The 131,400-nt window shown below is 43.6% G+C and overlaps 4 protein-coding genes and 2 long non-coding RNA genes across 7 annotated transcripts; 3 read left to right on the top strand and 3 right to left on the bottom strand.

Annotated features, from left to right (window-relative positions):
* Window positions 1-24,540: 24,540 nt before the first annotated feature.
* Window positions 24,541-28,164, top strand: FGF6 (fibroblast growth factor 6). The gene is made up of 3 exons (XM_005234735.1): window positions 24,541-24,880; window positions 25,819-25,922; window positions 27,988-28,164. The coding sequence occupies exons 1-3, from the start codon at window positions 24,541-24,543 to the stop codon at window positions 28,162-28,164; spliced, it is 621 nt and encodes a 206-aa protein (XP_005234792.1).
* A 21,207-nt stretch (window positions 28,165-49,371) lies between these two features.
* Window positions 49,372-56,790, top strand: FGF23 (fibroblast growth factor 23). Its single transcript, XM_005234736.3, has 3 exons — window positions 49,372-50,961; window positions 52,990-53,093; window positions 53,618-56,790. The coding sequence occupies exons 1-3, from the start codon at window positions 50,739-50,741 to the stop codon at window positions 54,053-54,055; spliced, it is 765 nt and encodes a 254-aa protein (XP_005234793.1). The 5' UTR covers window positions 49,372-50,738; the 3' UTR covers window positions 54,056-56,790.
* Window positions 56,791-64,602: 7,812 nt separating this feature from the next.
* Window positions 64,603-77,608, bottom strand: TIGAR (TP53 induced glycolysis regulatory phosphatase). Of its 2 annotated transcripts, XM_055807790.1 has the most exons (6): window positions 77,492-77,608; window positions 75,479-75,516; window positions 72,715-72,836; window positions 69,081-69,158; window positions 66,508-66,618; window positions 64,603-66,081 (listed from the first exon to the last, which is right to left on the bottom strand). In XM_055807790.1, the coding sequence occupies exons 1-6, from the start codon at window positions 77,521-77,523 to the stop codon at window positions 65,623-65,625; spliced, it is 840 nt and encodes a 279-aa protein (XP_055663765.1). In that variant the 5' UTR covers window positions 77,524-77,608; the 3' UTR covers window positions 64,603-65,622. The 2 variants fall into 2 exon arrangements, with proteins under 2 accessions (XP_055663765.1, XP_055663766.1); XM_055807791.1 differs by lacking the exon at window positions 69,081-69,158.
* A 902-nt stretch (window positions 77,609-78,510) lies between these two features.
* On the bottom strand, window positions 78,511-82,725 carry LOC129784726 (uncharacterized). The gene is made up of 3 exons (XR_008747744.1): window positions 82,614-82,725; window positions 79,041-79,169; window positions 78,511-78,799 (listed from the first exon to the last, which is right to left on the bottom strand). It is a non-coding gene; the product is annotated as an uncharacterized LOC129784726 (long non-coding RNA).
* Window positions 82,726-86,212: 3,487 nt separating this feature from the next.
* On the bottom strand, window positions 86,213-126,500 carry CCND2 (cyclin D2). The gene is given in 7 exon segments (XM_055807789.1): window positions 86,213-90,403; window positions 108,216-108,346; window positions 119,480-119,639; window positions 122,302-122,364; window positions 122,366-122,518; window positions 124,090-124,310; window positions 126,136-126,500. Coding segments are annotated over 7 exon segments (1,065 nt in total). The 5' UTR covers window positions 126,317-126,500; the 3' UTR covers window positions 86,213-90,247.
* Window positions 124,054-125,030, top strand: LOC114011400 (uncharacterized). The gene is made up of 2 exons (XR_003553271.2): window positions 124,054-124,189; window positions 124,751-125,030. It is a non-coding gene; the product is annotated as an uncharacterized LOC114011400 (long non-coding RNA).
* Window positions 126,501-131,400: the final 4,900 nt, after the last annotated feature.

Here is a 131,400-nt window from a genome sequence, read left to right as displayed (position 1 = left end):
CCTGTGACAATAGTTAAAACTTTTAATTATTATCTTTTTTTTTTTTCTTTTAGTACGTTAAGTATTTGCATTATTTTGAGATTTCACATTGACAAGTCTGTCACATGAACAACTTTATAAGAAAACTATTATGTTCTGGAGTGTGGTACAGGTGTATTTTGCTGCTTATTAGTTCTTAATGTTTCACGACTAAACAATCTAATCAGAGATGACAGGGAGGCAGGTCAAGATGCAGCTATGAAATTTCTTGAGACAAACTTGAATTCACTCAAAAAAAAAAAAAAGCAAAACAAAAAAAAGCCCACACCCCCTTGCCTCCCCATGATGGGGGGTGAGGGCTAAGTTGGGAACTGCTTTTCCCCTGTTTTGGACAGGCGAGGATTTTTAAACTCAGCTGTGGACCCAGGAGGCTGGAGGCAATCTTTCAGTGCAGAGACTGGCCACAGGAAAAATCTTGTCTGAAACTGGGATTCTCAGGGTTGCCAGAAGAGTCAGGCTCTCAGCAAGGAGTGGGGCGGGGAGGGGGACCCTCCTGAAGTCCCCAGTTCCGTTAGGTAGGAAGCACAGGGATCTGGGCAGAGCTGGCTTGGAATCTGGGCTCTGTTTCCTCTTTTCCTATGTATTGCTGAAATTCTGCGCTTGAAAACTGGAGATCCTGTAAGCCAACTAAAAACCCCACAAATTATTATCTATTTTCATCGTGATTTTTTTTTTTAAATTATAATTTTTATTATTATCTAGTTTGATCAATGTGAAGATTGCAAAGCTCTGTTCTGGGGATACTGCACAATTTAAAACTCTCACTGTGAATCCAAGAAATATTAATGAGTTCATGATGTTTTTAAAGTCACTATATAATTAACAGACTCTTAGCTTAGTATTTTTATCAGGTCCTGCATGCTGTACTGAAGCCATGTAAGTGACCCAGCAAACATCTATTGCTGAACTGTCAAACGCTTTCTCTTCCTCTGCCAGCAACTTCTAATTTAGAAGAATCACGCACGTAATGTGACCTAATTTGGTGTTCTAGAAAAGAAGGATGTAAATTCATCTAGAAGGAGCTGGATTAATCCTGTTAGAGCTCATTTTACATTGCTGGCCTTAAGCTGAAATCAAACTCTGGTCCCAGAAAAGCAAGTGCGCTAACCACTATTCTGTTTGTGAAAGGTGCGGCAGCAGAAGTATTCCTAAGTTTTTAAACTCATCCATGTTGTGAAAAATGTCTGTGTTACATACTTGATCCTTTTATTTTATTTTGTTTTTCATTCAGTGCATCTACCAACAAGTAGCCCACAGAACAAAAATTATTGAGTAAATAATTTTGCTTCTATTTTTAGATCCTTTGTTAATAAAAATTATGCCTGAATTCTCCTGTTAATTTACCAGAGTGCAAAAACACCATTTCATTTAGTACCACTTGTGTAAAACTGCCACTAATTTCTAAGAAAATAATAATTTTGCCTTTCATTTTTTGAATCTGTGTGTAATGCAATCCCCAGAAGGTTGCGTATAAACTTTTCAGCATGGTCACCGATTGGTCTTTGATACTAAAAAGGACAGACACCTCTCAGGTGAGGTTTTGGAAAATCAAAGTGGTAGGAATGGTATGGGGAAACTATTAGTTCTGCTTAGAATTGTACTGAAGCCTGGCGCTTGTAAACACTGGATTGACTTGCCAGACTGAATCTTAGTCTAAAGGATTCTTGATCTATCTATTGTTCTTGGTTTTCATATCTATTCCCAAGGAAGTAGTGCTTAACAGCAGATTTTTAGCTGTCTTTGTAGAGAAACAGAATATAGAGATGGGATGACCTAAACTGTACTTTCTGTTTGATCTGTACCTGGCAGCTGTACAGGACGGTAGTGTACAGGCTGCAATTTATGGAGTACAGCCATGTGAGAAATCCTGTTTGGGTCATGAGAAGCTATTTGAGATTAAGGGGAAAATGACTCAATAGGCATGAGGTTTTCTATTTGTATACGCAGTGCAGCATCCCTTGGAAGGGTGACAGTGTCTAATGCCTTGAAAATGTGTAAAATTGTACATGTGGCTTGTCTTGAATAAATTGTTCTTGCCACTAAAAGAAATGAGAAGCAGATGCCACTGTAACTTTTTTTAAACTGCCCATGGTGACCAGTAGGAACTGCAGGTGCCCTTTACAGAATCTGAACTGAGGTTATTACAAGAAAAAAGGAAAAGTAGAGATTTTCAATTCGTCAAGGACATAGCTTACTAACCTTCAGACTATTGTCTTCATCTATATGATCTGTATCCATTTGCTTACATGGTGACTGATGACAAACAGGAGGAGAAGAAAGAAAACAGCTGAGAAGCAGATTTACAGACCTTGTCCCGACCAGACTGCTTTTACTCTGTTGTAATTCCAAAAATTTCACTCTTAGTAGATGTTACTGTTGGGAGAGTAAGAATTGCATCTGAGGTCTTCCCTTCTGCAATAGTTCACTCTGGATAGCAGAATCTGTGTTAATGAAGCACAGTTGAAAAACCTTATTTTATAACTTTTCCTATTGTAAGAGAGATGAGTGAAGCCACAGAAGTTGATTATGGAGAGGGGATATAATTTAAAGGAGGAAGTTACAACAAAGATTACGTGTTCTAGCCCAGTCCTGTTATTTGTGCAAGCTTAAAAGTTGATCAATTTACTTGACCTGTACCTCATTTCCCCCTCAGAGGAAAGTTTAATCTATGCTTGTGTAGTATTTTGAACGTTAGCTTACATTTCCACATTTACTCCTATTTCTTGCCTGTACTATATCCAAAAATACAGTGCTGTTCCCTGGTATTCACACCAGGTCAGAAGTGTAAAGAGATGCCTGGCCTCTTCTTGTATCTTTGGCACATTGAGGTATCAGGGCAAACCATCAGTGCTGCATAAAAATAAATTTATTACTTCATACTGTGTACTGGATGTGGCAGAAATCAGTAGCAACCACAGAACTGTGGTCCCGTGTGACCACAGAATTGGAAGAATATATTATTATGCACAAGTACAAACAACCTTATTTCTGGTTGTCTAAGTTGAAGGGCTTGACTTTATGCTATAATAGCATTTAAACACTATTTTGTAATCTTACCCCAACATTTAGCAGTGGAACAAAACAAATACACATCACAAGGAGCAGCACCTGGAGACCAGCCACAACAGTCACCAGAAGCAAGACCGTGATGAACCGAGTACCCTGGTAAAACTTCCTACCCTTGAGAGAAAGGGATACCTCCAGCCACGGGCTGGTGTTCTGTGCAGGAAGGAGTCCTTAGGTGAGCACAGCCTGTCCTGCCAATGGCTTAAGCTATTTGTTTCCAAAATTACTTTGGAAAGCTGGACCAAGCCCAGAGGGCAAGGAAGCTGGGCCGTTACAGGTAGGATGGTCAGCGGGTGGGATCAGTTCATCTGCCATACTCTGTGCTCCCCCATCACCAGGCTGTCCTGGTGATTTTAGGCTATAGAGGAACCCATAAGAAAATTGTCAAGCTCTTTTTAAGATTGTTTCTTGGAGATTACACCAGATTCTGGGTAAAGAAAGGTGGTTCATAGTTCTTTATTTCCATTCCCACATCCATCAGAATAAGCTGGAAAGGGAGGAAAACAGCGTTCACCCTTTTTAATAAAGGTTCTGAAAGAGAAAAAGCATTTAAACTAGTCAACGTAAGATGTGAAGTAAGTCTTGCAAGCTCTGCCTAGTTATTTGAGCCGCTCCATACAAAGTGTCACGTCCAAAGTCTGTGGCTTAGGAGGACCTACCAACAGTATCATTATAGAGGATCTACAGCAGAAGTAGAAGAGTACAGCAGGAGTGACCCCCTTATCAGCTCAGACAGATATATCAGTGTACCCTGGGTAAGGGAAAAGGTGTTTAGTCCATTGCCTCTGTCCCATTGAACAAGTACAGCTGCTGTCTGTGGAGGAGGAGAGAACATCTACCAGCCTCCTGGGAGGTGGCCCCTGTCATCAGGCCGGTGGGAAGGCTGGGAAAGTGGATGACCTGCAGAGATGATGGCAGCTCACACAGCAACAGGCATCATACCTGGAACAGCTGGGCTGAGTGGGCAGTAAAGAGAGGGCACCCACTAACCCTGTCTCATAAGGGTATTAAGGGGCAAAGCATAAGGAAAATTCACGGAGTGGAAGAATGCAGTGTAAAACAGCCCAGAGAAACTTCTCCTCCGTGAACGGTCAGCTCTCTTTCTGCTAAATTTAATAATGCCTTTGAACTAGGAAAAACACTTAACAGTCCGAACTTCACTAACTTAAACGCATTAACAGTCTCTGGCTGTGGCAGCAGAGGAGTGACAGTACAAGGAAGTCAGCTGGAACAGCAACATGATTTAGACAAGGCCAAAGGATATGGCCGGGAAATAACGGATGTAATTTTGCAACCATGAAACGTTCGCTGTATGTTTTGTAGAATATAGCAGAATGGACTGAGCAGGCCACAAAAAAGACTGCAGAGGTGGCAGAAGACACTATAAAGAGCAGGGTGGCAAGCACAGCTTGGGGAAGATGAGATAGCTTTAACAAGCAAAGCTTCCTTTGGTCACTTTCTTTTCTTTCTTTCTTTTCTTTCTCACCACTTCTTTGTTTTTTTATTGGAAAATGCACTATGGTCTTAACTACAGGATGCATAGCTCTTATCTCACTGGCTTTCTCTGCTTTCAGAACGGATACAGAACAGTGCTTTCAACCAGCCCTATGCAGGGCTGAGAAAAGGTGGAGAAAGTTTCTCTAGTGGGGATAATTATCAATACCCATAGGAAAGAAAAAGTCACAGAACAAAACAAGCTTCATGTGCCATGTTTGTAATAGAGATGTATAAATATGAAGTATCTAGCATAAAATATTCCATGTAACATAGAAAAACCCAAAAGCTAGCGGCGTTAAATCATAAAAGAACTTGGCACAGGCTAGCACGTAATGATGTGACGTGTCTGCACTTCTCACCAGAGCCCTGGTAGATACCAGCATGTTTCAGATGGCTGTTGCAGTTCACAACGTCTTCTAGATCTTCACTCCAGTCACTGGGAATGCAGCAAAAGATACCGTGATGGAAAAGTCACCAACCTTGTGCAGTCCAGGGCCCACATGATGTGATACTAGTTTTGATAGTCTCCCTAGTTTTTATTTAGCAGTCGTCTTTATTCAGGGCTCACCTTTTGCTCTGTGTTTTCCTGGTGTAAATTCAAAGTTCACTGACTTACTCCAAAATTACACAGATGTAACTGAGAGCAGAATTTGGCCTTGTGTGCCCTTCCAAGGGTGCTAAGTTTGAAGAGATACAGAGTAACAATGGCTAAATGACAACTGAAGGGGAACATGAAAACCATCTGTAAATATTTAAAGGATGCAAAGATTAAAGAGGAGGTGTGTTTGTACTGCCTGTTCCAAGGGTTTGGACTTAACTAATGGGGATAAAACTGAACAAAGAAAACTATGTAAGAACTAGAGAAACGATATTTCTAAGAACTTACAAATCGATCTCATAATGTACAAAACTTTCTCTGGCCATGGAGAGATATCCACTGTGTAATTTTCAAAATGACAGGTGGATACAGTTATGCCTTTGTGTTATGAAGTACTCTTGAGCTGCCTGGGAGATGGCAGGACAGGGCTTCATGTCTGCCTTTCCGATTGCTCAGCTGAAAGGGATTGATTTCTTCCTCCTTCTGTTCCATCTTTGGGAAGCACATGCATGACCATCTGAGTCACGGTTTGTCCCCAGTTGGCTTAATATGTTGGTCAGTTTTCAATTTGCACGAAGGAGCCTACCATGGAGAAAAACTCCATTCCTTCAAGACATATTTTCTGTGACCTTGGGGGAAGAAATCCTGTAGCTGAATTAGTTCAGGTTTGGATAAAGGGTATGGAGAGTCATACGCTACAGGGCACTGCCAGCTCTTTCCTAATGGGCATTGGTTCATTCATAACAGTGCTAGGTACCACCAGAGTATCTTTGAGACCTAGTGGTTTCCATAGGAGTTCAAGGCCCTTGGCCCCCATGCAGGAACAGACCCCGTATATATAAATTTAGGACTGTCTCGAACGGGGAAGTCACCAGAGTTGAAGATGGTTTGGTTGTCTCCCAAAAGTCTTATTTTAAGTGCCTTAAACTGAACCATAACAGCTCCTGCCCGGCATAAATTATAATCCTCCAAAATGCTCTGTACTCACACATGCAAGTCATTTATAGTGACTGTTTCAACTTTGTTCCAAAGAACACTTTTAAATCCCAGCAGAAATAGCATCACTCCACAAACAGGGGCCTGCTTCCTTCCGCCACTCCTCGGGTGCGCAGCATCCACTTTATCAGTCTGCTTGCGTGCCGGTTTCGGAGCGGAAATCCTACCAGTGCAAGCCAGCCAAGCCTCCTTTTTTGAGAAACAAATCTTTCCTCGCTCACCAGTAAAAGGTGGAAATTGCAGTGGGTCTGTAACAGGAGTTTGGCCTCAAGCTTGACCAGCTACACAAGAGGATGTGAGTGCTTCTGTTGAGTAGTTGTTTGGAAACCGCTGCCTGACCACCAGTTGTTATCTTGGATATGTTTTTAGCCATTTCGGGCAATTCTCCCTGCCCGTGGAAGTGGTTCTTTCTTTCGAGCAGTCCATAAATTATGGGCAAGTCTTGCAAGCTGATGTTAATACATGCAAAATGGTACATACCACTCTTGCGTTGATAGCTCCGCATCCTTCTCAGCTCTCTTTATGGAACCTTCCTGTTAAGAAATATGAACTGCAGATAAAAATACACTGTTGGCATCTTTCTGAGGTTCTCTTGGTTTCTAAACCTTCAAAATAATTCAGGGAAGGGCTGCCTAACCATGAGGGATATTATGCTTTCCTTGGTCCAGAAGCTTTTACTAGTGCCAGTTTCTGCTGTTTCAGTGGATGGAATTTGCTGTGCAGATTGGGCCACTGCTTCTTCGGTTCTGCCTTTAATAATGGACTCGCTCTGGAGTTCTCAAGGACAGCAAAGTTTCCCCATAACACATTTCTTACTTGTGTTTCTCAATCACTTGGTAGCTGGCAGTTATCAGGAGTCCCAACAGACACAACGATGTACAGGCAAAGCTAAGTGATGGATGTAGAACTCAACACGAGTAGCGTAAAAACTCTGGATGCCCCTCCGTGGCACCCAGCACACGAGTGACCACGGCAATACAGAAGAGAAAGCTTTATGTTGTGGACATTGTAACCTTAATGGGAACTAGCTGCCTCACTCTGAAGTACCCAACACTCAGCAAAGTCAAACTCACCATGTTTCCAATTATCTAGTCCTTTTAAAACACCTGCCATTGCATCAAACAATTTATTCTACTAAGTTGATTTTAAAATTGAATTACTTAAGCAGTTGAATGATACATGGTTGACAGTTGCACAGAAGACAGGCAACAGACTTGGAGAGTTCTTGTGGTTAGCACTGAAAAGAGACCTTATTGCTTTCTACAACTAGCTCAAAGGAGGTTGTAGTGAGGTGGGTGTCAGTCTCTTCTCTCAAGTAACAAGTGATAGGATGAGAGGGAATAGCCTCAGGTTGTGCCAGGGGAGGTTTACGTTGGATATTAAGAAAAATCTCTTCACAAAAAAGGGTGGTCAGGCATTGGAACAGGCTGTCCAAGGAGGTGGTTGAGTCACCACCCCTGGAGGTATTTAAAAGATACGTAGATGTGGCACATAGGGACATGGTTTAGCGGTGGACTTGGCAGTCTTAGGTTTATGGTTGAACTGGATGATCTTAAGGGTCTTTTCCAACCTAAATGATTCTAAGAGTCTATGAAGCTACAAACTGCAGGCAGGAGGGATAAATTACAAAGAGATAAAATGTTGTTAATCAGGAAAAGTCTACTGACTGGGAACATTATCAGACTATAGAAAATTTAGAATAATTTAAAATCACCTGGACATTAAAAATCATTTGGACAACAGATGGAATGTTCTGTCACACCGAGATGGGAGCCTCTCTGTGAAATGCAGAGGTCACTCCTTGCTCCTGTAGCTTTCTCTCCAGCCTTATGCTCATGTCAACCCCACCACAGCCAGCCTGAGCAGAAAGGAAACTTGCCTGTTGCTTTTGTGTTTGTTGGTTGCTTGTTTTTAACATTTAACTCACTATTTGCAGGACATAAAGTTCTGTGAGATCGGAGTTCATTATGTACTCCAGGACACCAAAGTCCTAACTCAAAGGCTAGTGGAATTAGCGAAAATGAAAAGCCAGTGGAGAACAATGGAGATCTACAGATAAAATCCGAGAAGATTTGATCCCTTTATTATTAAATGGATTTCTGTCTGCCCAGACTTTTCTCACAACCTTGGCCTTTCATGCTTTTTTAGCCAAAAGCCACCAGCAGCCATGGATGGTCAGACCATCATGGTCTGCAGTGGGGTAACTAACATGCCCAAACTCTGATAAGGCCTTGGAAGAAAATACCAGCACCCACAGGTCAATTGATGCAAAGTATTTGTATTTGCAGTCCCACACCAGGCAAAAGACCATTACAAGGGTCTTCCAGCCAGACTAATGTACTTAATAGCCACGCTCTCTCCTCCTGGAAACAGCAGGATTTGAGTTGGAATGGCTCGGTTAGTTGTTCTGCCATGACTGTTGTCTCTGAGCTACCAGATTAACTACAGTTCCGTTTGTGAGCCTGTCTTAATTCTCACATACACGAAACGCTATCTAGGAGAACTGAACCGGCTTTCCCCCTCGAAAAATAGAACATAGGGAAGACAAACAAATTCTCTGCTGATCAGCTGAATAATCCAGGTAAAACTAAAATGCTATCTTCAAGAGGATGACTCAAACCAACACTAAAAGAAGGCTTTCAAGTAACTTTTACTTAACGTAATGCAAGTGATGAAGCCAGAGATAAATCTTTCCAGACATTTTCTATAAAACCTCTGCCTGTCTGTTTAAACTTCTGAAGTCTGTAATGAACACCATTAAGGCTGTTTACAGTGAAACTACAGAATTTGAAAAGCTAAAGCTCAAAATGTTCATATCATGAATCTTTGCTGGATGCTGTTATACTGACTGACTTTACACTCAGTCTTCTCCACTCAGTTGCATGCCTAAGCCAAATCCAGGGCTTGTTACAACAAAGTAATATTAAATACTGACCTTACTGAACTTTGTGGGAGTTCTGCTGTTGGCTGCAGTGGGTCCAAGATTTCACAGCATACCTTCTAGCAGTATGTAATGGTTAAACAAGAAGATGAATGTGTGAAAAATATGCAAGACATCAAATCTTTGCAACTCTTCTGAACAAAAGTTTGTCTAGCAACCAGCTCTAAAGGCTCATAATCCAGACTGGTCATCAGATGAATAAGACTCATTCCCTTGGTGTCATCAATGCCTCATGGCATCTTTAGCCAACTTACCTCCTTTCAGCTGCTTCATTTGAAAACCATGGATTATGAAACATAGCCTTGCAAAATTGAGATATATAATGCAAAACTGCTGGATAAGTGTCATAATATACTTAAACCACCAGTGGGCAGATGGTTTTCCAGTAATCATACATGCAGCTCCTCACCATTTGAACAGATACTTCCCAAAGCCCCCTTGTTAGCACTGCATCAGTGTAGGGGTGCATATCTCATGAAAAAAAAGAAACAAATTAATAGACCCTTCCATGTTTCATGCACATCAGTAATGTTATTCAGGTGCTTGTGTTTTCACAAGATCTGGTCGCTTGCAGAAAAAGGGAAAGCTTTGAACATTTAACTTGCACTTTAAAAAAGAAAACACAAAATCCACTGCAAAAGGTCTTTGTGATAAATTACATCAGATACCATCCAGTGTGTTCAAAAGATCACCCTAGTCAGAGAATTATTCTTAGCCCTATAGTAATCATCATATGTTAAGTTAGATGGCTGTCTCTCTCCAGCTGGAAATATGGCATGAAGGTCAGCCATGGCTTGATCTTTTCTATAGTTGGCAAGAGTCCCACTTCAAGTAGGAGGTTAGACTAGATGACTTACAGAGGTCCCTTCCAAGCAACATCTCTACGATAGCGTGACCTCACACTTATATTGCAATTAAAGGGGCTGTGATAATATTTTACAAATCTTTAGTATGTGCAGAGCTCATTAAGGGTATTCATATATAAACTGTTTAAAGGCAGGGGCTTTCAGTCATGTTGATTCTTTACCTGTGTACACCACACTTTAGACAGCAGTGTATCTTACTTTTGCTTACAGTAGGAAATAATTTGCTGAAGGTGGACAACAACATTTTCTAGTTTTTCTTCTCCCATATTTATTTCACATTCAGTATTTATTGATGAGGGCGACCAGCCCCCTTGTTTGGGTGTGAGACCCACTAGGTGAGTCAGCTGGTGAGGGTCTCCCCATGTCATTTTCCAGACTGGGGGGGGTCACTGCCTACAGGGGTGTGGGACTCAGTGGGGCGTGCTGCGGGAAAAGCATTTTGGGATTGCAGCAGACCTATTACGGGATGTTTAGAGAAAAGACCAGAAGTGGGAAGAGATGGATCAAGGTGGACTAGGGAGGAACAAATGTGGAAAAACAGAGGTATATGCGGTGAAAAGGGGACAGCTGCACGTAAACAGGTTGCTGGTCAGTACACTTGTCTGTCCATGCCTTGTGCCGGGTTACTGCAGTGCCTCCTGTTTTCTTATTAAACTTCATTCCTGACTTTTCCTAGTTGAGGGGGTCTCTATTCTGTGTGCACGTGCGTGTACGGCAGTCTGAGTGCCAGTCCCTGGTGAGGGACTCTTGGGTCAAAAGGGGCCATGACAAGCCAGCCACTGGGGAGACTGGCGAGTGTGCCTGTTGTGCGGGTGTGGGTGTCAGCGTGTGGAACTGCTAGTGAATATCACGCTGGGCTACCCGCAGGTAGGATAAGAAGCTTGGCAGCCAGGTATTGGAGGGGCTGTAAGCAGCCAGAGCATCTGAGAGTCAGCTACAGAAGGGACTGTGGTGCGGGGGGGTGAGCTGCTGGGGAGACCAGTGGAGAGACATGTTTGTGTATGGCTGTGCATAGGCAACTGGGGAGGCAGGGACCCAGGGGCCACATTCTGGGGAGACTCAGCAGCTCAGTCACATTATGGGGGGAATCCTTAGGGCATGTGTGTGTCTGCACAGGTATGCAAGGAGGTCTGAGGAGTACCAGCAATAAGGCTTGCAGGACTCAGGGGCTCGTATGTCCAAGTGCCAGCAGCAGGGCAGATTGAGGACTGGGGCAAGTTACTGGATAGACCATCTAAAAGCACATCAGCTACTGGACAAGTAGCACATGTGTATATACATATGTATGTACACATACATGCATACACACACATACATTTTCAACCAGTGAGCTTTCATCCTGATTAGTCAGAGACGGTAACAGGATGAGGCCACTGGTTCTGTTTGTACTCGGTTGAGCGCTGTGTTGTCTGCCTGCCTTGATCTGTAGGACCAGGCACGTAGGTATGTATGTACATACTGTGTGCACGTGTGGCTAATGGGAACACATGTTCAGCCTTGCTGCCTGGGGGTAAGGAGCTGCAGCACCCTTGGCTGGATTTGGCAACTCCCAGCGCTCTGGAATCCTCTGACTCCCCAGAGCTCTGATTTCTTTTTGTGCTGATGGAGAACTTATAGCTCATCTGTCTCACAGCTGAAATAAATTAGACCCACTACATACACCAAATGCGAAGTCAAGGGGGAGAATGGATTTACTTATGACTACAACTCTGCAGAAATGTATAGGGCCCTAATTCAGAAAACAAATATGAGTCTAATTGCAGATATACGAAGTGTACCCAAAGTTATGCTCATACTTAAGCACCTTTTTAAAAAGGTTTTTATGACAACAGGGAGTCATTTTCATGGCTGAATTCACAATCAAGGCTGTTGTTCCTAATTTTGGTTCTATCCACAATAGCCTCAGCGTTCGTTAGCGCTTCCAACCCAGGTTGGGCGCCTTTTCAGTTGCATGGCCTAAGTTTCACACAAGGTAGACTGGTAACACACCTCTCTCTGCAGTGAGGACACATGCCCCATCCACATGTTTCCTGGCTTCTGGGACATGCACTAGAATTGGTGGTTTCTTCTCATTCATCCCTTGTTCCAGCCAACCCTGGCTTCTCAACACATTCTTTTCCCTTGATGGCCAAGCCATTCTCAGGGGAAAGCTGAACTTGAATATCCAAAAATTTCAAATCTAAAGTGGGACTGTAAATTGAGTTTCTGCTTCAAAGAGATTGATACAGTCTTATGTAACTGGCAAATATTTACAAATGTAGGGCATCGCTGCCGTGGCAGAGAAGAGCAGGCTGACCTTGCTTCCTCTTTGGTGCCTAACCTCAAAAAAGGGTTTGGGGCTACAAATCCAGACCTGAGAGAAGGGCCTGAATCCAGTGGCCTTTGCAGACATCCTTTAGTATTCTCTTATGACTACCGTAGACAGTGCTTCCATAGCCTGCTGGCTGCTGTCATCACCCTGGCTGCCTTCCTCTCTGCTGACGGTTGCCACCCCCACTGGGTGAAATGCTCCCTGAGCCTCTGTAGGCAAAATGAGGTGGGTCAGAATTGCTCCTCGTTTGCCCTGTATAAACTGCCTCCATTTGAGTGAAAGGCAGCAGCAACGAGCAGCAGTAGGTGATAATCTTTCAGCTGATGTCATGGCAGTGGGAAGAAAACTCAGTCAAGGCTGAGGTATTAATTCGAGCAGGGCAGTGGAGACAGCACCCTTATTCCTATAAGGCGATTAGAAAAAAGAAGAAAAAAAAAAAAAAATTAAAGAGCATTTGGATCTTTTCTGACTGCCCTTCCCATTCACCAAGGGTTTCAGCTTCCCTCCCAAAAAAAGGCATCAAGAATGTGTCAGTGTAGGCTGTATACAATACATGCTGGATCCATGTCATTTGTGTATTTTCTGCATTTTATGGGGAAAGATGCATTTAGTTGTGACTTTTGCAAAGCTCAGGCCATGCACATAAAGGAAAGTTCTGTCCTGTCTATCCAAACACCAAGAGACGTCTTCATTTTTGAGTATCCAAACTAAGGCAGCTTAAGCAGGTTGCCGCATTCTGAAAGCCAAGCCCACATGTCTGAAGTTTATTGCATCTCATAAATAGGGGTACTTGGAACTGTGAGCTGTCTGGGAAAGCACACACGCAGTGCAATGCTGCAGTGGACGGGCACAATCTGGCTGTTTCACTGTCGTCTGCTCACACAGTGCTTGCTATCACGAGTGGCTCTGTAATGAAGCATTCTGCGCAGTAATAACTGCCTGCCAGATCACCTACTTGCTGCATAAACCATCTTAATTTTTACAGTGGAGTCTTACACAGGCCAGACCTGCCAGACACTTAGAAAAACAAAGCAGAACAAGAACAAAGATGATAAGCAACCCAAGAGAGGTAAGGATGGGTCAAGCTGGAGATGGCAACAGGATTCAGCAGCAGATGGTATAAAAGGCTTTAACCTCCTGCGTTTGTGTCAACCAGGCGGTAATAAAGTACAATTCAGGACCTATTAACATGTGCTTCTGTGGCCAATTCTTAAGGTGGTTTCTCAAGGTGGATTTTTTTGTGCCATGAGCACCACTATTTTTCACAACATTATTTTCATGATAGGTTATTACACATTAAATTACAGCATTCCCATGCCTTCAGGCTTTTTTGTAACAGTAGGAGAAATGGTGGGCTGGAGAAGACAGCTGGGTTTGCACGTGGTACATGTCAGTTTACTTAAGCAGAACCATTTTACTGCTGCTAGAGGAATGCAGCAAAAGGTCAATGCTGAAACTCCACTAAAGTAAGCTGAGCGCGCATTCCAGCTGTGAACATATGCTCACTACTTGCTTGATCAAAAAGGAAATTTCAGATCTCTGCTACGTGCTTGCCTTGACCCTGCTCCATACCGCCTGTCTAGCATGCATCAGACAAAGTATTCTTTAATCCTGCATAGAATACGCATTCTGGTTAAAGGATGCTTGGAATAATTGCATATCATCATAAGAAGCGTAATATTAAACTGGAAACATGCACAATAGTGTGGAGGTGGATGTCAAGAGAAGAAACGTTACATGAATGCATGAAACGTATGGTTTTATTTCTTAGTCCTGTGCACCCATCACAACCTGACCCTGTCCAAATGAAACTCGTCTTTCCAGGGGAAAAATAAACTCAACGTTATTATTCAGGTCTTGCATTGTCCTTGCCTGTGTCTTCTTCGAATGTTTAATCTTCTACTAGAATCTGCCTGATCTGGTCAATGTCAGAGGAAGAATTCTGTGCTAAAAAATACACAAAAAAGCCACACCAACTTAATTGGGCTGTAAAATATTGCAGAAGTGAAGCTTTTATAGCTACAAGAGCTTTTAGCCGATTTAGAACATGCCCTCATGTTTTTATCACTTGATAAAAATAAGACTCGGACTTTTTAATAGAACAAATTACTTAGGTTTTATATTTAACCACAGTCACTGTTAAAGCTATAACTGGTTTTCAGAATATTTTAGGAATCTGATCTTGATCTTCCATATGTTAAAAGCCATCACAACAAATACCTTACCCTGTGGCTCCTGACGGAGGAATAGCAAGGTGGCTGCAGCCTTAAACACAAAGTGTTTATTTCGTGCTCAGATTTGCTACCCTTATGTCAGAATAAATAGCATAAATTATTGTTTCAAGGCAAGCAAGGAGACTGACAAACCAGAGAAACCTGCAAATCTGAATGATATTTGGAGAGAGCGCATTGATGTTCTAGTTACTCACAGCCAGCTCTTCAACAGCTCTCAGACTTCAGTGAGAAAAATGGCGCTAGTACTGACGGCCCCTCGATGCACTGGGAGCAGAGGATATTTTGGCACAGAGGGGTTCGTTCCTTTCTGAAAATGAGACTTGCAGGCTTTAAAAATATTATTCAATGACCATTGTAATCAACCATATTAAAACTGAGTTTAATGATCTCACCTTGTCTTTGGGCTGTGCCTTGGGGGGAAGCTTCAGTTAATTTAACTGTGTTGTACAGTCATTAGGATTAGTAGCAAACCATCTAGAATCATATACAGATTAAAAAGAGGATATTAAAAGTATGAGGTTAAAGAACAAGATCTCTTCCTGCAGAAACCAACCTCCTTTTTTGTATATTGTTTTTTACTATGGGTACTATGTGGGATGACCACATAGTACAAAATCACAATGAATAATAATTTTGAGAGTGAAAACAACATGTGCATAAATATAGTAGGCATTTGAGGAAGAATCCGTCACTAGCACCAGATTAGTTTATTTTCACTGACTCAGCAAGTTTGCAGTTGGCAACACAAAGTGTAGGAAAAGCTGATATAATGAGTGTAGGGCTGGCATCCATGTGACCCCGAAAAGCAGGAGGAATGGGTTGATGGGACTCTCATGCAGTCTAGCATTAACAAATGCAAAGCCCCGGCCCCGGGAAGGCATTGTCCCTGGCAATAGGTCAGCCAGGGCACTGACTGGAAGGGGAGTAGCCTTGCTTTTAGAAAAGGCTGGTGATCCTGGTGCACAGTGAGCTGAATCAAAACCAGTAGTTGTGGTGAGGAAGGCCAACCACATACTGGGCTGCATTAGCAAGAACATGTCCAGGAGGCTGAGGGTTGAGGGAAGTGATTATTTCCCTGTAACTGCCACTGGTGTGGCCACATCTGGTGTGCTATGTCCAGTTTAGGGCATGCCAGCACAAGAGAACGGTCAGCAAATTTGAGGAAGTCCAGTGAAGAGCCACTAGGATGCACAGGGAGCATGCTGAATATGTTCAAGGAGAGGCTGAAGGTAATCTTGGCAATTTACCATGGATCAAGGTACTGTTAAGCTGTTTGTGACATTTTTGGCTGAAGAAAAAAAAAAAAATACTTCTGTTTGTCTTGGAAAGATGCCTTTTGAACAAGATCCCGGATATCGGGGAAGTCATTCTGTCATCCTTCTTTGGAGACTTCACAAAATTCAAACACTGCAAGCGTGTCATGATTGTATCCCTTCTTCAAGCACAGCAGATGTCAACAGGGTGCAACTCTAACAGCTCTCCATAGGAATGGTACAGGTCTCATAGAATGACTAGAGATCATATGATGGTTCAGTTCCACTTTTTTAATGCCAACATTTCCCTTTTTCTGTATTTTTTTATAATTTCTTTATTAATCCTGTTATACCACTGAGATATAGGCGGTCTCATCTCCTTCACCTCTTCTCTAATACTGATACTAAAAAAGAGGTTCACTAACTCTGTTTATTTTGCACCTTCTGCTCCTTAATGCTCTGATTTTAAAACTGCTTCTACCTTCTACATGTGCATATCTTTACTGCTGTAAGTAGGCCAGTTCAGCAATCTGCAGCAGCATGTGCCTGATTTTGAGTATGTGAACCATTCCAGCTTCCACAGGAGCCAATAACCAGACTCCCAAAGTGCAACTTGCTAAAAGTTAGGTACTGGTTGATCCCAGTCACCTGTCACATATCTTTGTTCCTTGATGATGTAAGCTACAATACTTACTAGCTGCCTATTCTCCATATATTTTTTTAATGTTTGCTTTGCACTTTAACTGTTTTTGGGGTTTTTTTCCCTGTATGCCTCTGCAGATCTGATGTGCTACTGACAATTTCAAAGATAAATTTCCACACATGTGCCTGCGAAATTCCTTCCAGTCTTTTTTGGTATCTTTCAATGCCATATCATCACCTTTCTGTCTCAAAATGATACGGTTTTGCTGTTCTCTCTTTTTCCCCATTTCCTGGGCAGACTTCTTCCCTTAATCTTTCTTTCCAGGACTAAGTCTTATCGGTTATATTGCCTTAAACAGCTCACTTATCTTGCATTCCAAGTCCCTTGCAAGGTCTCTACAAATTTGGAGCTCCTCAATAAGCTACTGCATAGCTTGAGCTCTCTTTGCTGTATTACTTGTCCTGTTGTTGAGGAGCTAAAAATTACCCTATTCAGAAAAGGAGCTATGTGAACAAAATCTGAATTACTGCATTTACGTATGAAAATTCATCCTGTCTGTTTTAGCCTGCAAACCTGACCAGAATATAGATCACTTCTGAAGTGGCCCCATTTCTTCATTTAGCCAATGAACTTTCTCTTTGGATGAATTTCTGGTGGCTAACTGAGCTTTCTGAGAATGCAGCTGCAGCTTTACTGGACCTCTGGTGATGAGGACAGGATACAGTTTTGTATACACATTTTGAAAGAAGGAATGAAAAAATCTACTGTTAATCCTATGGATCCAATTTAAACTCAGGTCCCTTTTAATCATTCCCCGGAATCGACTTATTTATACTGAATAGCAAAGAAGTAAAACTCCCTTAACCTCCCACTTTTGTTTGTCTATTTATAGAGGTTTACATAGAGAGCAACATAAAAGGAAAACACTACATCCATTTTTAAGCTAAAATGACATTTTGGAGCCATTGAAAAGTTCAAGGTGACATCTGATTTATGCTCCCAGGGATTGAAGGCAGAGCAGTCAATCTTTTGGACAATTTTAAGGACAAAGTTCTGTAAGGAAAAAATATTTACCCTTGAGAGTGGTGCAGCACTGGAACAGGTAGCCAGAGAGGACGGGGCATCTCTTGCCTTTGAGGATAGTTTTTCAGAGCCTTAAGTGCCCCAGGAGGCTGCAATTACTCTGTACAGCCCTACCTGTGCTCTCCAAACTGCACCCTCTGCCCATTACTCCAGGAGCTCCCTTTAGGCTCAGAGCTGCGCCTTCCATCCTGGCCTAAGCTACAGCACGGGTGGTCCTGTTCCCAGTCTGGTTCCTGGAGACTCCTGTGCCGTTATTTGGATTTCCCAGTTCGAACTGGGACCTATCTTGCCTTTCTATACTGAGAAGTGGATTGTCAATGGGACCTGTTAGTATCAGCACTCCTGCTCTGCTCACCCCGTTTGGGTGCTGGTGAGGACGTGGAGCTGTGCCCTGGCTGAAGACGCTGCCCCTGCGCATGCTGCGGTCACCCTCAGCTGCTGGCTTGCCTTCCCATGTGGAGCAGCCTCCTTCTTGCCACTGCCTGATGAGGTTAAGAGTTTGACTGGGCATCCTGCTCTTGCTTTGGAATTAGCACTGCTTGGAGCAGGGAGCCGGCCTTGATGAACTCCCCAGGTCTCTTCTAACGTAAATCTTTCTGTAGTTGATTCACTGGTTACTCAGGGAGTTAAGCAATCAGGGAGACTATTAATGAGGCAGAGCAGGAGAAGACATGAGGAGTTCTTCAGTAATATCATTGACTGTCTAGATTTCCTCCCTGTATGGGGGATTACATGGTTGCTTTGTACATGCAATACAGAGAGAGTATGGGAAGAGGACAGGAAGAGATGTCAAAGGTAGGATCCTTTCTATGGAAATTAAACAACAAATTACAACTGCTATCAAAGATGGATTACAAGCTTTAGCCCTTCGAGTGTTGCCTGCCCTGCAGGAAAAAAGCCTGACAAAACCAGGAAAGAGTTCAGATGACTGCACAAGAGGCCCGGGATTCAGAATCATCCTCTGACATATGAGGAGGGATCCAGACCAACAGACGAAGGATTGACATGAAAGAAAAAGTCCTCAACTGAGCTAATGGTACACAACAAAAGAAAGACAGTTACCTGGCAAATGGCAGAAACTGTCTTTAACTTTCTACACTGGATTACAGCATATCATCTGAATAGCTTCCACAGTCGGGAATGACAGAGAGATCTGGCTACCTGGGCCCTTGGACAAAATCTCGTCACCACCACCAACAGAAACAAGTTATTTTTGCTTTCCTATTAATAATGCTACCTAAATGGGACATTTAGCATCCCTGTTCCTGCAATGTCCCTGTTCCTGCTGTAATGAGAAAACCACACACTTAACAAACTAAAACTAAATTAAACATGTTGCACGTCATTCCCCTCTTCTAATAAATAACACCGAACAGATCCCTGTGGGGGCTGGTGGCTGACACTTTTTTTTTTTTCCAAGCTCAGCATTTTGCCCTTGGACTGTTTGTCCTTGCAGAGTGGGAACAGCTGAGGAGGTGATGAGAGAAGCAGCGTGGGCTGATGTGCAAAACACCAGCTTGGGAACCCACAGGTTCACTGGGGAGTCACCACTGTCTTATGCCAGTCATTTCAACCTCTATAAGATACAGAAAGGCAGACATGGCCACCTCAGAACTGTTCAGGGTGGGTTTTTATCATACCCTCAAATGGAAAAGAACCAGAATGCCAGCTACACTAAAATGCATGTCTTGCTGACAGCTCTGCACTACAGCAGTACAGTGCACTCTGCACCTCCAGAGAAGCCCAAATCTCCTTCAGCCTGCGCTGGCAAGAGCTCCACAAGGGTTTGTGTCAATGCAATCAGCAGCAGCTATGGCTGCTCCTTGTGACTCAACACCAACTGCTTATGCAGGCTATGTGGGCTATCTTCTTCTCCCAGCCCCTAGAATAGAAGTCAAAACACAATTTCCTTCCCTAGAGGACTCCTGCCTCTGGGTTTCTATGCCAAATTTTGCTGTGACAAGGTCTTTTACCATCTCATACCAGCATACTCTTCATGCCAGTCCCTCTACTGCCTTCTCCTCATCTCACCTCATCCAGAGCATATGTTCTCTCTCCTCTTGCTTGCTCCTCGGCTGTTCTCTCTTCATTGGCTCTCAACCACTTAACAGAACCAGCCACAGCTGCACCTTAGCTACATTGGCCAACCCGCCACCCCTGAAACCAACCCACAGCTGTATATGTCAATGCTAATTAACCCCGCTTCACTCTTCTATAAAACTTCAAACAGGTATGAACCTAGGAAAGATCCTGTGCAGAAAATGGTAAAGATAAAGGATGCAAGTTTTGCTCTTTACATCATTGTACAATGAGAACAGCTCTGCTGCAAGAAGGGATTCTTGGTCATGTCTTAAAGAGCAAGATTTGCCTATGACCTTACCTGTATGCAAGCACAGCAAAGCTACTCTGTGTTCCTATGAAGTAGCTTCTGTGGTAAGTCCTCAGGAGAAAAAGATGGATACGTCTGACTGGATCTGTGCTTGACATACCCTCTTCAGAGTATGAATTTAGCATGAATAAGCAGTAAATCAAGATTTCTTCCAAGCAAGCTAGCATCCATCTAGTCCCAAATCCTCCACAGTTTCCTTTGTGAGTAGATCCTTTTCCCCTCTTTCCTCCAAAAACCAGCAGGAAGCCATTCTGTCCTTTGTGCCTGTCTGTAGGAAATTAGCATATGAAAACTCAGTGAGCACCCTCGTGGAGAAATGGGAAGTTAATTATTTTAGATGACTAAGTTGTTTAAATTATCCACTCTCTTACCCAGGTACCCCCATACAACAATATGCTTGTGCCCAAGTGGCCTAGCAAGGATCACTCTGTGTGACGTGATGGTCAAGGTAGGTTCCCTGTCAAGTCTTCACCATGTATCTTGGATTCCTTTTTGACTGGTGATGACAAACTGGGTTTAAAGAGGTCTTTTATGTGCTTTAGGATTCAGTAGTTGTCATGAGGTGATACTTTGGCTTCAGAAGCTTGCTTGTTTTCTTCAGCTTCCAAAAGTCTTCAGCAAGGTTACTCTTTGTCATCTTGTTTATTCATTTTGGGTTTCTGTATGGCTACAAATCTGCCTCTTTGCTGTGTAACAGGAAAAGAAATAATAAATGCAGTGTGCTATAACCCTTTTTGCATCCTCCTGCTACCAGAGCTCAAGTCTTCTGCTGAGTAATCATCTACAGTGGCCCTATCTGATCTAGTCTTGATGCCAACAACACGCTCCTCGGTGTTTACCAGTTCTACAGCTATCAGTCACATCCTTGGATATCAATACAGCCCGTCCCTGCAACCCTCACTCCATTATTTTTTTCTGCTGCTTTTATACTGTGATTCATATTGCATTCATAGTAGTCCTAGCAGTTGTGTTACAAATCTCTACATGCTGACCAACAAACCCCATTAGTCTAAAGATGCTCTGGTGGGACTCCATGGTCATACTTGGGCTAACAGTGTTTTATGCAAGTTATCCAGAGCCTGCAATACTTGCCCTGCCACAACAGTCAGATTTGTCACCTGGAAATCTCCCTTCTCCTCTGTTCCACCACCAGCCTGGGTCTTTAACACAGATGAGGTGAACAATTTTAGTCTGTCCTTCTGTCTTTAAATGAGGGATTGCTCTTTCCAAGCCTTAAAATAGAGAGAGACTTTTAAAAGATTTGAAAATCGAACTTAGGACCCTAAGTCATCATGCATTTTTGAAAGATGTGCTCTGCATCCATATCATGTTACTGCTCAGCTGTGTGGCTTTTCCTAGGCTATCTGAAAATGGATCTGTACTGCTGTGTTTCAGAGGAGTGTTATTTTCATATCATACTAAAATACAATGAAAATTTGTTACTTTAATTAGGTGGTAAGCACTGTCACCCTGGGCCTTAAGATATTGATTAAGCACAGGTTGATTGCTGAAATAATTTTTTACCATTTTGGACTTCACAGGATTTATTTTACTGCAAATGCTACTAGCGTCTCCCTTGATGCCTTCCAAATTTGCTGGGTACATGAAGCCAGGAGAACATGCTACCTGAAAATCAAAAGGTTACAGTGTTTTTTTCTGGAAACAGCTACTTCACGGGTCAGGAGGATAACTTTACCCAGAATGAGACATCTTTTAGAGGAGTCAAGACTTGCCTAATTGAATCGTATGCTCCAGAATTTACATAGCAGTTCATCTTCAGACTGCTTTGCTAATACACAGAAACTCAGCAACCTGCTGGCCACAGGTCAGACTATGGAATGGTTCAAGACTCATTTCAGCTCCATGCAGAATTGCTGAGCAGTATAAGACTACAGCATACATTTCGTCTCCCAGCTGCACACCATTCAATCTTAGGCCAGGTACCAAGACTCTTGGTCTTATGAGGGCCAGATGTCCCAGTGAAATCACAATTTTCAGCTGTTTGGTTTTTTTTCCAGATCAAGCAAAAGAAGTTCTGATTTTGGCAAGAAAGAAATCTGGCTACCTTTTCCATACAGTGTGCTAGCAGTTCTACTTGCTCAGCAAGAAACTGCAGGTGGGAAACTGTCCCCTGGTCTAGCTACCTGAGCTCACCACAGCTCTCAGAGTCACTTTCCAGCTGGGCTGACTAAAAGCCAAAGCAATGCACCTGATAGACTTGGAAGAATTTATTTCATTTTTTTATTCACTCTAGGATTGAGGGTACTGGGATGTGACAGTGTGCAATCCCACAAAGTGCTCCTTAATGGGGCCAACAGAATAGCTCACTGGGAATCTGCAGTGACAGATGTGCCAGCACAAGTTAGAGAAGCTTTTTTAGCTCATGCCTTTGCTTTGCTATGAGGAACATGACAAATGAGACACAAAGATGCAAAGGTGATCAAAAGCCAATGATGGAAAGCCAGGTCTGCACCCTTGTCTCTCAACCCATGAAACCACCAAATGCTGTTTTTCCTGCTGATTGGCAGTTATGTTCTGATTTTCCTCCTAGGACACTGATTGTGAGAAAACTGCAAAATTACACTTGAAACATTCTCTAGAGGGAAAAAAAGTCAATTGGAAATAAAATATTGCAGCGTATTTTATGGACAGGGATGGCTCTGAGATTAGGCAAGGTTTCCATGAGTCCCACGCACTGGGAATGGGCAGGCCTTCTTCAGACTGTAGCATAAGATGACCTAGGAAAGCAATGCTCCATCCCTATAACTGTGACCCAGGGCTTTGTCTCCCACCAATGCTGGCTCCTCATAAAGACTGCGGCTGTGCTGAGGGGGTGTGAAATACTAGTATAATACTTCAACAATAATTATATATGCACTTTGCATAGCTGAAGAGTCATGAGATGAAGTAGAAGGCAGGAGAGGAAAGCATCTGAAGATTTTCATTGCGAGCAAAAGGCAGAAGATACTCCAAGTGCTGCTTCAACAAAGGCAGAGAGGCTTTGAAATGCCACTTAGCACAAGCCAGGGTCTAGTTCAGTGGTTCCCAATCTTTTTATAGCTGAGCCTCTCTCAAGAGAACAATCACCACTTCGTACCTCACTGAATCTAACTGCTCACCTGCCTCAGGGCTGCAATCCCTCCCCTTGGCTCGGGGTGCTCCTGCTTGAGAGTCTGCAGCAGCCAAGGCCTCATGTCACACCCCTGTCCATGTGAAACTGTGTCCTGCCGGGTGTGCTCAGTTCAATTACGCTTCCAGGTACTCTCCTTATTAGCGTGCAGTCATCTCAAATGACATAGGTGGCACAAGTTCTGTGCTGTGGAAAGCTGACAGATGTATTGGCGAAGAAGTTTTGCATAAGTCTCAGCCATTTTCCTCCCACTAATGTGTTAATAAGTCCCATGAAACTAGTTGTCTAATCTGTTCAGCTCCAAAGAAGCTGAAAGAGCATCAATGCAAAATGAGGGGAAACAGCAAGACAGCCTCAGCAAATGGAAGAGGAAAATGAAGATGCTCATACATTATTGCAAAAGAAGACAGTATTTGGGCTTGAAGAAAAGAGACAGTGAAACAGTAGGGAGTTGTGGCCTTTTCCCTTTTTCCTCCTCTTTAACACATTCCCTAAGCCCTTGTCTTGCAAACACAAATACAATTGCACCCCTGCAAGAGGCACACACCCTCCCTGAATAAATGTGATCATTTGGAAGTCACCTCAGTGAAAATCATGAACACTTAGGAATATATCAATGTCCCCAGCTATGTGTAACTGCAAGAACAGTGCTCCAGCCTGCATGCCCTGCTCAGCAGAATTGCTGCCGCAAGCAGCAGAAATGTGCTCACATAAGGAGCAAGCCCCGGGGTTTCCTCTCCTTTTAACATGGCTTACCTCTCTGCCAGCCAGAGCACTCCGTTTAGAGGTACAGACAAGCTGTTAGCATGTGGGCTGCTATAGCAAGAGATGCCGTGGATTTTCTGGATATGTACAAAAAGAGCAATGGCCACTTCAGGCCAGTTTTCCCCGATATTGAGCTGCCCTGATGTATACCCAGTGACTGTGCCACCAAGGAAGTGGCTGCAAAGTTTTCATTGCTTGCTGATGAGGTCCCTGACTGTTTTTACACCTTCTTCTCTAAATAAGGAAGCTGCCTGTCAGGCCTCCGACTGCCGACCCATTTGACTCCTTTGCTTTCAACAGCCAGTGAAACCTCACTCCTGCCTCTGCTCTTCGCTCTTCGGTGACAGCGTTCATCAGACCTCAGCCAGGCTGGGAGGATGGCAGGTTAGTGTTACAGCCCTGGCAGGCTTGCTTACCTTTGGCAAGCTGTTGATGTCAGAGTGATGATGTGGGGAGGGACAGCCTCTGCACTATAAAGATGGGTCAATCAAATATAACTGAGGCTGCCCACAGAAGAGCAGGTTCTACAAAACATGGTCCCCACCAGTTTGAGTCCTGCTGGCCTGTCTCTGCTTCCAACCCAACTGCTATCAGGCTTTAGTTTCATGTCAGCAATCTCTATTTGCTTTCCAAAAATAAGCCTCTGCCACCATGCTGAAGGGAGAAAAACAAGAAGGGCGGTATTTTTAGGGCCATTAATTCTGACCACGTGCCCAGGGGGTGAACCGGATGGCCACTGCACAAAGACTTCTCATCACTATGTCCTGCGAAGCCAGCATTCACTGGACGTTGCCTGCTTTCGTTCTCCTGGGTTTTCTAGCTGGGCTTGCTTCAACACATCCAGTTGTAAGCAGAACTAATGGCACATTGCTGGAAAGAGGATGGCAATCTCTGTTGTCCAGGTCCATTGCTGGGATGTCAGGGGAGAAGTCAGATGTGAACTGGGAAAGTGACTATTTGCTAGGAATCAAGAGGCAGCGGAGGCTTTACTGCAACGTGGGCATCGGGTTTCACCTTCAAATCCTCCCAGACGGAAGGATAAGCGGAGTTCACAATGAAAACCAATACAGTGAGTTGCATCCAGAAATGAAATAGAATAGATGTCACTTAATTGCTGTGAACTCGAGTAATTACCCTTCATAGAATGCAACTGTTATTACTTGATATTATTAATCTGTGCTACATCTGTTGCCTTTTAAAAGTCTCTGGGATCAATCAACATTGTAACCCTCCAGGCTGAAACATGTCACAAATGCTTAGACAAATTTAGATACAATTTATTTTTACTCTGCTTTACTGCATGGATGAGAAAAGACAAACCAGGTTGAAAACTGTCTCTCTGCTGTATTTGCTCACTCCTCACCTTCTCATTTGCCTTTTGAATGAGGGAGGTGGTCTCTGAGCTCAGAGTGCCAATGTATGATTTTTTAATCCTAGTGGACTAGTACTTTTGGGACACTCAGTCATGGAAGGGCTTGCTGTTCCTGGTTGGCTTGTTGTTATGGTTACTGTTCTGTTACCATAAGATAAAAAAAAAAAAAAAAAAAAAAAAAGAAGTAGCCCTATGGATTCTATGGATTTGCATTTCCTGTAGTGGGCAGTTGCTAAAATCTTTTGCAACTAAGATATTGTGAGGGACTTCAAAATGCAAGCCACACTTCTTCACAGCTCAATAACAAACACTCTGTAACTCTAGCATATTAGATTAAAATACCTAATTAAGATAGCCCAAGAGTTTGACAGATCAAAAGAATTTGATAGAGCAAAAGGATTATAAAGCATGTGACTATGACTATGACTCCAGAATAATTATTTTGGAATCCTACAGCATGTAAGAAAAACCAAGATCTCTGTGTATTTCAATTTTGCTGGACTAGGGAGATAATTCTAATAAAGAAAACATGACAAGTTCAATAGGTTTTTAAAATAAATAAATTATATCTGAGTTGCCTTTGATTAGCTTTAAATTCTGTGATAACACATCTATTGTGTTTCTCATTTTTTTAGGTCTCTTTGAAATATCCACTGTAGAGAGAGGTGTCGTTAGCCTGTTCGGTGTGAAAAGTGCCCTCTTCATTGCAATGAATAACAAGAGGAAGTTGTATGGAACGGTGAGTACAAGTGTGAATCGTTTTTCAAGGCTTAAACAAAGGCGGCAAAGGTTTTGGGTTGAGGTTTTTTTCCCCCCCCCCTCCTGAAAATCTCTGATTACAAGCAGAGAAAATAGCTTTTCAATTACAGGGAGCCTGCCCAGCCTGGTGTCATCAGTGTTATTTAGTGCAACAAGCAGTGTGGCTGAGGTCTGTTATTTTAAAGCTTTCCAATAAGATTGTACAGGGAGAACCCTAGGCAAATGGATGCATTCTGTGAATACTGTGGGTTAATTAGATGGCTTCTTCTAAGGGCCTGGCACTGCAAACTTGTTTTACTAAGACTGAAACCAGTTGATCGCTTTTTGCATTGCATTGTACATAAAGCAAAAGGCTGTGCTCTGCAAAAAGCCTTAGAAGGTAAAGTGTGTGTGTGTATGTTCACAAGTGTGTGTGTGTGTGTATGTGATTGCATGTGTATGTGTGTGCGTACAGGTGTGTGTCAGAGAGGTGCAATTAGAGCTATTGACACTAGCCACCATTAGTAAAATGACTACATGTCTCTTCCTACCAAAACCAACTACACCATGAAGAATAAATAGGAAGTCTACTCTACAAAGTCAGCATATGCACCTGGGTTATTTTAATGACCAGTTTTGTGAGATCAGTACCAAAGGGTAAGAAAACAATAATAGCTATTAACAGTGGTATGCAAGTCACACTGAAACACCATCAGCATCATCCTTATCTAGAAAGTGCTATCTATGCCATCTAACTGCAATTTAATCTCTGAGGCATGAGCAAGGCATCTCTAGTCTCAACATTCAGCAAAAAAAGCTCTTGTTAGGAAGCGGCTTTGAAAGAGGCTGGCTCTGGGCAACAGGCAAAAGCAGTCCACCTCAAAGTAATTCATGGCACTGATTGCATTCATCTCTTTTGTCAAGAAACAACAAAGTAATTTTTGTGGAAACAGCTGTAATTTCTACAAAGCATTTCAGTTGCTTAATAAAACATCAAATGTTGTGAAGGACCTGTAGCCATTACTAATATGACTGATTTCTTCTCACACAGATAATGACAGTGGGACGTTTTAAAGTTTCACTCTAGATATTCTTTCAATTGCGTCTGATTTCAAGCACCTAAAAAGTGCTACAAGCCCAACTGCTTTGCTTGACGAGGTCTTTCTAAAGAAATGCAGGGTCTGGCTTCAGATGTCCCTTTGATTCTTTCCCTGCAGTTTCAATCCAGTCTTGTTTATTTTCAAAGACGTTTTACAAATCTGTAAGAGATGTGCATCTTCCCTTGCACAATGCAATGCCCTAAACTGAACTCTTACAAGCTTTAAATGGCATTATTACAAAGATGTCCAAATAGAACAGCACCGGTGGTGTCTCATATGCCAGACATTTGATGTCAGGAAATTATTCTGCTTTGTCTTCTAATTCCATCGGTGCTCTGTTTGTCTCCTGCATGTCCTTGCACCTCCTCTCCCCGATAACTCCCCCTCCTTGGATTTACATGATGTGACATGAAAAAACCCAAAACTTTCCCTGGCTTAGAACCTGCTTCATCTCTCACTAGCAGTTAAATATAGTATCACTTATGATTTAACAAAAGAAAAGATTTAGTGCTAATATGAGGTCTTATTCAAAAGCCTTATGCAAGCAAATAGTTCTCCCTGGACATGGCTGTTTAACAGCCAGCATATCGTTCTTTTATAAATTACAGGGCTTCTTGCAGAGAGGAGTTGTGAAATAAATCTACGTCATTTGGAGAAAAGGGCATGATGCTGACAGAAATTATTGCTTGCAAATAAAATTAAGAAATCCATGATTTATGAAGAAATAACTTGATCTGTCACAGGAAGTACACAGTCCATTATCTGGACAGGTGGCATCTGAGTGCCTCTGACACCACATTAGCACTGGGGAGGGATATTTATTGTTGGATGCAGTCGCTGCGGCACCACCTGTTGCACTGCAACAAGTTCTTCTGTGAAAACACTAGTAAGAAAAATGACTAGAGCCTTCATGAAATATTTATTGTACATGCTTTGGTCTTCCCCCCTCCCATTTCTATTCTTCAGGCTGTTTTCCAAGATGAGTGCAAATTCAAAGAAACCTTGCTGCCCAATAACTACAATGCCTATGAATCAAATGCTTACTGTGGTGCTTACATAGCACTCAGCAAACATGGGAGAGTGAAGAGAGGAAACAAGGTTTCTCCTGCTATGACAGTGACCCACTTCTTACCAAGAATATGAACGTGAGCAAAGCAGAAGATTAAATCCCAGGAAAAACTATTTCATTTTGCACATGGGAATAATCTCCCAGGTAAAGTATTTATACTGTTCATTGAAAAAAAAAAAAATAATCTATATATGTATGTGTATATTTGGATAAAAATATTTGTACTAGATTCATCACATAATGTATGTAATGTGATGCTGCTTCTCTTCTACTCTGTACAAATTTTACATGGCTATGTGCCTCCTTTGGTGCTGAACAGAGAAAAGTGTAAGCTGGAGTGCAAAGGAAGTATTTGGGAGATATAGAATGGCTGTGGGTAATCATCTAACCAATCATAGATTATTTACTAAATAGTATTAATTACCTCAGATAATAACCTTTCATAGTAAGCTGTTTACATATCATGGGCCAAATCATCAGATGACTTTGCTTCACCGAGCTTCAAGCAGTTAACTCCATCTGAATATCTACCTGCGTCTCTCCTCCTGCACACTGTGTCCTGTCTTGTAAAGTCCTCAATCTATTTTGATCGTTAAGGCGCCAATTCCACAAGCTACTTCTACACAAGCAAACTGTCTACCCCCAGAGACCCTCCATCTCTGAAGGAATTCTCCAGGGTCTCCTCACATGGACTTGTTGGCAAAATGAAGGCCTACAATTTCCCTTAAGAAGGACCTCAGGATAAATCACGGATGTGTCCCAAATGCAAAATATATTTGGAGCTAAGGATTTCCGATGGCATTTTGTGAGTTTAATTTAGACTCACCTCAAATATAGGTGTGTAGATCTTTAATATAAATACATGTATATATCTAGACATGGGATGTGTGAGTGTATATCTATGTGATTACATATTTTAATGAATCAACCATCCCAGTCTCTAGGTGCCCAGGTGCCTTTATATGCATGCACACATAGAAAGACATAAATATTTCAAGGCATTGTATTTCATTTAGGCTGAAGCTTCTTAATCTCTAAGAACTAGAACAAGTCTGCAGGATGCATTTTATAAAATGTATGATATTCATGAAAGCTTCCAGCAAAAGGTTATTTTAGAAAATTTCTCTGTTTTGAAATTTCTTCTATTTACTGCTTTAAGTATATTTGGTGCTTCTCTATCACACCTCACTGAGGTATGAAGGACAGAGGAAGAAGGAGGCTACATAAGCATGCCTTCCTGCATTGGGACAGAGGAATTTGTGCCTTAATTCCAATTTCTGTCACTTCCAAAGCATCAGTCTCAAAAACAACAGGGCATGCTGTATGAAATACTCTCCAAAGCTCTCCTAGAAGCCACACAAATGGCGCACAACCTTGCCTGTTTTGACAACCTTTTTCCAGATCACCAATGACGCTACATTCTCCGTGCCTTTGAAAGAGTATTTTGAGAGTCCCTAAGTCAATAGTCACTATAAATGTCAGTTACCAGAAGCCTTGGGATTCCTGCATTGATGGCATGCTCCTAAATTTGACACTAGATTCAATGCAATGTCAGAGCATGAGCATTTTCAGCATAGATGGACCATGCTGCTGCAGAAGCGAACATCTGAGTGCAAGATAATCTCCCACGTCCAGCCAAAATGTGGCTATGTCCAGCCTTGACATGCCATTCTATTTGCAGGGAGTGTCTATTCATGATGAATTTGAGCCTTCTGACATGCATGAAAAACACTGTCAGGGTGAGATCCTCAGTTGGAGTAAGCCTGGTAAGACTATTGGTTTATAGCTGCAGAAGATTTGGCCCAAAGAGCACACCTACAAGGATGTATCTACAGCCACGCTTTCTGAAAAATTGTCAAGACAATTGTTTTGTGAACAAGGTACAGTTTTCCAGCTCCTTTTGTGTGAGTTATACTTGAATTTATTTTGCTCAAATGTAAGTGGTGATCACAGTGTAAATGAAGAGAAAAAAGAATGGAATACTGCTTACAGCATGTGAATGGGACACTTTGGGTATGGCAAAGGAAAGGAGTTACTCTTCATTTTCTGGTCTTGCGGTATGTAGAGAGAAGCCAAGTTGGCACACTTTGTTCATCCACAATGTGTGCAACAGTTTTCTTTGGAAAAATGTGCATTTTAAGAGAGAAAGCAGGATTTTTTGAGTGGGGAGAGTGGGTCAGAGAAAAGTTTGGAGGATATTAGACAGTTACAGTGACCTAGAATCCCTAGAGGTACAGATAAGAAGACTACAGCTGTGCTGAAATACATTAGCTGGCAACCTGTATCCTTGTGTAATATTCCTAATTGTCTTTGAAATTAAGTTTGAAGAAGGATGGAAGAGTACATGGATGTACAAGAAATCATAGTTTGAATGCTGACACACAAGGGTGTTTTTTTTTATTACAGCTTAAACCAGTGTCCTTAGGATAGGATGAAGTCTGTTCCCTCTTAAACCAGTGCAGTCTAGAGTAATGTATTGTTGCCAGTACTGATAAATAATGGGATAGCTGGCATAAAAGGTGAGTATCAGACTCACTGACTCCATTTTGCACATACTGGTCAAGAGCAAGAATAAACAGTAGACTGGGTCACAAGAATTCTGGATGCAGCCTGCTGTTCAGAGTTTATTATTAAGAACTGCAGGCCCTTGCAGATGCAGTTTTGGTGGGCATTTGGAAAGCCTCACCAGTCACTCTGCTGAGTTCCTCTTTACACCATTTTTTTTTCTTATTACATATCAATGCCAGCCAGATCAACATTGAAGTCAACACTGAAATCACGAAAGGTCTTCCAGTGCCAGAATCCTGAGTAATATGAGAGTGAAACATCATTGTCAGGAGTGATAACTGTGGCAGGAAACCCCTCCAGCATAAACAGTGCAGTACTGAAGCATTGTGGGGTTATAGACTAGTTGGATATGATGCTTTGACAGAGGTGCTCCTTAAGCCAATGCGTGGCTGCTTTCAAGAGAGGAGTTAAGGCACGTGTTGACACATTGCTGTGCATGTGCAGTCTAGGGTGGCAGCTCGCAGCAGCAGTGAGCACTGTGGCAGTGTTCAAGGAGTTGTACAACTTGCCTAGGAAATGGCCTGATCCTGTTCTGCCCCATGCTTGAGTAGCTGAATTCCACTTCCTTCCTTACCACCTGCATGGGAGAAGGAGGATTTAGGAAGACCACCACGCATTTTACACAACTCAGGATAAATTTGTTAGGCTAGCATGGAGGGCAAAAAACCCAAACCTTCTGTAAGCTGCATGTTCGTGATACGGAGGCTATGGAGAGAATATGGGCATGTTCTGGCAAACGCTCAAGCAAAACTTTCTTTAGAAGAATAGTTCCGTGGATATGTGACTATGTAAAGAAAACTCATGAAAGTAAAGGAGTTTTGCAAATCAGGGCCAAATTATCAACCTATTATTGACAGTTCTTGCAGTGGTCCCTGTCAAACATGTCTCAACTCAGTGCTCGTTAATGCCAAGTCATGGAATGGGCTACAAGCTTTGAAAGCATTGTGAATGCCCCACACCAGCCTGTCTTGCCCATATTTTGCACATGGGATTCTCCTTGAAGTTGATACCTATTTTCAAGGTTCCCTCTTCCATGGGCAAATACCATAATAATTTAAGACCTAATCTACCTCTGTTAGAAACCAGTCTTGACTGGCACTGAATCATGTTCTTAAATGATCTAATTTTCCCCAAACATGCAGAGATGCAGACACACACACAGTGGAAAAGCAGAGTAATTTTTGTATACCTCACTAACTATTTCAATTCCAAGATTTTATTTTGCACAGTAAAATGGTGCCAAAGTTCTCACATTATTTCTTTTTTTTTCACTAAAATATACCTCATATTCTGATGCAATGTGGACTCACAATTGAGAGTGTAAATTTGCAAGAAACACAAAACTGTCCAATAAGTTGTTTGTGAAATTGCTTCTATTTTTATATGTATGTGCTGCGCACAATAGTTTAATGTATTAATAAAATAAACTTTTATACATTTCTGGTAGTGTTTTGACTCCAGATCCCTCTTAACATTTGGTTTTTCCCTTGCTTCAGAGCTGCTCTATTAAATCACCCCCGCCTTCCCCTCACCCCCAGTTTTTAGTCACGACTAGAACCAGAGGATGCATTGGTACACTTAAAATTGTGGTAGACTTCTGTGTTCTTCAGACTTCTTGCCTGGCAAGCCATGAGAGCAGTGCCAGCTATAGAGAACCTGGGAGTTTCACAGAAAAGAAGGAAAATAAAAGTGCAATCTGATTCAAGATGAGCTGTCATAGCCACCTGTCTAAACTCCAGTGCTTTTTATGTGGGGAGGGTCTAGTGCTGCTCTCCTGTTGCTAGTGCTCTTCAGTGTTTAACTACCAGTGCATATCCCTTACTTCATTAAATATGAAAGGCTTTTTTTTTCTTTTCTTTTTTTCTTTCTTTTTTTTTTTTTTTTTAATGGTGTTTTCTTCTTGTCTGGGACTTGGGAGAGCAGCTTCCTGCAGTCATCTCTGAGGGATTCTGCCTCACTATGTCTCAGAGTTGGGTATTTGGGAAACACTGTTCCATTTCAGTGATTTGGTAAGTTTTGATCTCCCTTTCTCCCCTCCCAAGCTGACAATCAGTCCTTCAGTCAATTAAATGATCTCTCCTAGTTTGAGGACACAGACTAAGGTATTAGAAACAACTAGCTGGGAATATGCCACCTGCTTTTTGTTTAAGTGCGCTGTTTAATCCATACCAGCACGATATCGCAGAGCAGACAATTCTCCAAAGCTCTGATTGCTGGTGGCCCTTCTCAGGAGTGTAAGAACATCAGCCACCACCATGCTGGCTAAAAGCCATTCTCTGCATTTGTGTTTTGGCTGCCTGCATTTCCCTGTAATAACTCCCTTTGCAAGTAGTTATAAATTCTTGCGTGTCATTGCTCTGCATATGTGCCACGTTTCACCTGAGAAAGGACTTCATTTCACTGGTGGATTAAACAATGCTTCTGTCTACTGTAGAAGTGCCTTGTTTACAGCTCTAAAGGCCAGTCACTGTAGGCAGGAGTGGGAACGGGAGAAGAAGATACATAACCCACATGCACGAACCGGAAACAATGGGACAAACTGGCAGCTGATGTAAACCAACCTAGCCCCAGCAAAACAGAAACATAAATGATTTGGTATGAAGTCATCTGCAGAGGCTAGGAGAAGACTATACATGGTCAGATCAGACCTCAGACAACCTCAGACACAGTCTAGTTTCTTCTCCCTGTGCTGCAGCTTGCCCTTTGAAAGGTGATGCTGGCCAGACACACCTAAGCGAGTACCCAGGCGCCCTGGGAGACATAAGCAGTTACCATGCTCCCTTCCTACTCTGTGCTCTCAGCTCAGAGGATTAAAAATCTTCAGGGAATTTGGGGGATGAGATGGTGGCTGAGCTAAGCCCAACACCTCTATGAAGAGCAGGAAAAATTCTGGGTGAACTTTGCTTGGTATACATAATATTCTGCTTCCTTTCAGGTAATTTGAAACTTAATGATGTACCTGTTCCCACAGATACACCTATGACACGGTTACCTTATCCTTCTCACCACTTCAGCTTGGGTTTCTGTCTGAGCAACTCTGCTGCTCACCCTGGACAGGCTGTGGGATGCTTGTCAGGGAAGCTTTAGTACACAAGGGTAAATTCACTTGAAACAAAAAACTTGGTCGAATGGCTTAAAGAGGCACCTCTCCTAGCTCCCTGTACTAATCCTGTTCCTCTAGTCTCTTCTTTCCTCCCAAGTCCTTTTGTCTGACTTGTCACTGAAAATATAAATGCTCCTCTGGAAAGTCTTCCCCTGCACCCACAATGGAGCAGGAGTATCCCAGCATGTCCCTTCTCTCTCCCCTCCCCCAAGTCATGCTGCCCTCTGTGTCCCCTGGCCTGAAGCCATTGGCAGAGACCCATAATCTGTCCACTTACTCAGGCTCTAGCTTCTCTGATGACCCACATCAGCAGGTGCTGTTTTCATTAGCTTGATGAGCCTGAGTTGTCAATAGTTCCTAAAAGACATGCCAGCCCTGAGCTGGCTGGAGGTTACAGTGTGAGGAGCACAGGTGAAAGCAGGCAGCACTACACCTTCCTGCAGCCAGTAAAATCTGCTCAGCAATGGCAGCAAGATGAACTCAAAGATATTTAGATGGGAAAGAGCTGCTGGAGGGCTTGAATCCAAACTCTAGCTCAGTGCAGGACCAACCTCAAAGTTAGAGAAGGTTGTATCAGGAAGAATCCCCTCTATCTAGCCCCTCTAACGGCCCCTGTGATAGCCTCATGATTCATTAAGCTCTGGATGAAACTCTGGATATCATCTCAAAAGGGGTCAGTCACAGACAGATGTCTCAAATGGATCACCAGCACAGCTTGTGCTCTGCTGGAAGGCAGCCTAAAAGCTGATGGCATCTTCCTGTTGACACAAGCCACATCTGTCCTGCACACGGAGCAGAAAATGTCCTTCCTACTAGAATTCACCCACACCAGCACAAATAGCTGCAGAAATAATCTGAAGGATCCAGTCGCCTGAAGGGAAAGGACAAAAAGAAAGAAAGAGGGAAAAAAAAAAAAAAAAAGGGCTTTCTGGCAACTCATGGATACAAGGCTACTTCAGTTGTAGGTGCACAAGATCTGGGAGAAGACACAGGTGCATGAATTGTATGGCTTCAGGTGCAAGTCCAGACCACTTTCAGGGAAAAGGGCGGCAGCAGTGCTATTCTGAAATCTGGATGTCACCTAACGCCAACACCTACGGTGCAAGAGACAGGTAGAAAGAGTCTGACCTCCTGAGGCTGATTACTGCAATTTTTTATTGGCTGTTATTGTTATTATTGCCCTCTGGTGGCTGTGTTGCTATTTAGCAGCGAGGTACAAGAGGCCAAGCATGAGTTCTGGGCCATGGGACTGGGCACAAGGGGGAAAGGAGGCTAACACCTCATGGCTGTGATTTGATACAGGCTTCCGGTCCCTCCCCGTGTTAGCATCTGTTGCATCCTTATGCAGGAAAGCCACAAAACACAATATTTGGGGTTTAATTTCTCATAATACTAGGCAGGTAAATTGATTATGAAAACTACTTTGCTTTTACTCTGAATTTTCCAGCCTGAAGATTTGCCAAGGTTTTTGCAAATATAAAACATGAGCCTAAACATCAAAGGCAGTGCCGCACAGAACGCCTTAAAGGATGTAGACATGGAGCTGTTGGAGCAGGTCTGAAGGAGGACCACAAAAATGATCAAAGGGCTGGAACACTTCTTCTATGAGGAAAAGCTGAGAGAGCTGGGGTGGTTTAGCCTAGAGAAAAGAAGGGTCTGGGAAGACCTTATTATGGACTTTCAATACTGTGTATTTTGCTGGTTTATAAGAAAATTTTATTTCTTATAAGAAATATAGAAATAAGAAATACAAAAATTTGCGGGCTTATAAGAAAGATGAAGACAGACTTTTTAGTAGGGCCTGTTGCAACAGGACAAGGAATAATGGTTTTAAACTAAAAGAGGGTAGATTCAGACTAGATATAAGAAAGAATTTTTTTATGATGAAGGTGATGAAATACTGAAACAGGTTGCCCAGACAGGTGGTGGTAAATGTTCCATCCCTGGAAACATTCAAGATCAGGCTGGACGGGGCTCTGAGCAAGCTGATTTGGTATAAGATATCCCTGCTCATTGCAGGGGGGTTGGACTAGATGGCCTTTAAAGCCCCCTTCCAACCTAAACTACTATATAGTTCTATGACATAAGATGACAAAGCTCATTGGATCTCCCTGCTGATGACATCTGTGGCAGGAAATGCGGTTTTGCAGCATGGAGCACCTTGAGTGCAAAAGCAGAAAGCAGCAGCCTTTTCCAAATTATACTGAAGAGAGTAATTTTAAAGCATATGTAAGAAATCCCTTTTTTTCCTGTTACCTCACTGAGTGCACTATTACAAATAGTGTTGTGGGACCATAAGTGATCACAAATGATACAGTCTCCAGTTCATCGACTACCAGAAACGCTCTTTGCAGGACCAGGAGCCTGGGGGAAGATGCTGGTTGTCTGACTGCCAGGGGGCAGTGTGCCACCTGCAGAAACGATAACTCCGGGGAAAAAGAAATACAGAAGGAAAAAAAACACAGAAAGGATCACTGACACTTAGAAACAGGCAGATTGTGAAGAAATCTACTGAACTGAGATTCACCTCACCAGCAAAATCTGGAGCATCATACAAATGCTATAGTCACTTCTTCATCAACTACTGAGCTAGCAGTTTTTCTAGAAGAGTGGCAGGTACTATACCACAGTTTCACGAAAAAATGTAGCCAGAGCTTTCCTCAAAGTGAAAAAATAGGCTTTCTAGTCAGTAAAAAACAAACTTTCAGATAAGTTGTTTACTTTCCTTAGGACATGCAAACAGGCACATCAGAAAAGTGGTAACTGAAAACCTTTTGATTTTCAGTAGTTTTCACCCATTTCTTTTTTGAGTCAAGAAAGCTTATGGCAGAAAACATCAAATTCTGTTTAACAGGTCCTTATTTTCTGTGTTGTAGAAAAATGAAAATATTCTCCTTAGTTTAAATGATAACTGTGTGAGACATTTTAGTGTTAATATATTTTTCTTTCTTTTAAAGGTGTATGTGGTGGGAAGTAACAGGCTGACACAGTCTGAGACCAAAGGGCCAGCCTGTACATTACGCATATCAATGTCACCTGAAATTTATGTTGCTATAAGGTAGGAAGCAGGTTCAGGCTTGCCCAGTGTACTCAGTCTAAGCCTCCAGTCCAGGCTGTATGATTTTCTGTGCAGGATCCCAACGCTGATCCTAGGAGTGGCAAAAGGGGCTGGGATGCAATGTTGAAATACCATGGAGACCTGAGGACCTAATTGCCTCCTGGTCCTTTTCTCCTTAGCGAAACTTGGTGTTGCACGGAGGAGACCGCAGTGTGGACATCACAGGATCTCCAGCAGCTCTGCAAAGCCTGTCTTTGAGGAAACGTGATGAGAAACCACAGCAAAGGTGGGAGCTGGGCCCAGTTTCTCACAGGTCAGGAAAAAGCCACACAAGCAGAGGGACTGCTGGACTCTAAGTCAGCTAAACTCAGCCTTGCAGAAGGCCAGGCCAGCAACCTGACCAAAGGTGCCTCCAGGGCCCAGTCTTATTTAAATCAGCCTGGGTTGGGACAGTGGACATGCTGGACATCATGTGCCATGACCCTCCCCGCTGAGCTGTGGGCCTGCCCGCCCCAGCCCCATGCCCAGGGAGGCTGGCCAGGCCAGGCCTCTGCCCCTGCCTGGCCGCGGCAGGAGGGCTGTGGTGTCCCCGGCCGGCCATGCTGCTCCCCAGGAGTGAGCTCAGCCCTTCCCAAGCACCCAAACAAGTGCCATCAAGCTGCTTGCTGACCACCTGGGGCCTCAGCCCTAGAAGCTCTCCCAAGGGACCGGCCATCTCCTGGGCTCTGGCATCCCCACAGCGCCAAGCCCTCAGCCAAACCTCATCTTCCCCCGTGGGCTCGCCCAGTCCCTGGGGCTGGTCAGGGCCAGCTCAGACCCTACCACCAGCCCTCAGCTCTAAGTCTGCCCTGTCATGTCCTCTTCCACTTTGCTATTTCTGGTCTGGCTCTGCACCCCTTAAAATCCTACTAGTGCCCCCCAGCAATATCGTCCCTCAACAGCAAGTCCCTTCTGATCCCAGACCAGGCCTGGCTGGGCAGAGAAGCTGCTGCCAGAGCCCTGAGGGCACTAACGGGCCTTAATGGCCCCAACCAGCCTCACCTGGGACCGCCTGGATTGAGATACATTATCATAACTCTGGAGATGCACAACACGTTTGTCTGGAAATCGGCCATTATAGGGAGAGGTTAGCATGACTTTTCACAATTTTGATTCTGGAACCGGAGGAGAAAGACACCTCTGGGAAAAGGTTCACACTGGGGTTCTGTAACTAGGGACACAGCAGGGAAATGCTCACAGGGTGCCAGGCTAGCATGAGGAAGTCCCAGGCTGAGTTCTCAGCTCTCCCACAGGATTCCTACGTGTCTGTGGACAACGCACTGAAGCTCTCTGCACTGTCTCTCACACGCAGCAGACACTGCAAAACCGATGATGTGGAAAACTAAGTTAGCCATATGTGCTGAACTGGGACAATTCTGATAAATGGCGGGTGAACAAATACCTCAGCAATCTATTTTCCTCATCCTAATAAAATCACTTCCATCTTCTGTATATGGCCCTTCAAGTAGAGAACCTACAGCCAGATTTTCCCCCTTATCTTCTCCAGGCTGCACAAACCCTGCTCCAACAGCCTCTCCTTGTATATTATGTGTTCCAGTCTGCACACATCTTAGTGACACTCCTCTGGACTTGCTCCAGCTTGTTAACATCTCTCTTGCAATGTGGAGCTCAAAACCAGACAGTGTCAGATGTGGCCTCACAAAAGGGAAATAAACACTTCCTTCGATCTGTTGGCTATGTTTTTGCTAATACAACCCAATATGCCATTGTTTTTTTTAACAGTTGCGTTGATAGCCTTTCTTACACTAAGGAGTCTCAAAGGGCAAGGAGTGGCAAAGGCAGAGAGTCTATAACCTGGGGATTCCCCCTCCAGCCTCTCAAGGGAACTGCCAGACATTCATTTAAGACAGTTTTGTGTAAGAGCATGACAATGGGGTGAGGCTGTTGTCTGGATTTCATTAAGTGATTTGCAAACAAATTAAAATGTTGTGAAACAATCTGGTCCCTATGGAGCTTAGCAATGCTCAGTCCCATTCCCACTGTTGCTAAGGAAAGCAGAGGGTATTCAGCATCTTTGACAGACATTTGCAGGCCATGATCTAAAGGTGTCTCAGTGACTTCAGTGTGCTGGTCAGCATTGGCAGTGTAACTTAAGATATGCTCATAAAAGGAAAGAAACAGCCCCAAATCTCTTTTACATTCTGTTTCTGTTGGTTTTGCTTTTGGCATTTACTGAAGCCACCCTGCTCTGCATCAGTTTAAACAACGGAACACATAATTACATCCCAGGTATTTAACTACAGAAGACTTTTTGTTCCTTGGAAAAATGACCCAACTGCAAACTCTTGCACCTCACTTTTGGAGTTACAAATGACTCAGCAGAAGCCAAGAGGACATTTGGTTTCCTTGTCAGAACGCAAGAGTAAAGGAGGAAGTAAGAATCTCTTCCAGCTGTTGGGTAACTGAGGGGGAGACTGAGGCTAAGACAAACTGTGGGGAATCTCTAGGTTTAATATATATAATGCAAACTGGAATTACAGTTAACTGCAGTGACCAATCCCGGCTGATGAAATAGCTGTCACTGGAAAAAAATCCTAAAAACAAACAACCAAGTATGCAGCCACAAGCGGAGATTTCTTTTTCCTCTCCAGCCAAGCTCTGCATCCAGCTCAACCCAAAAGCATGTTTGTTTTGGAAGCCATAGTCTGCTGCAAAGTGTTTGGCTAAAATCCAAGGGGCCAATAAGTCCAGATGAGCTGAACAAGCTGTGTCCTTGGATCATGAGATGTGAACATGTTATTCAATCCTGGATTGCATGCATGCATATTATTGTTGGTTACTTTTTGTTACAGGGTGTGGATCAAAATGCCTTGATCGGGACTAAATTTCTACCCCCTAAGTTAACTGTTTACAATTCACAATTTTATTGTGTGCTTGTTATTTCATGGACCAGACCTCACAGCACTAGAATAGCTCCTCAAGGACAATGCGACCATACAGCTTAGGTCAAGTGAGCAATCATTAGCGATAATGTATAAACTCACAGAGTTGTTTGCAATTACATTTTTCAGAGCTGTCTGGAGAAAAGCATCTACTTTTTTCTTAAATATTTATGAGAATTAATCCATTCTGAGCCATTCCAGGTGATCAGAGCCTGGTGGTCTTCCTGGGGATGCTCTGTCTGTGACCTGGGCCCAGGACTCACCAGGCCAACACAAATCTTCCAGTTTATTGAAGAGGCAATAGACTTGCTGCAAAAACATAAGGAAGGTGATTATAACTAGTATAGGTGTCATTCAGTGAGATCATAATTTCTTTTCAGTAACACTTTAACCACCTCAGTCATCCAGTGAGGGACAAGCCAGCTTACAGTTCCCACAGGGGCAAAACAGAAGCAATTATTACAAGGTAGTGGACCCATGACAAACCCTTGCCCTACCTTGACTCTTGGCAACACTTCCATGCAGCCAGGACTTCAGATCTCAAGCTAAGCTGATGGGAACAGCAAGTAGCACAAGCAACTTATTTGACTCTAACTTCATGATCTTGCCTGGTTACTGTCCCTTAGTGAAAATATGTTAAGTACTTTTTCACTTTAATATAACCATGTAGCCAACCCTATGCAAAAGCACTAAATCCCAGTGCTAGACTAACAACAATGTTTGGAAATAGGAAACTACATAAAATGAAGTGTTTTCCTGAAATAAAGCAGTCAGTCAGTGTACATTTAGCTGCCTTGCAGTGCACTACAAGAGGAGATGGGTGCATGAACTGATTTTCTTTTTGAGGCTGTGTATGTGTATCCTCAGTATTCATAAGGACCTAGAAGCAAGCACACCAGGAAAAAGAATACATTTTTTTTAGACAAGACACACTACCTGGGTAGACAAGTCAGCAGAAATGGGTATGCCAGTGATGGATAAACTGTAGCACAGGGCAGATTTCAGAATCTAGTCAGAGAAGCTGCAGCCCTTCCGTGCCAGCTCACTAAAAAACCAACATTTTGCAAAGGCAATGATTAGAGCAATAGAAAATGTGGGAAAGGGACATGTATGGGGCATGTATGGGTGCCACATCCTGTAAACCTTGAGCAAATCTGTCGACATTGTGTTGCAGATATTAAAGAGAAACTTGCCAGTTTCAGAAGACCTGGATAATCTCAAACAGAATTTATTTTCTACACCCCTGTAACAATCAACATACAGGTCTACAAGCCACTTGGGTGACTATGAAATTTCTTCTGTCTAAAATATCCTATGTGTGTGTTTTGCACCACCTCAGTTTATGCTAAGCTAGTTGTCAGCTGTCATGAAAATGTTAACTTGAATTCATTTCCATCCTTTCCACAGAAGTGGGGATCGAGGAATGAATGAACCATGGAGCAATGGGTCTTGAAGTGACACCAGTGTCAGAGACATAGTCATGTTCAGACTAAGCAGGCAGGCTAGCCAGCTCCTGGTATGCAAGAAAGTCCATTAAGACTATGGAAAGCATAATAAAGAAGATTTTTTTTGTTATTATTATTTAGAAACAAAGCGTTAAGTTGCATTTCTAAGTTAAAAAAAAAAAAATCAGCCAAGAAATCTTTGTTTTTGGAAAACTGAGCGGTTTGGTGAGAATCCAAAACTTCAATAAAGATGACAAAAACCACCTGCATGTCTTCTGTGAAAGAGAATGCATTTCCCAGCCAGCCCTGGCATGACACCAGCTTGTGCCAGCTGTGAAAATGGCCAAAGATCAGTAGGGCCAAGGTGCAGGATCAGCGTCCCAGCAGCTGATGAACCTGTGCATCCAGGGTGCAACGTGTCACTCAAGTTCCTCCTTGCCAGCAGTGTGACTGTAACCAGGCAAGATCATGAAGTTAGAGTCAAGTAAGTCGCTTGTGCCACTTGCTGTTCCCATCAGCTTAGCCTGAGATCTGAAGTCCTGACTGCATGGAAGTGTTGCCAAGTGTCTGAGAAAGTAACATGAAGAACTATTGTCTCTGCGGTACACAAAGAAGTGTAGCTGCAAATCTACCTTAAAAGCCATTCTGTCATGGAAAACCTGAATCAGGGGCAGAGTTCAAGACATATCTTTGCCAGATTTCCACTCAACCTAATAAACCTTTGTCTATGTGCTCCAGGTGCCCCCATCACAGAAACACCTCAACAAACAGATGCCAGCTTCTGAGCAAAGCTGAGCTAACACAGTTTTAGGTAAAAAAATAACGTCACTGTTACTTATCTTGCCCTGCCCTTTACAAAGTTTGATCTCCGCGTTGCTTTAAAGGACTCCAGAATCTTGTATTAGTCTTGCAGTAGCTTAGGACTCTTTCTGCATGCTTTGCATTAGAGGTACAGGTACAAGAGCAATGCTTGGTTCAGTCATGGACTTCTTCATTTACTCTTTAGGTTTTCATGTTGAAAAATGACTATTAAAACTTATAGAGCAAATTGGTTTTGAATTAAGTTTTAGTTTCAAAGAGATCCCACTAAAAAATAAGTCTCAGAGCTAAAGAGCAACACATGCAATTGTACTAAAGCAATTCTAACCATATCAGTCACATCCTGTTGTTACTGTCCCACAGCAAAAGGGCCCTTGGCTTCTGCTGAGGTTGTCTGCATAGTTTGTCTTTTGACAGTTTCAGTCTATTTCCCCCACCCTCTTTGCATTTTCCATTCTTCATTTCTTTAAGCCTTTTTATCCCTTTGTTCAGGAGACAGAAATGAATGCAAAAGTGAACCCAAGAGCCTGAACTAAGTTTAAAACTAGGTTAGAACAAAGTTTTTATCTATTCTCATCTTCTGTCTAACAAGGGGAAATTATCCTATTAGTTTATTGGAAACTGTCAATGAATGCAGTGTAATAAGTTACCATACCCGGTGTCATAGAATCAGAGAAAGATTTAGGTGGGAAGGGGTCCCTGGGGGTTTCCAGTCTGAGCTGTGATAACGGCAGCACTAACTCCCGAGGTAGCCCAGCTCACTCAGGACTTCGCCCACTCAAGTTCTGAATATGTCCAAGGCCGTGGGCTACAGCCCCTCTGGGCATCTGCTTGATGACTCTCAGGGGAATTTTAAAAATTCTCTTAAACCAAAATTTCCTTTGTTGCACCTGTGACCATAGAGTATTTTAGCCCAAATTACTGATACTTCCTTTCAATCTTAATGAATTTTAATGTACAGCTTTTGCACAGAAAGTGTACATTACAGAAGGCTGTTAGAGCAGACTGAAACAAAACACTACCCATGGAGATGGCTGTGAACCAATTCACTCACTTTTTTTCTTTCTTTTTTTCTGACTAAAGTAAGAAGTATGTTGCATGTTCTGCTCCTACTTTATTAGTTTTAATTCCACCTTTTTTCAGTGCTGTTCATTAACCTAATGTCACTGTTTGGTTTGCAAACACTACTCAGAAATACTTTATAGTTGCATTTCAAATCTGTTTGTCAGAATCTTTTGTAATATCAGTGTATCTTTTCAATCTTGCAAGGCTGTTGTTTGTTTCTTTACATCTGAAAACAAACTGATGCTAGAGAGGTCAATTTTAAAAATGCTATTTCTTCTTCAGAAAGAAACCCCCGAACTCACATAATAACTAAAACACAGGTACAAAGCTGTAGACATAGACTGGTGAGATTAGACTGCCTGGACATTATCTTCATTTCTGAATAGATCAAATAGCATCGCTGTAAAGTTGAAAACTTAAGGGTTGTGGATAGCGTACCAAATTTTTCCTATCCCAAACCAGATCTGGAAACATAAAATAAGGAAACTATCGTTTAAAAGTATTTTAAAACTTTTGCTTCTGCTTGTAAGGCTGCCATCTCCACCCCTCCTAGCCCCCTGTGTAAGGGCATGCATTTCCCAAGACTAAACTTGTATTGCTGCTGAGAAACCAAATGTGTTTCAAGGACTGCAAGTAGTTTGCCATGCTAGCAAACTACATTTTATAGCATCAGATTCCAACCTAAGTTCCACCAAGCCCTATAGGTTTTTACAAGAGACAAAATGTTCACACTTCTAAAAAATTATCTATAAAACTGAGTTCTCTACTTTGTGTGTGTTGATGTGCAGGAATAAAAAAAAATCCTTGACCAGTTTAATAGCAACATTATTCCAGTAGCATTTGGCTATGAGGGTTTAGATTCAATAGAGCAGCCAAAATCAAACATCAAACATGATAAAAGCACCAAGAAATTTAAGTTCCCTTCAACCCTGAGCACCTAAATGCTTCTATTTCAAGTCTGAAAAATGGCACAGGAAAAGGTTTCCCCAAGGGCACATTTCTATTTACACTGACTGTGTTTCCAGTACTAAAAAGAACTGAAGTGAAACACAACAGAGCTGCTGTGGGCAAAATGCTCCATGAACAGCTGAGTGCCAGTCTTTTAAACTGGAGTGTAACCAAGAAGAGTGTTTTAGAGGCTGCTTTTTATCTTTTTGCTCCCTTCCCCTGCAGATGAAAGGGAAGATATTACAGTTATCTTAGAGTTTGGGGGCTTTTTTTTAGAAAAAAAAGAAGGAATATTTTATTGATTCTTTGCATACCCAATGTTACTGCCTACCAAGACACTTCAGCTGCTGTTCAGCCCTGGGGACACCTGGCAGGGCTCTGCCAGCCATGGGTGTCCTCTTCCGCCTCTGCTGCCCTGGAAGCTGTGCTACAACCATGATACCCACCCACCCACCAAGCAAAAGCTGCCTCACACACGTCTATTGTCCTTCTCATCTCAGGTCCAACAGGTTGAAAAGCATTTGGTTATACCACATTAGGCAATATAGGAAACAATGGAGATGTATCCAGGAAAGAAAGAAAGGTCACGCAGTGCAACAAGGGATGGACAAGTGCTGCACATGTTGGGCATGTGGACTTTATTTTATAGAGGGTGGACTGAAGCGTATCAAGGTTTTCAGGCTGGGATCTGAGCAACAAGAGCAACCATCAAAGGATGCTCAGAGAAAGCATGCACAGATCTCCAAGTGGGAGCTCAGATTGAGTTGGGCTGTCTAGTTTTGAGGAGAAAAAACACCTAAGAGTTGATACAAGTATGTGTGTAGGAGCAGAATTAACTTGCAACTCTTTCACTCCTATGGTACCTTAGATGAAATTACGACTTGCACACCAAGAGATGAAATTATATGTTTTTAATATATAGATACGTATTTTAAGCCACAGATTACTAGGAGAACTTGATACCACAAGACACTGAGAAAGGGCATTTGGTTCAACCACTTGCATCGCTCAAGCAGATTACCTCAGAGTTTGGTCATGTACAAAGAGCAGCAGCTACCACAGCCAAATGTGAAGACGTCTGCCTTCATGCCCTCTTCCTTCACTTTCTTGGTCTACCCCCTCATACCTATACGTCCCACCTTGACCACTTGCCCCTCACTTACTCCTATGCTGCAACCGACCCTCAGATCCCCACCAACTTTTCTCATTTGTCTCATTCTGGGACAAGGACATCCTCTCATCTACCTACCACCAAGCATATTAGATGATCTATGGGGTTGGTTGTGTCCAGGTGCTGACCCAAGCTGCAGGAGAAGCAGGTCCCCATATGTGAAAGGGGCTTCCCATGCCCAGAGGAATGGGTGCCACAACCTGGAAGACTCCATTTCAAATAACCAGAAGCGTCTCTTTGGAAATAGAGGGTATCAGCAGCTCTCATTACAGACTGCAACCATTCTCTATTCCACAATACCTAAGAAAATTCAGACCCTTTAAAATGACAGAAACATTCTCTGTTCAGAAAACACAACCTTTTAGGGACTGGTTCTGCTTTGACTGGGAGCTCTGCCAAGGATTTCAGCTGGAGGAGGAATGAGGCCCTTCATTTCAGTTAGAGCAAAACAACACAAACAGCATCACAAATGCCCATCTGGGACATTTACAGGCAGGGAAGTCTGTTTTCTTATCTACCTCCTCAAAATAGTGAAATATTGAGGCAAGAAATATCAGGGGTTTCTCTTTCTGCCTGTCTTTGTTGCATTATATTTGGAAAGCTCAGAGTGTCTAAAGCCACTGGTAACAAGCTGCCCCCTTTTCGGACATGTGAACCAGACCTGAAAGCTTATGACAGACAGTCTTCTGCCTGACTGGAAAGAGAAGTGGCAAGAAGACAAGACAGGCACTTCTCAGGAAGACCATACATCCCCCATCCTGTAGAGACAGGCATCGAGGATTCTAATCTAGCAATATCACTGCCTGAGCTGCTTGTGCAGGTGACTTAGCACTTCTGAAACTGGAAATGGATTTCCAGAATGTCTACTATATGGAGAAAAGGTGAGGGGGAAAAAATAGAAGACTCAAAACAATATATTTGGCAAGCACATTGCAGAAGCTGCTAGTACATGCTGCGGTCCCAGACCCAGTGGGCTGTGCTTACCTCATTTGTTTCACGTAGGTGAACCTAGCCAGGATGTTTTCTTTAGTCGTGGGCAGTGTGACAAGAATGGGACATCCAAATAAGGTCACTCAGGATGTGTTTAACAACATCGGGTAAAGTCTGTGGCAAAGGCTTATGCACACACACACACACAGAGCATCCACTGTACATACCGTTGACTTAGTGCGTCATTATTCCTAGAATAACTTCTGGAGAGGCACTCCACCCTTGTATTTCCAACTCTGAAGATGTGATTGTCCCAGAGCCAGTTATTACAGTGATTTTAAGGATGGGGAGACAGAGGGAAGGGCCCCTGATTTCTCTGACCTCTTTGAAGGGGTGCAATGCAAGGAAAATTGTTAAAAGCAGAGGGTAATTTCAAATCTGTCAAGCCAAACTCCCTTGTGATCTTTGAAACAGCAGAGAGCAAAAGGCTTCCTGAGGCCATCCCGGATACCGAGATAGCACAGAATTCTGCAGAAGGACAAGCCACACACCTGTTTAAATATAAGTCAATGTGCTTTATTAAGCAACAGGTCCACAGGTGCTCCTGCATGATGAAAGGTAGTCCAGCACTGGGAGGGAACGTGCATTTTCACTCATAGGAGAATCCTGGAAAGCAAGCCCATTATACTGAGTAGAAAACTCCTGGGGTTTTTTTAACTTGCAAATTTTTGATGGTGCATAAAGCACTTTCAAGGAGCCTGCAAAAGGTAACTGAGAGCAAATCACTTGGAGTAACTTAAATTAAAAATCTTACCTTTCCCTTGTAAGCCCTCTGCAGCTGAGTGAAGTGATAAGCAATAAAAGAAAGGCATTACTTTGCTAGCAGCTGGGCAAGGGATGACATACAGTTACTGAGCTCAGGGTTTTACAGATCTGAAACAGTTTTGATCAAAAAATGACCTAAGGCTGAAACTCAAAACAGTCAAAATGGGGGAAAGTCAGATCTCAAGCTGCTCCCATGACCTTAATTCAGTTCCTCTTGTGTACAGGTTTGGGTATAATTGGGAGTTAAATGATCGTATTTCAATAAATTACAAAACTTCTCACTGGACATTTGCTTCATTCCACACAGAAAGTTATGATGTTCATTTACAGATGTTCGGTATTGTGTGGCCCATCTGCTGTGTGCCCTGGGCTACACAGGGTACCAGTGAGGCACAAGCGTCACAGTTGTTCCAGTCGCGGCACCTGGCCCGCCGCGTGCCCAGCCCCAGTGCCCTAGCCAGACCCGGGCCGCCTCTGAAGCAAGAAGCAAGGAGGCAGCAGGAGCGGGCCTGGGGTGAAGGCACGGCTGAGGGAGGGAGGGGAATGAGACCCACTAAGGGGCAGAGCATCAGTGATTTTCTCAAATAAATTTCAGCCTGCAAGTTGGGGCCTGTCTTATCCATCCTTTTACTTTAAATCTTGCTCTGAAGTGAAAATTTCCTCACTTCACCTCAGTGGTTCCCAACATCCACCATGGGTGGTACCTCCGGGCTGGGTCCCAGCTGCCTTTGCAGGATGCTTCCAAGGAAAGTCCTGTGCCGCTGTGGCACTTGACACTGGCTGTGTAGCATCCCTGCAATGGGAAGTGGAAAATGTGGCAGTGTGGCCTTCCTGACCACACAAAAGTTCACGTTCAGTCCTGAGGTGTAGGTCAGACCTGCCCTTTCCCACCAGCATGTTTCAGGCTCCACACGTGCTCACACTGCTCTTCTCACAGCTCCCACTTTCCTTCCCGTCTCCTTAAAAGTATAAGCTCCTCATAGGAGGGACTAACCTATGTTCATGTTTGAACAAAACTTAGCGCTACCTGAACCATCCATTTGGACTAAGGTAGCAGTTAAAGAAAAGCAGCAGTTCTGAGTTTGCTGAAATGTTTTTGGTCTTCAAATTTAGTTCCATTTCTTTCTTTCCTTTGCAACAAGCAAAATCTATAAGACTCTGTAGCTAATTCTTTACTGAGAACTGAGAAAAGCCATCTCAATTCACCAAACATCTCAGAACAATATAGAGAACAAAAAAAGCAGTATCAACATATGTGGTAAAAGTTGCAGAAATATTGCTATTACTAATGCCACAGCATAAGGATACATGAGAAGGTCGTCATCACTTCTTATAGACTAACAGACACAGCTGAAAAAGTAAGCAAGCTTTCATACACCTGGTTACTTCATCAACAGCTGAATGGTTAGAAGGTAAGAAAGTTACATACCAACAGAAGGAATAAATGGATCAGCCTGAAATAAAAAGAAATGGACTGTTAAAAAAACCCACATGCAGTGGGAATTTGTAGGTTTGAAACAACAACAACAACAAGAGTCTATGGAAAGGCAAAAATTACATTATCATCCTCACAAGCAGAGACTTAAAAAAATTTGCTTTAGTCCAGCAGCCTAAAGAAAACTCAGCAAAGTCTGGAGTTTTGCTGACCCTATGGGAAAGTTTTCAAAATGCCAAACTATTTAAGCATGTGAAAGCAGTTTTTCAGTTTTTCCTTTTCTGACATATAAAACAGCGAAAGAGCTGCTCACAACTAGCATGTGCTAAAATAGAGCTCGAATAAATTTTTCAAACATCTGAGAACTGTTTTTCTGCAACTAAGACACCAGAGACCAGATCAATCCATAATGGCAAGTACAGAAAAATGTCGTGATAAATATGAAATATCAAACCAGAAAAACTGCATTCACAAAAGAATGACAAAAAATTCCAAGAGGACACACTATCCTGTAAGTGCCTTTTGCAGAAACTTTTGCTTCTGAGGTATACATATCCGCATTTCCATGGTAGTCTAATGAAAGGGAGCAAAAGAAAAACCAACCAACCAACAACAAACCCCCCCCCCAGCATTTGTTTTAATATCAAAGTGAAAAATATTAGTGGATAATTTCAACAATAGATACATCACTCTAAAAAAGAGAAATAAAAATAACACCCCTTTCCCTCCAAGCTATTTTTTAAATTAAAGCAAAGCATTTCAGATGTTATAACTGGTAAAATATTTGTAGCCTAGATGCCTCTCAGTGAAGACAGCTTTGTCAGTCTACTCAGTTTAAGATATGACCTTTATACACTTTGGCTAAAACATGCTGTCATTTACACAGGTGTATATACACTGACGCAAGTCTCTAGATTTACACAGGTGTGACAGAAGAATTTGGCAGAGTTTTGCTAATTTTAAACAATAAAAAAAATTTCAGATCAACATCTGCCGTTGGTTACAGTTGTATCAATCCATGATACGGTTGGTGCTGATGGGACTGCCCCACAGCTTGTTAACGAAACTAAGAATTTTTCATACTGTGTCCAACTAGAGACTGTAACTGAACCTAACATTGCTACAATTAAAATCCTTGAGTTTCTTTAAAAAAACTTATGAAATTGCTGTTTGGTACTCTTCAGTTTTGTATAAATTTTTGAAAGAAACCTTAACACAGTCCATTTTTATAACCTGTTATTTCTATTATTGTTTTACCCATACACACAGCATTTTCATATAATAAATGGTACCATATTTTTTTAAATCAGATTTGTTTGTAAAGACAAGGAACATTGGCAGGGCAACTGAAAAGCCAGTATTATATCTTGGAACATTTTTTAGCGTCACTGTCCATTTATTACTTTCCAGCTTGGTCATGTCCCTTTGTAGTTCTTCCAACCTTGTTTGTTGCACCTGAAGTAATAGAAAAGTACCAATAGGAGAGCTTTCAGGTTTGATTCAGATCCTGGATCTGAACGGGCCACACTAACCTCTATGACTCTCTAAAGGACTGCCAGCCCGATGTGCAATGCAGGAAAAAACACACAGGTTTAAAGTGTTCTACAGGTAATTTTCAGCTGTTTTGTCACCTTTATTCAGGTGACACAAAATGAAACGGGAGAAACAAAAGGGGCAGCTTATTTGAAGTGGGTTATGCTCACATCAAGTTTCTTTTGCTTAAATGGAGTGACACAAGTATCAGCCCAAAAGGTTCACTGCTAAACTTATACCATAATGAAGGGAGAATCAGGCACAGGACAACCTAATATCAGCTTTTGATATATTTGCAAAATATTGTAGCAGTATTTGATGTTTCCACTAAATCAGAATGTAGTTTGGAAACTGAGAGGGGAGGTGGGAATCTAAATAAACAGATAAGTCAGGTCTGAAGGGTCATTCCCTTCAGTGAAAGTTAAGTGCAGTGGATTGCTCTTCCTGGATCTAACAGTAGGGGCGTGGGAAGATTTCAGATGTCACAGGGTTGTAGATAACATTTGAACATATGATTAGCTTTCGTGAGCTGTCTTTAGAAACCTTACATTTTTCCCCCCCGCACCTTAGCCAGAGATCCTTCCCTTGAGGTTTCAGGACACTTAAAATGTTGCTTTGACAAAAATCAAGGATGTGGAGAAGTTTTTCCTGTGTGATGTCACTTTGCTGCCCTTTATAAGCCTCTGCAGAAAAGAAGGGAACCTATCTGAGGATTCACACTCCAGACACAGGCGACCAAGGGCAAGCAAGAAGCACAGAGACATATTGAGCTGCAGATACCAACCGAGGGTTAGGAACGGTGAGCCATGCCACAAAGCAGTGCCTGCAGCTGCCTGCGGTACATGCTACTGGTATTGTGTAGCCTGAAGGCTGCCCTCGCCTTTCCCAACTCCTCTCCACTGCTGCATCCCAGCTGGGGGAATGGAGATCACCTGATGCACCTCTACACAGATACAGAGAGGAACAGCTTCCATCTCCAAATCAACGCTGACGGTTACATTGATGGTGTTCCTCACCAAACCATCTACAGTAAGTAGCGTACTATGGACCCTCAGTCTTCATGGGAGCAGGGGAGGGAGAACAAACTTCTGCTTTCTCACTAGCTCTAGAAAATACTCCTCTCATTATGCAGGCAGACAGAGGAGTACAGCGATGGGATGGAAAATATACATAATTACAATCCTCCTTCTGTTTAACAAATAAACAAAATTCCTCCAGAGAAATCTAGTGGATGGGGAATTTTATTCCTTGCCTAAGAGAACTAAAGTTCTATAGTACCTGTAATAATCTGCTAGCAAATGTTACCTGAATTATCCTTCATTTCATGATTTTACCCACAACTTCTTGTGGAAGTTGCAATTAAAGGTTGGTGATGGCATCCCCCAAACAGCTGCTTCCCATTGCACTGAGAGTATTACCAAAGGCACTGCAATGAGGGAACTCATCACAGCAGTAATGGGAAACTGATAGTATCTATAAAATCTCTTTTTCGGGGTAGAGAGCTGACAGCTACTAAAACTAACTCTAATCTGCGTAGAACATGGGTGTGCCAAGGTCGATTAAAAAGGGGTAAACTATGAAAGTCCAGGCTGTCATAAAAGAAGTGTTAAGCCTTCGAGGTTCATGAGAAGTAGATATTCCCTACTGTAACTAAAAGGTTCTCAGATTGTCTCATCATAGTTTATTTTCATGGAAAATGAAGGTATTCTTCTTCCTTTGCTGAATGCCTGACCTAAACATTATAGTTAGCAGAAAAATGGCTTTTTTAAAGAGTTAAGGTTCTTTCATAGCATTTCAAAAGTAATTCTCTCTTAGCAATACTCGAATCACAAGTAGCTAGGCATCATAAAGTCATGTTAATTGCTATTGCTGCACAGCATTTTTATACACTCAATTAAAAATGTAAGCATATGTTATGATGTTTTTACATTAGTATGTAAGGAGCAAAGAATGTTTTTAACAGTTAAAATTTAATCAAGGAGAAAAAATGAGCAAGTTCTGCTATTTTTTAAATATTTTTTCAAAGGAATTACTAATGAAAAGCAGGAATTATTGCACTGTCTTATTATTCTTCCTACATATTTAAAGGTTTTATAAAACCAATTTTAGGTTTGTTGGTCAAGAACCAGTGCGAAGTTTCAGAGAACAACAGACAACAGAATGTCGTGTTTTTCCCGTATCTGCCATGAAGCAAATACACCAGTATTTGGAATGGTGGAGCAGGAGAAGTGGAAATCAGACAATGCCAGGGGTCATGAAAGGGAGGGTGACTGAATCTCTGCCAGGTCACCATGGTACCACTGAGACACCAGATTAATGAGAAGTGCCAGGTTCTGCAATAACCCCCCGCAGCTGCACAGGCTAGATGCATACAGCCCTCCTGGGTAGGACCTCAGGGTCGCAAGCAGCAGGCACAGCGTCAAACATAAGCCAACAGCACACTCGCTTTGAGAGGAAGGCAAACCACCTACCGTGGCAGATCAAGGAAAGCTGTTAATTCCCACTCAGCACCGGTGAAACTGCTCTTTGAGCACTATAGCAACACCACTTCAAGATGGATGTGAAGAAACTGGAGCTGGTCTGGCAGAGGGTTTTCAGGATGGTCAGGGGCCTTGAGCACGGTGTATCAGGAGGGTTTGAGGGAGCTGGGCTTGTATACTAACAAGGGCATTAAGGATAACCTAATACCACAGGGTAGTCACAAAGATGAAGGAGACATCTTCTGGGTAGTTACAGAACTAAGGGCAATGTCCCCAGAGTGTGGTTTGGGACTTCACAGGGGATGTTAGGGAAAAAATGTTGTCTTTGGGAGGCTGATGCAGCACTGAAACAGGGCACCTGGACAGGTGGTGACATCTCCATCTCGGGAGCTTTTCAAAACTCAGACAGACAAAGCCACAGCTAACTTGATCTAGGGTGGGCAATAGTCCCAGGTCATGTGGGAGGTTGGTTCAGACCCCCAGGGGACACTTCCAGCCACAGCATCTGTGGATCTGTAAGGCAACGGTGCAGTGCTGAACTGGGTGCTGGATTTGATATCTTTGTTTTTCTTAACAGGTGCCCTAATGATGAAGTCCGAGGGTGCTGGCTCAGTAATAATCACAGGTGTGAAGAGTGGACGCTATCTATGTATGGACATGAATGGAAACATTTTTGGCTCGGTGAGTGACCTTTACTGAGACTCAAGGCTGAAAGGCACGTCCAGTCTGCTACTGTGGTACCTGTTTCCTCAGTCAGGGCAAATCTGTACAGCTACAGTAGGAGGATACAGATTTAAGTGAGCTGAGGAACTGCCGCTTAGGTAAAACTTTCCTCTTTTCTTTGATTGTATTGGGTTGCAGAGCTGACAGAAATCATCTGAGTTCCTGCTTGGGTAAATGAGGGCAGAATGAGATCCAGTGGTAGACCAATCTGAATTCCTGCTGTAGCATAGAGCCATGGGTTGGGAGCAGCTCAGACAATGCAGCCCTCAGAAAGAAAACAACGTTATCATTATAATACCTTTGCTGAAAACATGGGCATGCATCTCAGATCTACATTTGACTAAGCCTGAGTTGCCCGAGTTACAGAGCTGGCAGATCAGAAAAACACCTGCTGCAAGATCTCATCCCTCTTTCCATCTTTAATCAGTACTTGTCATTCACCAAATCCCTCTGCTCACAGGTGTCATCTTTTTTCCCCTAAGCATTTCTTCAGTCAAGAGGACTGTGTGTTCAACCACCAGACACTGGAAAATGGGTATGATGTGTACCAGTCTCCCAAACACAACTTCCTGGTTAGCTTAGGCAGAGTTAAACAAGCTTTCTTCCCTGGTATGAATCCACCACCATATTCCCAGTTTTTGTCCAGGAGAAATGAAATCCCTTTGTTTCGATTCAACACACCTGAGCCTCACAGAAATACTAGAAGTGCAGATATCGATCCAATGGATCCTCACCAAATTTTGGTCCCACAAAGGAAGATCTCCGTGTTTGGATCTCAGCTGCAGCAGCAAGCAGACTTCTCCCACATGCCCAGAGAACCTGTGAGAATCAACCAGAACGACGTGGTCAACCCAGATGACCCACATGCTATGATGGATGCCAGGAGGTACGCAAGTCCTCGCTTTTATATTACGAGATAACTGTGGCCCCACCACTTGCAAACCGAAGACATGGGTGAATATAATAGGCAAAGGAAGTGGCTAGTACCCTCAGTCTGAATGTCAAAATGGCTATGAGAAACCTGAAAGACATTGGGGGAAAAATCCTTCATTTCCAATTTTGTTCTTACAGATGATAGTTTACTGAAAAAATCAGTTAGCCATGTTCCAGCTGGGGCTCTGTTTTACTGGAAAGAAGATACATGTTTGGAAAGAATAATACAAACCAAACGTTTTAGGATCTGAATCACTTTAAGCATTCAGCAGCAAAAAGAACAATTCACTGGAAGGAAATGAGAAACTGATGTTACGTTCCTGATATAACTGGAAAGACACCTGAAGCATCTGATATTCCAAGAGAGACAGGGAATCCTCTTACTAACACCATCCCTGGCTGTGCAAACACAGCAGACAAACTCAGTGATGGTGTGTTATTTTATAAAAATTACTATATATATTTTTAGCTGTTAAGTTGGAGCTTCAGTCTCTTTTCATGCCTTTTAAGAGTCAAAAAGTGAGCACTCTGCTGTCATAGGAGCAGAACACATGGAAAACTGAAGGAACTGACAGGAGAACAGGGCAGGATCAAATGGTCTTGTGTAGAAAGAGTAATTTCTGACACCTACTGAATCCAAGCTGAAGTCTGGGAAAAAGAAGAGTCTGTCTCTTACGTGCTTCTCTATCACACTTATATATACATTAAATTCTAGCATCACAATATGGAAATATTATGTGGAGACATTCATTAGTTCTGCATATTTCCAACCTAGAGAAAAGTAGCAGGTTACTAATAATAGTGTGTTAAACAGGATGGTTTGTTTTGCACACTGCTGAGCTATACAAGGAAAAAAAAATCCAAAAAATTATGTCTTATAGGCATCAAACTATTAATAGTTCATGAAGACTCCCATCTAATGAGTGAAAATTAGGTTTATATTTAAAAAAGAAGAATCTAAGTTTAGCATTCATGTTTCTATTTAGTTCTGAGCAGGTATCAGATGCTTTATACTTTTAAGACTGAAATTAATATTAATCTGGAGGTCTCTAATGTTGACAAAACTTTTTTACTGCATTGGTATATGCTATGGGTAAGTTTACTTATCAGAATCTAACCTCTATATATACAGCTGAAGTTTAAAAATCTGTAGTTAAGATGCAGTATCTGCAGAGCACAGCTTTTTATTGTAATTTAGGTGTCAAATTGTTAGCTGGTAGAATTCAGTATAGCTTGATTGGTTTTAATGGAGCTATATTCATTTCCACAAGGACTCAGTCAATTGTGTACACGCTTAGCTATTTTTCTCCCTTATATCTTTTCATTTTGATTCAGTCTTCCTGTAATCTTAAAGGTGTGTGGATTTGAAAAAGTTATTCTTGATATACTCTGCAGAAATCAATAGCAAAGGTACCAATGAGCTGCACAAAAATCCAGTGTGGTAGATATTTGAAAAGATCTTTTAATTTTGGTGTGTGTCCATTTTCTGCATGTCAGGATGCAGATTCCTCTGTTTTGTTCATTTAGGATATTCAACAGCCTGACAACAGTCTGAAAATGGTGCATTTGTTTCAAGCATGCTCATAGGAATAATGCAAACATTAGGCTAGACTCTGGTCCTGCTCTTTTTTCTGTCTCTTGAAGTAATTCACTGAAGCCACTGGAGTTACAGCAGTGTAACAAAATCAAAATAAGTCCCCCCGTGTTTCTTACTTTCATTGAAATTGTTCTAGATTTAGCACAGAGTCTGTCCTGCTGACAGCATTTAAAATAATCTCTTTTTTTTCCCTACATATGTATATATATGTACACGATACCACTTTACCTACAACATCCAAATTGTTATGTTAGAGAAGTCACAGGGCTTGATTCTGCTGTTAGAATAATTTTCCTATGTGGAGTGATTCCTAATTCATACAACTCCTTAGGAGTACAGGACAAGCCAAATGATTAGGATTAGACCAAGAGTTCTGTCTCATAATTTGTTGGTTTTCATCCTCTAAACTCATCATGTTTTTGATTAGTTTCAAAAGGAAAGGAGTGATTCTAATAGATTTAGGAGAATTGCAGGGTGGATGGATATTTGTGTATTTTCAGGCTTATTCAAACTAGAGCAATACATTTTACCTTGCTGTCTATACAGTGGAGAGGTGTGATTATATGTTTAGTTTAATAATTTTACTTGATTCCTATACCATTTTTCTTGGCTTTTGCTCCTTGAGAAGTCTGGACTGTGATTACATGAGCAAAGTTTCCATTTTGCATTAATTGTTGTAAGCTCCACAGAGCTCTCTAGGATCCAAGTCAATGGACGTACAACTTGAATCATGGGAAGTTCTGTCTTGATCCATATAAAACTTTGATGAGAAATGTCAGTGGGGTTAAATCTCTATGCCATCTCTATATTCATACATCGGAACAAAGTAAGAAGGGTTGCTCATTCCATCAGCAGCCAGGGGATTTAATCCCTGAGAGTGAATGCACAGTGGATTTTGCATCAAAAAACCCCATTTGTAATCATAGATAACTGTATTAAAAATGTCAAAAGAATTAATTCTTCAAAGGATGTGCTGGCAATCACTGGCTAGTAAGAAAGCATTACTTATTTATATTGCAATATTTATTTATTTATTGGAGTGGGTGTGAAGTCCCACAGAATATTTATAAATATTTATATCAATGTATTATAGAGACTATTTCCTTTTATAAAAGTACCAATAAACTTTTCTTTCTCACCAAATGGTGGATTCTGCATCATCTGTTCAAGCTCCCCATTCCAGAAGGACTTGAATAAACAAATAGCACCAGCTGTGTCCAAAAATTTTTGTGTCGCACTATCCCCTGTGATTTCCAGCCTCGTAGGTTGCAGCTTCCTGGCTGTTTCACACACCACAACCATGAAAGTTCTGTGCAAGATAATAAGAAAAACAAAGTCTTAGCAGGACTAGACTGACCAGGAAGGGATTGTCACCTCTACTGGGAAACTTCTTCTTCAACCCAAAAGCAATGGAAAACCACTGGTCTAGCAGTTCAGTCCTGCTGGTAAATATTTGTGATCCTGGCCCCAAGATCTTAGGGTAAAAGATACACAGTAAATTACCGTTACTGCTCATACAAAATATTCTAAGTCCATTCCTAGGGCTATGCCACGGCTCTGTTTTGCAGCAGACAGGTCGCAGACTGGTTAAGTTGCAGATACCATTGTCGCAGCTCTTTCCCACAATGGTCCCCAGGCCCACCAAGGCCCAGCAGAGAGCTGCAAAACGGCAAGCGCCCATGGGTCTGACAGATCCCCTCGCAGTGCTCCCCCTCACCACAGATACTCTGTGGAGCTCTGTCATAGTCAGTAGCATCATTTGCATCTGCTATGGCACCAGCATCAAGAGAAGCATGATATCACCACCAGGTACCACAGTACTGTTGCACTTTGTGGGCGAGAGGACAGTGGTCTTCAGTGGCAGGGTGATCAGGTAGGTGGGGAACTCTCTTCTGCAAGATCCCTTTCTCCTCCCGTTGCTAAAGTTTAGGTTCGTGGACTTCAAAGGGGGAAGAAGCACAGCAGGAACGTGCAAAAGAATTGAAGCATATGAGAAACTTAATAGATGCCAAGGCATCATAAAAATATCAGCTGGTATCTTTTAGTCTCCCACACACTCAGTACTACTTTGAGACTGTTCAAACTCATTTAGAGTAAGCTACGCACAGTGAAATAAGAAGAAAGCATGCTGTGGAGCCACCACGGCCCCAGCGACCTCTCTCTGCCACCTCTCTTTCCAAGAACAGGGCAAACACAAAGGTTTGTTCAGTTGTCTCTCCTTGCCCAGGAAACTCGCTCTGTTGTGATCTGAAGCTGCAACTGGATCTTAAAACAAGGAAAAGTGCTGAAAAAGAGGAACAATGCAGATACAGCTGTTTTATGGATCATGTGGTATGATTAGAAATAATTTCTGAGACCATTTTCTCCATGCATTAACTGAAATAAAACCACCAAACATCTGCAAGGTACCTTAGCACAGCACTGGAGGCGACAGCATGGATGACAACGGTAAAGGACAATCAGAGAAATCCAGACTGCCTGTTCCTAGTGTCTGTCTAAAAGCAGACACCTCCTAAAAAAAGGACTTGATCCCCATGTCTAGGTTAAATTCTGGGAAATGCAACCAAAAAGTGAAGTGACTCTTTTTCTAGGAGCGTTTGTAAATAGTGACATTAAAGAACAGCAGTTGAATAGGAGGGTGACTGGACACTCTTCAAGGACATCTCAAAAGGTTGAATTCATCCTTGTTTATTTATTCACCAAACACAGAAAGCTTTATCACTTAACTCTTTTAGCCCACATTGCTACAAAAGACGAGCAGAGAGATGGACTGCATGTAAACTGGTCCATGTATGTACACAGCTGAACATTTTTTTGTCAATTCATTTTTCAGTTTTCATTTCTAGGGTAGACCAAAAAAAAGAAAGTGAAATATCCCCTACTCGTTCTCCCAGAACCAACCACTCAATTAACACCAACTCCTGGATCTATTGGTAAGAGGAAATCTTTTACAAAATGCTGTTGGTGTTTATCTTAATAACTCAAGGGGTTTGTTTGATTTAACCCAGGTCATTGCTTCCCCTTTTCAAGGTGGAGTTACATTTTTCAGCTCCTCCTCGAAAGCAGCCAGAATTACACATAGCGTTGCAGGTGAGATCTCATCAGTGCTTGTACAACGGCGTTCATGACTCCTTGCCTTGGCCAGAGACACCTTTCAGGATCAGGCTTGTCTTTCTAAACGCAACAACACCAACTAGCATAATTAAAATAATTTTAATATATTTTTTAATTTAATCTACATATTTATAAAATATGTTTTGTCATAAATAAAATATAAAAATAGGTTATTAATATTATATATAATTTTACTATGTGATAAAATATTATATATAATAAAATGAATATTAAACATTAAAAAGGTTAATATTATCCCAGGTTATTCTCCTCCTTTATGGTTTTCAAGAATTATCTTCCAGCTTGTAGAGGACATTCATGTCGTTGGTATCAAGGTGCCTAAGCATGCAGTCCATGGTAGGTAGTTTCATGCCACATCTTTCGCTCCTCAAATTCATCATTTCTTTCTCTGTGCGATATTCTGACCCACATAGTTATTGCTGATGCTTCCTCGCTAACATTTTCACATTCCAATATTTTTATTCAGTCATTACAAAAAAGTTGTCCCATGAGGAACTTAAATACTAACTTTACTCCAGCTCAGTGCTTGACCTTGGACGGTACTACCTACTTATATGCCCATAAATTGCTTGTGTACCTATGTGTACCTACTTCACCTTTTTTTTTTTTTTTTCCCTAGTAAATTTGATCTTTTCCAGTTGAGCTGACGGTTTACATTATGGCAGTGTCAAGTGTTCAATTAAAATTCACCTAGATCATACTCCACTATATTTCCCTTGCCTAGACATCGGTTATTTCATTAAAGAACTATCAGTTTAATCTAGTGTGAACTACTTACGGTAAAACCTCATCTAATTATATCCCAGGTTGCATTTACTTCTCTTATCTGTAATTACTTCTCCTTCAGAATTTGTTCTAAAGCTGTGAATATTATTAAGGTCAAACTATCAGTTCTGTAAGATTGCTTTTTCCTCTGTTCTCAAACAAAAAATCTTTTATTTCCTATTCTCTAGTCATACGGTTCCACACCCAACTTGACAAATCTATTTAAAATACTTGCTTACGGATATGTAATTTTAGATGTGCTTTTGGAATTCTGGGATAAAGATTAGTCATTTCCCCTGACAGAGGCATATTAAATTCTTTAATTCTTGGCTTTAAATGTGGTATTTTCCCTGTCCTCATTCCCATTATCCATCCTCTTTTACCCTTGTGTTCAATACTGCTGTAAATGAAGTAATTCATTTCGGGGATGTAATTTAAGACTACCTAATTTCTGTTCCATCCACACAATGCAACACTTCTGACACTCCTTTCCTTGTTCTGTATTTTGCCACACATGTATCTCAGGATGTTTTTGCTACTTATTTTGCAAATTCTCATCATTTCATACCTAAGATGCAATGTTATATAGGATATAACTTAATTTCTACTCCTTATAGGCCCTTTTCCCAGAATCAGAAACTCACTGTGAGATGATTATTTATCTAGTCAGGCCTAGAGGCTCCCCCCTGTAATTTTTGCCTGTTTGGGATGTAACTTCTAAATAATTTTTACATCTCTGATTTAAACAAGCAAAGCTTTCCCCCCTTTCTTCCATATTAAGTCCATTTAAGGCTCTCAAGCACAGCTGACCTTATTAACTAATTTTGTGAATCTTAAGTATAGCTGACCTTATTAAACTAATTCTGTGACTCTTAAGTATAGCTGACCTTATTAAACTGATCTTGTGATTCTTGCCCTTCTGAAATAAAACCTTCTTTATTACCTCAACTTTTAGCTTAAGCACATTCACTTTTCAATAGCTAGCTCTTCCAAAATATATTCATGACTTATCACAGATGAGTCTAGCACATCACCGCTCCTCACAGTTCAGCTAGGGCTTGATCAACCAACTGGGCGCCAGAGGGAAAAAGCATCACATCCAGTTACGCCCCAAAAGGGGTTCTGCCTGGACCTCGGGCGCATTCCTGTGGGGACCAGTAATCGCCTAGGCATGGTTTGTGCTTTTACCCTGGTATCCTCCTGTGCCGATATTCTCAGGGCCCCCGTTGTCGTTCTCTGATTGTGCTTTCAGGGGCCCCACCGCCAGCTTCTGGCAGCCAGGTAGGGCATCTGCAGGCTCACACAGGGCTCCCTGCGGGCCAGCAAACCCCAGAGAGGTTTGCAAGTGACACTAGAGCTATCTCAGCAGAAAGACCTGCCCGAACAGCCTTGGATTTACCACGCACAAACAGATCATCCACACAGCGGGTTTGCCATATCCATGGATGTCAGGGAAACAGCTCACGTACTGTGCGCTGATTCGTGCTCATGCAGCTGCCATTTGCCTGGATTACATATCCAAAAACCTCAGGCTCATGGCCAAAGCCCTCAAAAGAGGGACACATCTGGGGAAAATCTGACATATTTCAGGTCCAGGCATGTGGGCTGTGTGTGGATCTGAGGCAGACTCATGAAATACCAAAAGCTTGGATAGAGAACGCATCTGATCTAAATTCTGTACTTAAAAGTGGGGGCCGGGGGGAGGAAAAAAACCAAACCCAAAACTCCTCCTATTGTGAAGACAGGGCTATGTCTGGAAAACATAAACCCAGCTGAGAACTGTGGGAATACAGCAAATATCCTGAAAAAGGGCTGATACATTAGAGGAAGGAAACTGTGATGCTATCAGAGCACTCTGCCAAAGTGCATGTCTGATGCCTGCTAGACATTTAGCAGACCTGCCAGGAGATGATGGCGGTGGGGCCAAAACTGAGGAACAAGTGTGCTACCATGCAGGGAACTGAACTCCTCTTTGTCTCTCCTGACACCTTTTCCAAATCAAGGCTGGCCTGGTAAAGCACTGCTTAAACATGAACAACTTCATCAAAGGATGGTACAACTCCCCTACCTTTCGAAGCATCACTTTTAGGGGAGCAGGATTCCACTGGACTAGTCAGCAAAAGATGACGCTAGCATAGAAAGGAGGGGACTGAGTTTCCTCTTGATCTTGGTAATCCCCAAAGTCACCTTTTCTTCTCCTACGCAGCTGAGAAAGTCTGTCAAGTCAGCTTTTATTTTAACTTTCACCATTTTAAAGATAATTTTAAAGTACACATTGGTTCTCTCAGATCTGACTACGGGCCATTATGTGGGCAAGCTGAGACGTTTCTAACATTTATTTCAGCACTATTTTCCTACAAGGGTATTCAAAAGGAATGTACCAGTTTCTTATCATTTGGAATTCTTATCATCTTGGTAATGTGTTTAACAGCTCGATCTGCTTTCACAGCCTCTCTTACATCTTGGCAGCTACTGCTGAAAATCCACCCTGTAGTTAAGGCCCTGTCTCCTGCTGCTAATTAGAGATTGGCATTTCACAAGGACAAAACATTTCATTGCCCACTACTGAGTAATCCCTCAAATATTTATGTTCTGTTACTATTCCTAACAGAACCATCTATAACTGCAGCTCTCCTTCCCCATGATCCCAATAAACTGGTACGGAATTACTGTACAAATGTACAAGAGAGACTTTATTAAAGGAGAAAGAAGAAAGATTTCATTTCAGTGTCGATTTAAAGACTTAAAAAGACCAGTACTACACATAGACCTAAAGAAAAAAGGCTTTACAATTAACTTCAGAAGCTTCCAAAATTACAGATTTACTTTTTAACACATAGAGAAGCTTACATCAGATATAACAAAGGTGAAATGAAAAGTTTAACCGTATCAGGGCAGGCTATAAGATCACCTAGGCCAATATCTTGTTTCCAGCAATGTCAAGTGCAGAGACACAAGGAAAGAATACAACAGGGCAACTGCAGAACACGCTTAACGCTGCTACTGCCCCAGCCACTGGCAGAAGCGTTTGCACCAATTTAGCGTTACCTTACAAAGCCTTCATCAGGAGATTCTGGCTTATAAATTTTTGATTGAAAAATGTTACTTCGTTAACATTGGAGCTGTTTAGGAAGCTTGAACAGTTTGACCCTTTGGTGTTTTTCACAGGTAAGACACTATTGTACCATCAGTTTGCCCTACGTAAGAGTTAACTTAAGATGAAAGAATCTGTTAACACTAACTTAAAGAAAACCATCATAAAAGACAGGTTTCTTAGGATGGGTCTAAATTTTCCACCTACAAATACATCAAAGGTGGTAAAGGACATTACAGAGGGAGAGTCAAAAATCCTTATGGGAAGAGTATTACCCAAGAAGTGGCAAAGCATTTACCAAATAAGTAGATGTTCCCATAAGATATTTACCTCATCAGCAAGAACACAATGTTAATTAACCTGCTTGAGGGCAGGCGAGAAAGCAAAAAGGTTTTTAAACTAAGGATACAAATCCCTAGCGTCTTGAAATATTTGAAAAAAGTTACTGACTTACAGAGGAAAACACATTAGGTGTCCACTCATTTTCTAGCTGATGAAGGATGCGCATTTTCAACTTGGTCACTCTGGATGGAATGACTGGCAAAATTCAGGACATGGCAATTGCAGAGAAGTTCAAGCTATTTAAGGCACCAACAGGATAGTCTCCTGCTATGTAACTGGCCTTCCTGAAATAAACAGGCGCTACCAGGCACAAGCAAATTAAGAACAAGCTCCCATCCTACCCTCTGCCATTAACCCTGTTAGTAGTCACAATTAAAAACACTTTTCTACCTTCTTTGGATGTGATCACCAATTTAGTACTCAGGAGCCCTCCAGGAAGACACATTTCGTAAGAAGCTTGAGGAGCCTGTGCAAAAGCCCACATTCTCATTTCTCCTCCTATGTACAAAACTTCATTCCTTTAGCGTATTAAAGAAGGAATTACTTGTGAAAAAGAGCTATGGACACTTCTAAACAAGTCTTGAGCACTTCCTCCAGCTACCACTGTCATCTCTGTTCTTGTGATTTGAAACAGGCCCTTTTTAATTTCACAAATACAAACTGACTATTTGGGTGGTATTTGCGCATAATGTCAGTAACTGTTGGCTACCGAGGATTTCCCCAGTTGGCTGGTTTTCTCAAAAAAAATTTTACTAATTTTCTAAACATTTTATTGTGACTGTTTGAATTCAGAATTTTTTTCTTCTGAATAGCACTGGAAAACTTTGCTTAAGAATACCTTTGTTTAGAGCAAAGGCTGCTTACATAAAATTAAACTTGAAATAAAGCCATTTTGACTGAAGCTTGGTTTTATGTTCCTGAGAAATCTTAAGTTTCCCAAGATTCTGTATTATGAGGATTTTGTGCTTGCTGGAAAACCCCTAGTCATAAAACTTCACCCAGATACAGCTGTACATTTACTAACTGTTTCATACAGGGAAAGAGAAGCCATAACGAAGTAGCTTTCCTTTGTATCTGTAAAGAAAGGAAGCCAGCTGATCAGCAAGTAACGAGTTTAGCCTACTGATGCCCAAGTTCAGTATAAAACTCCAATTTAAATTCATAAGAGTGTCCAGTCCTTCACATTACATATGTGTTAGAGGCTGAAAGACTAATCCTCGCTGACACCAGTTACTAGTATCCATTTTTTAAACATCAGGTAAGATGCTTTCCTCTCTATGGGCTACTAGTAGTTTAAAGTACACAGGACAGCATGTGTTTTAAACATTACAAAAAATTAAACCTTCGGTCAAAGAGTTCATTTTGTACAGTTGCAAGCAATTCAAGTATGTCCTTAACATTTTAACATCACTAAGGGGTTCTTTCAGGTAAAAGTCAGGATAGCCCTGGTCCACCAAACCAAAAAAGGCCTCTTTTTCATAGTAAAAGATCAGTCTGGTTTTTTTCAGGAAACAAATGAAAGTTACATGATCTGAGCAAAACTTCATAGAGTAATATTAACGAAGATTTTTACCTCAAAAGAAATACAGACAAAATGAGAGTTCTATTCAGGAGCCTTTAATTTTTATTATTTCTTTTAACAGGCTTAAAATATGCAAATGAACAAAAAGTATGTGGCTATTATAAATAAGAAACCAGATAAGCTTACACAGTAACACTACAAACACCCCAGTGGGGAAAGAATGCAGTATTAACAGCAACTATAAGCCATCATCAAGCAAACTTGCCTACTCTAGGCAAAACCATCCATCCATCAAATGTACGACTGCCATTGACAGAAGGATTCTAGTCTGGTACAACTCACCCTACTGATAAGGTTCCTCTTCAGAAGAGACACCTTTATTTCAACTGTGCGTGCACAAGGCTCCTCACCCTGCTTACAGTTAAAAATAAATACTTTATTTGTGTACAGTGCTCTTCAACAGAGGTCTCAACGTCACTAACCATTTCTTACAACACACTCCTGCGAGGTAGGTATATCATCATCACCATTTTACAAATGGAAAAGAGATTTGCCCAGAGTCTCACAGCTATTTAGTACCAGAGCCAGGAACACACCCCCTGCTCTGTACCAAATGTTTTCCACTAGGCAATGCTCATTCTTAGGTTATACTATTGCATTCAAAAAAAGTTATTTTAAGACAACATGTATGTTTAATATTACAATATAGCATTTTTTTTTAAAAAAAGAATACAGTACAGCTCATCTTTGAGGTACCATTCCTCTCGTCTCCCCAACTTTTTTACCTGGAGATAACCAAAATAATTATGACTAATGAAAAGAAGTTTTTAAAAATATGCACTATAGAGGCAGATATGCAAGTGACTGGAAGCATTCTGTTTCTGTTCATAAAGAACATTTGTGTTATTTCTCTAGTGCCAACTTATACTGGGTACAAGGCCCATGCAAATCATGTTATTTTAAGATGATAAGCAGCTGCATGTCTTCATCTTTTGTGGTTTAGTGTCAGTAACTCCAGTCAATCCCAGTAATTACTACAGATACCTTTCCCAAGCTTAGCATAACAGTGATTTTAAACCCACTGCCCTTACAAAGACTCTTAAAACATTTTTTGAGCTACACATTCAGCTCCTACATCCACTAAGTGAGAGTCTTGATTAAGACAAACACATGTGACTTCAGGTTTTAACAAATTTCCATTTTCAAGTTTTATAACAAAGTGACTAACTCCTGTGTTGGGACTGACAGAAGACAACTGAGACTTTGTTAAATTTGTTGGTAAAGTACAGTTGAGATCCGAAACAAAATAACCAAGCCAGTTCCTCATGTAGGCTCCATGACTCACCACTAATATATTGGCATCTAATATTTTAGAGGCTCCACCGTTATCAGAGCTATGTTCTGCTTCACTGCAGTGGTCTGTCCAAGGGAAAACTAACTGTTCTTCAGATGTTCCTGAGCTTCTGCTGGCAGCACCATGCGTGTCTTGCTCCTTCTGTTCCAATTCAACCACTAGCTGACACAGAAATTCAAAAAAATCCCTTGCACGTTCTCTTACCTAAAGAGAAGGGGCAGAAGAGTACATTGTGAAGAATGCAAGAGACTTCAGCTTTTAGAAGTCTGAGATACAATTACTTCAGTTAAACGACAAATGCTTATCACAGGCACGTCTCAGAAATCAATGGTAAGTTACTGAATGCTGTAAAAACTTCTCTGCCCTCCAAAGCCAAGGTTGAGAGCAACTGCCTTGTCCTTCTGCAAATGACAGCTTCATGAGGAGTCAATCTCAAAAACAGTATTTTAATTCTAAAGAGATTCCCCACTTGGCAGCCACTATAATCAGGTCAAGTAGTGTTTTTAGCTTGGAAAACAACTACCTTCAGTTGAGCTAAGCTGCCAGTAAGATGTTCCTAAGTACACAACAGCTGTATCTGCACTGATAAAATGGCCTAGAAAGTAGGGCACAAATAAATAAATACCATACTTCATCCAGTGTTTCTCCTCCAGAAGGCGTGAATGAAGGACACTGCTCTCCAGCAGCCTTTGCCATAGCCTTGAGGTCAGTCAAAGGCCTTCCTTCTGCAACACCGTATTTCTGTGAGAGGCAAGTCATGAAGAGCATGTTTAGCAAGACGTATCAAGTCTCCAGTACCACTTCCAACGCGAGCATCTCCTAACAGCTTTGTTTTCTTGGATTCTCATGTATAATGCGCAGGCTTAACTACCTTTTAAATTTTATCCCAATACTGGGGGAGAAGGTATCTTTGTATCTGCTGTTTAAGTTTAACGTATATATATGAAGTGTATATATATATATCTGCTGGGTAGAGAAACGCCTTAAAAGCTACGTCTCATTAAAGTACCAACATTTAAAACACTACCTTCAGCCGCATCTTAGCTTTGAGATTTTTTTCCCCTCTACATTTTTGACACTCATTCTTAGCACACAAAATTAAAGTGTGTTTTTAAATGAGGTTACATTCCAAACACCTCTATATGTAGCTGTTCACACGAGGATAAACTCCATTTACTTTGCATTTGCAGAAAGACTACAGGGAATTAATTGTTGCAAGTAAGAAACAAGCATTTTCTCTACAGACCTTTGAAATCTCCATAGCAAAGGAGTCCATTTTAAAATCAGAATTTTTTAAAAAGACAAAAGAAAAACAAAAAACCCCAAAGGATGAAACACCACAAGTACCCTAACTATTAAAAATAAACAATAAGGCCACCTCCCACCTTTTCAGGACATACATTACTGCTGTGGACAGTGTTTTCAGAAAACAAGAACGGCAAAAAAGATCTTACAAACATATGCTAATGGACTCAGAGAACATGCAATTAACTTTCTTCAATGACACACTTACTCATACACAAGAAGGAGTAGTAAGAATCCATATATACCAGCTAGTTAGTCTGGATAATTAGAAGTCACATTATAAAACACAGTATTTATCATCTGTAATGTACATCCATCTTGTAAATTACTTGGATGTGCATTGTAATTTTTGATCTGGAAGATCTTTCCAAGGCAACTCTCCAACAATGGGAAAAGAGATTAATACTTCTCCCTCTAGAGATTAATACTTTACTACTGCTAACAGATGAAAAATATATTCAAGTGGAAAGCTTTAGTCTTCCTTGGAACATCCGAAGACAGTGAAAACGCTGCGGTTATGATGAGTATTTTGAGAAAGTATGAGCTGATACAATACTGTCAAACACTTGGTTACACACATTCCAGAAACCCAGATGTTGATGACTAGGATATAGACACATACTCATTACTGAAGCTTTCTGACTTCTATGTCACTATCCACTTGCTGTGGATATGCAATTAGATGCCATAATCATTATTATGGTTTTCAGAATGCACCGAAACACATTTACTTCAGCTTCTCAATCCCCTTCTCTAAAGCAAAATACTGACAGTTTTGGAATACTAAGAAAGAAATGAAGAAATAAGTGCTCTGAAGCTGCTGAAAATTAAATTCTAATCTTAAAGATTTTTCCAGACAGATTCTCTCATGAAAGGCATGAGAGAATAAAACTTGCTGAATAGGGTCAATGATATAAGTTCTTTTAAAGGACATTACTACTTTTCATGCAATTCAAACTTAATTCCAGTTATCCAGAGCAGTTTACAACCTGTGGCCTGCAGACGCTGTATTGGCATTTCTATACTTCCATACAAACACCATGAAAGGCGGCGGGGGGGAAGTGTAACAGAGTGCTAAGATTATTCTTTCTAAAATTCTGTATCATGAACCGTAGCATTTTTCAAAAACATCAGATGGTAAAGCAATTGAAGAACTGGGAGGCATTTGACTTGCTGGTTTCAGGGTAAGAATTGGAATTTGACAGAGAAAGAAGATCCAGACAGGAAATGCTACAATCATGTTCTGCTCCATAAACAGTTATTTGCCTGCTGGCCATATGCCATCTGACTTGGGGTTTTGTAGCATTTCCTTAGTTAAAATTCAGCTGACACTCTAAGTAGAACACCTGAAGGGTGATTCGTATTAGCAGAAACAGCCAGCATCTGAGGTTTTTTTCTTATCAAGACATACTTAAAACAAGATGTACAATTATGCCTGTTACCAGGCAGAGAGGCTAATCAGGAAAGCAGATTGTATCATGCACAGCAGAAAGCTTTCCAGTATCTTTGTGCAAATTAAAAGGTATAAACAGCTAAAAAGCCAACATCACGTTGTGCCATCAGGCTAGAGAAGGAGTATCTTTAACTCTTGATATATGGGGTTAGAAAACAGAGCTAAGCTTTTTATTACATTTACGATAATTCCTTTTATATGTAAATATTACTTAAATCACTAAAGCATCACAGTTACAGCACTAATCACTAAATTCTGGCTTTGCTTCACAATTGTGTGAACAATTTATAGTACCTGATGTGAAGAGTTCAGTTTTCCGTGATTAAAACCACATCAAACAGTGCTCTCCATTGTTAAATTCACCACTCAACAGGCCGTGATATCCACGAGCAGTAAGTTACATTTTCAATTTTTCAATATCAAAACAAACTCTTCTGGCACTTACTCTTTCTCGAAGTCTTGCATCATACTTGATTTCCAAATCTCTGCAAAACTTATTTTTTCCTAGAATTGTGGCAGCAGTCTAAAAAGTGAATATACAGTTGCATCAATGACCTGTTTTCTCATGGGATAGCTAGACCATCCTACACCACCACAGCCAATGATTAGTAGTACCCAACAACCCAAAGGAAAAATATAAAAAGTTGTTCAGCTAGTAGTCTCTGTCAGAACTGGATATGTGGCCTGTGTCAGGCCACAAAAGATGCAATCCTCTGATAGTTCTTTCACAACTCAAAGTCCATTACAGCTGAAAACATTTAGCACCCACAAAAGGTGGGCAGCAAGACACGGCAGCAGCAGGATTTACCAGGATAAAACCCACATCTTCTCTTGAGTATACTGCCACTCACAAAGCAATCATGCTGACACATTCTTTACATGCAGTACATGAGTCAGACTCACAAGCAGTATGTTCCTAAAACCTGATCAGTTAATCTGATTGCAAAAAACATAGTATCTAACAAATGAAATTACCTTCTAGCAAGTGGCTACTTAATGCACCTCAGAAATCAAATACTCAAAGCAGTTAAAAGCCAGGAGGCTGGCAACATACTGAAGTGTCAGCCTTGACGTTACAAGGGAAAAATGCACTGGATGACACGCTTGGGGGAAAAAAAATCATCTAACTTACTGTATTCACCTGCCTTTTGGTAGGATGACCGAGAGAGAGAAAACCCAAAGGGCTTAGTTCACTTTTAACAATAGTCTGGATGTCTGGAGTTGTGTGCTATTTATCTTTTTTTCTTCCAAGGAAACATGATTTTGGTGGTGCAGGGTAGAGAAGACAACTATCAAGAGGAAATTCTGGTATCACTTTAGAAAACGTATTGCCTTATACAGGCTCTAGCATGTTGGCTATTATACACCTGTCTGGCTGCCACGGCCAGTAATGGGAACTAAAGGACAGCTAACCTGCAGCTGTTCTGATATGCACCAAAGCACAAAGACTGTACTGGATTCACAGACAGCTTTGACTGGTAATACCTGCTGGAAGTCTTGTGCAAATGTCCACATCAAATTGAACTGACATTCACAGAATTAATTTTGAAAAGGCTCATTGGATTCTGGCATACAATAAGCTGCCTTGTTGTATTAACAAGATTTTATGACCTATTTAATGTATTGCTTAGGAAAGGCTTTATGTTGCAACTTTAAATTTCTGCCACAGGGTAACGTCAAAATTCAGATAAAGTTGAATCAAATTCCTTGTATATACCAATAGCACAGTTAATTATATGATTATATCCTAAAATTACTCCAGGACTGGGATCTCGCTCACTACATGAAATAGACAACATTCACCTACTGAGCACTAGTTCATATTCTGAAGTGTAAATATTAAACGTGAAGTCTCATTTACCATGCTGAAACCAAAATACACTCTGAGGTTAACTTCCTCACCCCTCTCCTACACCATCTGTTACTAGAATATCAATATGCTTCAGAAACATCACTGAATCTTCACAATACCACAGTGAGAGCAGGGATATTAGCCCCATTTTATACATGGAAAAGAGACTCAAAAAGATTTTTCCTCCTCAGGGCCCAGCCTGTCCCAGTCCTGAACCTACCTTCACTACTGCAGAGCTCTTACCCCAACAGCATGAGCACCTCACAGTAGGCCTCACGTTCCCCTGCAGACTTTGGTGTTAGGCTTTGTTAACATTACAAGCCTTAGGGCATTGTGCTCTGTTCACACCGCATCCTGGTCTGCCCAACTAGTCTTTTTGTATTTTCACATTGCAGGTCTGCCTGCTCTCTTCTACGCTGCTACTTTCTGAAGCAAGTCTTGGACTCTCCCTCTCCTAGGCTTATTCTCTCAAACAGACTTCCCTGCAAAGCCTCTCTCCGCATTTCCTATACCTGCTCACTTTGCATCTCCTGTAGCTCTCTGAATTCCTCCCCAGCCAGTACAACTCTCTTTGCACACATCCCTGTTTTCTCGTTTCCTGCTCAGGCTTGAACACTGGAGCTGTCAGCCACGGGCAGTAGCCAGAGGACCACATACCACTCTCCTGGTTCCACTAACCAGTACACACCCTGCCTATAGCCGATGCAGGAGACCTTGCAAGGAAAACTAAACTTTACCACTAACAGCTTCTTTAAAAAACATTTTTTACTCTTTTGCAAGGGAACTTGTACATTCCTTTCATAGCTGAGCTATGAAGTGACAGCATAGTAAAGGACACTTCTTCATAGATTTGCAGCTGCCAGAAAAGGGAGTTCCAAGCAAATGGAAACCGCAGCTTTACACATCTTTGGAAAAGCTTCCACAAAGCTGGATAGCCTGTCAAACAAATGGCAAAACACATTTCCTTTATGCAAAGACCAAAATCGGGTCTGTCTTCTACATTATGAGTGCAAATGCTTCTCATGGAAAAAGCTGTCTTTAATACAAGGAAAAAAATTATCACCTTCTCTCTCAAGTGGCTGAGCATTCAAAAACAATTCCCCTAAGGCAGGCACATAGCACAGTCTTACGAACGTTATAAAGCACTATTAATGTTTTAAAATATAATCACTGCCACTTAAAGGCAGTTATGCATTTTACAAATATCCAGTGACTGCACTCCTCCTTCTCCGTCTCTCTGGTTTGTTTTCTAAGTTGTGCTGCTACAGTTTATGGGACCGTGCTGCAAAACTAATGGGCAATGTGATGATGAATATTTTAAGAAAAAAAAAAAAGGGGGGCGGGGTTTATGTTAGATTTTGTTGATCTGGTTTACAGCAAGGCTTCACAGACTTTTGTAGCAGGACAACAGAGCAAAAAGCAAGCAACCAGCAGGGCTATCACAAATCATTTAGTAGTTTCAATCACCTGAAGCCTACAGATCTCCTGAAATCACTGCATCAGTAACAGAAGAGAACTAAGGACAGGGCTCCCACAGGAGACACCACCTTCCTAGAATAGCTGATCTATGCCTCTACCTTTATAAGTTCTGTTTCCTTGATTTTTTTTTTAGTATTTTGTAATCTTGCACATGAAATCACATGTAATCCCACTCAGCAATTAACATTTTTTCCTCTTTAATTAACCCGTTAAAATAGTGCCTCAAGGAGTGCTATTATGTTCCTGCCAAAAAATCAGCCTCTCTGTACATTTAATAACCCTTATACTGGCTTTACAGCAGAACTTGATCTTGCCTATATTGGTCTGCATTCCTCAGAAAAATACAGCATACAGTCACAATGCATAAGACAGTACAGTAACGCGGCAGCCAGTTTGGTTTGTTTCTTCAAAGAAAAACGGACTTCAGTCTGTGTTACTTCTAAGTCCTGATTACTCCTTTAGCAAGAACGTACCCACACACCGAGTAACACCAAATACAGAAGAACACACTGCATGGCATCCTGCGAAGCAAGCTGGCCTTCACTGATTCCTAACTGAGCTGTTCGTACTAAAACATCCTTATTCATAGAGGCCTTGCTGAATTCTACACAACTCACACTTCAGTTCTAAAGTCTATCAAAATAGCCTTTGGCTCTCCATCACTGTATTATTTTTGCATCATCAACAGCAAATAAATGGCAAATTCTGAAGCTTGTATTTACATTCAGTTGCCTCTAGAAGAACTTGCCTGCTTTGCTCGGAGGAGGTCACTTGAAAAGACATGAGTAAACTTCACGTTACTGAGAAATAAACCAGCAGCATCTGCTTGTCTGAAGCCAGTTGCAGAGAGCGGCTCATCTACTCCTTGACCTACAAAATAAAAACCCCCATCAACATTAAGACATGCAAATTTTAGATCATTTAGCAACTAGACAAGCATAACAGCAATAAAGAATCTGCTCAGTCACAATAAAATGCTTCTCCTTCAGTAACACCATCCATTAGTAAAAGTAATCTTCCCTAAATTCAGTCACACAAATTGTATGAAAAAAGGAAGTACAGGCTAGGAAGACAGAAGGACCATTACTAATGATATTTATATTAATGTATGCATGTGACAAATATAAACATAAAACAAGAGACCTACATTTTCTAAACATGAGTAGTCATTTCAAATCACTTGTCCTTTTTAGAACGGTCACTGGTAGGCTTCCTGCAAGAGGTATCTCACAACTGAAACTCTATAAACAGATTTGCTGATTGTAAGGAAAAGGACAATACAATTGAGATAGTGTTGTTGATACTAAAATATGTATACCGGGGAAAAAAACGCACATCAGGAGACTCAAGTCCTGACAACTATGAAATGCCTGCTCCTCCCCATTCCCTAACATTGACAATGCCTTGAAGAAATGAGGCAACAAGAAGGGATTTTGCGTAATACGGAAAGCAGCACACACTCTTTGCCAAAGTCAGTTTCACAAGAATTTTACAGTTGATGTAAACACAATCTGTTGTGGTCTCTTTCCGCCCCATACTCCACCTTGCACACCAACACCAATGATCTTGCAGCTGCACAGCGTGCATGTTGATGGAATAAACCTAGCTGAAAAGCAGCAACCCTTCCAAAAATTGTTTTCAGCCAAAGGAGCCTGTGAAACTAGCTGGACACAGAGCTCTAGGACCAGCACTTTGGGAATCCAGCTTGCATGAAATGGGTGTCTCCCTGTCACAGCTCAATCTCCATGAGAACCAAGAACTGTGGCAGAGGAACAAACCTGTAACAAATTGCTATATCCACAATTGTATCACCTATTTTACTTTTGTAGGGAGTCAAAGCAGAGCGCGTGCAATTCTCATCAGACCCAGAACAACAACAAAAAGAATTTTCACCAACCAAATGCACAATCATTTATACACTTCCAGTAGCAAAAGACAGGTCAGCAGAGGTCCAGAACATGAGTTCTGAGCACCTCGTAATTCAGCCATGCGAGACCTCAGACCCCACCACGCTGCTATAGGTCTTACACCTCTCAAAACACAAGGCAGTGTTCACTTTCTACACTGGAGGGGGGAGAGGAGCCTATTGCATGCCATTTGACCCAGAGAGCTAGGAATTTCAAAGACATCATTGGGATTTTTAAGAACATAAAGCAGGGGAAGTTGCAAGAACTGTAAATTGCAACATCAAAAAATGTGTCTCCCTTACAGCACGCAGCATTGTATAAAGTTTACTTAATCAGAGTACAACCCCACTAGGTTCCTTGTAGCAGTGAGCCTCTGTTTTTCTACAACAGACATCCAAGCAGCTCAGTGCTTTAAGTTCTGGGTGCACAAGTCAATAGTCATTAAGAAGTCTGGTTCAAAAAGTTGTGTCTAAAGACTACCTTCCTAGAAAGAGCTGGGATTCAACAATTCGAGCATTTAAAAAGAACGTTACTCTTCATTCTTGCTTGCTTTACTGTAGACTTTTTTTGCAAGTGACAGATTACCTTAAGGCAACATCTTCCTTTACACATGATCTTGACCTGCTTCTGTGGCTCCTTACCAACTCCCATTGTACAAACGTGCACCTGGCTGGTTCTTCACCACAGCTGCAACTCTCACTTCTCATCTGAGCCCCAGAAGCCCTTTGTCCAGGCTTCATACTACTGAGATTTACTACAGTGCTAGGGGACACTTAGTAACAGGCACTGTGGTGCTGCTATCACTTTATTTGATTACAGGTGTGTCCTGGTTTCAGCTGAGATGGAGTTAATTATCCTCTTAGGAGCTAGTATGGTGCTGTGTTTTGGCTTTGATGTGAGACTTTTCAGTTCCTCAGGCCTTGTTAGCAAAAACACTGGAGGAGCACAAGGAATTGGGAAGGGACGCAGCCAGGTCTGCTGACCCGAACTAGCCAAAGAGGTATTCCATACCATGGGATGCCATGCCTGGTATATATAGCTGGGTGACTGGCTGGGCATCGGTCGGTGGGTGGTGAGCAGTTGTGTTGTGCACCACGTGTTCCTGTCTTCCTTTCCCTCTGGATGTTATTCTTTCCCTCTTCATTATAACTGTTGCTGTCATCATTGTTATTATTGTTCTTTCACTTTTATTTTATTCTATTCTATTCTTATCTCAACCCTCAAGTTTTACATTCCTTTCCAACTCTCATCCCTATCCCTCTGGGTGAGGGGGGAGTGAGCAAGCAGCTGCGTGGTACTTAATTACCAGCCAGGGTTAAATCACAACAAGGTAGCTTCCCCCCCATTTCAAAGAAGGAACTATTCTAATACTCCTGTTGATACCAGAAATGCATCACTGTTTGTTGATATTCTGTGGAGACCAACTCAGATAGTTCTGTAAAGCTATCAAGATAATGTCCTGGCTTACAAATAAAGTCTCTTATGGTTTACAGTATTATTCTGCAACACTATTTAACAGTTCAGCAGTTGGTTACAGGATTTTACATTTTGCAGGGAAGAATAATTTTCCATCTCTAACAAGCTAGCAGAATAACTGATACTGACCTTGCAGTATCTTGTCTTTGTTGTATCTTGTTTCTCCACTGAAAAAGAATATAAATTAAAAAAAAATTAACTTAAAACAATTTTACTGAACATTCAAAAACATTATTAATACCAACAGGAAACAGCTGACTGAATATGAAAAATGAGATAACAGCACAGCCTCTTTTCAAAAAAAAAAAAAAAGTATCTAAAGACTTTACAACAAAAAACTCAAAAAATTTTCAAGTAGCCAACCCCAACCATGCTGTCAATATTCACCACGACAAACCTGCCTGGAATAAAAGGATGGGAAATAATTTCTTAAATTTATCATAAATGCAGCATAATTTATCTATTACAATTACATCTCCATGCTGGAGAGGGTGAAGCTGCAGGAAGACTCTGGAGCCCTCTTAGGAAAAGCGTATGCTAGCCAACTGGACCTCTGTACTTTAAAGGGAAGCCAATTCAAGAGATTATCAAAGACAGCAGCAGAGCAGGCTGCACACCTTAAAGAAACAGAGCACAGAACTGTAGAAAAAGTGGTAGAATGGCCTTTAGGAACTAAAATATTCTACCTTGAAAACCATAACTGATGGCATGTATTTCAAGAGAAGAGCAACTAAAATCATATGCAGATTTACTTTGGAGGGAAAGATCTAACAACTAAACTTGACATGTACAAAGTTAAGCGTGCTGACTTTACTGAGACTCCTCACCTGACTCAAGTATCATGTGCTTAAGTTTTTGCAGCAATAAGGCCAAGTGTGCTGCTTCCTTATTATACAGAGGGCTATTAACACTGGTGTGCTGAAGCCCTCAAAATGAGCCCCCGATAGGTAACTGATGACAGAAGTCCAGTACTTTTAAGACAAACCACTGCATTTTAGTATGCTTTCAACTCTTTCCTGCACAGGGGGCAGCAATTTAATTCTTCAGGCTCACCACATGTCATGACAGCTACTTCCAGCCTCAAAAGGAAAATGCAGCAGGACGGATGGAGTCCACCCTGCTCGCCACGAGTTGGAGGTGAGGAAAGAGCAGTTTCCCAAGTTGCACTAAGATAGCACAGTGGATGCAAGCACAGTCTGACTGATGAACTCCTGTCCATTTCCTGATGAATGAACTGGGATCCTTCTGAAGTGTCTGCAAGAGTCCCACCTGAAGACTTCAACAAATTGTTTCTGGCTCCCATGTTTCCTAGCTGATGTGAAAGTTAGGCTGCAACTGCAGCACCAAGTCAGCAGATCCAGGTCTTTAAGGGAAGTCAATAGTAACTCTTTAACAGGAAGAAAATCAGACAGAACAGGGGGAAAAAACCCCACCAAAATAACCGTTCCCTGATACTTGATCAGTGCAACTGGAGCAAAGTGTTTTATGCTAAAGGAGAAAAAAAGTTTCTCTTTCATGAAAATTAAACAGTTAACTACTGTCAGCTGCAGGAGGCTGGAGCTACTTAGCCTAATTAACTACAAATCTTTGCCAATATCCCCTGCAGCTGGAAAAAAACCCTCACCCTAAGTCACAAATGCCAATTCTGTAATGTTTCACGGTAGAAATGTCAGACAACCATTCCTAAACGAGCTCTCTGCCCCACCAGAGAGCTTTTGGCAGAAAAACAGTCCTAGGAGCGAGCTCCCAAACAGCGCTTGCTGACGTTACGGATAACCCCACGCCACACCAGGGCCAAACCGTGCCGCTGTGGTTTGCGTTACCCGGTTAGCCGAAGCACACCGGGCTCACAGGCCTAGCAACACCCGAAGCACTAACCACACGGCCCCCGCGGGCCAAGCGTCCGGGCCCCGCCGCGGCCACCCCGCCGCCCCCGGGGCCGGGCCTGGAGCCTCGCGCCCCTCACGGCGCCCCGCCCGCCACCCCTGAGGGCGCCGCGCCGCGCCGCACGGACCGCCCGGGGGGGCGGAACTGCTGGCGTCACGGCACCGGCGCGGGGGGGGGGGGGAGGGGGGGGGGACGGCAGCGGGGAGGCCGGGAAAAAGCGCAAGGCCCGGCAGCGGCGGGCGCCGCGGTACTCACTGCCGGACGACGGTCAGCCCGAAGCGAACCATGGCGCGGCCTCACCGCCGCCGCCCGCCTCCTGCCCGCACTGCGGCGCCCCGCCGCCCCGCGCCCGCCGGTGACGTCATGGCCCCGCCCCGGCACGGAGGGGAGGGGGCAGGAGGGGGAGCGCCGCGGGCCCGCGCCGGCGGCAGCGCGTCCGTCCCGGGGCAGACCCCGCGCCGCCCCAAGACGCGGTTTGTGGCCGCAACCCCCCAACACGCAGCTTGTGGCCGCAAACCCGCGTTCTGCGGGAGCGCCCCAGAAACCTCCCGGCGCTCAGCGCCGCGCAGGGGCCGCGCATCGCTTCCCTACGGGGCTGGGGGCGCAGGCCTGGGGGTAAGGGGCTGCAGCTCTCTGTGGCTGCAGGTGCGGGCAGGGCGCCCGCCCGGCCTAGAAACTTGGGTATTTGTCACATTCTGTTTAAAAATTAAAGGCATGGTGTGTGCGGTGACGCATTTTCTAAGGTCTGGCGGCGACGCTGAGGGCAGGTCCTGTGGGGAGCAGCCGAAGGGGCCGGGGCTGTCGGGCCTGGAGCGGAGCTGAGGGGGGGCCTTGTGCCCCTTACCTAATGGGGGGATGCAGGCGGGGGGATGTCGTCTCTTCCTCCACATAACAAGTGACAGGGCATGAGGAGATGGCGTCAAGTTGCGCCAGGGGAGGTTTAGGTTGGATATCAGGAGATGCTTTTTCACTGAAAGGGTGGTCAAGCACTGGGACAGGCTGCCCAGGGAGGGGGTTGAGTCACCATCCCTGGAGGTGTCGATACGTGGCCCCTGGGTACATGGTTTAGTGAGACTGGGCAGCGTTAGGCTAACGGTTGGGCTTGATTTTACACGTCTTTTCAAGCCTAAATAATTCTGTGTTCTTCCTTTACCATTGTGATCTGATGGCTTTCACCTTAAAACTGCAGTTTTCTCATCATCTCACGATTCTGGGAGCACAGTGTTGAGTAAGTTTACCACATCGCAGAAGACGTAATATTTGAGGATGTTCAGTCTTGTTATGTCAACTAAATTCAGAACATGCATTCCTAACAGGACTCTGTTCAGAGTAGTATCATTAGTTGGATCAATTACACTAATTACAAGTCAATTAAAAGTCTTGGAAGCCAAATCCCTCGAGTAATCGTTGGCGAAGATGGGAGCCCTTCCAAAGCAACCATTTCAGACCAGCAGTTTACAGGCAAAGCACGCAGTGCACGAGGCATCCGCAACACCGGCATCCACAGCCCGCTGGGGCCATGCTGGTCATGTGCTGCAGAAGTCCAGAGCCTCCATGTATTTTCTGAAAAATGGGACAGATTGTCATCATCTTCAGGTCCTATTTACCAAAATCATTTCAGCTCCTGGGGTCTAAATGGGAGATTGGTGGAATACAATTTTGGGATCCATATGGGTGAGCTTTGTATTAAGGCTGTTGCAGATTGATTTGTTGGGCAGAGGCTACTTCTGCTCCACAGCCACCATCATACTTGGGGAAATTGAGGAATTAGGGAAGTTGGGGGGCAAGAGAAAAGCAAACCTACCACCTGCAGACTCTCTGTATCACAGTGATGTTTTCAAACTCAGGAGTAAAGCTGACATCTTGGCTAGATACAGTAAGTCAGCTCTCCTCTTTTGCCTGGCAGTGTTCTTTGTGGACCAGCTGACAGCATCTGTGGGAAGATACAAGACATCTGCATTTACTAGTTGACAGTCTTGTTGCCTATGCATTATTTGCTGGGTGAGTAAGGGGATTCTTCCTTCAGTTGGCAGGATTTGACATTCAGACTCTCACTTTCCCTAGTAAGAGTGAAAAGGCAAAGAAAAAAAAAAAAGTCTTACAAAAGTAGAAATTTACTTGGCTGTTCCTTCCACACTTCCTGTTTTTGAAGACTCATGAAAAAGCACGTGTACATTTCAGCTAACTGCAAGGATACAGCATAGAAGATGTTTTCCTGAACGCAAAAATAATACAACGTTCACCTCAGGGAAGGTCCTGCTGGCCAGAAATACTACGGATTCAAAATGGTTGATATTTTAGGAAATTAACCATAAATATTTGGTCAAATCATCACTGTGTTATTGATGTAGAAAACTATAAGTAATACATATTTTGTGGTTGCAAAAAGCAAGGAAAGAAATGGGAACGTTACTTAGGGGTGAACAAAAACACCCAAGGAGCTGTAATAGCACACAGAAACTGAGAAAGTAGCATTTAAAATTAAAAATTTAATTGTTTTGCTAATGGTGATTTCTAATAGACAATGAGAGCAATGACCCAATTGCAATTATTAAATAATAGCTTTGTGAAAGTACTGCTGGTAAAATGGACAAAGTAACAGAAGAAGTGACTGCAAATCATCCTTTTGCCCTCAAAAAGCTGAAGTTTTATGGCTTACAGACAATCTGCTTAACCAAAATATTAGTTGGTCCGATAGCTGAATGTATTTCCTTTAGGATTTAACAACCGTGTGGAATAAATGCTATCTAAAAATTAGAGAAATTCTGGGTTGCCCAGAGATCTGGTTAGGCTGCAACTTAGACCTAACTTTGAAACTGATTTGTGCTTTAACACCAAACATATTCTAAATGAAGACTAAAACAGAATTTGTTTCATTAGATAGCAGTTTAAAACATGCAAAATTAGATATTTAATGCCACAGTGGGCCTGATTAATTCCCTTTTTATCTTCCTTTGGCAGTGTGGCATAACCTGCAGTGCCTCTCCACAGATTTCAGAACTGACATTTTCAAAGGGTGAGACTAGTGACATGTCTAGCCTCTAAACGGGCCAGTGCCAAATGACTCAGCTCTGACCTATTTCTATTGTATCACCATTAAAAACAACTATGTTTTTCTATGATGATAAAGACCCCAGCTGTGTTTCAAGCATGTTTTAGAAAGACAAGAAACAAATATGAGCCAACACTGTTAGCATCTATATTCCAATAAGTGCCTGTTTTGATACAGGTCCCTTTGCAAAACTGGTAACCCTTCAGGAAAAGTTTTAAAGAGACTTTGAAATTTGGGTTTGTGAGGAAAATGGCTCAAAAGGCTTGCAGCTTCTGACTTACAGCCTTGTGGTTTGCCTACTAGATCATGTTTCCTTTTTCCATTGTTTAGGCCTCTTATCTTTGCTCCTGTCTTCATCTTCATAGCATGTGCACAGTTTTTTCCTGAGCATTAACATTCTTATTTTTCATTTATTCCTCCTCAGTAATTTCCCTGATCTGCTGTAGCACATTATGCCAGTCGGTGTTCATGAGCCTGTTTTGTAAATTGACCTGCTGAAACCAAGTGTTTATAAAGCACAACTACTCACATGAGCACAGAAGCTCATCAGATGAGGAATAATATTTTGAGGAAGTCATCTTAGGAAGAAAAGCTTTTGTCGAGCTGGAAATTAAACATTTCTGAATGAGAAAATTCTAATACAAATTTTAAATTTGAATGATGTTGACTATCTAGTAAAGTCATTATCATATGGATCGCGTATCACTAACATCAGACAGTATCACCAATCCAGGGCAAGTTATCTAGTCTCCATGAAACTTCCAAGTTGGCAATTAGGAACACAAGACTGAAACTATCAGCTGGGCTGTGTTCCCTGCAGCCCCGCTTGTCATTTGGGATCCGATCTTGGTTCCTGCTCTGACAAGTGTGCTAGCCCAGCAGAAACCTAGGCTGAATTTCTTCGGTTTTTTCCTCACCCAGTCCTCTCCCTGTGTAATATGCCTCTAAAGAACATGCTGGCATGAAGAAATTCATAACTTGGTCAAAACTTAGCACAGATATTGTGCTGTGGACAGTTCTCGAATTGGACGGGCTGCAGAACCAGTTGTGCGATACCTTTGTGGCACCTACATCAACTGGAAAAGTAACTTTGGGAAAATGTTTCATTATTTTTAAGATGGCTTTCAGCATGATACACCAGCCGCAAACGGGGAGCAGAGCCAGCCCCTTGTGACGGTCCAGCTGAACAGAAAACTTTCCATGCTCCTGCGACAGCGCTGCAGACCCATTGCCCAAACCCCCAAGTGTAAAAGTTCAGGTGATGGCTGCAGGCTTTCTGGTTGATGAAGGCGTTCAGGTGAGCTGTCAGAGAAGCGAGAAGGTTCAGTTAAACATCTTACTTTTCAGAAGGTTTCGGAAAGCCCGGGCAGCTCCTGGAGGGGCTCCGGGAATAGCTGCCGCTGTAGGAGTTACGTTACCGTCATCTAGCGGCCCTCCTGCAGCCTGCACCCTCGGGTTTTACACTCCGCTTCTAGTTCCCATTCAACAAGCTTTGCATTTCTCTTCGATTACATATGTAAGTCTTTTGCTCTGGTGCTGCTAGCCATCAAGGAGAATCACATCCAAATTTTATTTCATTTCTGTTGCAAAGTTCTATAACGTTAGGCCAGGCTTTAATAGCTAAACTTGGGAAACTAAGTAACACCACTCCAGAAACATCAATACTTTGTCGTCTGTAAGAAGCAAATCCAAAGAAATTGAAACAAAAAACTTCTTGGAGAAGTAAAGACGTTTAACTTGAGGAAGCTGGGAAAAGTTGAGAGAAAGTTTTGTTTGGGTGTGCTGGGTAACAATCTTGAATTCGTTCCTCATCCTCCGGCTGGTTATGTCCCACTCACGGTTTTGTTAAAGTTCTGAAAACCCTAGTCATCAGAAAGGTCAGTCTATTGCTCTTCAGGGATGCTTGCTAGTCTCCTGCCAGACAAACCAGGGTTTTTGCTCTAAGAAGCATTACCAAGTAATCTGAGCAGCCACAATCCCAAACGTGGCCAGTCTGCTGACCTTTCTCTCTCTCCTTCACCGCTCTGCCCTAATTCTTCTTGTAGTTTCTGCACGTTACATTTTGGAAGAGCTCAAATAACATCCCAGTTTATTTTTAGAGAAAACTCAATACCAAGACAGAGCTATCACTGCATCATTTTCACAGGACAGACATTTAAGGAGACAGAGATTCCACCCCCCCACCCCAACCCTTTTTTTCCCCTCTTTGCCTCAGCTCCTTTCTCTCTCTTCAGCAGGTTGCAGCAACACTCAGAGCAGACCCTCATACCAGGCATATTGCATACAGACCTCATACCTAAGTGTAAATACCTCAGCTTTACTCACCTTAATTTGTAAGCCTGATAGGTCTCGATTTAGTGTATGTGCTGCGCATGGATGCCCTTCCCCACAGTGCACCTGAAGCCCAGCTGAGCCCTGGCCTGAAGTTCTTCCTGACAAGTGTCTGTACTAAGACCCCCACAATTTTCACTGTTCTCTCCTGGCAGCATCAGCGGTAACATCAGCTGCCACGTGCTCTTTTTGGTTTAAAAGTATTGTGGTACCTGTGCCCCTGTGGCTGCACACAGTTGAAATGCAAATCACCTTTGAGAACCCTGTTAAAGATACCATTTTATTAAGAAAAATGAAAGTGTGGGGGGTTTTTTTGTTAATATTTCAAGGAGGTACAAAGTAAATGTGGTACAGCTAGCTTTCTCCAAAGATCTAAAGGGATCCCCAAAGTCTTTTTAAAATAAACTTTCCCTTAATTGGGAGAAACGATTCAGTGTGCTGTGGGGGGCAAAGAAGTAGAGCATAGCCTGTTTCCCTTCGTGCCAGCTGGCTGGCTTCGATTTGCAAACAGCACAGAGAAGGCTCTAAAACAATCCTCTAAAAACTGAATGCAACTACTCTTACGGTTATGCCTGCAAGGGACTGCAGAAGGGTGCAAAAGTGCATCAGCAACAGTTGCCTACATGAGCAAAGCCATATGCTTTCCTGGCCTGTTTCTTCCCCGTGAAACATAAGGTTAAAATACACCTTTTCTACCTTATTATCTACATTGCCGTTAAGCAGTCCATGTACTTGACAGTGCATGCTTTGTCTCTCCCACTGTTTACCCATGGGACATTGGAGTTACGGTATGTTTGAAAATGCTCGTCATTCATGCATCCTTCTGTGCATCTTTCTGTGCACCCTTCTAGGAGTATGGGTGACTGATGGGCTGTGACTAGAGACAGTGAGCTTCAACGACCCAAGTCCTGCGTGCCCATTTTAATAGGATGAAAGACCGATGTAATTAATGCTCAAGGGTTAACACCATATTGAGAAAGATGGACTCCACATCTCTCATACCTTTTGCAGCTAAATTCTGATTTGCCTGCTGAAGAAAGGGAAATGACTTGGTGTAGAGGAATTATAGAGGACTGTGTGAAAAGTTTATTTGTAAAAAGGTTGTGGTGATTGTTAAAAACATAAGGTATGAAATGTTAAAAAGGAAAAGAAAAATGAAAAAAGAAAAAAAGGGGGGAATTGTAGAGGAATTATAGAGGACTGTATGAAAAGTTTATTTGTTAAAAGGTTAGGAAGAAGCAGAGAGAAGAGAGAGAACGCATGCCCTGGATGAGGAGAGACGAGGAGAAGGCAGCAGAGGGACTGGCATGAAGAATATGTTGGTATGTGATGGTAAAAGATGTTGCAGCCGGCTAGATGGAGAGTGCTGTGACAACTTGGCCAGACTTAGCAGAAATTCTACCTGCCTTTACATCAGCTTTACAGTTATTGATGTGACTAGTAATTTACAGTATATGGCAAGAATGAACTGGAGTTGGTGGGAAAATTATTAAACCTATTAAAAGTCAGCAGTGGAGCTCCCACTGTCTTCAGCAGGGATAGAATTTCATTCTGCTTGTGCTGGTTGCATGAGATTTGTAGGGTATTTTGCTTTTTTAGAACAGCACAGAATGAAGTGTGGCTACCTAGTTCATGGACTAATTAAAAAATATAGCAGTTGCAATAGAAGTGTTTGAAAAGGCTCCTGAAACAAGCATTGAGGATCCCTTCTTTGAAACAAAGGAAGATTCCCTGCTTCAAAAGATAAACTGCATTTTTAGCCCCTACAAAAAGATTTGGGGAAATATAATCTAACTCATACACAGAGACTGGAAACACCGAGCAATTGTGTGGCTGCATTTTTTTGCTTGAATCTCAGTGCTAAAGCTTTCTTTCTTTTGCCTCAGAAATTTCCTTAAACACAAAAGTCAGTCCACCATGCAGCTGTTTTAAAGCATTATTTTGCTGTGTCGTCCCTCCTTAAAATCCTTGGGCTGGCCTTATGTAAAGTATAGGATCATGATGGGCAGAAATTGTTTGCAGATGGTAAGAAGACAACAATACAAAACAATTTCACAGGCCACATAATAATGGAACTTAACCCTATTGTGTGTGGCTTCTCCGCATTCACCCAGCTTTCTTTGAAAGAAGGGAACAGGCTGTTGTCCAATTAATTTCAATTTTAGCGTCTGCGCCCTATATCCACCAATTCTGAAAACACACACTTACTTAAAATGACAACAGAAAATCTCTTTTTTGTTAAATCTAGATTTAGTAAAAGCTCTTAAAACACAATGCTGCAGAGCACATCCCTGCAGTTCCAGGAGGACTACTGGTGATATTATAGTCAGAAAGGAATTCATCCCCCAAAACGTGAGATTAGGCCGGAGAGCACCCCTTTGAGCTTTAAACCACAAATGGAAGAACAACCCTCACAAGTTCCAGTTCTTCATAGGCTCACAGGCTCTTACGTTACACCAACAGAATGCTGCAGCTTGCTGGTCATGTTGCTAAATGGTGGCCAGAGGAACACGAGTACTCACTATGCTTTAAAATCTCTGCCTTTGGTGCAGACAACCTGTGAAGTATGAGGCTCACGGGTCACTGCAAAGACGTCTTAAGATTTGCCTAAAGCCACAGGTCCCTAGCCACAGGCTAGAAAGATCTGTACCACCTGACTCACAACCCCACGATGTAGTTCACATTCCCTATCCCATTCACGACTTTTTTCCTATTTGTTCGTATCTATTTATTTTTGCTTGTATGTTTCCTCATTATAGCAACATGTTTTACCTTTTGAGTATTCTTCCTTCTCCCTGCTCATTACACCTTGGGGTTTCTTTTTTCTTCTTCTAATTTCTCTTGTTTTGGCTGTATTATTCCCTTCATGATGGTGTTACCTTTTCCTCCATGTCTCTGCCCAAATACCTCTTCTTCATTCCTCGGTGCCTCTTTGCTCTCCCCAGGGGTGCCCCAAGGACTGAAATCTAGGACTGCTACTGGATGGCAGTGAAGGAAAGGCACCGAGATCGGGCCAAGCACATTACACTGCTCACTCCACAGCAAGCACCCCCAAGATATGGGAGAGGGAGAGGGCGAGCATCCTGCCTTCTGGCTGCAGGCTGAGAAAGGAGACTGGCACGTGGAGGCTCATCTCTTCCCCCGGCTTCACCACAAAGCCATCTCCTTTCACTTACAGTTTGCCCAAAGCTCATAGAAGAAAAATAACATAATTTTTTGCAGTAGCATTTAAACGTAACAAATAACTGAGTGCAGATTTAAATAATATTTCAATTAGTTGCAAAAATGTGCATTCCCGTGTACTTATGAGCACTTTTCCACTAGTTACATTTAATTTACACAAAATTATTTGATCCAGCAACTTACTGTTTTTAGGACTGTTCTCCTTAAATCTCACAGGATTGTTTCACTGAAGAAACATGTCAAAATTTGCCTGTCCAGCAGGCAACAAGCTACGCTTTAGAGGAAAACTTGTTCTGTGCCTGCAACATTTGATTGTTCATGTTTTATATGCCTGCTAACACCACCTGTCTAGATCAGAGGCTGCTTTGGCACCATCTTCACACTGAATGAATAAAACCAAGACAGGCAAATTTAGGTCAAGGTGAGTTTATTGTCCATACAGCATACCTAATCCTGCCAAAACACTTTTCTTAAAACCATCTTTAAACTAGTCAAAACAACAGGTTATTAATAAAAATGACAACACTGAACAAAGAAGACCTTTAAAAAGGTAATCAAGACTACACTGTATCAGAGTCTTATCCATCAAAAACAACCTCCCGTACTTTCTAAATACTTTTGTTTACACTGAACATGTCTACTACCGCACTTTCTAGCATCCCCTGACCATATAAACATCCACACCTCTTAAAGAGCACATTGTGAGAGAATAACGTTGACTTGATATGGCATCACACTCAATAAAGAAAAAAAAAAAAAAAAAAAAAGTTTGAGAACAGAAACTGTGCAACCGAGAGTGATTTCTGAGGTACATGAGAACATGGTAATAAACATAGTGGAAAAAATCCAGTGGCCAGGTGGTCTGCTGAGTAATTAGGAGCTGTCCGATTATTCAAGCATAAATCACTGACATTGAAATGGGATTAATAGTATTTTTCTCTTTCACAAGCAGGTTGGGAATATAAATAAATAGATTACGAGGTGCTCCTTCACTACAATAACGGGAGGGAGGGGAAGGTCACCCAAGTACCATCAATAGGAAGCCGAGAGAGAAACGCTTTTAGCAACCGCGCCAATCCTTTGGCACTTGCGAAGGTATAAACAGCGATGTATTTTTTTGAATTAATCAACAGGAAAGGTTATGATTTCTGCAATTCAGGCCAAAAAATCTCACACCTCATTTGCAATAATAGTATACTTTTTTTAGTATCTGTTAAAAAGGAGTAACTAGGCATTATTTTTATTGTGAATGCTACTGTGAAAATGCTCAAGTTCTAGGTTTTCCAGACTTCAAATACAGTACTCTGCTGGGTGTAACCAGACAGTTAGCATGTTTTGAGTACATCACTGCAGCCGAGGACACTCTTACCCCCAGCAGTGACACACGCAGACCTGCTGGGTCCCTGTGAAGCATGAGAGCTGCTGAACAGTGCTGCCCCTTCCAGCACAGCCCACCCCTCCGACTGCCGCGTGAGGAGCTGAGCTTGGTGGCAGACCTCGGGCCCCTTCCCCAACAGTGCTGCAGCACCCTAGGGGGACAATACTGCAGGAGGGGATCCCCACATGGGACCGGGGCACCACAGGAGATGGGATGGGGGGCAGGAGCACACACATCAGTGCTCCCCCCTCCTACACTCGACCTACGACCTACAGCGTGGAGGGGAACAAACCAAGCAAACATGATGGACGTGGTGCCTACGCTTGCTGTGGGCAGCTGCATGACAGCCCAGCGCACAGAGAGGTCACCCCACCATCTGGGGACCCTCTGGCACGCCTCCCCGTGAAGCCACGTTTGCTAACATATGAAGGCTGTCAGGGAATGATCTGATCTGTCATATACATGCTGAGTGTAGTTCCAGAGTCTTGCTTCCACAAAATTAACTGTTTTTTTTTTCCTCCAGGAGAGACACCATTGCTGAACTTCAGGTGCTCCCAACGTGGAACATCGAGGCGAGAGGTGACAGCGGTGAGAGTAACAAGTCTGTCCCCACCACTGGTTTTGGAAAACATGGACCTGCTCCGGCGAAGCTGCCGGTGGAGAGTCAGTGTATTTTTTCCACTATGAAAAGGATACCGAAGACCGAAAGAGAGCCAGTGCCCCGGCTGCCTGCAACCTCTCCCCGGCACGGCCGGAGCGCTGGCCGCAAAAACCAAACTGTCACGTTGTGAGGTATTGTGAAAATGGGAACCATTTCTGTTTTGTCCAGTAAACCTGAGGTAAGTATACCATCTTTGCAGGATGTGATCAGGAAGGAAGGAAAAAAAAAAAAAAAGAAAGAAGGAAAAAATAAAATAAAATTAAAAAAAAATAATCATGAACACGCTATTAGGAAAAAAACAACTGTACAGGGCATTTCCAGTAAATCAAAGAACTCATCATATCTCCACTTAACCATCTACTTCAGGATTTGAAATTTAAGCAGTAAAATAATATATTATAAAAATGTTTATAAAATAGCAGCACACTCAGTGAAACAATACAGCTAAGTACTGTTAATGTGAATAAGAATGAAACAAATCATAGCTTCTTAGCAGCGCAAAAAAAAAAAAAAAACCAAAACCAAAAACCCCCCAAAACCCAAAAAACCAACAAAACCTTAGAATCTTACTCCATTTTCTACCCTCATCTAGCCAAATACGGCTGAGTCCATTCATATAATATTCTTTGAAGTAGCATGTTCTTTCTGGATTTTTGTCTTAAAAATGCAAACATTAACATTTCAACCAACAGCTTCATACTGTATATTTGCAAACTGTTAATACGACTGTGCAAAAAAAAAAAAAAAAATTTGCTCCAACACTCCTTTGCCATCTAAATGCCTCTTCGTTACAGATGGAGCAGAAAAATAAATTCAAGTACACTGAATACGCTTTTGTAATAAAACTCCAAGTCACACACCTTGATGTTTACCACTCGTGTCGTTTTGCACCAGCACTTTTCTTTCGTTGTCCATAGATATGCATGCAGGTGGTATTAAGATCCTTCTGTGACACTGAACAATACAAATCATTAGGCTTTTATCCGGAATGTCATGACAGGAATGTCATCTGAAGCAGGTGTTGGTATTTCCAGCAACACCGCAACTAACCAAGTACACCAGATACTGGAAAATATCGACTATAAAAAGCTATATGCTTTGCTTTTGTGACTTCTTTTTTTTTTTTTCTTTTTTTCCCTTTTTTTTTTTTTTTTTTTTTTTTTTTTTGCTCAGCAAAATCGTCATAAACCATCTCATTTAATCCCTTAGGAACAATTTTCAAAGTGCTTTTCGAATGAAATGGTTTACAAAAACACTCACTGTGGATCAATAAAGTTAATGAAATGCTGAAAAAGTGTGCGGGGGTGGTGGGGGAAGGTGGGTAGATAGAAGAGGGATCAAACCAAATCTCATCTTCTTTAACACAGTGAGGTTATGTTAAAAAGGAAGATGGACAGAGCATCATTTAAATGTCTTTACAGCCGAGCTAAGGAGCTGCCAAAAGTTAACATTGACGTGAAGCATTAGCACTGTAAAGGAATATAATGCTTTTCACAGATGATCCACCGCATCTTGCAATCCAAAGGCGGTCTGATTAGCCAACTGGTCGGAATTAATTGGTGCGTTTCCCCCATCTAACATGAACACTCGGTAACTTTGGCTTGGCCCACAGCTGGGTAAATGGAATTGCCCTTATGCCAAAGATGCTGCTGTGTTTAGAATGAACCATCTCTGAAGGAAAAGTAGAAAAAGTCAAGAGGGGAGAGGGGAATTTGAAAAAAAAAAAAAAAAGAAAAATCAACAAAAAAACCAAAACCAAACAAACAAAAACAAAAAACCACCTGCTCTTCTGGCTGGCAAAATAAAGCATCTTCTTTCTTAGGTAGCAGCTACCACAGACAGCAAGAGTAAACAAAACTAACATACAGAGATCCAACAAACACTTCTGACTAATAACAGAGGTGACAGATCAGCAAATCTCTTCTGCATTCAGAATGGTTCAATTGCTTCAGGGATCTTTTCCCACTTTGCCCTAAACCCCTTATTCTATTGCTTTGCAATCTAGTCAAGCCATAAAATCGCACACACGATTCCTTTCTTGAATCTAAAAAAGGGGTGTATGCACTAGGTCATAATAACACAGACAAGTACACTCTACTTCGTTCCCACAAATGCAGGCTTACATTTATCTAGCTAGTTTGTATGCTTTTATAAGCATTTAATATCACTGATACATAATCAAATAGCGATTACCAAATATATTGTGGGATTCCCTTCTGTAGAACATCACAGGCACCAAATGCTTTTTTTTTTTTTTCATTATTCAGTTTTTGTATATTTTTTTTTACCTAAAAGAGCTTTAAATACGTTCTATGTGGGAGCAGATTAAAAAAAAAAATCATTCTAAAAATAATAACAAAAATAAAAGGGCTCGGGGAGCAAGCGTGACTTTCTGTGCTGATGTCCTCACAGGTTGATATCTCTCACATCTGTGGGAGTGCTGGCCTGGTCCAGTTCGTCCACCGTCTTAGAAGGATTGCTTTGCTGTTGCTGCTGCCGGACTTGCCTAAGGCTGTTTACTAGCACCGCTTCGATCTGTTCTTGACAAGCTTTAAGGCAGTCCTAGAGGATAAAAAGCAAATTGATCTGTTAATGGAGATAAGGCTTTTTTTCCTTACTGCGTTAGCAGAAGCTGGAAAAGCATCGATCTGGTATTCCCAAGGAGTGTCTGCTGTGACAGAAAATGACCCTGAATTCTCTCTCACAGGTAATCACTGCGTACAAATTCCCTGGGTTAAACAATGCTAATGCCACGTTTATTAGACTCTCCAAATCTTAGTATTTTACCTGTCCTTGCTCCTTTGTGTGGTTTTCTTGAGCAGGAATCCAAAGTGATGTAAAAAACGTAGGGCAAGGTGTATGAAATTTTGCATTCTCCTATGCAGGGTTCAGTAACTTGGGTGGGTCTTCAGTACAGAAAAGCTGCATGTTTCTCCTGAAATAACCAACGTGTGCTACCGAGGTCACACAGACAGGGGCACTTCAGTTTTACTGTTAAGCAAATGGATGGTAAATCAAAGAGAAGAAGTTCTGAGGTCCCTGAAAATGCGCAGTGCTCTGCAGCTGAGTTTTAATCAGTCATGCATTTGGGTCCTGGAGGCAAAGGCAAAAGAAGAGTCTGTTTATCTGTGGAAATTGATGCAAGGGGAAAGAACAATGCAGCCCCAAACATGCAGCCACATTATTGTTCTCTGAGCACATTCCAGAGACGAAAAGTGATTTCAGCAGCAGAGGAGGGAAGAAGAGGAGGTGTAGGGTACGCTCCCACACCTTCTTTCTGAGAGCATGATGATTTTAACAGCCCCAGGAATAGCTACTGGCAGTAATTCAGAGAAGACATTAAAGCAAAGACAGGTAATAGAAAAAGATGCAAGTCAAAAACACACAACCAAGCCTCAGAGACCACTACATTACGAATTATACTACGTAACAGTTGGAGAAAGAGCAGGACACAGTACAACAACACAGAATTGTGGCCCTGCACATTAGAAGTCCTGCGATAAACATAAAGTATGAATAAACAAATAAATGTGAAGGATTCACCATGCTTAAACCAGTTACAGTGATGAAGAAGACAACTATGAAAATACTACAGGATGTTCCACATTTTTGTAATACGCTGGAAGACCTAATAATATGATAATTTAAACAAAGAGTGAGAAAACATTGATGAACACTTGGTTGTAACAAAAATTGCAAAATAGAAGCCAAGCCATGACCGTATAAACACAATGCCAATTATGTGCAGTGTGCTGGGAATGTGAGCATATCAATACAACGCTGTGTAGGTGGGCAGGTGGTGCTATGATGGATAAATGGCTTTTTCTAAATGCAGCCCTGAGGAGTCCTTCTACAATAATGGAAAAGGTACCAATACTGCACATTGACTGAAGCCTTGGCCTGCATAAGAGCTGGGTCTCTCCCAAAGACCTCAGGCAGTTGAGAAACACAGGTTTTGGTAGCAGGAGTTTTAAAGCAGAGTATTTTAACCAGAGCTCTGGCAGCATCTGGCAGGGGCGATGAGACCACTTTCCCATTCCCACTCTCAGGCAGGGGAGGTGAAGAACAGAGCTGGGCACTGACCTCCATGGGGTTCCACAGGCGCTTGTGGCATCCCTGGAACCCAGTATGGGATGCGACTGCATTGCTGGGGAGCTGGGCTCTGACCAACATGCCCACTTTCTCTACACAATACCAGGTTATTCAGGAGAGTTTGAAATATTCATGTGTAGAGGTTGAATTTGTCATCCTAGCCCGACTGGGAAAACACGTCAAATGCAGAGTATATGTCCCACTGACGACATTTATGTTTGTGATGAGCGCAATTAGCTCCAGTGGGTCACGAACACCCATTTTCCTTGGCTACTAGCCATCAGCTGCCAGCTGCAAAACCATGTCCTCTCCTTGTCATGAAACTGCCCTGCTTAATATAATGAAGTATCACAACGTTTCTCTGAAGGTGCATCAGCCAAAGGGAGGCCGTGAGGGACAGTTTCTCAAACTGACCCAGGAAAAAGGGGTTGGACAAGATGCTGGCTGTATTGGAGACTAAAGTATTCATAGTGATGGATGACACCAGCTAAAGCCAGAGTGAAATGTCATTGAAATCTCCTGAGTGTCTGGACTACTCATGTACAACCTGACTCAGAAGTTTTTTCCCTCAGCATGGTGAGTGACGCCATGGCGAAACAAAGTATGGGGCACGGCGACATGAAAAACCTCTGCTGCAACACCGTATGCATGTGGCAGGCAGACCAAGCCTTCCGCACGTTCACCTTTTGTCCCAAGAGCCAGGGACTGTGGGGCTGTCCCTGGGAGAGGAGCTGTGGTCACGCTAAGTGGCTTGCAGCCATCCCGCACCCAGCCCAGGGCATGTAAGCAATTCTGCTCACTGCCAGCACCTCTCCCAAGCAACAGTCACTGGAGATCAACTGTCCCACACTTTGCCCTCTGCCTCAGACTGGCTTTTTTATGGAAGGGGAGAAACCACAACAACAACAAAAAGTGCTGCTATATCCAAGGAAAGAGTTAAGGAAAGCTGGCGATTTTACCAACATCAGCTAGCTCCTAACCAGTTTCCCACTGTTGTATTTTTCTGAGATTAAGTGTAATTAGAATTTGGCACGGCATATGAAAGGGGGGGTCAAATACTTTTTGGTGTCCTCAAGAAATGCAGCCCAAGGTTAGTAAGGACATACAGAAGAATGAAGCTGGGTTAATTATCCTTGATAATATTATTTTGATAATATAAGCTGTATATTATCAAGGATAATTAACTCAGCTTCATTCTTCTACAAGGACACATGCCTCAGAAAATTGCACGTTGCATTCATTCAAAGCCCTTATGGTGGAGGAGGCCTGTGCTTTGGAGGAAGGCAACCACCATCCTGTTTGCTTCTATGCTTGGCTGAGCACAGGGGTGTCCTTGTAGGGGTGCACAGGAGTTCTCTTGCCAGCACAGACACCCACGTTTCCCTCCTCGTTATAGGAAAAACGGAATGTATGTGCCATACCACTGGCACAGTCAGAATACAAATGAAGCATGATGCCAAGGGAAGCTGGGACGTGGAGGGTTTTTTGAAGTTGGCCTGGGAAGCACTGAACACTGAATTCAGGTGACTGGTTGCAGGCCATCTCATGGAGCACCGCACTCTGCTCCTGAGCTCCAGCAGGCACCAGTGTAGCCCACAATATAGCAACAGAGTGTGGCACCCTGCTCTTGGTTGTACCAGTCCTTGCCTGTACACTGGAACGTCTCCTGCATTAGATGTATTACAGAGATCACCCCAAGCTCTTTGTAGCCACCTTTAGGTCATGCCCTGATTTCTATCACTCCTGCAATTCATCCTGATGCTCTGTGAGCAGCAATGATGCTCTTGGAAGAGCAGAGGTACCTCATGGGCACTACCACTGCATTGTCACAGCCACCACATAATCACAATCATTTGCAACCAGTGAATAACCATGGAGCTTGGAACCACAGAGCACCCAAAACGTCAAGTCAGCTCAGTGGGATGCAGATATTATTGGTGTACTAAAGAAATGACCGCTCGAGAGAAACGGCAGGAAGGCTGTGTTGGAAAACACTGGTCTCGGTGTGCCAGGTCACTGCTTCCCCTGCCCTGAGACAGGACACCAGCTCATCCCAGCACCTAGGCTGTGGCCCTGGGTAGACCCACACTGAGCTGCATCTCTTCCTCCATCCACACACCAGTGCCCACTGCCTTTCCCAGCTTCCCAGCTGCTGCACAGCTCCTCCTGCGGCAACCACGCCAGCAGAAGGTTCATCAAAAAGCCACACCGTTACCAAACACATGGTTCATGCGCAGGCTCCATTACAGCTGGAGTTTGGTGGAGGAGGGCACACCTAAACCCAGCCTCCCGGAGCTGCCTGGCAGGCAGAGCACTGGGCAGCAGCCCATTCCTGCCTGCACTCCCATCAGCTGGGGGCTGCCATCTGCTGGAGTCCCACTCCTGGAGAGAAGGGAAACTTTTGTATCTAATTTATCTGGAGTAGAGCAGGAAGCCTCAGAAGTGAGAGGCTGAGACAAATGCCTTGAAGACGCAGTAAAACGTGAGCACAGTGGATCTTCTGGTGATGAGATCCAGCACAGATAAGCAAAATTTAACCTTCCTCACCTCATTACGTTCTTCCTTTATTTAGTAAAAGCTAAGGAGATGGGCTTCCCTGACTGCTGACACTTTCCTGCTGCTGCTGGTAAAACTGATTTTTTTAAGGCAAGAATATGTACTTCTGTTTGACCAGGTAAACATTTTTTTTACAGCTGGGACTTGCTCTTGTATTACCAGGGGCTCAGTAATTTCCTAATACTGGAAATTGCTTGTTTAATGATGGGAGCTGGAAATACCCCTCATCTTTTTTCCAAAGTACTTACCTAGCAAAAGCTATCAGAAACTCAGATAAAGAAAATTCCCTGTTATTAGCCTGGGCAAGTTTTAGGTCTATTGTAAACATTCACCTGTTTGTGAGAGGGCAACAAGTCATGTCAACGGTCAAGGCATTTTCAAATGGAAGGAAGAGCAGGGACACCAGTTTGGAGACTCTTGTAACAGACTACACCCGTAATGCAGGGAGTTTTGGGTATAAGAATCTCTTCTTTTAAAGCACAGTGGTGCCCAATTTCAAAGTAGTATGTTGCTCTGAAAATAAGCCAGAGTTTTTACAAGCAGCTTCAGACTGGAGAGCTTAATGAGGCAATTTCCTTGCAGCCAGCCTTGGGGAAGGAAGGGTGGTGACACACGGAACAGAAGGCTTCAGCATTTCGAGCCAATTTTTTGTTTCTAAACACCCTTAAATATGATCATTTACACCGTTACATATTATACAAACTTCTGATGGTCAATATGCCACTTCATTTAATGTATGAAGAGGTTAATTAAATCTCTAGGCAATCTTATAGAGAAATGGGTCATTTCTGAAGAGGCCCAGACTGGAACTGTCACAGTTTGCATGGATTTTATTTTGTACAGGGATCCACAGGCCACTGATAGATTTCTTCTGTCATGTGTTAGCTCTGGTCTAGACTTACATTTTGAACTTAAAATAATGTACCACTGAATTCTTTAAAACAAAGAATACTATGGTAAAACGACCAGCATGTTGCATTCAACATTAAATAGCTTTCTGAAAAGGAGTTGCTATTTGCATATTAAAACTCAAGTTTTTATTAGTCTTGAGTAATACATTCTGTTTAATTAGTCTTGTCTATGAAGCATTCATCCAGGAGCTTAAAATTGCCTGGCCAGCACAAACTAAAAACGGTGAAACCTTGACTTTGCAGGTTGGCAAATTCTACAAACAAAATCTAGCAAGGAAAAAAAACCCCAGTGCCAGATTCAGGAGAGAACCTCAGTCATGCAGCAAAACGAGCTGGAACACACCAGCAGATGCAGCCCAAACTCTCCAGTACTGATGATGGAGATACAACAAACTCATCTACCTGTGGCTGTTGGCTGTGCAATCATTAATCCTGGCTCTGCACACTACCCCATCAGCCCGCCTGCCTGGTTTGCTGAAGATCACACACAGGCCCACACGGCTGCTTCTGCCCAGGTATTCAGGTCACAGATGGGTTTTTACTCACCGTGGAAGCTGCCGGACAACAGGTGATACGTGGCACAGCACAATGTCAGAGTGCTGCGGACAGATCTGAGCAATGTGTTTTATGCCAGATGAGATGCCAACTAAACCTGTCAATGGCTTTTTTAATAAACTGGACTTGGCAGCAGAAGTTTACACCTGGCCAATGTGGCACATGAGCAAAGTGTTTGTACTCTTAGATGAGAAGTCCTAAAATCACATTTGTTGTGCACCTGAACCACGGTCAGAGTCACAACTAGCTTTAAGATGTTATGAAATACACCATCTGGAGGGTAATCTCATGAGTGAAAAGACAAAAAATTAATTTATTATGAGTATCTTATCATCCCAATTGTCACAGTGTGACACAGCAAGTGGCTTATTTTATAGATGGAACTACCACTTCTGTTTGGTTCACTGGAACTTTCTGTCAATCCAAAGTGACACAATACAAAACATACAAAAACCCTATCAGGACAAACAGGTTGGCCCTTCCATGATGCAGTGTTTTTAACCCCTCCAAGTTTCACGTGGATCTGCTGCATGTGTACGTATTTTACTGGTGGACTTTAGCTTTGCAGACTCTAGATAGCACTGACAAGAGAGAATTAAAGCTTTAAAAAACTTACCAAAGAAAAAAAAAAAAGAATCGGACTATTTTCAGCAAATCTTCCTTGAAAGAACGCTATAATGCACTGAAGTTACGGCCCTAGATTTTGCAATACAGGGACTGAGCCATTCCTTCGTAATATTGTAGGGTTGCCTTTGTTGTTTTTATAAAAAAGATTTTTAAGTGTGTGTCACATGGATCAACTTCCCCATTCTTCTATATGGTCTAGTAGTTTTAATGATTAAAATAGTTCAGGTACTTTCCATTCCATAGTTTTATTTTTACTTCAGCATGTACAGAACTAAAAAAGCAATTAACTTTGGGGGGGGGGTTGGTTTTTTTTTTTCTGAAAGTTTTTCATCCCTGGATGATTTTACTAGCACACTCAACATGCATTTGAAGGAAAGGAAATGCTTTTCTGTCTGATGAGGTCCCCTCATGGCTGCGATGGAAATGCTGGCAGCGAAAATGACTGGAAGGAGGAATCAGCAGCGCTATGGCAGCATCTACTTATTTAAGTAATACAAATCGATTATTTCAATTTCCATTCATGGCAATCTTGAAAGAAAGCACAAACACTAGCAAAGATCCTGCAGAGTATTACGCATAATTCATTTTCTCAAACTTCTCAACACCTCTTTAATATATATGCCCTATACTGCATCATCCCAGCTTCCAGTTTTAAACTGATGTTCATAGTGCATTGGCAAGCTATTAGAAGGGGGCACCTCACTCAACTCAACCAACAGGCTCTTAACTTTGCACCAGTAATTACTGGGATTTTCAGTCCTGACTGCTCCAAGCTTCAGGACTACCTCACCGTGACCCATGAAGCCTGTCACCCCAGCCTTACTGAGTTACACAGGTGCAAGACATCCTCTCCATCCTGTAAGATCATGACTGGACCGATAAATAAATTAAATTTTAAAAAAGGAGAGAAAAAAAATGGGGGGAGGAAAAAAAAAGAGGAAGAAAAAAAAAAAAAAGGAGGGTATTGAAAAGACATTTTATAGCAGTTTTAGTAACTTGGGTTGTGTTTCTGCCATAGACTTTATATAGCCATTTTCAAGTTTTTCTTGGCAGCCCTTCCAAACCGAGGCTGATAGATCGTACCTTCCAGATGACAATGGGCTCTGCATCAGATCCCGCAGCAACTGAGTAGCAGTACACCACCTTCTTCACAACAAAAAAGATCACTCCTATCAAATGCTAATAGAGAGGGCTATCACAAGAAGGTAGAACACTTCAGCCATGCATCTTTAATCTCTTTCTCCATTTTTAATCAATGCAGAGCTTCTGTGACCATAAGGAAACTGCAGCTGTGCATTCATTGCACTTACTCCCACGATGACAACCACTCTAAACCAGGTTTAAGACACCAGATTAATTTCACAGCCATGCAGGGCTGAGAAATGATAGTGCACCCCTGGATCCAAACTGGTCACGTAACACCCAGGTCTACCAGACTGTGCACTCCTTGTATCAGCAACCACCACAGCGTTGCTGCTCATTGACTCCAGCAGGCAGGGAGGCGTGCCGTGCAGAAGTGATGAACTTAGCTCTGATCTCTTCCACAGTGCCTCAGGACACAGTGCTTTTTTGTATTGTGGTTTTTAGATTCCCCTTGTGCATCTCAGTTTTGGTCTTCCCTGGGAGAAGAAATAAGAAAGCTTACACCAGCAAGCCTCCTGATGTTTGTTTGTTTATCAAAAACTAAATTTAGAGAAACATGCAGGTACGTGGAAACTGGCCTGAGTCTTGCAGCCACCCAGCTTTTGCGCATCCAAGATGGCACTTATTTAGGACTACCATGTCCAGAGAAAATGCATTATGGCAGCATTTAGTGAAGAAACCAAACACTGCAAAACTACTGTTTAACAAGGTTCCATTTTAATTCTGTTAAATGTAAAATCGCTTAACCCTTCACAAGATCTTAGCTTTATGGTGAGGTGTCGTGCATCTGCAACCACAGAATAAGTAAGGCCAGCACCAGCCAAAGCGTGAACGAGTGAAAAACCTTTGATCAGACCAGAAAGAAACAGCTGAAGAGAAGTGACACCACACCTGAGAGCCCCACCTTGGATGTACAGATGTCCAGCTGCCAAGAACTCAGCCTGGTAACCCAAAGGAAGTCGGCAGGGATCGGCATGCCCGCCATCACCACCACAGCCCAAGCTGCGCCGCGCTCAGACCAGCATCAAGGCAGAGTCATGAACTGCTGTGCAGTGCTGAGGCTGAGGACAATCCTGCTCAATCACTGAGTGGGTCATTTCTTAAGGGCTTTCAAAAGCCAGACTGCAACCCTACTCTCCTCTACAATCAGCAGCGGAAGAGTAACAGTAGAACTGTTGTTATATATAACATATGCACACAAACACTGCAAAATACCGAGCTGTAACTCCACTGGATACTTCTTGACGCTCTTGCATTTCCTGACCAGATTTAGGAGCCTAGATTCAAACCCTGGGTGCTTTCCTGAGTGCTCGAAGTCTCAAAGCTGGGAATGCTACAAAAGCCTTCTGCCATTTTTGTGTTACAGGGTGGTTGGTTTTCCACATACACATTCATGAGTTCACAAATAATGGTTAACACCCCTGATCTCTACCTCTTTCTTAAAACGAATCGCAAAATGGAAGCCAGAAAGGGACTTTTTTTAGGTGGAGGACCTGTTATGATAAATGGAAAGGATTCTGGAGATATTTGAAGTGACAATACTGTTCTCCGGTCATGTATGCATTGCTTGGGTAATCTAAGAAAGCAGCAAGCAGACATGCATTAAAGCGTTGGGATTTACATAAATTCCAGCATGGAACGTGTCATCTGTACTCCTAAATACAAAAGATGTCTGGATTCCTCCGCTGGTTCACTTTTAAGCCCCAATTCAAACCTCTCCAAAGCACATGCTTCATTGTTGACATAAACAGGGATTCCTTCCCAGAGCGGGGCCTTCGTGTGCCGAGTGCTGGCCTTTAGCTCGCTGATGTTCTCCAAAACAAGCGTCTGAAAAGCTGCTGTGGGAATATCATGCCCATTTACTACATTTACTGTATCTCAGTGATCTCATATCTAATGGAGGCTGTTTAAAAACAGAAATATTTTCCCTCCTAAATGTGTCTATTTTTGCTACTATAACAAAGAGCATCAATTACAGATACGTCTCTATTTTTCCATCTGCAAGTGCAAAAAATAGTGATTTGCCGTTCCAAAGGGCATTTCATGCAGACTAACGAAAAAAAAAAACCCACCCAAAAAATTATCATCTATGCCAGAATTTCTCCACTTACTATTGCTACATTATTGTAATAATGCAATATATAAAATGACTAACAGGCACAATTTTCTCTGCAATTTCTGTCTTTTCAGTACTTTCAACAGTGTACTTTCTAGATTCAGTTCCACTGTTTGCTTCAACAGTCAGTTTGTTGGTTTCCTGTTGCTCATGTGGGTATTTCTCATAGCAACAGGCCAGAACAATGTTTTCAGAACTGGAAAAAGTGAGAGTAAAGCCAAAACACTGGCAGGGTGATCCAGGGGCACATGCCATGCCTGAAATTATACTTCCTGCTTAATGTGACTTGGGATTTCAAGCTGATAATCTCTAACAGGTATATTTTGCAACTGTGAGAAACAAATTTACCCTGCTGTATAAGTGCCGCGAGCATTTATTGAAAAATGGGATTTTAAAAAAACTGTGACAACCTGCCTGCATTACACAAAGCCGTATGAGCCGAGCAAAGATTGCCCACCGGAGGTCGGGGGCAAGTCTCTGACCAGACTGTCCATTGGCGGCCCGTGAGCTCTGCCGGCGGCAATGCTTGGGCTGTGGAGCCGGTTCCTCGGGGGGCCTGGCTTCCTCAGCGCGCCGGCCGAGGCTGTATTTATGAATGGATCTGACGGAACTCCGCCATGAGCCCGCGGTGTAACTGCATCACCCCATTGTTGCTACACACGCACAGCACTCACTGGGGAACAAAAAGCTGAATGAAGCAGAGCAGCTGCCAACTCAGGCAAAGACAACTTAGGAAACTATCTCATTCTTCCTTTCTTTTGGAGGCTATTTTGTCTGTTGTTTCCTTGCATACAAAATGTGGTCTGCAACAAATAAGGCAGGATAAGATACAGCAAGTCCTGTTACTTGGTTCCAAAACCACAGGCCCTAAACACTACAAAGCAGGGAATAAATGGTTTATGTGCTGTAGGGACAATGTTCAAATGCTATCCATTCAAGATAGATTTCCATGATTTTATACTGTGGCTCAACAGAAACTGAATTCTTGAGTGTGATGGTTCTGAATGTTGTTTCTGTGCAGAATTTACAGAGATCTTTTTGAAGGAACTTCGCAGACCTTGGGAGGAAAAAAAAATCCCAGCACTGACAGATGTAGCACATTTAAGTGGAGATATTTTCAATGCCATTTATTATGGATCCAGTATTCAAAAACAGCCTGACTCCATATTTTCAAGGGCTCACAGCCAGCTGTTTCGACAAGATTTTTAAGAAAAGCTCAGTTCCTTTTCTCTTTCTACCTCAGGCCCTTAAATATGCTTTGGATTTTCAAAACCACTCAATACACACTAGTTCCCATCTGGGAACAAACTTTAAAAAACAACTTGTGCCCATGTACAAGCCTACACATTGGCTCTGCCTGAAAACCCTTCCCCAGCTGCTGACGCTGGGGAGGCAACCTTGAGAGCTGGGCTCTAGGAAGAAGATGCTCCTTACGTGAAAATACAACCCTCTCTACCACAGAGTGAACCAGGCTAGCCCTTCTGGCAGCTATGGTGCTACAGAGTTTATTACAGAAACAGCTACTAACCAGCTTAATCTGGTATCTAACCTTGCCAGCTTTTGCCAGTGGTGTAAGTCTGAACATTTTTAGTACAAGATAATTTCTACATTTCAGTGCACTCGGCCTCACAGAAAGAGGTTGAAAGGAACCTCTGGAGGTCACCTAACACAACCTTCTGCTCAAACTTCTGCTTTAAAACTTAGTTGTGTGCCTAATTCTCCCTGAGTTTACCTACAAAATACTGGTCCAAGGTGCTCTGTAACAGGTAAAGACCTCATCTACCTACTCCTGCCGTAGTTTTTTGAGGTCCTCAAGAAACCTTAATGTATTTGTCCTCTGTGAGGAGATCTGGGCTACCAGAGAATGTAAGGACCTAGTACAGACTAAAGGGAGGTACAACCAGTAGCCAGGCCAGCGCGTGCATGCCCTGCACATGATTTATGAAAATGCTCCCAGGCATGGCCGTTTCCAGACCCATGGCTAGTGAGCTGACACACTGATGGCTGCTCTTCCAGGAGGTGAGGAGATAGATTCGCCCCAGACAGGTTCTGTGGCAAAAGCAGAGTATCGATTGCAATAATGTGCCCTACCTATTCAGCTACCCTTCCTCACATCCCGTAATTGTACTCAGCGGGGATGCTCATATCCTTTTCTGAAGAATGTGGCTCCACCAGGGACAGGATACTGAGTGCAGTGGATGCAGGTCTGGGGTGGTATGGAAATTCCTGACTTCCTGAGTTGTTTATTTTTCCATTGCAATAACCCACCAAGAGATGCATAGGGAGCTCACCGCCTCCTGTAAGTAGGTCTCCTTAACTCTTTGCCCACCAGCCTCTCCTCTCCTCTCCAAGCAACAGCGAAGGAAATGTGTGGCAGCCTGCAGCAGCGAAACAGATCAGAACACGCAGTGCCATCCTGTAGAGCTGTGTGAAGGTGTGTGGGACTAGCACTTAATGACTCTTTGGGACAATAATGACCAGAAAAGGCAATTCAGCTATACCATGCAGAGCTATTTTCACTACCCCTAAGGCTGCTCAACTTCTCCAAGAGTAGCTCCTTGCTATTTTGGTAGGTGGAAGGAGTAATGAAACTGAGGTTTGCATGGCCTCGTCACCATCTCTTCAAACTGTGATTCAACCTTCATCAAATGGCCCAGCGCAGCTATTTATCAGAAATAACTGTTATCGCTAGAATGACACTGGCAGAATGCCTTGTACTATCTTGTCTAAAGTCTGGAGCACTGCTTTGGATTCATACAGGGATAGCCAACACCAATGTGTTTTTGAAAGATACACTCGTGTGTTGGTTGTTTGCTTATCCAACAGCTGGGTTCTAAATTAAATGCTGTTTATTAATAACATATTTTTGGTCTAGTTTTAATGAAACTTCCATTAAAAACATTATAGCGCTAAATGCCAAACTCCAGTCTCAGTTACACCACTGTAAATCTAAAATAACTCCATTGATTCTGGTTTATGCTGCTATTTCCTAGCAAACAGATAGCACCCTCAAATTATCATTATAAAACAGTAAAAGCTCAGAAAAATCTCATTGCAGTTAAGTTGCATCAGGATTTCATTATCATTCTCTATTTTTATATGCTTGCAACTTTGAAGCTGAAATTTTTCATGCTTCACATCAGACAGTGACATTATTTTGGAAAGCCAATAAGCAAGTCCCATCATCTTGTTTCCATGCTAAGCAATCACACACACCAAAAGAAAAAGCAGCAGAAGCCCCTGGGACCCTCTGGTTGGGAAGGACTCTCCCCCAGCTCTGTGGTTTCCTATGGGCTACCAGAAGGCACGGTGGGAGCAAGTTTTTCTTCTGCAGAACTGCTATTTCTGTGAATTCCCTCGCTTTTCCGCTGCATGATACTCCTGAAGCCTAGGAACTCTCATTTCTTCCTCTTCCCTAACCTCCTCTTTGAAAACAAAAGCATTCACACAGTGATGATGTGTAGAGGAATGAGGCTGGGTTAATTAGCATTGATAATAGATAACTGTGGGCTGGCTTCAGGGGTGGTGGGTTGGCTGGTGTAGATAAGGAGCAGGTGTGGCTGGTGGAGTTAAGACGTTGGGCAGCCAATGAAGAGAGAGGGGCCAAGGAAGAGGGTGCCCTGGGTGAGGAAGGACAAGGACAAGGCAGCAGAGGGACTGGCATGAAGAGTATGTTGGTATGAGATGGTAAAAAGACCTTGTTGCAGCTTAATAGTTTGGAGAGTGCTGCAACAATGATGAATTAATTGTGTCACTGCAGGAACAGCTCTCAGGCATCTGAAATTAGGAAGTGAGAGAACTGAAGCTGTTCATTCAACTTTAATTAAATATCAGCATAAAATGTATTACGATAGTCTTTACTCTTCATTAACGCAGCCCTGGGATAACTTGTACACAATCTTTTACTAATCTACATTTTACAGATGAAGCTGGTATTACTACCTATTGCTAAGACTGCTCCATACTTCTCTGAGACCCTGTCTTCAGTTGCTTATCTCTTAAGCTTTAACATGTGGGATGAAAGTTAGTTTCTACCAAAATATTTCTCCCATTTCCAAATAGCTGGCTAATGAAAAATACACTATTTTGCCCAAGTTAGAAGTTCTGGCCACCTATGGTTGGGCTGAGACTTCACAGCTTGCAGGTGATGGATTTTGAGTTAAGGCTACCACTACCACAAGAACAGAAATGTCTTGGAAAAAATGACAGCACCTGTAACTTCTGCAAAGACTTAAATTTTTCAGCAATTAAATTATCCAGAAGCTCCTTTTGTCCTGAGCGTGCTCTGACCTGGGGGCCAAGTAAGACTCTCCTCCACAGTCTGTGCTGCTGTGGGCTGAGACCAGGAGCAAAGGGAAGAAAGCTTGTCTCTACCCAGCGCTGACAGACTCCTGGAGCAGAGATGTGACCAGTGAAACGCAAAGAGTTCTTTGTTATTTGGGAAGAGTGATTTTTTTTCCCTTCCCCCAAAGGCATATAAGCTCAGTCAGATCTGGGAAGATTTTCACCAGGATGGCAAAAAGCACATTTCTGACAAAACCCCATCTGTTAAATTTCAAAGAAAAGGTGTGAAGAAATTTTCAATGCAAAAATCAGTATCTTTTTTTTTTCTTCTAACCACTTAAGAACTACTAAGCCGTTTTGGCAGGTATTTTCTTTCAGACTGAAACAATCAGCATAGAAAAATTCAGCCTGAGACACAAAGTTTGTCCAGTCTGCGAGATGCTGCATAAAGGCCTTACATTAAGAAGCACTGGGATGCCTAAGAAAGCCTCAGTATCACCTATAATAAAGAACATGAGCTTAAAGTGTGTATCTGTAAGTATTAAATGAAGAGAATCCAGAAAAACTCCCAACAGCAAAAAGAGCCATGTATTCCCTTCCCAAGTGTCACTGTGTGTAGTATATGCTTGGGGGGTCAATTAACATGGCTCTACCACACCAAGGAGAAATAATTCCACCAGAAAAGCCACCCTACTGTGACTTTTCTTCTGCCCCTACAAGCCTTCACAAACATCCCCAGTACACAGACTGGGCATGGGAAGATCAGATGGGATCCCGATTCAAGCAGGGCTTCACCGGTAGAGCAGCAAGGCAGCAGCCAGCAACCAGAAACACGCAGAAAAGCGCAGCAGGAAAACCCGTGGGTGTAATCCCTACTGTAAGGAGCGGCTGTATGAGCGAACAGCTGCACCTTGCCTTGTGGGACCTTCTGAGCATCATCATCCCCATGCAGCACGAACTGCACTAACCCAACTGAACAGTGACTAAGGAACAGATTACTGCAGCAAGGGCTGCATCAAGAAGGGATACTCAAAATCCCTTTGCAAAAATGACAGGTGAGGGAGGGAAATGCTCTCCCCTGTGACCAGAGAATCTAGGCACAGCTAAGTACCTTGCAGGATCCCAATGATGTAGCCTTTCTGGCCCGTGTGTTGAGCTTGCTTGCCCTCACCTAAATGCTGAGTATTGTCAGCACCACGCTGTCACTGCTACCAAACCTCCTGCCCATGCTGAAGAAGAGCTAGAAGGGACAAGAACCTTGTGACTGCACAGGGAAGCTCTTTAGAGGAGATGGAAGAACCACCCTGAACAACTCCCTGGAATCTCCACAAAGACAGAACCCAGCTACTCAACAGTTGATCACAACTCGCCAAACATCTAAAATACAGATATACCAGCAAGGGCTACCTTAGCATCTCCCTTCTAAAAAGTACTAAAAGACTGTGGAAACAGTATCGGAAGTTTTATCTGGAGCTTACCAATATGGGGAACACGGTCCAGTGATGGAAAGACTGCATGGCTAATCAAGATGGCACAGGAACAAAGCAATAAGCTCTGCTGAGGGTAGCTGTTCTAGGTCTGGGGTTTGGTGGTGCCTCAGCACCCCTTGCTTCTGTCCTCAAAAAGGACCTTCCAAATGACTACCCATGGACTTCTGTGGGCAGTGATGTGCTTCACAGCTGTGGAAGCAGGCATCAACCTTCTGAAAGCTCCCTCTGAACTTTCCAGTTATTCACTCCCCCTGCACTCTGCAAGCCTCCCTGTCCCTTCCCTGCCACAGTAAGGGCTATTTGTGTTCCTGTTCCTCACCTCACACTGGCATTCTTTTGCTCTCATCATTATCCTTGTCCTGCTGACTACCAAGTTGGTCAGGCTGCAATTTGTAAAGCTGCAGCACAAGAACTGCCAACAGTGGTTACAGAAATTCTTCTCATCCCCATCTCCTGCCCTGTGCTAGTGCTCAGCTCTCCCAGCTGTTTGTGAGGCTGCTCTTGGAAATCTATCAGTGAACTGATTGGCTGAGAAAGCAAACAAGCCCCCCATACCCCCTAAATCCAAACCAACAAGTGGTTCTTCCCCCCTTCTTTAAGCTGGCTCAATTCCAGGATGGGCTTGAAACACAAGGATATGAACAGTTGTATGAGCATACATGAGCAAAAACATGCCTGAAAATGAGCAGCAGCCGAGCAGGAACAACTTCACCTGGCATCAGCATGTAACAGGGAAAATCACAGCAGTGGGACACCCATTCCATGGAGTTAAGACATAGAATTACACAAGAAGCTCCTAGTGGTTAGCACTGTTTTCTTTACTCTGTGGATATTCACCACCTTGGCTGAAGACAGCACCTTTGCTAACAGGATGTTAAGTCTCATTCAAAATCCTCATCTTCCTCTGACTGGTTTCTAATGCCCTTCTCACATCTGCCCACTCAAGAGTCATTTGCTAGATGCAGCATCCAGAACTCATCATGTTATATCCAGTGAGACAAACATCCAGGGAGAAAATTTCATTCAGTCAATAATGCCAGTATCGGTACCAGCAACAGATAGTGATTGTTATCGACATAAATGAAGTAAACTTAATGTATTTATGCAGTCTAAATGTAACAACTGTTCAAATAAGCTTTGTGCAATACTTGCACCAGGCCATGCTGTCTGAATTGTTACATAGGATTTTTCTTCTTGCACGCTCCTGCTGCTTACTGTAATGTATCACCACTCTGTTTCTCCACACTTACCAAACAGACACAAATGAGCAACTATCTGTATAAAATTTTCATTTACACTGAAATAAATATGCTAAATTTCAGTAGCTACTTGATTTACATTATAATCATTCAGAACCGGAAATGTTCATTTTTCTGTGCAAAACCCAGTTCCAAGCAAAAGAAACGGGAAGCCCTGGAACTGCACTTGAAAATCAGGATCAATTTGATTGAAAGAAAAAAAGAAATAGTGGAGTTCTTCCCTTTTTGGTTAAACTAGATTATTCCTATTTAACAAAAATGCTGAATATTTGCAGGAAATAATAACTGCACAGGGTATTTGCGAAGTAAAAACAATTAAAAGTTTTATGGTTAGCACATTACACATTGGATACTGGCATTTTTATGGTAAAAAAAAAGCATTATCTTACTAGTGGCCTGCACTTCAGAAAGCCTCACTCATCTTCCTTCCTTTTGAGTGAATTTCATCACGGCAAAACATGTCAGCTTTGCAAGAGATGAAACCTGTTTATCCACAGACCAAGTGGTTTGGACCCGCAGGAGTGTAAGCTCTCCCGTGTCCCCCCAACACAGGAGCAGGCAGAAGAGGCACTACCCCTTGGGGAAGGCACTCCCAGCGCTCCTTTCGGTCCTCCCAGCTTCCTGCTGAGACTGCCACACAGAGCTGTCAGGTTTGGGTTTTTCTGATGTCCCCAATAGAAGCTGACCCCAGACGAAAAAAATCACTTCTGAGTGAGTTTGAACACCACTGAAACGACATCAGATTCACCTGTCTTACTGATGACAGGACTTTCTGACAAGCCAAGAAACGCCTTTCATGGGGCGAGCTTAGTGAAGTTACAGACAAAAACACAGGCAGCCTGGGTTGCACCTGCCTCACACTGTGCCAGTGCCAGAGGATTAGCTCATTATTCACTTCCTTAAAGTCAAGGATTTTTAGATGATACCTCAACAAGGGCCAGAAGAGCAGTTTCAAGGTTGTGAACAAGGGACCAGCACACATACCCGTTTACCTTATGCCCTGGGGGATGCTGTCTGCCTGCTCACTCCATCGCCCAAGGTGGTACCCAAGGCAGCTCACCCCTGTAGCATGCCTGACCATCAGCCAGGGCAGGAAGAGCACACTCTCCCCACCAAGCTGCTGGATAAAGCATGAATGAAAATCGATCCCAGGAGGCCAAGGCACTTTAGACATTCAAAGCGCCGCAACCAAGGTGCTGGGTGCACACCTGCAACCCACTCACTCTGGGAGCATGCCCCTCCTTCACTCCGCTGGGCTTTCAGGAACAGGCCGGGTTTGATGGCCCAGTTCTCCACCACGCCCTCAGAAGTGAAAGGAGAAGAGGAATGCAGGACACTCACCACATCTGTGTTCGTGATCTTGGCCAGGAGGTCCGTGAGGCTGTCCCCATCATCAAGCTGAAGGCCACAGATGGCTGCTCCCACACTTCCAGTTGCTATCATTGACGGTGGGTACATGGCGAAGTTAAAATCTGCAAGAATAGATCTGGGAATTAGTCCAAGCCCAGACCAGAAAAGCTGCAAAACATCAGAGGCAAGCAACATAAAAAACCACACCCAAGAATAAAAAACAGGGAAGTAGAAGAAAGGGAAAAGTGCCACTCTTTTGGGTCCAGCGGAGCTCATTAGTCACACTGCTCATCACAAGCAGTCAAAGGAGGGGTAACAGATCTGCAAATTAAAATGGAAATGCGGTTTGGTCTTTTATTCTCACTGATGCATAAAATAAACCTGGACAATTTTTAATAGTCTCTCCTTAGTTTTAAAGAAAATGAAAGAGAAGAAGGAGGCCTTCTGTAATTTGTGTCAGAAATTTGGGTCTTGGTCACATTAGAGCTCTCTAACTGGAAAACTAACTGGAATAAGGTATCACAAAGGACCAAACTGAGATTTTTAGTCACGTCAGTTTTTAAAGACTTAATTAACTGGAGCATTTAAAGACCTGTCCGAGAAAGAGATTTTAATTAACAGTTCATCTTTACCACCTTTGCAATTAGGAAGTGAGAACACTTACAGCCCATAGCTACGTAATCAAAGAAAAAACAAAGATCGCATTTGTCATTACTATTTCTTACTAAACAAGTTGAAAATACATTTCAAAACTTCCACTCACACATCTGTGGAGATGAGGAGAGAAATGGAAATAAAATTAAATGTTCTTGTTACCTTTATAAGGCAATCTTACGGTTTATGATACTGCCACAGCCACCGGTTTACCAGGCATGTCTTACTAAATACCATTTTCAGGAGATTTTCTAGGTTACTAATATCTTCCTAAAATGAAACTTGGTTTGCAAGTTCTTTGTTTCAACAACAACTCATTAACAAATCCTTCCCTACCAGTTTTCATTTGGGGGGACTGGAGGAGAAGGAAGAGGAAACCCAAGTAATATTTAACATGAAATAAACCATAATCAATACATTCAGTCTATTTATAGAAACAGATTGTTACAGAAAACTGCCCTTCTGTTAAGGGCAGATCCCAAATCCTCTCTGTTCACCCAGCACAAATTCTGTAACCCTGCTGACGTCTGCATAACCGTTCAAGTTTAGACACACAGAGCTGTTATCAGCCACCCAGACTCTGAGCTGGCAGATACTGCAATAGCTGTGGAGATGGCATGTTCCTCCCCAGACTGGAATACGTCACTGGGACCCGCAAGGAAAGAAGTAGTCAGGTAAGAATGGAACTTGGGTCATAACGTTCATCCAGATGAACTGAAGGGGGGATGTCAGATGGGGGAAGAGAAAAGAAGGAGCTGAGACCCTGACATGGACTTATCTGTCTCACAAAGCCACCAGCAGGTGACCATCTGTAAGCCCACTGTTACAGGCTGCTTCCTACCAGGGAACCTCAGCAGACATCATACTCTTTCTGAAAAACACTTCTGAAGGAGCAAATTCCCAGTGACTGAAGCAACAAATATGGACTGCCATTATTAAAAAATAGTAATTATGCACTATTGTAATAGTAAGAACCCACTGTAGATAGGAAAGCTGATGACTTTGAAAATTAAGTTATACTGCCCCCACTAATGAATGAGTCAACAGGAAAGCCTTGACTCCTACGCATCAGTGCAGGACCAGCCCTGAGGATGCTGATCTCAGCACGTCAAGGTAACGTGAACTGCACTTTCATGATCAGAATCACTTTCACATTTACCTCACACGGATTCATACACATGCACACAAGGTGTAGCCCCATCCAGCCTGTAAATGGATGAACAGGGAAAACAGATAAAGTTACCTGCACACAGCACATGCACTCCCCACAGAGCCTGCCCTATCCCCAGTGCCTCAGCCTGTGGTTGCACTTATCATCGGGCCAGACATCAAGACAAGGCCATAAATACAGTGGGATTTTAAGCCCTCAAAACTACCCTCATTTTATGCCGTTTTGCCTCTCTTCTTTTTGCCCAGATAGGTTTTGGTGTTTCCTTCTCTGGAGACATTCAAAACCTGCCTGCACACGATTGTGTGCAACCTGCTTTAGCAGGGGGTTGGACTAGATGATCTCCAGAGGCCCCTTCCAACCCCGACCATTCTGTGATTCTCATTCATTGCTATTGACGGGGGGGCCAGGACTCAGCCCTTGGTGACTGCTGCAGTAGCTCGTTCCTGTGGGTTGATCCGGTAGCCAGCATGATCGCTGGGCTACCAGTTTACAAAGTCCAATACGAAGAGCAGGAATGGTTAAAGGACTCCAATAATGAGAGGTTTTTATAAAGACTGTAAATGTTTATGGGCTTGTGTGACTGTCCAGTCTCCTCCTGGTCCGCCAGGCAAATAACAAACATCTATAAGATTTAAGAATGTTCAAATGTGAAATTTGCTCTCATCTACATACAGTGATTCATCAGCAATCCCACTAATCTCTTTAGAAAAGGGATAAATTAAAGCAGACTACGTCTCCGTGAGTCAGTTTCTCCTCTTGTGCACACTGCATTTTGCTTGGGTCTGTGAATGCCATGTGCTTGCATTAGTGTGAACGAGGCTGCGCTTGGGCCAACATGGCCCTAAGTTGGGGAGTGACTCCCACGTTTAACCTTTGGACCTGACAACCTGTCTCCTAGTTACGCATGGGAACTACAAGGTGGCAATGAACTTCCTATCATTTACCCCTCCTTGTCTCGATTTTGGGAAGATGTAATAAACAGATGACGTGACACCTCTCAATCTCTGCTGGTGTTTGGACAGTCCCTATGGAAGCTATGATGCAGTGGGCAAGAACCAAAGTCCATCCCCTCCCACACGTCACTTGAGCCAGCAGCAGGGGGAAACGGACCCACGCAGAGGCCCAGATGGACCCACACCCTCATGCACAGCCACTGAGCCCCCACGGAGCAGCTTCACCCAGCCCTGAGCGGCTGGTGGGGAGACCCAAGCAACCTGGAGCTCCCACGTCTTGCGCCCAACACTCAGCACCGGCCAGGCACAGCAGGCTGAGTGAAGGACACAGATCCAGCCTGCCCTCTGAACTTCCTTGCCTCTGAGGGGCTTGCATCAAGACCTTCACATTATCCGAACACCAGTTTTCTCGTGGTTGATTTTGTATCTACTCCCAGAAGCCGTCTTCCTAGGAAGCCGAATAAAGAGCCACAGTGCCCCTGCCAACTAGCACTGCTGTAGGTCTGCTTCCACGTGGGGTCACATGCGAACATTTCTATGCCCAATAACCTTGTTAGTTCCCTTAATGTCATTCATAATGCAAATGAGACAGCGAGCAAATGGCCAGAGGCCCGGAGTGACTAAAGCTCAGCATCCAGAAAGTCTTACGTTGCCTCTAGCTCTAAACTAACTTCCCTCCATAACAAGCACCATAAACTTGGCTATCAAAGCTACACATGCCCAGTCTTTGTTGTACAACAGGCAGCGATTTGTATCACTGGCTTCTATTTTTAGCATATTAATTAACTACTGCAACTGGTGAGGCAAGTGTCTCCAACTGGAGAGTGTGGCGCCATTGTCTGAAGTCATCACCTCATCTCGCACTATTGAAAATCATGGCAGTGACCCTCCTGCTGATATGAATTTAACCTGACATGCCCACAAAGGGATGGGGGGTGGTGCACCAATTTTGTGCACATGGTTCTCCACATCACCCTGGACCCTATTAGTGTGGAAAGAGCTCATTGAAAGAAAAGAAGCCACATTGTGCTGGGCCACCTAGAGGGTTGAATAGAAAAGGCTGAGGAAAAGAGCAGGCAGTGGAATAAAGGCCGTAATTAACATATTTCCATATTCAAGCAAAGCAATAACTACGTGAAATGTTTGTCAAGGTGCAACGAAAGCATAAATATTAAGTACCGTATCTGAGGGGATGCAGAACCCCCCGAGTCTCTTACATTCCATCAAGAAATTCAAACCAAGCTTTTTACATGTTGTTTTCAATTATAACCTTCTATCCCTGCTCCCTCCATGACAACAAACCAAGTCCCACCATCCTGACTCAGTTTTAACCCAGGTAAAACTGCCCCCAGAATTAAGTCAAAAGCTTGCCCTGAGCTTTTAAAAAATAAAAATCAAAATAAAAGGAGGAGAGAGATGACCTAAACATTTGAAGCTGAAACATAAGCTTTTATTTTAATTTCTTGTTGGAGTTGATGAACCCTGAATTACAGAGGGAATCTTATAAAAGGTACTTCTTACTGGAAACCTGAAGCAAAGCTAAATCCTTCTTTTGGATGTACGTGCAGCCTTGGTTAACTGGCACACAGAGTCTGCACAGAAGGCATGGCTCTGACTCTAACTTTGTTGTGATTCATGCAATTCCATGAGAAAGTACAAGAGTCTTGTTTCTTGTCAGAGAAGCAGTGCAACAACATGTCGTCTATGAAAATGGGAGCACATGAACACTTCAAGGGAAGATACTGGGCTGTCAGAAAGCAGGACTTGTTTTACCTTCTATTTCCAGGCAATAAACACTAGCAACCATCTCATTCCTGTTTTGGCATCAACTTTTTCATAAAGGACCTTAAAAACAAGGGGCCAATCTTGAACAACCCCACTGCTTTCAGTGCTGGAAATAAAAAAAGGTGATACAAGAAACACTGCCCTTTGAAACACGCCACCTCTGGACCACTCAGCCAGAGTTACCAAGCAAATTCAGGGTACCCTGAACCCGCACCCTGCTTGCAGACTGGAGCTCACACGGTCAGGGCATGAATGCATGCACGTGCCGAGGACATTTTTCTGCACGTGCGGCACATGTAATCCATGATCTAGGACCCTGCACACCGTGGCCAGGCTGTTTTGCTGGCTGTCTCCTGATCCAGTGGACTTCACTACCGCTGAGCCAAGAAAATGCAAGGTTGACAGTCAGTCTAAAGCAGGAGGGAACTGGAGGCAGGGACCCAGAGAGGTCCTGCAAGGGGAAGACCTAACTCACAGCCAATAAATAAAAACTGCCGGAAGGAAAAGAGCCTCACAAATATCTGGGCTGAACGTGCCCAGTGTGTCAAAGCCAGGTGGGAACTCTACTTTCTTACATGACCCTTGTTACTACTCTGGCTGCTGGCTGGTTTTTTTTAATAGCAGTTTTAATCTCTATAATTTGATAGAGGTTTCTTTCCAGAGTTGTGAATGTAGAATTGGAAACTGCTGTCTTGAGGAAGGTAATGCTTCTCACGGGGGCGGGGGCTGGGGGTGGGGGTGGGAAAGAAGGAATATTACCTTCATCAGAACAGAATCATGACAGTCATCAATGCTGGTGTTTAAAATGATACAGGTAATGGCCAAATTTTACCCAGCCTCAAATTTCACCCAGCCAATGTCTGACTGTACTACGAAGACAAGGATGGATCTATATTTAACCACCTAAGTTTAAAAGAAAGGTCTAAGGAAAGCAATATAAGTAGTGAATTTAATTCTTGTCTGTTTTGATCCAAATGCAACTCCAGTGTCAGTGTGCTACTTTTTTTTTTTTTTTACAAAGGCAGTTGGTTTTAACTGCATTGGCCATTTTTTTCTCTTGCTCTCCTATTTCTACAAGACACTGCAACTTTTTCCCCATGTTAACTGTTTCTGCTTTCAAAGGCAAAACCAGATGACTCTTCAGCCCTTCAAAAAAGGGCATGGCAGTGCCAAGTACAACCAAACAAAAAACTCTCAAGTAAAATAGGATGCAGACCTGCTTCTGTTCTTTGAGTAAGCAAGACAGCAGACACCTAATTCTGTTCCTGGGCTAAATTAAGGCAAAATTATTTGGCCTTTATGCAAATGGGTCTGAAGTATCCTAAATGCTAATGCTCCGTCATAACCACCCAAGTGAGGTAGAGACAGAAAAATACGTTGAACAGTCTATGTAGAGCATATGAGCACTCACTACAATACACTTATTAGCTGATCATAAACACTGTTTCTGAACAACTGCTTGCACTTATTTTCACTTGTTCTACGTCTTCACAAAAGGAAGCATAACCAAGGACCAGGATTCTGTTAGCACTTGAACCACCAAGAGGTCAGATCTGAGCTGGAAGGAAGGAGGACAACTTATCTAGCAGTGCTGGAATTATGCCAGTCTGTATCAGCAAAGTCTCTCTTCCTCCATTTCCTTCCACATCATCTTCCCAGATTTGATGGGTCCTACAACTTAAGGAGTGAGTCTGCTTGTACAATACATGCCCCAGGCCCTGCTTACTTGTTGATGGAGCTTCTACGGTTCTTGTGGCTTCAAAGGTCAATACACTGATATGAGCTGCCTCTCCCAGGAACAATCAAGAGCCTTCTTTTGTATGTCAATAAATTCACGTGCATTATTCTTCTTTCTATCATGCAAGAAGTATTCGTGCAACCACTGCCACTTTGCAACATGTATTTTATTTCTAAGAGATTAATCCACACAACAAAACCTCTGTGAATGTCCTTCTTTCCCTCTGCAAAGAACAGGTCCTCAATAAAGCTCGTATCACTTTTAGCCTCTGCAGGGACACAGCCCAGTAACTCTTATATTGGCTGAGAGGGGAAGGATGCATAGTAGACTTGCCCAGGAGTCCTGAGGACCAAACATGTCTCTTGGTGTTACTAAGCATTCTGTGTGGTTACCTTCCAGATCACTACTAGGGCTGTGGGCCTCATCTTGCAGTCTTTGGTCAGACAACACTCCCATTGACTTCCACAGAACTTCTGTCTGAGTAAGGACCCAGGATTTGGCCCAGAAGTTAAAAAAAAAAAAAAAAAAAGCCTTCTCAGCTTTCAAATGTAGATGATTAATGTCCCAGAAACAGTGGGCAGGCAGAGGTTTGGCACACTGTACAAAACTGACTTAAAGCTGAAATTTTCCTTCTCTTTCTTAGACTCTTTGCAGACACAGGCTTTCAAAGCTACCGGTCTATGAGATGCTGCATTGTATCCGTCATGGGAACATCTCACCTGCCACAGGACCCGGCTGAAGCACAGAAGAGACCACGTAAAGGACTGAGTCTAGGGATCTACACAAGTTGTCTTCTGTCTCTGCAAGTCTGCAAAGCTTTTTGCTTGCCACTTAAACACTGAAAACCTCCTCACTGAGATTAGTCTCTCCATTACAGCTTACATTCAGAGACGCACAGCTCCTCTTCCTGAAAGCCTGATTTGCACAGCCTTTCCTCCCCCAAAACCCATTCCCTTACAGGCTCTGCCATAAAAAGGGGTACCCTGCACCAAGACAGTGGCATGTACAGCCTCCAACAAGAGAGTGCAAAGCAAGGAAGCAGCTGAGCATCTGTGACTGAACAGCCTGGAAAAAGAAGAAATGAAGAGCATGCTGAAGTCAAGGAAATAATGCACAGTTCTCTTCATCAGCAGTGTGGCACGGTCTGCATGCAGCTCTATAACTGCTGCCTTCTCCCACTCCTCCAGGAGTGATTCCCTGGCTTGGAGCATGGCACACACAAGCAAACACGCAACCCCCGAGAAAATATTTCCCTCTGTACAACGAGACAGAGGAGGAACGAAGGGTGCAAAGTAACGAACAGACAGAGGTGGAGTCAGAGCAACATGATCCCAGAGAGCAAAAGGATGATCCCCATTGGGCTCATGGATAAACAGGATCCTCCCATGCTAAGAAAGCAGTAGAGCATCAATGTTGCCAAGCTATATTGTAATGACGAGGGCTCCAGATGCAGCCTCTTCATGCCTTTAAAATTCAGAAGACTCCTGAAAGGGATTTTAGTTTGCATGGGGAGCCACCAGTGGGATGAGAAAACAAATGACATCATGACAAACTAGGCTAGGCCAGTGTGTCTCAATCTACATGCTCTTATGTGCAGTGAGCAAGGCAGCGTGAAGAAAGCTGTCCTACGCATGGGCAATTCCCAGCCAACAGATCCAGCTCTCGCTTAATGACAGTACCCTGTTTGCATGGCTACAGCACTGGCAGCACAGCCAGGGATGGGCTGTGGGTGGACGCTGCTGTCAGCCACTTCCAGCAGAGAAGGAGGGTCCTGAAAGCATTGACAGTGAAGGGCAGGGGAAAGAGAAAACTTTATTCACGGAATAGGCTTCTGTCTTGCTCAGCTGCTGTATGTTCTGATGGGACCAAGGGCAAAAAGGGATACATTCCAGTTTCAGTCATGCTCATGTGAATCATTAATCACCGCAAGGACTGGGGAGAGGCTGTGGATTTACATCCACACAGCTTGTTTCAGAAACTGAGCTCAAAAAAAAGATGGAGAAACAGATAAGAGTGCCAAAATGATAAAACATGACTGAAAGGAATATACAAAAGAGCCAAGTATCATCTTTTGCATAACGTTCAAATGGAGAGAATGGAGATGAGTATCAAAGTGATCCCACGTATCCAGCACAACATCCAGAACTGTTAATGGCCACCTCCCTCTCCATTTGCTGACACAAAGTATTGCAGGACCAAGATCACAGCCGGCTCTGTAGAAGCAGGGAACACTTGGGAATTTCTGGCATAACGCTTTTGCTGGGAAATTAAAATGGAGCAGTTGGTGAAGAACAAGTCAGGCTAGAGGAAAAAAACGTGCAAAATATGCCAGATTTTGCACGTTGCACTAATGAAGAAGAAAAAATACTTGAAAGCAGAGAAAGCTGCACTGAGGTGAATCAGAAAATAAAGCGATTCATTGCTGTGCTCCAGACCAGAGCTGTTAGCCAGTCTGTGAGGTCAGGTCTGGTAACAGTAGAGAGTCAAAACAGGGCTAAAAACATCCATGGAAGAAGCAAAGGAAGAGGCAGACAAATGCCAAAGGAGGTCATATTGCCAAAAGGTGGCAAATGGGGAAATGAAACACCAGGCTTAACCCACGCTGGTGGAGAGCAGAAGCTTTGAGGGAGAAAGAGAAAGAAGAAACACAGCGGCTGATGACAGCCCTACAACAATCAGGACAAGAAAAGGAAATGACAACTGGATCTGGAAGGAAGTCTGATGAGAAGGGGCTTTTCTTCACAGAGGAGGGAAGAATGACTTCGAGAAGGGTGGCAGTGAAAGTGAAATACAGTAGTAACAACATTCCTATAATGCCAGTGGGGGCAGTAACTTGCTAGTAAACTGGGAGTGAGGTAGAAAACTTGGAACAAGGGCTTGGGTAAGAGCTCTGCTTTCAAAACTGCAAGGGATTATGGGTCCTTCCCAAAGCTAAATGCCAACAGAGTGGTTTGTGGAAAACGGGGTGAGAAGAAAATAAAAAGCAAAATCTACAGCCAGCAGTGTGGTGCCCTGTCTTGGGAAGCCCCATATACAGTCAATTATGTCTTTCACTTGCAAGAAAAGAAACTGACTTGTTGCCTCTTTAAACTCTACGTAAAGGACTTTGGTTGATGCATTGGAGACATGCAAAGCAGATCACACAAGGGAAACATGACAGAAGTGCACAACTGGGCTAAGGATTGGAAAGGGGCTGCTGTTTCGGATCTCAGTAAATGGACTAGTGCTAACATGGTGCTAACGGTCAAAGAATTCATGGAGAAAGAGTGGAAAGAAGCCATGGATTTTGGAAACTCCTTTGCAGCCCACAGTCCTGCAATGATTTGGTTATATGGAAAACTTCAACGGCAAAGAATTACAGACCAGAATTTGAAAAGTTAGATCATAATGAAACCTAGGTCACTCAAGAAAATGTCCCCTTGGATAAAAAAAAAAAATAAACCAATACAGTGTTGTGAGAGATGAAAGCAACAAAAGAGAAGGAAGACTGGTCTGGTTTGGAAGACAACATCCAGGTATGATGGAGGTTGATGTCTCATGGTGTTGTGAGGATCCAGAGAAATGTCCACAGGAAAGACTATCTTTTACAGAAGACAAAGGATGGTGTGAATGAATCCTGGATAAGGGGAGAAGGCAAAGAAAGAAAGCAAAGCTCATGTAACAGATTAATCCTGAAGTTAAAAGCTAATTAGTCCAGAAATGTCTGATGAATTACCAAGGGTTATCCTGCAGACTGAGTAGTACTTCTACTGAGTCCTGTGGTTTTTTGCCTGAAAAGGATCACACAGTGGCAGGAAAAGAAGGAAAAGCTTGAACATCTTGGTAACCAAAAAGTCAATTATCCTAACACAGCCCATGTACAATTCTCTAAAACTGATCGACTGAGGCAGTAAAAACTGGCCTACATTGTAAAAGCAGTCACTACATCTCAAATATTGAGAAGTAAGCATAGCAGTAGACATTCATACCCAAAAGCGGCACCCTGTCTTCCTACCGCCTCTGCAAACAGGCAGGCAGAACAGTTCCTATCACAAAGGACCACGTATGTCAAACTGTAGTGAATTCAAACATTGAGCCATACACTATTCGGTAATAACCCTGGAAAAACACTGCATCCTGTTTATCTGTTCCAGGTCTAGCTTCTAAGAAGTGGTCTAACTGATAATCCTTTGGATGAAAATTGGAGTACGTTGATTTCTAAAAGTCAATGGGGGGAAAAAAAAAAAAGCCAAACAAAAAACAGGGGTTTTCAGCCAGGTATACATTAAAAGCCTCTCTTCCACTGAAGCAATTACTCTCATCTAAATCTTCAGAAACTGTATTCAACCAAACATATGACAAAAGGAGAGTGTAACGGTTCCCTATGAAACAGACCAGTTTCACTGCTTTCTTGGAGTGAAGAGAAAGTATCCAAATGTTTATTAAAAAAGGCATTACTTTTTCGATTGTTGTTCCCTACGCTTCAATAATATGGTAGTATCACATACATATTAAAATACAATTTTTACCTTGCATATGGACAGCGTCCAGTTAATGAAAAATTTACATTCATTTAATGAATTAGCTCAATGCACTTGGGGCTAATGGGCCATAAGAGCTTCCAGTAATTTGGCTGCCCTTACAAATGATCTGTGGCCCTTTAAAAAAGTTAGTGAATGGGCAAAGTAGAAAATTGTACGGTTTAATCTCCTCTTACTGACTTCACTGCAAAAATACCGCATGCGTTAGGCGCAGTATTGCAACTGCACTACAGTTCCCAATGGCAAGGATTCTGTTTATATGCAATTTTGGACCTAATTCACGATGCCCTTTGCAAACAGTCCCATTGCCTTCAGCCACTCTTCCCGCATCATGTAAGGATGGAGGGGGTGAAAAGGTTTCGCACCACCAGTGACTAATCTGCACTTCCAACCACACGGCAAGCAGCAGACACACCCAGAGCACCTTGGCCTACCTGTGGCACAAAGGGCAATGAACGTTTGTGCATGCTTCCGGATCAAAAGCAACTTGTCTTTAGGTACAGGCAGCTTCCTTAAGATGTGTTCAATGAAATCGTGCGGGGTGATGGCTGCAAGGTTCCACTTCAACTTCCCCAGCACCACCAGCTCCCATTCCTGCAGGGGGGCACGGGGAGAGGAGAAAAGAAGAAAAGCCATAAGCAAGCCTGAAAAAAAACCCACTTTCTTATTTCTCTGATTGTAATTATATCACTGCTAAATTGGTTTTGCTCAAACATTTTTTTCTGTATGCCCCTACTGCTTTGAAGTTGTCGACTTTGTTCTTTTTATTCTTTTTTTTTAAAAAAAAAAAAAAAAATCACTGGAAATGTCAGGCTCTACTGAAAATAATGAGACCTGGCAGCTCCTGCCAAGATTTTACTTTTTTTGTATCCAGTGCTGAATGCCCACCCAGAAAGTTTAGCCTGCAATTAGATATTGCCAAGGTCACTGTGGTCCTTTCCTAGTAACTTCTTTTAAATGGCTATAGTCCTTACTTTATAGCCATTTCAAGCCCTAGGGATAACCATGCACAAAAATAACCTAGATATACATTCTTTTTTTCAGAACTGGGGAAGTTAGCTTGATGGCATTCTCTCCCAAAACCGTATTCAAAAGCTTCTGCAGATAAATCTGATGGTGCTTAAACTACTCCAAGACAGGCTTTGCAGAAAGGAAATGCACGTAATGCAGCCAAGTAGTCTGTGTAAATTATCTGCCAATAAATCATGTACGATCCATTCCCACATTCTTTGAACGCCCAAAACTCCCAGTGAAATCAAAGGAAGGCTTGGGCACGTATGTAACTACTGGTCATTCCCTGCAACGTGACTACACGTAGAAACGGTACCTCATCCACAAACCCAGCCGTGGTGTTCAAGCAGGGCTAGACCTGCATGCTTCAACATTTAAAATAAGTCCTGAATACCTTACAGTGCACCACAGAGAGGACAAAGCTCAGGCCTTGAACTCATTTCTGTATCAAGTATTAGCTATTAACTAAATTCCATGCACTGATTCTTGAGTCCAGATGATGCGTGCGCCTGATGGAGCCCAGCGTGGTGGGGAGCCCCAGCTAAGCTTGTAGAGCTGGCAAGTCAAAAAAAAGTCCTTTAATTTTGCAGCCGAGGAGACGTCAACCAGCGTTGCTGAGAAACCATAAACATGGACCCCACAATGCCATTTCTGCAGTCGTTTCTCTGAATAGATGCCCACTTTAACAGCAAGTTACTTTCCTACAGACATTCCTACTGGATTATGACAGAGCCCTCTATAGCTTGAAAAATCTCACATTCACGTATGTAAAAGGCCCCGGAAAGCAGATTGGGTTTTTCTGTTTCTCGAGAAAACCTGGAAAATGTTTGAATATAATGGCAATCATGTTAACTAAGGACCGATCTTCCCAACATTGCTAATGTGACAGATACTGACATAGAAGACCACTTTAATCTAGAGGACTGAATACTGGAAAGCGCTTAAAACACACGCTTAAATCCACATGGCGCACAAGGGCAGGCACAGCCTTCCACACCTTCTCGCGGGGCCGCGGCGCCTGCCCCGACAGGGTCCGTACACCAAGGGACACCTGATGGCTGCGACAGCCATGGCAGCGTTTGCAGTGCAAAGCTCTTCGCTCCGCAGAAGCCGGAGCTCCCAGCCTTCCCGGGGGAATTCCCACTGCCATCACCCAGTGATTCACAGGAGAAATTCTCCTGGGATTTGCCTGTGATCTGCGAGAGCAAAGCTGGCCGGCTGAGTAACACCGCACCGGGAGGCCCGAGTGCTCGTCTAGCGGCTCCGCGCCACGAAGCGCTTTGCAAATACTAAGTTATTCCCTGAAATCACTCTGATATTTTTTAACTTTCTGCTTTCGCTACGTCTGAACTGATGTTGGACTTGCTCCGCAGATGTACCAGAGACAGACTTTTGCTCAGGGGGCTGTTTAAGCGAGCTGAATTGTCCCGTCGCCTGCCTCGGCGCTGACCAGCGGCCACCACGCCCCAGGAGCCACCGGACGAGGCCGCGGCCTCCCACCTCGGCACCGCAGCCACGAGCCCTCCCGGGCGCCACCCCACAGCCGCGGTCCCCCCCGGTTTCAGCACGGAGGGGAGCTCACCCAGCCGGGGGAGGCGGCCGCGCACCCACCGCCGCTGCCCCGGCCACACACCGCCCGCGGCGGCGCCCCCCGGCCCGGCCCCGCCCCGCCCCGCCCGCCCCTGCCCGGCCGGGGGCGCGGGGCCGCCTGGCAGCCGCTCGGGGGGTGAAGTCACGCCCGGCGCCGCGTGTCTGCCGCCAGGTGGCGCCCCCGCGCCGCGCCGCCCTCCCCGCGCACGTGCGCCCGGCGCCTCCCTCCCGGCGAGGTCCCTTGCGGGGACACCCGCGCCCACGGAGGGGGAGGGTGGGACACGCGGCGTGGAGCAGATCCCCGCGGCCACCCCAGCCCCCGCGGGGTCCCGCCGGCAGCGCTGCGCCCGCGACTGCAGCTGGAGGCGGGTCTGCGCCGCACCGCATGGGACAGCATCGGAGCAGCCGACCGGGAGGTGCTGAGCATCCCCCCCAGCACCGTGTGCCTGCGGGCTCGGGTCGACCCTCCTCGGTGTCTTTAGCCCTTTCTGACAATGCACAGAATGCGCAAGAACCCGTGGGAAGAGTGACTTTTTAAAAAGGCGGGGGGGGGGTGGGGGTGGCAACAGTGATGGGGAGACAGGGGACAGGGAGAGGCAGGGAGAAGGCGGCCGGTGCGGGGCCAGCGGGGGGAAGGTGGAAGGGGGCTGCTTACCAGCAGCTCTTGGGGTTTGATGGAATTGTCCGTATATATGCACAGCTTCTCGGCTGTGAGGGGGGATTGTCTCTTTCAGCTTGGAGGCCAGGAACATGCACACCGCCCCCAGCAGCTGCAGATGGCACTTTCGGGTGGGCACCACAGCTAAGAATCTGTCCAAGTAATTCATGGCCAGAGGGAAAACTTCTTCTTCGCACTTCTGCTCTTCACAGACCTGCAAGCGAGGAGCGTGGGGAGGGGAGGATGGGACGGCGGGAGGGGGGGGGGCGGTGGAGGAAGAGAGAAAGAGACAAGAAGGAAAAAATAAATAAATGAGTGATCCCACGAAACAGACCACTGCCTGCCTGCTATGGCTCCTGCTATTTTTGTTTCCCGGGGAGCTAAATTTTGGGGGAGGGGGAGATCTCTGGAGAGGCTGGGAAGGCTGTCAATCGGCTTTCACATTCCTTTAGTTCATTCAGTAAGAAATGAATTCAAGACACTGTGTGGGAGAGCCGAAAAGCCCCATCCAGCAGCAAGCGAGCAGTCTCCGACTTTTTTTTTTTTTTTTTGCGACCCAATTTTTCTTCTTTTTTTTTTTTTATTTCGTCATATTTTCAAAAAATCGATAAAAATATTACAACTTCCCCGGGGGTCCCGATTTTGGTGCCGGTGGCATCCCAGGACGATCCCCTATCGTTTCCGACAATTGCAAAAATTCCCGCGGGGGGTGTCCCCCAGCCCTGCGCCCCCGATCCGGCGGCGGGGGGGGGGGGTAAGGACGGGAGACACAGCGAGGGCGAGGTGGGGTGGGGAGAGCCCGAGCAGCCCGGATCCTTTTAGCAGGAGCGAGCGAAAAAATTATTTCAAAAATTTACCAAAAATCGGAGCCGGGGAGAAAAAGCACAAATCGCACATGAAAACCAAGCGGGGAGTCTGGTCTTTCCAACCCAAGGGGTTTGGTCCGCGAAAAGTCCCCCCCAAAGGAGATCCGAAGGGGCAAATGATGGGTGGTGGGGCCAGGGCAAGGCAAGCGAGTCTGCGGGGACCTGGGCCCGCTGCCGCCCCGCCTTAAGTATCGGGGCGAAGGGGGGCTCCGCCGCCTGCTCGGGCCTCCCGACAGCCCCCCGCCAGGCCGGGGGCCGCGCCGCAGCGGCGGGGGGGCAGTCCCCAGCCCCTTCTTGCAAAGGAAGGGGGGCAGACGGGCTCGGCGCCTCGGAGCAGAGTTGCATGCAACGCAACATGGCGAAAAAAAGGCACGTCCTCACTACTGCATACGTGGGCACGAAATCCTGGCTGGGCAAAACGCGGGGGGCACCGAGCACCCCCCGTCCCTCGCCCTGCCCCGGGCGCAGCTCCCTTTTCCCAGAAAACCCTCAATCTCAAGCGCTCCCGGCTGGCCGCAGCCGGAGGCGGCTTTTCTTTGCTTTTTAATTGCAAATGACTTTTCCAACTCTCCCTCCCCACCACCACCGCTCTGCTTCCTCCCCTCCTGCACCCCGCTTTGCAGCAGCCCCCCGGAAGGGGCCATTTCCACCGCGGGCTGTCCACGCTCCCCGCGCCCCTTCCCCCACCGCACCGCACCGGGTGAGCTCAGGAGGGTGGGGGGGAGGAGGAGGAGGTGGGGGGGGGATACAAGAAGAAACCCCACCGTGACCGGAGGGGCGAGGGGCTGCAGGGGGAGCGCGGACGAGGCGCGGCGGAGGTGCTGCCCGCGGCGGGGAGCCCGCAGCCGGCCGCCCTGCCTCCCCCCGCCCCCGGCCGGCACCGCTCCGAGGGGCCGGGGGAAGGAGCCGGGATACAAACCTCCAGCATCCAAGTGGCCACCATCCTCCTCATGAAGGGCTGGATGTCCTTCTGGACGCACTTGAAGTAGGAGCATTGGGGCAGATACCTCTCCTCTATGGTTAGTAAGTTGTGCAAAACGCGGTCATCGTAGAGCAAGTTTGGGTCAGGCAGAGCTCTCCTCACGGGATCCACCTCGCAGCACAGCAGCTCCATGTTTCCAAAGAGATCTCCCTCTTTCTCTGATGGAAAAGTTTTTTTTTTTTTCGGAGGGGGGAAAGGGGGTGGGGAAAGGAGAGGGGTAAAGGAGGAGGGGTAGGTGGGTGGGAGGAAGACGGCAGGGCTTTCCAGCTCGCTCCTGCCTCCCTTGAAGCTCGTCTCTCCCTCTCTCGATTTCTAGCCTAAAGTTGAAGCAAAGTGACGCAACTCTCAGGGCAGGCAGTTCTCTCTTGTTATTATGGAGAACAGCAGCTGGTCAGACGTAACATCAAACGCGGGTTTTTTTTTTCCCCTCCTCTCTATAAGCTAACAAGGAACCAGGAGGCCCTCGTATAGGGACACACACGCACACAAATGACAGCTTCTCTTTTTCTTCCTTCCAGCCACCAAATGAAATCCGCTCCACGCTTTCCTTCTCTGGGAGCCCATCTGAATGTATTTCCCCCTCCTTTTCTTATTGCAGGAAACTAAGGGCTCCCCTTCGGTACCCACTGAGACGACTGGGGTAAAGGATGAAACGCCCTGGCTTAGCAGGGTGCCAGCTCCACATCCCGACCCCCACCCCTCCAGCCCTTGACCCACTCTCCCCTCTGGCACCCCCTTAATCTGCAGCTGGAGGGGTACAGAGCTCCCTGCGAACTGCAGCCTCACGGCAAACCCGAAAATGACCCGTGACGAGTGGGGGTTCCTCGGCTTTTTCGGGGTGAAATCTAACAATAATCACCACGCTACTTCCTCCGGCACATATACGTGTTTCTAGCAGGCGAACCGTTTTAGCACTGCATGGCCACACTGATATAACTTTCTAGGAAACGCCGCGCAGGAAGGGGGGGGGGGGGGGGGGGGGAGAGGAGTTATGCCCCGCACCGGGTGACTTCCACCCTCCACTTCGCCGGCGTCGCAGTCGCTCCCCGCCTGAAATGTGTCAACTTTGCGAGGTCTCTGCCGCTGCAGAGCAGAGGCTCCCGAGGGGGAAGGAGCTGCCCGGGGCCAGCCGGGGATGAGCCGCCCACCCCGGGGCATGCGAGGAGCAGGGCTGCCGGGGGGGGGGGGGGGGGGGGGGGGGGGGGGGCGTCCTGCCTCCCCCTGCTCCCCGCCGGGGCGCCGCGGAGGTGGGCTTGGCGGTGGGGAAAAAAATACCGCCTTAAAGGCTGAGTGGGGAGTTTGGGGCGCCGCTTCCCCTCCCTCCATTTGCATAGCCAATAGCTCTGGGGCTCTCGCCGCTGCGCGCTGATTGTTACCGGGCAGATTATATTTTAAGGACGCATGCTGCCCGGCATCGAAAGCAGCCCGGGAGGGAAGGGGGCGAGGTGGGGCCTCCTCACCTGGCCGCACCGCCGGTCCCGGGAACCGCACGGGCCCTGCCGGTATCGGGGAAGGCTGGCGACCGGCCGTCGTTGCCCGCGAGTGGGCAAACGCGCCCCCTCCCACGCCAGCCCTCGCCCCTCTGCATCAAAACGGACGGGCGGGATGGGACCGGCTTTGCCGAGGGTTGCATATCTGCGGAGTCCAGCGGCTCCCTTGCAAAAACCGGCTGGGACGGCCCCGCACCTAACCCGCCCGTCGGAGCAAAGGGCCACTGCACCACTAAAACGCCAGCAGGCCTCCCCCCCGCCCCGGCGCCCCCACACCCAACCCCCGATAAACGCGGGGCTGGGCCAGGACAGCCGAGCCCCCCACGCCTTGCTAGCAGCATGTCTCCGCGAAACCAGTTCCGCGCCTGCCTCGTCCCGTCCCGTCCCCGAAGCGAGCAGCTCCCGGCCACCGCCAAAACGAAGCGTCGTCTGGGAGCTGTCGGGCACCGTGTGTGGCCCCTCGCACCCCCATCCCCCCGAGGCGGAAGCTTACCGGGGGCGAGCCCGCCGCAGGCGGATTTGGGCAGAGCTTTGGCCGGCGAGGCTCGCGTTTGCGGAGGGCGAAGGAAGGGAGCGAGGAGGGGGCACCCCCCCGCCGTACGTCGAGGGCGGCGATCGGGTACCCGCTGCGGCGCGGCGTGCTCCGCAATGAAAGGCTCTTTAACTTCCACCATTCATTTCCCCTTCCTGGCTACTCCTGTGAACAGGGAGCGTGTTGTGTCAGCGCACGTTTTCCTTCTCCAAACCTAAATTCATAAGCGCTCCCGTCTGGCTTTGTAGCCCGACAATGCAGCGATTGTGATTTATGTGCGTTTCGGGGGGGAGGACAACGGGTGTCCTAATTGTCCGGCACCGACTTTCCGAAGTGGGGTGATGTCTGGGGCACGGCGCGGCTGCCGGCGGCGGGGAGCCGCGGGGACCGGGGGAGGGATGCGGGGGCCCCCTGCGCTCCGCGATGGGGCGGCCGCCGGGGGAGCGGCCGTGGCCCCCGCTGGCGTGCCGTTGCCTCTCCGCCACCTTGGCGGGGGTGTGTGTCCCGTTAGGAAAAAAACCCCACGAAAATCAATAAATGGAAGGATGCCAGCTCTGCACGCGGAGGTGCCGTTGATGTGCAGCGACGTCGTAAAAAAAAAAAAAAAAACCACAACCTCTGTTTTTCCCCGGTTCGACGGCTTTTACATACGCGGTACCCGTTTCCAACGGGGAGCCGCCGGCCGCGGGCGGGCAGCCGGGGCGGGCGGCGGGGACCCGCGGCCGCGGAAGCCAGCGTGCCCGAGGTGCCCCTTCGCCTTGTCCCCGTGCCCACGGGCGCTGCCGCATGCGTTTGGAGGCAGCAGATGTTTTAACAGCCTCCGTGTAGAGATTACCGAGTGCCATATGTTAAATACCACCCTCCCTCCGGAAAAGAAAAAAAAAACTTTTCGCACTCGCTCCCCTTCTTCTGCGGAGCCGCTTCGCCCGTTTAAAAGCACAAGTGATTAAATCACCGTTGCTTCCCCCGGCGGCTCGGGGCGGCGGTGCGCGCAGCCCCCGGCGGGCGCTCCCGCGGAGCCGCGCTGCGCCCTGCGCGGAGCCGCCGCCGCCCCCCGCAGCCCGGCGGGCAGGGGGCTGTCCTGCCGCCACCGCTGCCCGCGGGGCCATGCCGCCGGGGTCGCTGCTTGTGCCTTGGGAGCCCCTCTTCTTCAGGTCATCAAGCCTGGTGTCGGGGCTCCTCGGCGTTAATCCGACGCGCGGTTGTCAGGGCATCGGTAATGTCTAATGGTATTTTATCGGTGTTGGTCCGAGAGCGCAGCGAAACGCGGTGACTCTTGTTTTTTTTTTTAATAGATCCTTAATTCGTCATCACTCCGATTTATTTCACTCCTTTTCTTTGCAAAGCCCAGAGAGCCATCGTGAAGATGCTTCGGGGGACAGCATGGGATTAAGCTTTGCGTTTTGAACTGCTGACCGACAGACATGCTGCCTGTGCGCCCGCCGGCCGCATTTTTTTTGTTTGTTTAAATGAAATGAGTATTCCCTTGCAGTGCTTGAAACCTGAAGGCTGGAGTGTGAAACATGAGAATCTGAAAGTGAAACCGACTGGAAGCCAAAAAAGAAACAGATGAATGTGTTGCCACTGTCCAAGCTGAGGAAATCCCTGAAACCAAACAAACACCGTGAATAATAAAATGTGCGATAGATTTGAAATAAAATTATTCCAACTTCAGTCACTGGAAGCAGTCTGTCTTGGAGGTTGGTTGTTTGGGTTTTTTTAGTATCTGACTTTTAGCTGTCCAAAGGTAAATTCCGTAATTCCATGCTGTGCATTCAACATGAACAACACAATAAAGATTATTTTTTCCTTCCTCTGGTTTCTGATTAAAGACAAGGAAAGGATTTGGATACTGCAGGAACTGCTGTGCATTGCCTGTGTATTTTCAAGGAGTTATTTTTAATTGTACAGGCAAATTTTGACTCTAAATACCTGTGCAGTGGCAGTGTTATCATTAACAGCCACCTTAAACAACGTAATTACTGAGCATGTGAAATATATCCTGTAATAAAATTATACTTGCCTTTAGAGGGTGATTTTATGCAGGCACAACAGTTACAGCATTAACTAATGAATTCTGTATGATTGCTTAACAGATTTTGAAGTATTTACTCCTTTCTGTTTCATGCAAAGTTTCTTTTTTATCCTTTCTCATTCCTTAACTTAAACTTCGTCAGGGCAGTAATTAGAAACTGTGTTTGTGCAATGCCCAGTGCAAGGAGCATGCAACTCCACTCATAGATTTTTTTATTAGGCAGGATGGGAAGGGACTCAAAAAAGAGCTACAAGAATGATCACGTACCCGCGACTCATGTTTTAGGCTGGAAGACTTCATAAATTCATCACCGTTAGCCCAAAGACAATCCCAGGTTTGACATGAATGCAAGCTAGAGAAATCTAGAGAAATTCAGGGAAATTTAGGATGGTAGAGGTGATGGTGGTACATTGAGCCTAACAATAATGTGAACTTTTCAACTACGAGTTTAATTAATCCTTTGGTATTTCATTTAGGGCTGTGTCTTTAAGGTTAGGTGGGGTTAAATCCTGAAAAGTATATTCTACCACAAATCACAGTCACAGAGTTGAAGGAGGAGTTACTACATGGGGTTCTGTGACCAGTGTTACACCAAAAAAACCCAGATCCATAATCATTGTGTTGCCTTCTGGCGATCTGTGAATCTGTATAGAACCTACAACCTGTGGTAGCACAGCCACGTGCACAATTAAGGTGAGATGTTGCAGTTTTTTCTGCAGCAACAGAGTTCAAACGGATGAGAAATTTCTGCTGGAGCTGGAAGTCTGGGATTGGCATTTTTCTTGCTATAAGGGAGACAGGGAAAATTTTGTGTTGCTTAAACTCTCCCAGTGCCATAGCCTTATCTTGCAGAGGTGCCACGTACTTTGCAGCAAGTGCTGCCGACTCGATCCTGTCCTTGGTGAGCTGGGTGATAAGGCTGCTGTTCATTTACAGGGTACAGGAACACTTAACAGGTGCCTCCCACAAGCCAGGAAGTCAACTGAAAGGGAGAGCTCTTGAGATTTTTTACAGGATCGGGCCCCCGGTATGCAGAACTGTACATAAACGCCGTTATTCTTTTTGTGCTAAGGGGTGTTGGGAAAAAAAAATTGGCTTTTGGAGGAGATATTTGAAAGAGCAGGAACAGTTCTGACAAATTACAGGTATGAACATTGATATCTCTTTCATCATGAATAGTGTCTGAAGGTGATCTGAAGGAATCCTTTTTTTTTTTTCTTTGCTTATAAACCAGCTTGCTTTTCTGCTTAAAATTGACTTTGCTGTTAATCTCTTGCATTCCGCCGTGGTTTCCCTGCTGTCTGGGATGTTTGTATCAATCCTTAGTTCAAAGATGGCTTTGACGTTAAATGCACAATCTTTTTTCTTTCTGGACTGTTAGGGGAGATTACTAAAAGACTGTCTGTCCCCAGACCTTCAGTTTATCAACAACATTTGAAGCGTCTTTCTGTCACACACACCTTCCTTCAAAAGTAATGTTCTGACTTTTCTCTGTGGTCTCTTGATCTTGATCCAACACATGCGGTTCTGCTCTTACCAAAACAAACGTGGAGCTTCAATTCCATTTTATTTTCTTTCTGCCTACATGTAGACAAAGACTGTGCATTCAATATATGTGTGTAACATGCCCAGGTCTATACAAATGGGAGGGGTGAGGAAGACCTTCGGACAAATTGCTCCTGTATGAGGAGTTGGGAAGGGATACTGCATGCTTTGCTTGTCTTAACATTGCTGTGAGCTGCTAAATAATCCCAGAAGCAGCTGTATTTTAAAAGTAAGGGTAATGATTCTGTTAATCTGCAGGAAGAGAATTATCCTGATACAGGTTCCCACGCTGAATAGTTTGCTGAAACATATGAGGCATATATTGTCTGGCAAATAGCAAGATATTTTATACAAAGCTACATCAGTGTGAGATTTTGTTTCGGAAGCCATGTGAACAACTGTGTTAAGTGACAACTTGTTTAGGGGATAAGTTGGACTTCTCATTTTGTGCAGATGTACAGAGCACTGAGTTCTGAAAACAGGGGGATCTTTAAAGGGAAGAAAAATTGTTTTCCCTCAGCACTTGGCTTGTTTCCTCTGTAAAAGCATCAAAAACTGTTCATAAAGAAATATTAGTTTCACAAGTATTCTGGCTTATATAACCATCAATACAGTATTTTATATGTCCTCTTTGCTTTTCAGGGACTATGAAATGCTCTCTAGACCTGTTGACTTTGGTCTTCTTAACATGGTCAAACCAATGTAATGGAAAGTTTTATTGCCTGACAAGCACATGAAAAACAAAACAAGAGTAAACCAAAATAAAGCAGTGTAAATAAATGTCCTCTACTGAAGTAAACAGTTTTACTTGTTAATTTCCTCTTCTGAAACTGCTGAATTAAAATCTATTCCCATGGTTCAATAGTGCAGATATTTTACTGCTTTTCTCTGTGTCAATTACACCTGCACCTGGGAAAATGAATTACTTTAAACACATTAATAGTCTAAAATACTACGTTGCATATAATATTAATGACCACCTGTATGTGGTACTATAATTTGCTTCTTTTTTCCCTCATTCTCTTTTGGGAATGTGGTATTTCATTTCTGTAATGGAGTGTCTCAGCACCGGTGTGCTACAAATGAAGAAGTATGCGTTTTGAAGTTAATCATGAAATTAATGCATTTTGAAAGGCTGTGCCCCTTCTCACAGTGGCAATTACAGCCAGAGTCTTCAGTCACTTGCCGAGTGCCACATGGCTTTTGAAGACATGTTTTTCTTTTTTTCAGTAAGAAAATGTGGGTGGTGTGAAACCCCTCTCACGTACGAGCATGTTAGCATCCCTTGCTACCCCAAGTCCTCATGCTCAGCACTGCTGCCCTTGCTGAGGTTTTGCTGGGTGCTTACCCTAGTAGTGGAGAACAAAGACCTCAGGGACTGGCCCTCTGCCTTGGCACAATGGGGCGATGAACATCTTTGCTTCAAGCCCTACCCTCAGCTGTTTCAGATCTAAGCTCCTAGCACTTTCATACAGGTAGCTTCTGGCTGACTGGGGTGTCTCACTAGGCATGGTGAAAGTCATGTCTGCTTTGTCTGAGTTACATCCAAAATCTAAAGAGGTTCCTGTTTGGTCCGGGCAAAACTCCTGATGTGGGTAAGAAGGTCATTTGTGCAGGGACCGAGACAGGAAGGCAGCTGAAATGAT

The sequence above is a fragment of the Falco peregrinus genome, chromosome 6 (assembly GCF_023634155.1).
Source record: "Falco peregrinus isolate bFalPer1 chromosome 6, bFalPer1.pri, whole genome shotgun sequence".
Lineage (NCBI taxonomy): Eukaryota > Metazoa > Chordata > Aves > Falconiformes > Falconidae > Falco > Falco peregrinus.
Note: the sequence above shows the minus strand (reverse complement) of the source record. Positions and strands in the feature narration are given on the sequence as shown.

Coding starts and splice junctions, on each gene's coding strand:
- FGF23 (XM_005234736.3), top strand. CDS start 50,739: ATGCCACAAAGCAGTGCCTGCAGCTGCCTGCGGTACATGCTACTGGTA. Junction 50,962..52,989: donor TCCTCACCAAACCATCTACA/GTAAGTAGCGTA, acceptor TTTTCTTAACAG/GTGCCCTAATGATGAAGTCC. Junction 53,094..53,617: donor ATGGAAACATTTTTGGCTCG/GTGAGTGACCTT, acceptor TTTTCCCCTAAG/CATTTCTTCAGTCAAGAGGA.
- FGF6 (XM_005234735.1), top strand. CDS start 24,541: ATGGCCACTGCACAAAGACTTCTCATCACTATGTCCTGCGAAGCCAGC. Junction 24,881..25,818: donor TCACAATGAAAACCAATACA/GTGAGTTGCATC, acceptor TCATTTTTTTAG/GTCTCTTTGAAATATCCACT. Junction 25,923..27,987: donor AGAGGAAGTTGTATGGAACG/GTGAGTACAAGT, acceptor TCTATTCTTCAG/GCTGTTTTCCAAGATGAGTG.
- TIGAR (XM_055807790.1), bottom strand. CDS start 77,523: ATGGTTCGCTTCGGGCTGACCGTCGTCCGGCA. Junction 69,159..72,714: donor ACCTCCTCCGAGCAAAGCAG/GCAAGTTCTTCT, acceptor TTCACTTTTTAG/ACTGCTGCCACAATTCTAGG. Junction 66,619..69,080: donor ATGCAAGACTTCGAGAAAGA/GTAAGTGCCAGA, acceptor TGCCTCTCACAG/AAATACGGTGTTGCAGAAGG.